The 144,179-nt window shown below is 45.6% G+C and overlaps 1 protein-coding gene across 1 annotated transcript; it reads left to right on the top strand.

Annotated features, from left to right (window-relative positions):
• Positions 1-40,068: 40,068 nt before the first annotated feature.
• Positions 40,069-121,235, top strand: CTSE (cathepsin E). The gene is made up of 8 exons (XM_063957253.1): positions 40,069-40,213; positions 43,291-43,408; positions 43,974-44,092; positions 48,843-49,042; positions 60,946-61,068; positions 67,548-67,689; positions 71,661-71,759; positions 119,325-121,235. Exons 1-8 carry the CDS (start codon positions 40,082-40,084, stop codon positions 119,502-119,504), a joined length of 1,113 nt encoding a protein of 370 aa, XP_063813323.1. The 5' UTR covers positions 40,069-40,081; the 3' UTR covers positions 119,505-121,235.
• The last annotated feature ends 22,944 nt before the right edge of the window (positions 121,236-144,179 follow it).

The following is a 144,179-nucleotide window of genomic DNA, read 5'->3' as shown; positions in this document are numbered from 1 at the left end:
GCCGGGAAGGGTCAAAAACACTGCCGTGGAAATTAAAGATACGAATTCGTAAAAAGCCCAACAAAATATGTCCGCAAAAACAAGAGTCGGCCGCGATCACATAAAATATATTACGAATGACATCAACATCGGAAAATACGAAAACACAAATTACGAACGCTTAGTAAATGAGTCGTAAAAAAAACAGAAAGTTGCAAATTCACACTACCGATGTCAGTCGTGTTTTAACTTCAAACAAATTCTGAACATTACGAATCTTAGTAAATATACCCCAGTGTTTTCCTTTGGTGACCGAAAAGTAAAATTTTAGTCTCATCTGACCAGAGCACTTTCCACCATACATTTGGGGAGTCGTCCACATGCCTTTTGGCAAACTCAAAACGTGCCTTCTTATTTTTAACACTAAGTAATGGGTTTTTTTCTGGCCACTCTTCCATACAGCCCAACTCTATGGAGTGTATGGCTTATTGTGATCACATGCGCAGATGCACCAGTCTCTGCTGTGGAACTCTGCAGCTCCTTCAGGGCTACCTTTGGTCTATGTGCTGCCTCTCTGATTAATGACCTCCTTGCCCGGTCTGTGACTTTTGGTGGCCGGCCCTCTCTTGGCAGGTTTGTTGTGGTACCATGTTGTTTCCATTTGAACATGATGGTGATAGCGCTCCGGGGGATCATCAAAGATTTGGATATTTTTCATAACCCAACCCTGACTTGTACTTCTCAACAACTTTGTCCCTGACTTGTTTGGAGAGCTCCTTGGTCCTCATGGTGTGATGCCTCTTGCTTAGTGGTGTTGCAGCCTCTGGGGCCTTTCAGAAAAGGTGTTTATACTGACAGATCATGTGACACTTAGATTGCACACAGGTGGACTTCATTTCACTAATTATGTGACTTCTGAAGGTAATTGGTTGCACCAGAACTTTTGAGGAGCTTCGTAGCAAAGGGGGTGAATACACATGCACATGACAATTTTCAAATTTTTATTTATAAAAATAATTTTTTATATTAACTTCTATTATTTCACTTCATCAATTTAGACTATTTTGTGCAGATCCATCAAATAAAATTTAGATTAAAAAAATGAAATTACAGTTTGTAATGTAAAACAATAGGTAAAAAGTCAAGGGGGCTGAATACTTCAGCGAGGCACTGCATGCATGTATATATATATCTATATATATATATATATATACACCTTGACAAAGAGGCTAGGGACCCCATAACGCTGGTTCATGTGATGTTTAAATCTTTTTGAAAACACTTTGACTTTTTGAAACAACTCCGAGCAACGTAGTTTCTATCAACTATATATACGCAATGCAATTTGCTGTGCTAGAAACTGTTAATAAATATATATACAGTATATATATTTATTTATACACATATATTAATATGTATATCTCTCCTTCCTCCCCTACACACACGGCAGTCTGTATCTTCCTCTCTTCCTTCCTCCCAAACACCCCACAGTCTATCTCTCCCCAATGACTCCATGCTGCCTTGACAGCTCCCCCACCCCATCCCAAAGCCTTATATCCCCTCACCAAACCCCAGGAAGAGACTCACCTGCGCTGCACTCCCCAGTACCCAGACCCAAACACCGTACAGCAGGTACCATGCGGCACTCACAACCCATCAGAAGAGGCTAATGCAGGGCACGGGAATCCTGCCCAGCAGAGCTACTGCCAGGTTCTGTAACTGCTTGCAATAGAGCTGGACCATGAAGAACAGATGCACACTATAACCAACAGTCCAGTGTATGAGATGCTCCTGTCACTCTGAGGCTGCACCTGCACCATCTACAGCTCACTGCCCTATTTGAACAAGATGGCTCACATTCCTGCCAGGCAGTAAGTGGCGTATCATTGGGGCCCCTCTGATCATTGGGGCCCAGTACAGTTGTCCACTTTGACCCCCCCTCTAGCCGGCCCTGCTTCTGCTTCCCCTATTTCTCAGGGTTGAGGCAAAATTCTACAAGGAAAAAGGACCTCTGACATCACAACCGCCAAGTGCCCAGCTACAAGAGGGGTAGGAGAAAGGTTAGACCGTGGTAACCCAAAATGAATGCTTGCCACATTATGGACTCTGTGGCTTACTCCGCTCTGCTTTGCTTGCACCAGGTTACTTAAAGGAATAGATGTTGATGTGGATAGTGAAAGTACTAGCCCATTAACCTTCCTCCTCCCTATGACATCAAAGGTTCTTCAGCCCACTTGCATCTATCTATCTATTTGTCAGGTCAGCTTATTCATTTTGTTTGTATTTTTCATCCTCCTACTCCCTGTGTGTATGTATCACCCCCCCCCCCCTGTATGACTCTTACTCATCATTATGTGGGTCTATCTTTCCTACCCCTCTCCATGTCTTGCTTTACCCCTCTAATTATATCTCTCCAACTTATTTTACCTTAAACTTCCACCACATACTCTTCCCCTGTGCCACTCCGGTTGGGTACGGAATCCCAATGGTCAGAATCCTGACATAAGAATGCTGGCAGCATGATCCTGATGGTAAAAATGCTAGCAATCTTTGGTAAGTTTTCTATGGCTAACTCTAACCCCAACCCTAACCCACTGTTATGAATGAAGTATCCGGAACTCGGGAGCACGGGTGGCAACTGGGGAGTTCCTGGTACTGACGTGTGAGCTGCAGCTGGGAAAGGGAAATAGCTTCAATACTGACTCTTCACACCTGCAGAGCTAGTCTTCTCCTTTAGCAGCCGCATTTGGTAGGGGCGAATTAGGTCCGCCCAGACTCTGTTGCCCCCAGGTCTGACTGAGAATGAGGCTGAGAGAGAATAAGGGGAAACACTAGCTAAGTCTAATGAGACTACAAATGAGAGAATGTACAGAGTAAAACAATAAACAATTATGTGCAGCACTGCTGCCAAAACCCCAAACATGAGAACTAAGGCAAGCGGACAACCCGCAAAATGCGACACTGTTGCTACTAAAGAAAAACAACCAAAGTATTGTGGCCTAGCCACCAGATGCGACCCCATCTCAGAAAAGCAAAAGAAAGAAAAGATGTGACCTCTGTCACAAGGTACAGCAGGGCCGCTAACTCACTGTGCCATGAGGGAAGAATTCAGAGACAACCGGGATACTGAAAGATTCTGAGTATAGGCTAATTCCACTGGAAGCAGATCTAGATAAATCTGGACGTGATCCGAACTGGTACAGGAAACTGGAACACCAGGAGTTACAGGCAGGAACCAGGAACTACCAAAGGCTGGCTGAATGGCTTTCAGGAAGCTATCACCAGTGGGGTTCCATGGTCCTGGCTCCAATTAAAAGGCCCAGGTTACCAATCATGGAAAGCCAGTCAGAGCCAACCCCTCAGCTCCTGATTGTGCCAGCTGCTAGCTGGCGCGTGGAACAGAGCGTTCTGGCTGCTTAGTAACAGCCGAGACTGAGAGCAGCCGCCTGGCGTCTCTGGTTGCCTGGCAACCGGCCGGGTCAGGATGCTTGGTGGTGGAAGTGATGCACCGGCCTCGTTGCCTAGCAACGGCCGGAAGCCAGCGCACCTCACCATCATGGCAGCAGCTAACAGTACTCCCCCTTGAGGAGAGGTTAAACCTCTTCATCCGGGTTTAGGAGGAAACTTCCAGAAAAAGGCTTTCTTGAGCTTAGGGCATGCAAATCTCTGTCCAGGACCCAAGATCTCTCTTGATGCCCATACCCCTTCCAATGAACCAAAAAATAGAGCAGACCATGGGAGAACTTTGAGTCCAAAACCTTCTCTACCAAGAACTCCTGTTGACCCTGAACATTCACAGGAGATCTTCCCCTGATAACTTCCCGAGGTAATCTCTTGGAAATGACAAATGGTTTAAGTAAAGAACAATGAAATGTGTTGGAAATTTTTAAAGATCTAGGCAACTGTAGCCGAAGGGCAACTGGGTTGATCTGCTTGATAATCAAGAATGGTCCAATGGATCTGTGTCCTAACGTGGCCGATGGTTGCCGGAGTCTGATGTTGTGGGTTGACTACCACACCCTGTCTCCCACCTTAAAGGTGCATGGATGACGGAACTTGTCTGAAAAAAATTTCTCCCAAAACGCAGCTCTCTTAAGGGCAAGATGCACTTTTCTCCAAACAGCTCTGAGATGGGAAGTCAAAGGCAAAGACGAAGATGGATTATTAGGAGAAAATTAATTGGCTCTGGGAGGGATGATAGCCAACGACTGAAAAGAATGGAGACACCTTTGTGTACTATTGACAGGTGTTGTTGTAAGCAAACTCAGCCAGGGGAAGATATTTTGACACATTTTTCTGAGGTTTAGAGACATAACAACGCAGGTACTGCTTCAGGGACTGGTTCACACGTTCCGTCTGTCCGTTAGACTGTGGATGATATACAGAGGTCAAACTAAGTTTCATGTTTAGCGAGGAAAAAAAGGCCTTCCAGAAATTAGCAAAAAACTGTGGTCCTCGGTCAGAAACTATATCTGTGGGCAAACTGTGGAGCCTAAAAACATGGTGTAGAAACAGAACCGCCAGAGCCTGAGCAGACAGCAACCGAGGCATCGCAGCAAAATGGGCTATCTTGCTAAAGCAATCAACCACCACCCAGACAACCTGAAACCCAGATGAGAGTGAGAGATGCACCAAAAAATCCATTGAAATGTGTGACCAAGGCCTGACCAGAATGGCTAGAGGCAGGAGCTGCCCAACAGGAAGAGATCGGGGTACCTTGTGCTTGGCACAGTCTTGGCAAGAGAGAACCAACTCCTTAACATCCGTAGTGATATTAGGCCTCCAAACCGAGTCAGAGAGCAGCTCCAAGGTCTTAGCAATACATGGATGACCAGCAGTCTTGTTATTATGAAATTCAGCAAGGAGACTGCTTCTCAGGAACACCAGAACAAAAAGACGGTCAGCGGGGGTGTTACTGGGAGCCTGATCCTGAACCAGAAGGATTTAAGTGGTATGAGGTGACTGAAACACAGTGAAAAATACAAAGCAGTATATCCTGTGGAACACTATATGGTATATGAGACCCTGACGCACCTAGACCCCCAGGGCACAGAATATAGTGATATCAATATGTGTGATACACAGAATAGAATCCACACAGCAGCTATAGGCACAAACAGTCACAGGTACAATGCACAAACTATTACATATAAAAATAAAACTGCAGTGGACTAGCAATACTATATAAAGATATGTATGTATACAGATATATCAATGCGCAGTAACCACTGGATGTATATAACAAAATTCTTGTACTAAATCAGGGATGGGGAACCTTCGGTCCTCCAGCTGTTGTTGAACTACACATACCAGCATGCCTTGCTACAGTTTTGCTATTTGGCCATGCTAAAACTGTTGCAAGGCATGCTGGGATGTGTAGTTCAACAGCAGCTGGAGGGCCGAAGGTTCCCCATCCTTGTACTAAATATTCATATAGAAGTGCACTTGTTCTTAACTAACGCTGTCTAAACGACATGTAGAATACTTAAGTGTCCTGTAAATGCACAGCGCTGATGAGGCAGGCGGCTTTACAGAGGAGACAGTGCCCAGCAGTCCCAGGATCAGCGCAGCTCTGTGAAATGGCACCCAAACACTGACAGGGAGTGATGAAGAGAGAGAGATGCAGCTCCAGGGTGGGAACACCTGCTGTAGATGGCGCCTGGAGCTGAGGGAGGGGCTACAGGTCAGTGCCTTATCCCCTCTGCTGGACTTCACCACCGGGTACTATGGAGCCTATAATAAATGGATTTTAGTAAATCCGACCTGTGCTCTCTGCCCTGGTGGATATAGTGGGGTCCCTGCACGGCCACAGTGTCCATGCCAGTGGCGCGGTCCCAGGACCGGATCGCGATTTCAGCGGGTCCCACCTGGGGGACCCTCTTACCTCCTCCCTGAAGTGCGGCCACACGATCCAGGAGAGCAGCAGCGGTGATGTGTGCCTGAAGTACCCGGCAACCAGGGCGCAGGAGTATGCTGTGCCGCTGGGGGGGTGACGGAGCCACAGCACAGAATGGCAGCATGCAGAACAGGCATCTAGTGCCTGTTCTGCAGCCCTTGAAGTCTTTCTTCTTAAAAAGCTCTTATTAGGGCTGCCTAGCATAGTTCCCCGTTAGTGGCCTGCACTGAAGGCACCAACTTACAAACTGAGCTCCAGTGCCTGGAGGCGGGGCTATAGAGGAGGCGGTGTAGTGCATCCTGGGAACAGTCAAAGATTTAGCCTGTTAGTGCCTCAGATCAAGTCACAACTCTACACCCCCGATGTTATTCCCTGTGGAATACCAGTGTACCCCGCTGCAGAAAGGTCCTTTCGGTTGCCTGAAAAGCGATCAGGGATGTTCATCTTAGGTTCTGGAGAGGCAGTCTGGGAGGTTCGTCGGAGATCCTCCTGAGAACTAACCCGTAAGGTAAGATCCTGTACCATTTGGTTAGGTTCTGGATCTGACTAGCCAGAATTTGGCTGGGATCCTGACCTTGCACTGAAGGATTCATGGGAACAAAAACTCAAGGCCACCCTGTTTTATATCTGTGACCCTGATAATGTTATGAATCAAGTAGCCAGAACTCAAGGGGTACGGGTGGCAACTGGGGAGTCCCTGGTGCTGACGTGTGAGCTGCAGCTGGGAAAGGGAAATAGCTGCAATAATGACTCTATTCCTAACTCCATTATTTCTCCCAGTTGTCGGCTGGCCCCTGCAGAGCTACAGTAGCCTTCTCCTTTAGCAGCCGCGTTTGAATGGGCGAATTAGGTCCGCCCAGACTCCGATACCCCGAGGTCTTACGAGGTAACAAGGCACCAACTGAGACTGAGAGAGAATAAGGGGAAAAACTATCTAAGACTAACGAGACTACAAATGAGAGAACGTACAGAGAAAAACAATGGCCCTCATTCCGAGTTAATCGGTCGCAAGGCGAATTTAGCAGAGTTACACACGCTAAGCCGCCGCCTACTGGGAGTGAATCTTAGCTTCTTAAAATTGCGACCGATGTATTCGCAATATTGCGATTACTAACTACTTAGCAGTTTCAGAGTAGCTCCAGACTTACTCTGCCTGTGCGATCAGTTCAGTGCTTGTCATTCCTGGTTGACGTCACAAACACACCCAGCGTTCGCCCAGGCACTCCCACCGTTTCTCCGGCCACTCCTGCGTTTTTTCCGGAAACGGTAGCGTTTTCAGCCACACGCCCCTGAAACGCCGTGTTTCCGCCCAGTAACACCCATTTCCTGTCAATCACATTACGATCGCCGGAGCGAAGAAAAAGCCGTGAGTAAAAATACTTTCTTCATAGTAAAGTTACTTGGCGCAGTCGCAGTGCGAACTTTGCGCATGCGTACTAAGCGGATTTTCACTGCGATGCGATGAAAAAGAACGAGCGAACAACTCGGAATGAGGGCCAATAAACAATTATGTGCGGCACTGCCGCCAAAACCCCAAACACGAGACCTAAGGCAACCCGCAAAATGCAACACTGTCACTACTAAAGAAAAACAACCAAAGTATTGTGGCCTAGCCGCAAGATGCGACCCCATCACAGAAAAGCAAAAGAAAGTAAAGATGTGGCCTCTGTCACAAGGTGCAGCAGGGCCGCTAACTCACGGTGCCATGAGGGAAGAACTCAGAGAAAACCGGGATACTGAAAGGTTCCGAGTACAGGCTAATTCCACTGGAAGCAGATCTGGATAAAGCTGGACATGATCCGAACTGGTACAGGAAACTGGAACACCTGGAGTTACAGACAGGAACCAGGAACTACCAGAGGCTGGCTGATTGGCTTGCAGGAAGCTATCACCAGCGGGGCTGCATGGTCCTGGCTCTAATAAAAAGGCCCAGAGGACCAATCATGGAGAGACAGTCAGCCCCAACCCCCCGGCTCCTGATTGCGCCAGCTGCTAGCTGGCGCATGGAACAGAGCGTCCCGTCTGCTTAGTAACAGCCGGAAAAGAGAGCGGCCGCCCAGCGTCTCTGGTTGTCCGGCAACTGGCTAGGCCAGGACACTCGGTGGCGGAAGTGACGCGCCGACCCCATTGCCCAGTAACGTCCGGGAGTCGGCGCACCTCACCGCCGAGGCAGTGGCTAACACCCACCCCTTCCACAGCCTAACCCTGTCCATCTTCCGCTTCCCCTGCATCAGCAGCCTAAACCTGACCCCTGCCCTCCACAGCTAAACCCTAACCCACCCCTCCTGCAGCTTAACCTTAAATTTTCTTCCCCCGCGGCCTAAACCTAATCAGGGCCGTTTCTAGACAATTTGGATTCCAGTAAAAAAATGCGCCCCCCCCAAAGACATTCAAAATGCACCCCCCTAGACATTTAAAAAAATTATTTGGCAAGGGGGTGTGGCCCCATTAAAGTGGGCATGGTCTCACTAAAAATTGGACATGGTTTTGCAGGAAAAGACTACCTTACACCCCAGTTTTTAACCCTGCAACAACAGACCTTAGCCACCACAGGAAAAAAAAAATCCCTATATCCCACACAGTAATGTCCCTTGCACCATATTCTGCCACACACCACAATACCCGTGATACATTATGCCCTACAGTAAAGCTTCTAATTACTTTTAAATGACCTACTTGTTGCCCGGGGTTTCAAGCGCTGGGTGTCATGCTTGTTGCCAAGGGTTGTATGCGCTGGGTGTCATGCTTGCTGCCAAGGATATCATGCTCTGGGTGTCATGCTTTTTGCCAGGGGTTTCACGAGCTGGGTGTCATGCTCATTGCCAGGGGTTTCATGCTCTGAGATCCAAGCTCGTTGCCAAGGGGAATGCTCGTTGCCAAGGGGGTGTATTAAGAATATGTGCTGGTGGATGCAAGCCCACCACCACTGATATCACACTCCCCCTCCTCTTCCCTAGAACTCTGTTTGGGACCAGAGGTTCACAGAATGACGCTGTTGCATCGTGACGTCATGATGCAACCGCATAATTCCACAAAACTCCACCCTCGAGTGGAGTAGCAGGGAAGAAGAGGAGGGGGAGCAGATTGGTGGACAAAGTGCCACATCAGGCGCCCCGTGTGATCGCACAGCTCGTCCGCCACAAGAAACAGCACTGACCCTAAACCTTGTACTTACTGCTTCAAGTTGTCAGCATTTTCATCCATCGGGATCCCACTGTCAGTATTCGAGGTCAAGATTGTGACATTGGGATGCCGACTACAATCTGTGCCACTCATAAAATGCTTTCCCTTTTGCAATAAGCATCCTGAGGAAGTGGTGTATAGCAATGAAACATCAATGAGGACATATTAAATCACTGCTATTTGAGTGCCGCTGTCACACCTAAGGTCTGACTCTGACCAGTAGAGATCTCAGGCATAGGGGCAGACAGGTATGTGAACCTGGGAGCTTTGATTAAGTTCTTGTACATTAACTAGGATGTGGTGTACTTGAGTATAGGACCGTAGGCGTGACCAGAACAGAGGAGATTGTAAAACAAGTCTTTTTATTCAGCACGCAAGATGGTACAGATAGTGGCAGATGGTAATAGACTCAGATAATCGGTATCACAGATAATGCAGAAACATAGGCATAGGAACTGAGGCAATGCTGTAATAAATGTAACATCAATGGCAAGATGTAATATCAGATGTAGTGTGAACCACTAATGAAGTCTCAATATGGATGCGCACATAATAGACTTTAAATACAGTGTAAACCACTGATGAAGTCCCAATATGAATGAGCACAAGGTTACTAACCACTGGAGGTGAGATGGATACCGATGATACTGGACATTGGTGCAGAGCACCACTGTAGCTTGATATCGATGGTGGAACACCGATGGAGCTAGAGATCGATGGCGGAACACCGATGGAGCTAAGTATCAATGGCAGAACACAGATGTGCCAGGCAGAGCTGCAAGCTGGATGGAACTCAGGTCTCAGGACAGAGTGGAATCTCCTGGAGCAAGGTAACCTGAAAGCAGCTAAGAGCAAAGAACCATACATGACAATCATAGCACTGGCGATTAGGCAGTCCTTACCCAGCATTCATATAGGAGCCAGTGTGCAAGGATTGACTGGGATGAACAGCTGGACAGCAGGATGCTCAGGATAGGCTCACTGGAATCAGATGACCGGATCAAACATGGCAGCACACATGTTTGGTTTAGGAGGGAAACTATGTGTCACATGTGGCTGCAGATCTGCCACACTATGCAGTCAACGCAGACTACGCTGATAGCAACTGGACCTGGAGCATAGTCACAGCTTGAAAAGGCACTTGAGAGGTAAGAATGTCTGTTTAATTACCCGGACCATGACAGCCACCTTCTCTAAATGCATACTGAGTGCGCTGTCCCTCCTAAGGAAGGCACTTGGGCAAGTTCTATTTTCATCATATACCACAGAGTGCCAGATCATTTGGTATAGTATATATATATATATATATATATATAAAAGAGCTTTTGGCTTTCAGAGAAAGGGATCCTGGGTGTTGGATGTCAGAAGAGAGGGCGGGTTCTCCATCCATTAAGGCCCAGTTTGAGTCTTTGGGCTTTCAGCCTTATAAAGGGTAATTAGTGATTTCAGCTGCTTGAGGGTGTTACAAGACTGTCAGCATGATCACTAGCTCTCTCACACTGTCTGGGGAAAAGGAGACTGTAGAGTCTCTATGAGATGAATCTGCCATTGAAAACAAGTGAGCTATGCCTAGTGAAACTGCTTATGTTTTTGTAGTGAGGTAGGAACAACCTGTGTTTAGTTAGCACCAGATAGCAAGGTATTTTGTTTGTATGTTTTATTTTATTTTGTTTTGCTGTTTAATAAAACTGATCGAGGCCATTTGTACCAGAAACCTTGGACTTGTGTAATCTCCCTGTCACCTACCCCAGGAGATGTCACCTGTTTCCCTAACCCTGTATAACGTGGTGGAAGGAACAGCAGCCTTGAGAGACCTGCAAGAAGCAGGTCTGTGTTTGCCTGGATTGAAGACAGACTATAAATACAATACAGAAAAAACTGCAGGAGAAATAATCTGCAGAGACTTTTTCACAGTGTGACACTTGTTGGTAGCTGTGGTGCCTTACATACAAAGGCAAGTCCAAGCTCATCACAGCAGGACACATAGTAGATGAAAAGACCGCTGATAGGATTTTGCAGAATTTATTTTGGTCTGGGGTGTGTAAAGAAGTGTCTAAATATTGTTCTTCCTGTCCTGAGTGCCAGTGTCATGCTCCCAGACCTCATTTCAAGAGTCCACAATGCCTATGCCCATTGTAGAGCTCCCAACTGACAGCATAGCCATTGATTTTGTTGGGCCTAGAGATGAGCGGGTTCGGTTCCTCGGAATCCGAACCCCCCCGAACTTCAGCCTTTTTACACGGGTCCGAGGCAGACTCGGATCTTCCAGCCTTGCTCGGCTAACCCGAGCGCGCCCGAACGTCATCATCCCGCTGTCGGATTCTCGCGAGGCTCGTATTCTATCGCGAGACTCGGATTCTATATAAGGAGCCGCGTCGCCGCCATTTTCACACGTGCATTGAGATTGATAGGGAGAGGACGTGGCTTGCGTCCTCTCCGTTAGAATAGATAGAGACACTTGAGTTGATTACTTAGTAATTTTGGGGAGCATTAGGAGTACTCAGAGTGCAGAGTTTTGCTGATAGTTAGTTACTAGTGACTGACCACTTTATTATTTAATATAATCCGTTCTCTGCCTGAAAAAAAAACGATACACAGTCACATACCATATCTGTGCTCAGCCTCAGTGTGCTGCATGATTGATAATATCATCTATGTATATCTGACTGTGCTGAGTGCTCACTGCTCACACAGCTGAATTGTGGGGGAGACTGGGGTGCAGTTATAGCAGGAGTACAGTGCACACTTTTGCTGCCAGTGTGACTGACCAGTGACCACCAGTATATTGTCTGCCTGAAAAAGTTAAACACTCCTGTGGTGTTTTTTTTTTTATTCTATAAACGCATTCTGCTGACAGTGTCCAGCAGGTCCGTCATTCATTATATTATATAAATATTTACCTGCAGTAGTGTTATATTTTTTTTGTTCATCTCTATCATCTTTATCATCTCTATATTAGCAGACGCAGTACGGTAGTCCACGGCTGTGGCTACCTCTGTGTCGTCAGTGCTCGTCCATAATTGTATACCTACCTGTGGTGGGGTTTTTTTTTCTATCTTCTACATACTAGTAGTTTAGGAGTCTGCTGACAGTGTCCAGCAGGTCCGTCTTTATATTATATATACCTGCAGTAGTGATACATATATATTTTTTATATCATTATCATCTCTATACTAGCAGACGCAGTACGGTAGTCCACGGCTGTAGCTACCTCTGTGTCGTCAGTGCTCGTCCATAATTGTATACCTACCTGTGGTGGGTTTTTTTTTTCTATCTTCTTCATACTAGTAGTTTAGGAGTCTGCTGACAGTGTCCAGCAGGTCCGTCATTATATTATATATACCTGCAGTAGTGATATATATATATTTTTTATATCATTATCATCTCTATATTAGCAGACGCAGTACGGTAGTCCACGGCTGTGGCTACCTCTGTGTCGTCAGTGCTCGTCCATAATTGTATACCTACCTGTGGTGGGGTTTTTTTTTTCTATCTTCTTCATACTAGTAGTTTAGGAGTCTGCTGACAGTGTCCAGCAGGTCCGTCATTATATTATATATACCTGCAGTAGTGATATATATATATTTTTTATATCATTATCATCTCTATACTAGCAGACGCAGTACGGTAGTCCACGGCTGTAGCTACCTCTGTGTCGTCAGTGCTCGTCCATAATTGTATACCTACCTGTGGTGGGGGTTTTTTTTCTATCTTCTTCATACTAGTAGTTTAGGAGTCTGCTGACAGTGTCCAGCAGGTCCGTCATTATATTATATATACCTGCAGTAGTGATATATATATATTTTTTATATCATTATCATCTCTATACTAGCAGACGCAGTACGGTAGTCCACGGCTGTAGCTACCTCTGTGTTGTCAGTGCTCGTCCATAATTGTATACCTACCTGTGGTGGGGTTTTTTTTTCTATCTTCTTCATACTAGTAGTTTAGGAGTCTGCTGACAGTGTCCAGCAGGTCCGTCATTATATTATATATACCTGCAGTAGTGATATATATATATTTTTTATATCATTATCATCTCTATACTAGCAGACGCAGTACGGTAGTCCACGGCTGTGGCTACCTCTGTGTCGTCAGTGCTCGTCCATAATTGTATACCTACCTGTGGTGGTTTTTTTTTTCTATATTCTTCATACTAGTAGTTTAGGAGTCTGCTGACAGTGTCCAGCAGGTCCGTCATTATATTATATATACCTGCAGTAGTGATATATATATATTTTTTATATCATTATCATCTCTATATTAGCAGACGCAGTACGGTAGTCCACGGCTGTGGCTACCTCTGTGTCGTCAGTGCTCGTCCATAATTGTATACCTACCTGTGGTGGTTTTTTTTTTCTATCTTCTTCATACTAGTAGTTTAGGAGTCTGCTGACAGTGGCCCTCATTCCGAGTTGTTCGCTCGGTATTTTTCATCGCATCGCAATGAAAATCCGCTTAGTACGCATGCGCAATGTTCGCACTGCGACTGCGCCAAGTATCTTTGCTATGTAGAAAGTAATTTTACTCACGGCTTTTTCATCGCTCCGGCGATCGTAATGTGATTGACAGGAAATGGGTGTTACTGGGCGGAAACACGGCGTTTCAGGGGCGTGTGGCTGAAAACGCTACCGTTTCCGGAAAAAACGCAGGAGTGGCCGGAGAAACGGTGGGAGTGCCTGGGCGAACGCTGGGTGTGTTTGTGACGTCAAACAGGAACGACAAGCACTGAACTGATCGCACAGGCAGAGTAAGTCTGAAGCTACTCTGAAACTGCTAAGTAGTTAGTAATCGCGATATTGCGAATACATCGTTCGCAATTTTAAGAAGCTAAGATTCACTCCCAGTAGGCGGCGGCTTAGCGTGTGTAACTCTGCTAAATTCGCCTTGCGACCGATCAACTCGGAATGAGGGCCAGTGTCCAGCAGGTCCGTCATTATATTATATATACCTGCAGTAGTGATATATATATATATTTTTTATATCATTATCATCTCTATACTAGCAGACGCAGTACGGTAGTCCACGGCTGTAGCTACCTCTGTGTTGTCAGTGCTCGTCCATAATTGTATACCTACCTGTGGTGGGTTTTTTTTTCTATCTTCTTCATACTAGTAGTTTAGGAGTCTGCTGACAGTGTCCAGCAGGTCCGTCATTATATTATATATACCTGCAGTAGTGATATATATATTTTTTATATCATTATCATCTCTATACTAGCAGACGCAGTACGGTAGTCCACGGCTGTAGCTACCTCTGTGTCGTCAGTGCTCGTCCATAATTGTATACCTACCTGTGGTGGGGTTTTTTTTTCTATCTTCTTCATACTAGTAGTTTAGGAGTCTGCCTACAGTGTCCAGCAGGTCCATCATTATATTATATATACCTGCAGTAGTGATATATATATATTTTTTATATCATTATCATCTCTATACTAGCAGACGCAGTACGGTAGTCCACGGCTGTAGCTACCTCTGTGTCGTCAGTGCTCGTCCATAATTGTATACCTACCTGTGGTGGGTTTTTTTTTTCTATCTTCTTCATACTAGTAGTTTAGGAGTCTGCTGACAGTGTCCAGCAGGTCCGTCATTATATTATATATACCTGCAGTAGTGATATATATATATTTTTTATATCATTATCATCTCTATACTAGCAGACGCAGTACGGTAGTCCACGGCTGTAGCTACCTCTGTGTCGTCAGTGCTCGTCCATAATTGTATACCTACCTGTGGTGGGGTTTTTTTTTCTATCTTCTTCATACTAGTAGTTTAGGAGTCTGCTGACAGTGTCCAGCAGGTCCATCATTATATTATATATACCTGCAGTAGTGATATATATATATTTTTTATATCATTATCATCTCTATACTAGCAGACGCAGTACGGTAGTCCACGGCTGTGGCTACCTCTGTGTCGTCAGTGCTCGTCCATAATTGTATACCTACCTGTGGTGGGTTTTTTTTTTCTATCTTCTTCATACTAGTAGTTTAGGAGTCTGCTGACAGTGTCGAGCAGGTCCGTCATTATATTATATATACCTGCAGTAGTGATATATATATATTTTTTATATCATTATCATCTCTATACTAGCAGACGCAGTACGGTAGTCCACGGCTGTAGCTACCTCTGTGTCGTCAGTCACTCGTCATCCATTAGTATACTAGTATCCATCCATCTCCATTGTTTACCTGAGGTGCCTTTTAGTTGTGCCTATTAAAATATGGAGAACAAAAATGTTGAGGTTCCAAAAATAGGGAAAGATCAAGATCCACTTCCACCTCGTGCTGAAGCTGCTGCCACTAGTCATGGCCGAGACGATGAAATTCCATCAACGTCGTCTGCCAAGGCCGATGCCCAATGTCATAGTACAGAGCATGTAAAATCCAAAACACAAAATATCAGTAAAAAAAGGACTCAAAAATCTAAAATAAAATCGTCGGAGAAGCGTAAACTTGCCAATATGCCATTTACCACACGGAGTGGCAAGGAACGGCTGAGGCCCTGGCCTATGTTCATGGCTAGTGGTTCAGCTTCACATGAGGATGGAAGCACTCAGCCTCTCGCTAGAAAAATGAAAAGACTTAAGCTGGCAAAAGCACAGCAAAGAACTGTGCGTTCTTCGAAATCACAAATCCACAAGGAGAGTCCAATTGTGTCGGTTGCGATGCCTGACCTTCCCAACACTGGACGTGAAGAGCATGCGCCTTCCACCATTTGCACGCCCCCTGCAAGTGCTGGAAGGAGCACCCGCAGTCCAGTTCCTGATAGTCAGATTGAAGATGTCAGTGTTGAAGTACACCAGGATGAGGAGGATATGGGTGTTGCTGGCGCTGGGGAGGAAATTGACAAGGAGGATTCTGATGGTGAGGTGGTTTGTTTAAGTCAGGCACCCGGGGAGACACCTGTTGTCCGTGGGAGGAATATGGCCATTGACATGCCTGGTGAAAATACCAAAAAAATCAGCTCTTCAGTGTGGAAGTATTTCAACAGAAATGCGGACAACAGGTGTCAAGCCGTGTGTTGCCTTTGTCAAGCTGTAATAAGTAGGGGTAAGGACGGTAACCACCTCGGAACATCCTCCCTTATACGTCACCTGCAGCGCATTCATCATAAGTCAGTGACAAGTTCAAAAACTTTGGGCGACAGCGGAAGCAGTCCACTGACCAGTAAATCCCTTCCTCTTGTAACCAAGCTCACGCAAACCACCCCACCAACTCCCTCAGTGTCAATTTCCTCCTTCCCCAGGAATGCCAATAGTCCTGCAGGCCATGTCACTGGCAATTCTGACGAGTCCTCTCCTGCCTGGGATTCCTCCGATGCATCCTTGAGTGTAACGCCTACTGCTGCTGGCGCTGCTGTTGTTGCTGCTGGGAGTCGATGGTCATCCCAGAGGGGAAGTCGTAAGACCACTTTTACTACTTCCACCAAGCAATTGACTGTCCAACAGTCCTTTGCGAGGAAGATGAAATATCACAGCAGTCATCCTGCTGCAAAGCGGATAACTGAGGCCTTGGCATCCTGGGCGGTGAGAAACGTGGTTCCGGTATCCATCATTACTGCAGAGGCAACTAGAGACTTGTTGGAGGTACTGTGTCCCCGGTACCAAATACCATCTAGGTTCCATTTCTCTAGGCAGGCGATACCGAAAATGTACACAGACCTCAGAAAAAGACTCACCAGTGTCCTAAAAAATGCAGTTGTACCCAATGTCCACTTAACCACGGACATGTGGACAAGTGGAGTAGGGCAGACTCAGGAGTATATGACTGTGACAGCCCACTGGGTAGATGTATGGACTCCCGCCGCAAGAACAGCAGCGGCGGCACCAGTAGCAGCATCTCGCAAACGCCAACTCTTTCCTAGGCAGGCTACGCTTTGTATCACCGCTTTCCAGAATACGCACACAGCTAAAAACCTCTTACGGCAACTGAGGAAGATCATCGCAGAATGGCTTACCCCAATTGGACTCTCCTGTGGATTTGTGGCATCGGACAACGCCAGCAATATTGTGTGTGCATTAAATATGGGCAAATTCCAGCACGTCCCATGTTTTGCACATACCTTGAATTTGGTGGTGCAGAATTATTTAAAAAACGAGAGGGGCGTGCAAGAGATGCTGTCGGTGGCCAGAAGAATTGCGGGACACTTTCGGCGTACAGGCACCACGTACAGCTTCCTCAGGAACATATGCTCCTGAGGAAGCTGGCGGTGACATAGTACCAGCGAAACGCGTCGAGCCATCCTTCTGATTTGACCACGGGCACCACATTGGCTTTCACTTGGACTTTTCTGGCAAACTTTGGGACTTTTGGAATCCTCAAGAATTACCTCTTACGGCTTTGCTTGGAATCTCTGTTTACTCCCCTGCTGCCATTGGACCTCTATTTGCAATTGAGAACCAAGGGGACCTTCTTCTGAGATCATGGTAATATTTATAACCACAAATCTATGAGGATAACTTGGAGGACTGAGTTCCAGCAATATTATCAGTGATTATTGCCCTTTTTCAATATTGAAGTGGTCTACAGCCAATCTGAGAGACTCTCAATTTGTCACATTTTATTTATTTTTCATCAATTTTATTAATCTCTCTCTGCAAATACATGTGTTATATATACACTTTATAGTTCTATTTTTAATAAATGTGTGTTTTTTAATTGATACAATTGTATACGTTCTTTATTCTGAGATTCAGCCGGCGCCAGTATCCACTTCTTTTTATCTTGTCCTTTAACCTTTTGGGACTAACCATCCCTATACAGGCTGCCGTTGACAGCGCACTCACTAATTTTCTTGTCATTCCCCTCATCAGGCTTTTGCAGAAGAAGCTGGAGACATTGAAGGAGGAGCTAACACTGAGCGATTCCGCTAGGCATGTGGGACTTGTGGATGGAGCCCTTAATTTGCTTAACAATGTTATGCACACCAGTGCCTGCAGGAAAGTACTGGTGTCAGAACTGTTATGCACTCCAGTGTCTGCAGGAATGTACTGGTGTTTGAACTGTTATGCAAAACAAATGGACTCACAGACAAACTGGGGAATATGACATAACGTACACAGAAGGTAATAGGGTAACAAAATACACACAAAGTGAACAGAGAAGCCCAGAGGCTAAGGAACTGGGTATCTCCCTTGTATTAGAACTGCACAGATGGAAAAAGCAAGATGTTGTGTTTTAATACGTAGAGAACCTGAAATGCTGTTGCTAAGGGCAACAGCAAAACCCTAAAGGGTTACCAACGGGTGTGGCAGTAAACTCCTTGGTCAGAGATGGAATGATAGACACAAGGAGAGTCTCCACAATCCTATTTCTCACTTGCAGTGCACAGGTTTTAGCTTACTGCCACTAAACTGACCCCTGACACCTAGCACAGTGAGACAGGATTAGACAGGCAAGTCTTAGAATACAGCCGCAAACTTGCTAAGTTCACAGAGTAGTAACAGAACCCCAGCAAGCTAAACGACTGACTCCAGTCTTACTGCTAGGTCTGGATTGGCAGAGTGTAATACCAAATCCCCAGGCCTATTTGCAGTAAGCAACAAACAAATACAAAGCTACACAGTACTGGCTAACTTTCATGAACTGACTAACCAACAAAGATTCAGCAGCATCTGCTTACCCTGAAAAGAGGCCTTATAAAGCAGGTGCTGTCCACACCCCACTCAGACCTCACAGACTGTGAGCACAAAAACCAGCACCGGATCCCCTGCCGTGCACAGAGCCTATAACCACTGCACAGCAAAAGACCCGAACCGGAGTATCAGCTGCGCTCAGGTTACTCCACTAGCACTTGTCTCCCGGTTGCCATGACGACGTGGCAGCACAGGGCAGGAGACCCTAACAGTACCCCCCCTCTGACGAGGGGTCAAAGAACCCCTACCACCGGGTTTATCGGGGAACTGCGAGAAGAAAGAGCGTATCAGTCTGGGGGCATGAAGATCACAACTGCGCACCCACGACCGCTCCTCCGGGCCATACCCCTTCCAGTGCACCAAAAATGACAGCCGACCCCGAACCACCTTGGAGTCAAGAATCCTTTCAACAACAAACTCCCTCTGGCCACGTATCAGAAGAGGGGAAGGTCTTCCACTGGAAGAAGGATTACTAATCGCCCGTTTGAAAAGGGAACAATGAAATGTTTTATTGATACCCAAAGAACGGGGCAGATCTAACTGAAATGCCACCGGATTGATAACCCTGGTGATCTTATAAGGGCCGATGAACCGGGGCCCTAACTTATGAGATTGCTGTCTCAACTTCAAATTCTTGGTAGACAACCAGACGAAGTCTCCTAATTTGAAGCTGCAGGGTCTTTTCCGCTTATCAAAAACCCTTTTGGTCACTAATGACACAGACACAAGGGCTTTCTTCACTTTCCGCCAAATACCTCTAAGGACCGAAACCACAGAGGAACCACCAGGCGTGGAGTCCAGGGGGTCAAAAGAATTGGCCTTAGGATGATGCCCATACACACAAAGGAAGGGAGAGATCCCTGTAGCAGAGTGAGCCGCGTTGTTATAGGCAAACTCCGCCATGGACAGATGAGCAACCCAGTCAGTCTGACACTTGGAGACATAACACCTGAGGAACTGCTCCAAGGACTGGTTCACCCTTTCAGTCTGCCCATTAGACTGCGGATGGTAGCCTGACGACAAGCTGACAGAAATCTGGAGATCGGAACAAAATGCCCTCCAGAATTTGGCCACAAACTGGGATCCGCGGTCAGAGACCACATCAAGTGGCAACCCGTGGAGACGCACAACATGCAGCATAAATAATTCAGACAGGCGTCTGGCTGATGGCAGCCCAACCAGTGGAACGAAGTGCGCCATCTTCGAAAACCTGTCAATGACAACCCAGATGGCTGTCATCCCCGAGGATTTGGGCAAGTCCACCACAAAATCCATTGAAATGTGGGTCCATGGCTTAGATGGGATAGAGAGTGGATGTAATGGGCCAACAGGAACCCCTCTAGGAGTCTTATTTCGGGCACAGATGTCACATGCCCGAACCCACTGATCCACATCCTTAGCCACCGAGGGCCACCACACCGCCCTAGATAGCAACTCCCGAGTTCTGGCAATACCCGGGTGACCTGCCGACTTCTTGGCATGGAATTCCAGGAACACTCGCTGTCTTAACCTAGGAGGCACAAACAAAAGACCTACCGGAAGGTCTGGAGGAGCCTGCTCCTGTGCTCTAAGGACTAATGATAAGAGGTCCTGGGTAATGCCCACTTTAATACATGATGGGGAAACAATGGGCAACGGCTCCTCGGTGGTCTCCTGGATTGGAGCAAAACTCCGCGAGAGCGCATCAGCCTTGATGTTTTTTGACCCAGGGCGATATGTTATCAAAAAATTAAAGCGAGCAAAAAACAAAGCCCATCGTGCCTGCCTGGCATTGAGACGCTTCGCTGACTCTAAATATGCCAGATTCTTATGGTCAGTGAGAATTGAGACCACAAACTTAGCCCCCTCAAGCCAGTGTCTCCACTCCTCGAGTGCATCCTTAATAGCCAACAATTCCCGGTTACCCACGTCATAATTCATCTCGGCAGGCGAAAATTTACGGGAAAAGTAAGCACAGGGATGAAGGCGATTATCAGACACTCCCATCTGAGAAAGCACTGCCCCAATACCCATCTCAGAGGCATCCACCTCCACCACAAAAGGACGCTCTGGATCTGGGTGTCGCAGCACCTTGGCCGAAACAAATGCCCTTTTGAGACGGGCAAAAGCCGCTTTAGCCTCACAAGACCAGTGAGCAACATCCGCCCCTTTCTTAGTGAGTGCCACCAAGGGCGCCACTATAGACGAAAATCCAGCGATAAATCGTCTATAAAAATTCGCAAAGCCCAGGAAACGCTGAAGCGCCTTCAAACTAGTGGGCTGCACCCAATCCAGGACTGCCTGTACCTTGGAACCCTCCATTTGGAAACCTTCTGGGGAGATAATATATCCTAGAAATGCGATTTGCTGAACTTCAAATTCGCACTTCTCCAGCTTTGCCCCAAGCCGGTGGTCTCTGAGTTTCTGGAGGACTAAGCGTACATGCTTCCGATGTTCCTCCTAGAAAAAATGGTGGCAGTACGAAGCTGGTCAAACAAGACCGAAATGAGAGGCAGTGGGTATGAGTTTTTAATCGTGATACGGTTCAATTCCCTGAAGTCGATGCAGGGTCGCAACGAACCGTCCTTTTTACCCACGAAGAAGAACCCCGACCCAACTGGAGACTGTGAAGGTCTGATAAATCCCTTAGCCAAGTTCTCCTGAATGTACTCTGCCATAGCCTGAGTCTCAGGACGTGACAGGGAGTACAACCTGCTCTTGGGAAGCTTAGCATTTGGCAACAAATCAATGGCACAGTCATAGGGGCGATGGGGAGGTAGTACCTCTGCAACTTTTTTGGAGAACACGTCCGCAAAATCTGCATAACACCCTGGCAATCCTGGCAAACTTAGCTGCGAGAGCCTGACTGGAAGGCTCAAGCAACTCCTGAAACAATCAGTACCCCAACTAAGAATCTCCCCAGAGACCCAGTCAAATTGAGGATTGTGGGCCCTTAACCAGGGTAACCCCAACACCAATGGGGCAAAAGTACAGACAGTCACATAAAAGGACAATTTTTCAGAGTGTGTGGCTCCAATAAACAAAGAAATCTGGCTAGTGCAAGAGGTAATTTTACCTTGGGATAATGGTTCCCCGTTTAACCCACAAATCTCAATTTCCGATGCCAAGGGTAATAAGGGAACAGAGTGTTTCAGGGCGAATTGGCGGTCCATAAAAACCCCGTCGGCCCCACTGTCCACAAAGGCCTCAGTCTTGACAGTTTGACCGAGGATCTTCAAGGTCACCGGAATGATAAAAGTCTTCTTGGGAAATTCTGACTTCTGGCCTGACAGGATATTTCCCATCACCCTCAGGCCCTGAAGTTTTCCGGCTTTTCTGGGCATGATACTACCACATGACCTTTATTCCCACAGTACAAACACAACCCCTGCTGTCTCCTCCGCGTCTTCTCACGCGAGGAGAGGCGGGTAGCCCCAATCTGCATAGGCTCCTCAGAAAATTCCTCAGAGTCTGAGGTTCCCTTGGGAAGGAAGGAAATCTCAGTCTCCCTTTCAAGCCTACGCTCTCTCAGCCGTCTATCCACCCGGATGGATAACTGCATGAGCTGATCCAAGCTATCAGGCAAGGGATATTGTACCAGTTGGTCCTTTATCTGGTTAGAAAGACCTCTTCGGTACTGGTGTCTCAGGGCTGGGTCATTCCACTGGGTATCATGGGCCAACCTCCGAAACTCCGTACAGTAAACCTCAACTGGCCTTCGCCCTTGCTTAAGGATCGAAATCTGAGCCTCGGCTGAGGCCGTCTTGTCAGGGTCATCATACAACATGCCCAGTGCCGTAAAAAAAGCATCAACACTTTTAAGCGACGGACAGTCAGGCTGCAACCCATATGCCCAGACCTGTGGGTCTCCTTGTAGCAAGGAAATCACTATGCCCACCCGCTGAATCTCCAACCCAGAAGACTGAGGCCTAAGCCGGAAGTATAGCTTGCAGCTCTCCTTGAAACAAAAGAACTGCGAGCGATCTCCAGAAAAACGATCCGGGAGATTTACTTTCGGCTCCTTAACCCCTGCAGGTGCTGCTGCTGCGGGAGCTCCGCCAGCAGCCTGGGAGGTGTGCATTTTAATGGACAAATCATTAAATTGTCGAGTCAGGACCTGCACCTGATCGACCACCTGTTGCAACGTATTTTGAGGGGTATGCTCCATATTCCCACAAAATTTCAACAGGAGTATTAGGCTGCTGAATATGTTATGCACACCAGTGCCTGCAGGAAAGTACTGGTGTCAGAACTGTTATGCACTCCAGTGTCTGCAGGAATGTACTGGTGTTTGAACTGTTATGCAAAACAAATGGACTCACAGACAAACTGGGGAATATGACATAACGTACACAGAAGGTAATAGGGTAACAAAATACACACAAAGTGAACAGAGAAGCCCAGAGGCTAAGGAACTGGGTATCTCCCTTGTATTAGAACTGCACAGATGGAAAAAGCAAGATGTTGTGTTTTAATACGTAGAGAACCTGAAATGCTGTTGCTAAGGGCAACAGCAAAACCCTAAAGGGTTACCAACGGGTGTGGCAGTAAACTCCTTGGTCAGAGATGGAATGATAGACACAAGGAGAGTCTCCACAATCCTATTTCTCACTTGCAGTGCACAGGTTTTAGCTTACTGCCACTAAACTGACCCCTGACACCTAGCACAGTGAGACAGGATTAGACAGGCAAGTCTTAGAATACAGCCGCAAACTTGCTAAGTTTACAGAGTAGTAACAGAACCCCAGCAAGCTAAACGACTGACTCCAGTCTTACTGCTAGGTCTGGATTGGCAGAGTGTAATACCAAATCCCCAGGCCTATTTGCAGTAAGCAACAAACAAATACAAAGCTACACAGTACTGGCTAACTTTCATGAACTGACTAACCAACAAAGATTCAGCAGCATCTGCTTACCCTGAAAAGAGGCCTTATAAAGCAGGTGCTGTCCACGCCCCACTCAGACCTCACAGACTGTGAGCACAAAAACCAGCACCGGATCCCCTGCCGTGCACAGAGCCTATAACCACTGCACAGCAAAAGACCCGAACCGGAGTATCAGCTGCGCTCAGGTTACTCCACTAGCACTTGTCTCCCGGTTGCCATGACGACGTGGCAGCACAGGGCAGGAGACCCTAACAAACAAGGATTCACGGGTGGTCAATCTGTTGAAATCAGAGCACTACATTTTGGCCACCGTGCTCGATCCTAGATTTAAAACCTACGTTGTATCTCTCTTTCCGGCAGACACAAGTCTGCAGGGGTTCAAAGAACTGCTGGTGAGAAAATTGTCAAGTCAAGCGGAACGCGACCTGTCAACATCTCCTCCTTCACATTCTCCCGCAACTGGGGGTGCGAGGAAAAGGCTCAGAATTCCGAGCCCACCCGCTGGCGGTGATGCAGGGCAGTCTGGAGCGACTGCTGATGCTGACATCTGGTCCGGACTGAAGGACCTGACAACGATTACGGACATGTCGTCTACTGTCACTGCATATGATTCTCTCACCATTGAAAGAATGGTGGAGGATTATATGAGTGACCGCATCCAAGTAGGCACGTCAGACAGTCCGTACGTATACTGGCAGGAAAAAGAGGCAATTTGGAGGCCCTTGCACAAACTGGCTTTATTCTACCTAAGTTGCCCTCCCACAAGTGTGTACTCCGAAAGAGTGTTTAGTGCCGCCGCTCACCTTGTCAGCAATCGGCGTACGAGGTTACTTCCAGAAAATGTGGAGAAGATGATGTTCATTAAAATGAATTATAATCAATTCCTCCATGGAGACATTCACCAGCAGCAATTGCCTCCACAAAGTACACAGGGAGCTGTGATGGTGGATTCCAGTGGGGACGAATTGATAATCTGTGAGGAGGGGGATGTACACGGTGATGAATCGGAGGATGATGATGAGGTGGACATCTTGCCTCTGTAGAGCCAGTTTGTGCAAGGAGAGATTAATTGCTTCTTTTTTGGTGGGGGTCCAAACCAACCCGTCATTTCAGTCACAGTCGTGTGGCAGACCCTGTCACTGAAATGATGGGTTGGTTAAAGTGTGCATGTCCTGTTTATACAACATAAGGGTGGGTGGGAGGGCCCAAGGACAATTCCATCTTGCACCTCTTTTTTCTTTCATTTTTCTTTGCATCATGTGCTGTTTGGGGAGTGTTTTTTGGAAGGGCCATCCTGCGTGACACTGCAGTGCCACTCCTAGATGGGCCAGGTGTTTGTGTCGGCCACTAGGGTCACTTATCTTAGTCACACAGCTACCTCATTGCGCCTCTTTTCTTTCTTCTTTGCGTCATGTGCTGTTTGGGGAGTATTTTTTGGAAGGGCCATCCGGCCTGACACTGCAGTGCCACTCCTAGATGGGCCAGGTGTTTGTGTCGGCCACTAGGGTCGCTTAGCTTACTCACACAGCTACCTCATTGCGCCTCTTTTTTTCTTTGCGTCATGTGCTGTTTGGGGAGTGTTTTTTGGAAGGGCCATCCTGCGTGACACTGCAGTGCCACTCCTAGATGGGCCAGGTGTTTGTGTCGGCCACTAGGGTCGCTGAGCTTAGTCACACAGCTACCTCATTGCGCCTCTTTTTTTCTTTGCGTCATGTGCTGTTTGGGGAGTGTTTTTTGGAAGGGCCATCCTGCGGGACACTGCAGTGCCACTCCTAGATGGGCCAGGTGTTTGTGTCGGCCACTTGGGTCGCTGAGCTTAGTCATCCAGCGACCTCGGTGCAAATTTTAGGACTAAAAATAATATTGTGAGGTGTGAGGTGTTCAGAATAGACTGAAAATGAGTGGAAATTATGGTTATTGAGGTTAATAATACTTTGGGATCAAAATGACCCCCAAATTCTATGATTTAAGCTGTTTTTTAGGGTTTTTTGAAAAAAACACCCGAATCCAAAACACACCCGAATCCGACAAAAAAAATTCGGTGAGGTTTTGCCAAAACACGTTCGAATCCAAAACACGGCCACGGAACCGAACCCAAAACCAAAACACAAAACCCGAAAAATTTCCGGTGCACATCTCTAGACTTGGGCCCTTGTTAAAGTCTGCTTGAACCCATCAGCATATCCTGGTAATAGTGGATTATGCTACTTGATATCCATAGGCTGTCTCTTTGCTCAATATGTCAACCAAGGCAATAGCTAGAGAGCTGGTGCATGTCTTTAGTAGGGTGTGAATACCTAAAGATATTTTAACAGACCAAGGTACCCCATTATGTCTAGAATAGGGATGCAGTTATAATGCTGGCTGTCAGGATCCTGGAATTCAGGAGCCCAACGCTGGAATCCCGACAGTCGGATTGGCGACACCCACCCATAATTCCTACATGGTCTACGCCACCAATTGAGTGGGAATAGAACCTGTGGCAAGCAAAGCTTGCCCTCGGGCCTGAAGCATGGCAAGCACAGAGAGCATATGAGGGGACTCTCTGCCTCACTGCTGGTATACTGACAGACACGATGCCGCTGTCAGTATACTAACAGCTAGCATCCCTTCAGCCAGTATATCATACCCATTTCAAAGAACCATGAAGGAAGTATGCAAATTGTTTAAAGCAACTCACCTCAGGACATCAGTTTATCATCCCCAAACTGATGGGTTGGAAGAGAGGTTCAGCAAAACCTTAAAGAGCATGCTGAAAAAGGTTGTTGACAAGGAAGGGAAAAACTGTGATTACTTGTTGCCATAGTTTTTGTTGGCTATTAGAGAAGTTCCTCGCTACTCTACTGGATTTTTGTCCTAATTCAGACCTGATCGCAGCAACAAAATCTTTCTCTAATTGGCAAAACCATGTGCACTGCAGATGTGGAAGATATAACCAAAATCTAACTCTCTCTGCACATGTTATATCTGCCCCATATGGACTGCATATGGTTTTGCCCACTAGAGAATTTTTTTGCTGCTGCGATCAGGTCTGAATTAGGCCTTTTATCCATTTGATTGATGTATGGAAGACACCCCAGATGGTTGCTAGATATTACTAAAGAAGGGCAGCCCACTCCTTATAAAAGTGTTACTGAACATGTATCACAGCTGCAGAACATGATTGTGGCTGTGATGCCCATTGTCAATATGAAGCAGGTCCAACAAGCTCAACAGAGAGTATAGAATCGGAATGCCCATATATGTAAATTTTCTCAGGGTATAGAGTTCTTATTTTGATATTCACAGTGGAACCATGTTAACCTAATTAAACCCTGGAAGGATAGGGTAGCCTTATCAGCTGAACCTTGCCCACCAGTAACTTCAAACCCTACTGTTTGCTTAGTAAAGATGTCAGAGACACTGTGAGCTACTCAAATGAATGAGGCTAAAGAATTTCTCATTAGGAATGGGTTCTCAGGGCTGCCTGGCCAAACAGCCATAATAAAGCATGACATAGTCACAGAACCAGGGGTCATGGTCAACATAAAGCCATATCGACTTCCTCAAGCAAAGGGGGATGCTGTCTATACAGAGATTCAGAATATGAGAGAAACTCTGTGTCATCAAGGAGTATAACAGTGAATGGTCTAGCCCCATAGTTCTATTTCTGAAACCAGCTGGCAGCCTACACTTATGCAATAATTTCTTGTAAGTTAAATGCAGTATCCAAGTTTGATGCATGCCCTATGCGCAGTGTGAATGAGTTGATAGAAGGGCTGGGAACAGCCAGACATCTCACCACACTAGACCTGGCAAAAGGTTACTGGCAGATCCCATAAACCGACAGGGCGAAAGAGAAAAAAGCTTTCTCTGTTCCAGAAGGTCTGTTTCAGTATAGAATGTTGCCTTTTAGGTTGCATGGGGCCCAATCAACCTTCCAACAGGCAATAGATAGAATGTTGAAGCCTCACAAGTTGTATGTAGCTGTCTATCTGTATGATGTGGTAATCCACAGTCCAGAGTGGCAGACTCCCTTAGAAAGAGTATAAGCAGTGATATACTCAATCAGAAAGGCAAGACTAACAGCCAACCCAAAGAAATGTTGCTTAGCAATGGAATAGGTTAAATACTTGGAATTTACCATAGGTAGAGGTCTGATTAAGCTCCAACTGAACAAACCTTATGCTATCCAAAACTGTCCCTGTCCGGTAAATAAAAAACAGGTGAGAGCCTTACTGGGGATCACCAAGAATATCCAAAGGTTTATTTCTAATTTTGCCACCACTGCAGCTCCTTTATCAGACCTTACCAAAGCTAAAAAAATCAAATATGTTGAAATAGAACCCTGAGGCAAAAAAAGCATTTCAGGAATTACTTGTGGCATTATGTACACAACTGGTGTTGATAACACCTGACTTTTCTAAAGAATGCATGGTTCAGACAGATGCCTCAGAAGTAAGGGTAGGTGCTGTGTAGTCACAAAACTGAGATGGGGAGTAGGACCCCATTATTTATTTGAGAAAATGCAATAAACATGAGAACAGGTATGCTATTGTTGAAAAAAAGGCCTTGGCCATTAAGTGGGCATTAGAAACATTGGGCAGACGGTTTAAATTAGTGACTGATCATGCTCCGTTAAAATGGATGTCTCTAAATAAAGGGCAGAATGCCAGAGTAACAAGGTGGTTTTTAGCCTTGCAATACTTTGTTTACTGTGAAACATAGACCTGGGGCATAACTAGCCAATGCAGATGCATTGTTTTGCATCTTCTGTTAGGGGCTAAAAGTGTTCTTCCCCCTTGGTCAAAATAATGGGATGGATGTTTGACAAGATCACTGGAATAGTGATGGAAGGCAGGTAAAAGTGTCCCAGATTTCTTACCTACTGTATGTGTTTTAAAACCCCAGCAATATTGTGTTGGTTTTGCTAAGAGCTTTTGGCTTTTGGTAAGAAGTTGAACCAGATAAGGGTCCTGGGATTGGATGTGAGAAGAGAGGTCAGGTTCTCCATCCATTTTGGCTCAGTATAGGGCTTTCAGCTTTATGGGTGTGTTAAAAAGGCTGTCAGCCTGATCATTGCTCTCTCACACTGCCTGGGGAAAAGGGGAGACTATGGAGTCTCTGTGAGAGAAACCTATGCCTGGTAAAAACTTCTTATATTGTTGTTATAGTGAGTTAGGATTATCCTATGTATAGTTAGTGCCAGATGGAAAGGTATTTATTTTTATATTTATTTCTATTTTACTGCACAATAAAACTGGTTGAGGCCAGTTGCACCAAACCAATGGACTTGTGTGATCTCTCAGCTGCTGCATCCTGCCATCTACCCTAGGAGATGGTACCTATTTCCCTGACTTTGTTACACATTGTTTCTATAAGAGGTCAGCTTTTTTATCGATTTATTCTGTACATTTAGCACCATATCTAAATTTAATCATAGGGGAATATATAATTTTAGTTATGATCCTAATTCAGCTCTATATAGTCTAAAACATTAATGAGCCATCCACATAGTAATACCATTCTATTATTGAATTAAAAAAATAATAATTGTTAATTATTCTGTGTTAATATATTCTAATACATGAATACGCAAGGCATATTGGCAGATATTTAATAGTAAATGCTACTAAGGGGTCTGTTTATTACTTTTCTAGAAAATCACCTGTTGCTGTAAAGTATCATTAAAACTGGCCCAGAAGCTGAGCAGTAAGAGTATTTTAGCATTTTATCAGGCTAAATTGAGGGGACATGTGTACTGTATGCGTAACTTAGACTAGTCAGTTCCATTTACATCAAACATGAGCATAAGTATTTGCAAAAAAGATGGCATTCCTTGCTTTTTGGCCAAGCCAAGAAACTCTTGTGAAATGAAAAGTTGAGTGCTTGATAATAGCACTTTATCAAAAATATTTATTTATAAAAAAAATCAGCATTTACATCTTATTGTACAGCATATATAGAATTAAACGTTAGAAAATAAATTTATAGTGTAATAGATATGGACATACAAGTAGTTGATGAAAAAATAGGTTATAGCATGCATAATCTAAAGAACTACAATATATAGTTAGGCTTAGCTGGATCCCCTGATATCAAGTATTTCCTATTTAAATACATAGGGCAGCATTCAATTCTTTTCACCCCCTTCCGCACCCATTCTGTTTCTACTGACGGGCGTGATCTAATAATTTCAACTCACTACTCCTGGGGTAGCGAGGGCGTCCAACTCTTTACGCAGCTAAACCTGATTACTATGGGCACGATATGCAATATAACGAGGATCACTTTAGAAAGGAGATTGGGCATGATATATCATTTGAATACCACCCATAGAATACATTTCCTGATTAAACCGAATATGCTTTTATTTATTTTAATTTGTTTATTTATTTACATGTTACTTTATATGAACACCTAAAGGTATATACACACCATGAGATATTGACTTATGTGCGATTTTGACTATGCAATTTTAGCTACAGTATATGCGATTTTGGCTTTGGACGATTTTGACTATACTTTGTACTAGATAGTCAAAATTGACTTGCCTGCACAGTTTAACCTTGCGATACCGACCCCACGGTAATGCACATCGTGATTGAAGCAGGATCACAAGCTGGCTAACACCTTGCGATATGCACTAACTTTCCTTGCGATTTTGACGATATAGTCAAAATCGCAAGGTAATATCGCACCCATAGCATTATATTTAGATCTTTAGTCAAACAAGAAGAACTGACACAAGGGGAAAGCATCCTCAGGTTTAATAAATTACTCTACACACTAGTTTTATTATAGAAACTGGTCATTTTTATTAATCATGTTTGAAGTTGTTTCATATTTTTTTCTGAAGTAAAAAACGTAATTAATGATCATTATTTCTCTAACGTCCTAGAGGATGCTGGGACTCCGTAAGGACCATGGGGAATAGACGGGCTCCGTAGGAGACATGGGCACTTTAAGAAAGACTTTAGACTCTGGGTGTGCACTGGCTCCTCCCTCTATTCCCCTCCTCCAGACCTCAGTTTTTAGACTATGCCCAGAAGAGATGGGTGCACTGCAGGTAGCTCTCCTGAGTTTCCTGCTAAGAAAGCATATTTGTTAGGTTTTTTTCTTATTTTCAGGGAGCACTGCTGGCAACAAACTCGCTGCATCGAGGGACTGAGGAGAGAGGAGCAGACCTACTTAAATGATAGGCTCTGCTTCTCGGCTACTGGACACCATTAGCTCCAGAGGGAGTGGAACACAGGTTCGTCCTGGGCGTTCATCCCAGAGCCGCGCCGCCGTTCTCCTCACAGAGCCGGAAGAAAAGAAGAAAGAAGACTCTGAGGCGGCAGAAGCCTTTCAGGTGCTTCACTGAGGCAACGCACAGCACTGCAGCTGTGCGCCATTGCTCCCATACACCTCACACACTCCGGTCACTGTAAGGGTGCAGGGCGCAGGGGGGGCGCCCTGGGCAGCAATGAATACCTCTCCTATGGCAAAATGACCTATATACATGTACAGGTGGGCACTGTACATGTATATAAAAGAGCCCCCGCCATGTTTTACAAAGTTTGAGCGGGACAGAAGCCCGCCGCCGAGGGGGCGGGGCTTCTCCCTCAGCACTCACCAGCGCCATTTTCTCTACACAGCACTGCTGAGAGGAAGCTCCCCGGACTCTCCCCTGCTTGACACACGTGAAAGAGGGTTTTAAAGTAGAGGGGGGGCACATAATTGGCGATTATACATTACAGCAGCGCTACTGGGTAAACAATCTGTGTTTTTCTCCAGGGTCATATAGCGCTGGGGTGTGTGCTGGCATACTCTCTTTCTGTCTCTCCAAAGGGCCTAAAGGGGAACCTGTCTTCAGAAAAGAGTTTCCCTGTGTGTGTGGAGTGTGTCGGTACGCGTGTGTCGACATGTTTGACGATGAAGGCTCGCCTAAGGAGGAGGGGGAGTGCATGAATGTCAGGTCGCCGTCGGCAACGCTGACACCGGACTGGATGGATATGTGGAATGTCTTGAATGCTAATGTAAATTTATTGCATAAGAGTTTAGACAAGACCGAGGCTAGGGATCAGTCAGGTAGTCAGACCATGCCTGTCCCAGTGGCACCGGGACCTTCTGGGTCTCAGAAACGCACATTATCCCAGATCACTGACACAGATACCGACACGGATTCAGATTCCAGTGTCGACTATGAGGATGCAAAATTACAGCCAAAAGTGGCTAAAGGTATTCGTTACATGATCATTGCTATTAAAGAGGTTTTGCATATTACTGAGGAACCCCTTGTCCCTGACACGAGGGTACACATGTATAAAGAGAAAAAGCCTGAGATCACCTTTCCGTCCTCATTTGAGCTAAGCGAATTGTGCGAAAAGGCTTGGGAATCTCCATACAGGAGACTACTCACAGGTGGATCCCTGGGCAATAGAGATTGTTTCTCATGGATACAGGCTGGAATTCGAAGCGATGCCTCTTCGACGGTTTTTCAAATCGGCTCTGTCAGCTTCTCCGTCAGAAAGGGAGTTAGTGTTAACTGCAATTCAAAAATTGTATCTGCAACAGGTGATAGTCAAGGTTCCTCTTCTCCAGCAAGGAAAGGGGTATTACTCAACCCTGTTTGTGGTTCCGAAACCGGACGGTTCGGTCAGACCCATTTCGAATCTGAAATCCCTGAACCTGTACTTGAAAAAGTTCAAGTTCAAGATGGAATCACTCAGAGCGGTCATCGCCAGCCTGGAGGGGGGGGATTGGATGGTTTCCCTGGACATAAAGGATGCTTACCTTCATGTTCCGATTTTTCTTCCTCACCAGGCATTCCTGAGATTTGCGGTACAGGACTATCATTACCAATTTCAGACGTTGCCGTTTGGGCTTTCCACGGCCCCGAGAATTTTCACCAAGGTTATGGCAGAAATGATGGTGCTCCTGCGCAAGCAGGGTGTCACAATTATCCCATACTTGGACGATCTTCTCATAAAGGCGAGATCTCGAGAGAAGTTACTGGACAGCGTGTCACTGTCTGTGAGGACTCTGCAACAGCACGGCTGGATTCTCAATATTCCGAAGTCCCAGCTGGTTCCTACAATGCGTCTGACCTTTTTGGGCCTAATTCTGGACACAGAACAGAAAAAGGTTTTTCTTCCGATGGAAAAGGCTCAGGAGCTCATAGCTCTGGTCAGGAACCTATTAAAGCCAAAAAAGGTTTCAGTGCTTCACTGCACACGTGTCCTGGGGAAGATGGTGGCATCGTACGAGGCCATCCCCTTCGGCAGGTTCCATGCGAGGACTTTTCAATGGGACCTACTGGACAAATGGTCCGGGTCTCATTTACAAATGCATCAAAGGATCACCCTGTCTCCCAGAGCCAGGATATATCTCCTGTGGTGGCTGCACAGTGCTCACCTCCTGGAAGGCCGCAGGTTCGGCATTCAGGACTGGATCCTGGTGACCACAGACACAAGCCTCCGAGGTTGGGGAGCAGTCACACTGGAAAGAAATTTCTAAGGTCTCTGGTCAACTCTAGAGACTTGTCTCCACATCAACATCCTGGAGTTGAGGGCCATATACAACGGCCTACGTCAAGCGGAGGCATTACTTCGGGACAAACCGGTTCTGATTCAGTCGGACAATGTCACAGCAGTGGCTCATGTAAACCGCCAAGGCGGCACAAGGAGCAGAGTGGCCATGGCAGAAGCAACCAGGATTCTTCGCGTGGCAGAGAATCATTATTAGTACACTGTCGGCAGTGTTCATCCCGGGGGTGGACAACTGGGAAGCGGACTTCCTCAGCAGACACGACCTGCATCCGGGAGAGTGGGGACTTCATCACGAAGTCTTCGCACAGATCGCAGGTCGGTGGGGACTGCCTCAGATAGACATGATGGCGTCCCGTCTCAACAAAAAGCTAAAGCGATATTGTGCCAGGTCAAGAGACCCTCAGGCGGTAGCTGTAGACGCTCTGGTGACACCATGGGTGTTCAGATCGGTCTATGTGTTCCCTCCTTTGCCTCTCATACCCAAGGTGTTGAGAATAATAAGGCAAAGAAGAGTGAGAGCAATCCTCATTGTTCCAGATTGGCCACGAAGGACTTGGTATCCGGATCTGCTCACAGAAGATCCGTGGCCTCTTCCTCTAAGGCAGGACCTGCTGCAACAGGGGCCCTGTCTGTTCCCAGACTTATCGCGGCTGCGTTTGACGGCATGGCGGTTGAACGCCGGATCCTAGCGGAAAATGGTATTCCGGAGGAGGTCATTCCTACCCTGATTAAGGCTAGGAAGGACGTGACATCGAAACATTATCACCGCATATGGCGAAAATATGTTTCTTGGTGTGAGCCCAGGACTGCTCCAACGGAGGAGTTCCATTTGGGCTGTTTACTTCACTTCCTTCAAACAGGAGTGAATTTGGGCCTAAAATTAGGATCCATAAAGGTTCAAATTTCGGCCTAGTCCATTTTCTTTCAAAAAGAATTGGCTTCTCTTCCTGAAGTACAGACATTTGTGAAGGGAGTGCTGCATATTCAGCCTCCTTTTATACCTCCGGTGGCGCCTTGGGATCCTAACGTGGTATTAAGTTTCCTCAAGTTACCTTGGTTTGAACCACTCAAAACAGTGGAGTTGAAATATCTCACTTGGAAGGTGGTCATGTTGCTAGCCTTGGCTTCTGCAAGGCGTGTTTCGGAATTAGCGGCTTTGTCATATAAAAGTCCCTATCTGGTTTTTCACGTGGATAGGGCAGAATTGAGAACTCGTCCTCAATTCCTGCCTAAAGTGGTCTCATCTTTTCATATGAACCAACCTATTGTCATGCCTGTGGCTACGTGAGACTTGGAGGATTCCGAGTCACTTGTTGTGGTCAGGGCTTTGAAGATTTATTTGGCCAGAACAGCTAGGGTCAGGAAGACAGAGGCGCTGTTTATCCTGTATGCAGCCAATAAGGTTGGCGCACCTGCTTCAAAGCAGACTATTGCTCGCTGGATCTGTAACACGATTCAGCAAGCACATTCTTCGGCGGGATTGCCATTGCCAAAATTGGTTAAGGCCCATTCCACTAGGAAGGTGGGCTCTTCCTGGGCGGCTGCCCGAGGGGTCTCGGCATTACAGTTGTGCCGAGCAGCTACTTGGTCGGGATCAAACACCTTTGCAAGGTTCTATAAGTTTGATACCCTAGCTGAGGAGGACCTCCTGTTTGCTCAATCGGTGCTGCAGAGTCATCCGCACTCTCCCACCCGTTTGGGGGCTTTGGTATAATCCCCATGGTCCTTACGGAGTCCCAGCATCCTCTAGTACGTTAGAGAAAATAAGATTTTACACTTACCGGTAAATCTATTTCTCGTAGTCCGTAGAGGATGCTGGGCGCCCGTCCCAAGTGCGGACTTCTTCTGCAAGACTTGTATATAGTTATTGCTTACATAAGGGTTATATTATAGTTCATCGGTTTAGACCGAGGCTATGTTGTTTGTTCATACTGTTAACTGGGTAGTTTATCACAAGTTATACGGTGTGATTGGTGTGGCTGGTATGAACCTTGCCCTTGGATTAACAAAAATCCTTTCCTCGTACTGTCCATCTCCTCTGGGCACAGTTTCTCTAACTGAGGTCTGGAGGAGGGGCATAGAGGGAGGAGCCAGTGCACACCCAGAGTCTAAAGTCTTTCTTAAAGTGCCCATTTCTCCTGCGGAGCCCGTCTGTTCCCCATCGTCCTTACGGAGTCCCAGCATCCTCTACGGACTACGAGAAATAGATTTACCGGTAAGTGTAAAATCTTATTATTTCTATCACTAATATACGAATTTATATTGGACATTTTGTTGATGTTATTCAGACAAAGATAAGGCCATATTCAAAGAAATACATCTCACACCTACAGTACTTTACTAAATAATATCTTGTATAATAAAAGGTCACATGTGTACTGCACAGCTTACAATCTAGTTATAGCAACGTCACCAGGGGTAGTGTGGCTCACCCTCTCAAAAGCTTTTGACCTTGTTAAGTGTGTGAAAACTGCGGAAATCAGTCATCTGTTTACTTTGCAAACAGTATTATCTGGAGTGTATGGGCTTGGTTCCACCGATGATATAAATGAGAGTTTTGTAGCTGGCCGTATGCAGTGTGTCTGAGCTCCTGCATATGCAAAGGATGAAGCAAGTATTTGTAGTCCTGCTATGTGTGGCTTTCGTCCATGGGCTAATACGGTGAGTAGTTTGTCTGCATCCTTTTGTGATCTCTAAAATTCTGTTCTGGATAATTTTGAGACAACTTCATTTACTAATATTTTCTCTACGTTATTTTTCTACAGCAATTATTTTTACTTTGACTAAGAGGGTATCCAATTAGTTGTGGTAATTTACAGCAGCTAATTAGCTCCCCCGGGGCTATTCATTTTGCCCTGACTGCCAGCAGTTAACAGGGATTTTGTTTCTTGTGCCACAGGCACGCAAAACAAAATCCCCGATAACCAGCCCTTAGAGGCCCATGTTTCCATGTAAACACATAGGTCCAGAAACGTATCCAGAAAATTTTTCAGAATTTGATAAGGAGAAAACAATTTCAACAGGTAATAACACATTTGGAGTAAGAACTGCTCACCATAATAATTCTCAGGAAATCTTATGAAGAGCCTGTGTGTGTATTGTAAGATGGTCTCAATCTTTAAACTCTTTGGACTAGATGCATCATCGCTTTGAAAGTGATAAAATGGAGAGTGAAAAAGTGCCAGCCAATCAGGGCTTAACTGCCATGTCACAGCCAGGCTGTGTTTGAAAAATGTCAGTTAGGAGCTGATTGGCTGGTACTTTTTCACTCTCCATTTTATCACTTTCCAAGCGCTGATGCATCTGGCCCTTTAGCTCCAAAAGCAATGTTGGTCCTATAATTTTAGATTCTTTTCAGATGCAGAGTTTGAACTGTCTGCATTACATTTCATTTGGCTATATAAGTATGTAGTGCATATTTGAATATATATCAAGCTTTGCAACATATTAGCAGATTATATTTCTCCAGCCATTCTATCTATTTGTACAAAAAGAAAACACACATTTAAAATAAAAAGCCTCTTCAAAGAGGATACTTGACAATGCTATTTATAAGATAGTTCTGTAATAAATACATGCCTGCCAACACTGAGGTCATGGGTTTGATTTCCACCATAGCCCTAACTGTGTGGAATTTGTACATTCTCCCCTAGTTGTGTAAGTGTGTTCATGCATATGCGTTTAGGGAGGCTAGATGGGCCAAGTGGTTCTTTTCTGACGTCAAATTCTATATTTCTATGTAACACTGTCCCATCTGAAATCAGGACATTGTGAACACAGCAACATGAATTGTGTACATGAAATGATGAGTTCACTCCTATTTAAGGCATGGCACATGTCCCGGTAGTGTGCCTTATGGATCCGAAAACGACTCTATTCCATCCCCCTACTCCCCTAAAATGACACTAGCATTTCACTAGGACCACTGGCTCCATAATGAGTGGGACATACATTCCAACATCCTGGCAGTTCTAATATGGGATCCCTGAGCTTGGGATGCTGGCTGTCAAAATACCGACAGCGGCATGCCGGAGCTCAAGATCCTGACAGTATGAGGGTGATTCTTCTTGATGCACAGGACAGCTACAATACTTGAAATGACATACTTCTTCAAAATACCAAGATTTTAGTGGGTCTTAAGTTATAGGGTAAGGCATTGCTACTAAGCAATTAAGTTTTCATATAACAACAATTTCTTAACAGACCAGTTTAAAAGGAAAACAAATGAAAAGCGTGTGATGCATGGGACTTTATGTTCACTTTCTGGAGAATCACCCTTATAATAACTAAGATAACCCTGATCTCTTAAACCCCTAGCCCTAACCCAGCTTTCTTGCAGCCTGACCCTAACCTACCACCACCGCAGCTTAACCCTAACCCTCCCCAGTGGTGCCTAACTCTAACCCTCTGTCCCCTGCAGCCTAACCCTAACCCTCCCCGTGGTGCCTAACCCTAACTTCCCCTTCCTGATAAAACTCTAAAAGAGAAGCGCTTGTAATATGTTTATCGAATACATGCGCATTCGATAAACATATTACAAGCGCTTCTCTTTTAGAGTTTTACCAGTTTATTTTTACTGAAGCTGCTAACAGCTTCAGTGGCTTCTGAGTGTGGTGTTCCAGCAGTCCTCAATCAGGATTCCAGCATTCGGAATCCTGGCGCCAGCATACCGAGCTGTGTCAGGATTCCAGCATCAGTATTCCGACTGCTGGGATCCTGTGTGCCAGGATCCGGACTATGGGGGTGATTCCGAGTTGTTCGCTCACTAGCTTTGAACACGCTAAGCCGCCGCCTACTGGGAGTGTATCTAAGCATAGCAGAATTGCTAACGATAGCTTCGCTAATTTTCTCGTAACGATTACCCCGCAGTTTCTGAGTAGCTCCAGACTTACTCAGCCATTGCGACCAGCTCAGTCCTTTTCGTTCCTGGTTTGACGTCACAAACACACCCAGCGTTTGCCCAACCACTCCCCCGTTTCTCCAGCCACTCCTGCATTTTGCAACTTGAACGCCTGCGTTTTTCCGCACACTCCCATAAAACGGCCAGTTTCCGCCCAGAAACACCCACTTCCTGTCAATCACACTACGATCAGCACAGCGATGAAAAAGCTTCATTATGCCGTGAGTAAAATACCTAACTTTTGTGTAAAATAACTAAGCGCATGCGCTCTGCGAACCTTGCGCATGCGCAGTATGCGACTAATCGCAGTATAGCGAAAATCGGCAACGAGCGAACAACTCGGAATGACCCCCCATATCCCATTCTAACTTGCAAGTCAAATTACATTGAGAAATATAATCTGCTATTATGTTGCACAGCTATATATTTATATGAATATAAAAAGAAAACTCTGAAGGGGTGGGATGACAGGGCCGTCTCCTCACACATCATGAATCAAAACAGTTTGGAGGTGTCATCAAGGTTCTACCCAATATGTTTTTAGAGCATGAAACAGGATCCTGGTGACACAATATTCAACAGACATATTGGTAACAGCCTACTTTACTGTAGAGTTATATATTCAGTTTAACTAAAATGATAAACAGTATTACGGAAAACACTATTGCAATAAACCTCTCTATGAAGGGAAGAGACGTCTGGAAAATGGCATTTACATGGCAGCACTATGAGCCTCTAACTCACACTCATCAGTGCAAGACAGGTGGTTGTGGGCGGCATTGGGAAGTGCTGTACAAGTATTCTCAATAAAACAATGAGTAGTGACAAAGAGATATTTAGAATGATTCCCAGGAAACAAATATTCAGATAGACCCTACGAAAAGAAAATAAATTGTAGTAGGGATGACCATCGGTGTGCTCACCATCAATAGTTACCATCATTGGTGCATGCACAGTAGCACAGCTGGATGAAGCAGTTAATAAATATGCCACTAATCAGCCTCTTCTGTCACTCCAACCCCTTTCTTTCTCTCCAGCTTCAGCTAACCCCCCTTCTGTCTCACCAGCCAGTCCCCCTTCTGTTTCACGAATCAGCCCCATTCTGGTTCTCTATCTAGCCTTCCTTCTGTCTCTCCATGCAAGTCCCCCTTCAGTCTCTCCAGTCAGCCCCCTTCTGTCAATCCAGCCAGCCACCTCTTTCTGTCTCTCCAGTTAGTCATCATTCTGTCTCTCCGGCCAGTCCCCCTTCTGTCTGTCAAGCCATCCCCCTTCTGTCTCTCCAGCCATCCCCCCTTTTGTCTGTCCAGCCAGCCCTCTACTGTCTCACCAGCCAGGCACTTAATTCTCATCAGCTAGCCCCTTCTGCCACACTAGACAGCTTTTCTTCTGTCTGTCCAGCCATCCCTCTTCATTTTCTTCCAGTCAGCCTCCTTCTGTCTTTCCAGACAGCCTCCTTCTGTCTTTTCAGCCAGCCTCTTCTGTTTCTTCAGACATCCCCCCTTCTGTTTCTCCAGCCAGCATCATTTTGTCTTACCAGCCTCCCCTCTTCTGTCTCATGAGCCAGCACCCTACTGTCTCTCCAGTCAGCCCCAGATACTTAATTTCTTCTGTGTCTTCTGGCTGCGGCTGTGGTCTACGCGCTGTGGTCGGCTTCTCTGTCTTACAGCAGTGAGATGCGCGTAATGTCATGATGTCACGTGCACCTTGTCTCAGTAATAAAAAAATACAAAAACACTTTATTCGTTGTACCATGCAGTTGCCAGCAAGTGCCAGTGGCTGCCCGGCCCAGATTCCACACCACAGTCATTCATCTACACTTGTTGTGAGCCAGGGGCTGGCCCCCCTCTCTTTTGATGGTGGCTCTGTATTGTTGTCATAAAATTACATTTTTCAGATGTCCAGTAATTTTAGAAACTTGTATTTGAATATTTTTTTCACAAAAAGCTTCTTACTGCTTCTCATTATATTCAGCACGTTTGGAAGAAAAAAAAGAATACCCACATAAACCTAAAAAGGACATGAATGTTTCTAACTTATTCCTTATCTGTGGTTATAATGCCAGTGGGTTTTTTTTCTCCACAATAGAATTCCCTTAAAGAGACAAAAGTCAATGCGTAAAATTCTAAAAGAGAAAGGGAAGCTCTCTAATTTATGGACAAAACAGGGGGATGAATTTCTGGTGTACAGCGGCTCGTGTACCTCTCCGGAGACGGCCTGTGAACCACTTGTAAATTACTTGGATGTGAGTATTATGCAGCTGCAGGGGCATAGCAAGAGCTTTGTGGCCTTCATAGCAACACCGTAATACTTCTAAAGAGACACCTCTCTATGTCCCAGTTAACAATATGCTACATTGCAGTGCTGAGTGTCAGTGCACATTATGTCACACAGTGCCTCAAATTCACATTGTGCTATGATATTACATACGGTCAGGTTTTACCCACATTCATAAGTGTGCAGGGAAACCTCTCTATTTCCATATACAGTAAGAACTTTTATTAATACCTGCAACTACGACAAATTCACTCCATGATAATGCATAGGTTGTCAGACAGACCTTTAACTACTTGTGGGTACTTGTGCAGGTACTTGTGCAGTATGAAATACAATATATGGCTAGCATTATACATGACTCCTCTAAGAGTTGCTCTAGAACATAGAAAATGATGACTACTCATTTGAATATCACTGTGGCTTTTCTGACAATTTCATAATCCTCTACACCATGACTGCACCAGTGTACCGCAGGGACGTGCGGTGAGGTAAATGGTTGAGGAGGCACTGGCTAGTACCAGAGCCAGATTTACACACAATATATGAACCCAAGGGTTCATGCAGGGCCATCTCTAGCCAATTTGGCTCCCAGTGCAAGATTTAAAAAATGTGGCCCCCCCAAATGACATTAGAAAAAATGCACAAACCCCCCCCAGATTTAAAAAAAAAACATTGCGTTCCCAGCAAGGGTGAGGGGGCGTGGCCTCATTTAAATGGGCACGCTTCATTAAAATTGGCGTGGCCTTATCTGAAAAGACTACCTTACACCCCAGTTTTTGACCCTGCACCAACAGATCACGGCCACTATAGGGAAAAAAATTTCACCATATTAAGCCCGACACAGTAATGCCCCCTGCACCATATTATGCCACACACCGCAATGCTCTTGATACATTAAATCCCCACATTACGGCAGGCAAGAGTCCCCATTTTACACATTACGGCAGGCAAGAGTCCCAATTTTACACATTACGGCAGGCAAGAGTCCCCGTTTTACACATTACGGCAGGCAAGAGTCCCAATTTTACACATTATGGCAGGTGTTCCGATTTTACACATTATGGCAGGCAAGTGTCCCCATTTTACACATTATGGCAGGCAAGTGTCCCCATATTACACATTTTGGCAGGCAAGTGTCCCCTGTTACACCTTATGGCAGGCAAGTGTCCCCATTTTACACATTACGGCAGGCAAGTGTCCACATTTTACACATTATGGCAGGCAAGTGTCCCCATATTACACATTTTGGCAGGCAAGTGTCCGCTGTTACACCTTATGGCAGGCAAGTGTCCCCATTTTACACATTACGGCAGGCAAGAGTCCCCATTTTACACATTATGGCAGGTGTTCCCATTTTACACATTATGGCAGGCAAGTGTCCCCATATTACACATTTTGGCAGGCAAGTGTCCCCTGTTACACCTTATGGCAGGCAAGTGTCCCCATTTTACACATTACGGCAGGCAAGTGTCCCCATTTTACACATTACGGCAGGCAAGAGTCCCCATTTTACACAATACGGCAGGCAAGTGTCCCCATTTTACACAGTACGGCAGGTGTTCCCATTTTACAATTTATGGCAGGCAAGTGTACCCATTTTACACATTTTGGCAGGCAAGTGTCCCCATTTTACACATTTTGGCAGGCAAGTGTCCCCATTTTACACATTATGGCAGGCAAGTGTCCCCATTTTACACATAATGGCAGTCAGAGTCCCCATCAAGAGAGATTGAGAGAGACAGAGAGAGTCACTATACTTACAGAGGCGATTCCCGCTCTTCGGCCCACCTCTCCCGCCATCGCGCCGGCCGCCTCTCCCTCTTCATCTTCGTAACTTGGCTCCCCCTCCTCTTCAGTACTGCGCTCAGGGGGCGGAGTTTCGTGGAACGACACGGTTGCGTCGTGACGTCACGACGCAACTGCGTCATTCCCTGAAACTCTGCCCCCCCGAGCGGGATACTCGGGAAGAGTGAGGAGGGAGAAGCAGGGAGCCACAGTCAGTGACGCGGCGGGCACCCCATGCATTTGCACAGCTCGCCCGCCCCAAGAAACGACCCTGGGTTCATGTGTGCATTATACCCAGGTGCAGCAGTATATACTGCTGGAAATTTAGAGTGTTTTGATCAGAGATGTAGGTATGCAGGGAGGCACTCCCTCACCTGCCATAGACTTTTTACTCCAGAGTTTTGACTATAAAAATTATTAGAATAATAAAAAGAATATATTACTAATATAATATTTATTTATTTATTTATTTATTTATTAACAGTTTCTTATATAGCACAGCAAATTCCGTTGTGCTTTACAATTGGACACAATGATAAAACAAAACTGGTTAATAACAAACAGTCATAGAGGAAGGAATTTGTATTTTTAATATACTTTATTAAGTCAAAACTCTGGTGCAAACGTTAGTATGACAGGAAAGGCTCTGCCTCACCTGCCTTACCCCATAGTATGTCACTGGACTGTAGCACCCTCACACGTAATGAATATCTGGCATTCAGTAGATACCTATGTCGGGTCCAGAGGGCAGACTTTCCTCCTCGCTACTCTTTCCTCTCAGTGGGTGGATACCTCACAACGTTTACTTTTTCCCTTTCTTTAAGCTTTATGACGTTTCTCCTTGTTTTAAAATGTTAAAATTCAATGAGCAGACACATCTACAGGTTTTATCTATGGAGGTTTAGGGTTACTATTACTATTCTGTGAAATGTTCTGCTCTAAGACATTACTTAGTTAACATGCATCAACATGAACTCTATGGCCTATATACATTATGTTTAAGTTACACCTACTGCATATGTTGATGGTTTGGTAAATCCTGCATAGGTCCCTTGTGTACTGTTTCTCATCCCTTTGAATAAAATGTCCATTAAAAAAATGCTGAAAAATAAAGTATGCTTATAAAATAATTGAATGTTTTAGAAGCCTGTTATATATGTCATATATGTTTGGCAATGAGTGTTCATTACAGTGATTATTAATGTGTGACTTCTTGCCTAACTACAGCTATTACAGTTTGATTTTCATTTTTCAACCCAGGTGGAGTATTTTGGGCAAATCCAGATTGGTTCTCCACCTCAGACCTTCACTGTGATCTTTGACACCGGCTCCTCAAACTTGTGGGTCCCATCTGTATATTGCACAAGTTCAGCATGCAGTAAGAGAGCACTATTACATATTTAGTGACATACTGTAGTTACACAATGGACTCATTGTGCAACCTTATATTCCCCGAGGACAGTATCTATAATGATAGTGAAATATCGGACATTGGTAAATTAAAGGCAATTATAAAATTAGACATCTGATTCATAATAAGCTGAGTTTACTGCACAATATTACCTTCATAGAATAAGTAGATAAATGAATTGCTGCACACTCCCGGTTATTAAGCCTTGTAGAGTGATAAATTGCATGGTGCTAAAGTACCAGCCAATCAGCTCCTAGCTGTCATTTTTCAAACAGCCTGTATCATGACAGTTAGGAGCTGGTTGGTTGGTACTTTATCATCGTCCAATTTATCTCTCTTCAAGGCTTGATTAATCTGGGCCACAGGTGTGACTGTAGATAAGTTCAATTTATCAACCTGTTCCCCACACACCAAAAGCAGTTATCAAAAATATAACTAGGAACTTGGCTTGGCAGGAAACATTATGTGTATAGCAATGTAATATGCAAAAACAAATAATAATTATTAATAATGTTGTGTTATGTCTTTGCAGTGAGTCATGCTAGGTTCTACCCAAGTCACTCTACGACCTACCTTACTGATGGACAATCTTTCTACATCCAGTACGGAACTGGCAACTTAACAGGAATATTAGGAATTGATCAAGTTACTGTAAGTGCTAGACACTGAAATATTGCACAAAATGAAGGATAACATAAACTTAACTAGTTCTGCATCTCCTACTACTGCTTGGACAAACTCACAGACATATGATCTTAGGGGGTGATTCAGATCTGATCGTTAGTCGCCACCCAAGGGGAGTGTATATTAGCCGTGCGAGTGTGCGATCGCATGCGTACAACGAGGATCAGTACAAAATCCCGCTGGACGGGATCCCGGCAGTCGGAATACTGACACTGGAATCCCGACCAGCACAATCCCACAGGGGTGGCGAGCGAAACGCAGCCCCTTGCGGGCACGGTGCCTCGCTGCTCTCGGCACACTAATTTATTCTCCCTCTATGGGTGTCGTGGACACCCACGGAGGGAGAATATGTCGGGATTCTGCCGGTCGGGTTTCCGGTGTCGGTATTTCGACCGCCGGGATTCCGTCCGGCGGGATCTTGACCGCATCCCGTACAACGAGCTGCTAAAAAAAACCTCACTCAACGGACAGCTGCAAATCCGTTCACACCTCACTCACCAGTGAATGATTTGCCATGTGTGTGCAGTCTGTGCGCAGCCCAGCACATAGGGGGAGATGTACTAAGCCTTGAAAAGTGATAAATTGCACAGTGATAAGTACCAGCCAATCAGCTCCTTCCTGCCATGTTACAGGCAGTGTTTGAAAAATGACAGGAGCTGGTTGGTCAGTATTTTATCACCGTGCTATGTATCACTTTTAAAAGCTTAGTACATCTGGCCCATACTCCTACAGTGCGATCAGAACGGGATGATCAAGGCCGTAGCTGACGTCACACACCCTCCCCGAAAACGTTTGGGCGCGCCTGCATTTACCCTGACCCAGAAAATGGTCAGTTACCACCCACAAATGGCCTCATCCTGTCAATCAGCATGCGACAGGCTGTGCGATTAGGATTTTCGCGACATGGTGTCGCTGACCGGCGATGCCTGTTGTTGTTTGCAGATGCGCTTGCATATTGTGGTGCATACGCATGCGCAGTTAATAGCTGATCACCCGTTAATAGCTGATTGAATGCACAGCAGCGATCAGGTCTGAATCGGGCCCTTATACCAGTACATTCCATTTATATTAAGGTCTACTTTGAATTCAGTTTTTTAACTAGTGCAGTCTATGAAATGAATGCAACCATCTGATCTGTAAATATGTACAGTGAGCTTGGCTGTGTGGCATTTTGTGTTTACTACATGTGCAAATTCAATGTCTTGTACTGTATATGTTTTTGGATCTTTTCTTTATTCAGCTGCAATACTTTTTCCTATACAGTAGCAACATACACACCTAAAGTAAGTCTTAGAAATAAAAACAATTGTTACAGCTTCAGTGTGTGTGTGTGTGTGTGTGTGTGTGTGTGTGTGTGTGTGTGTGTGTGTGTGTATGTGTGTGTGTATATATATATATATATATTATAAACACACGCACACATATGCGTATATATGTGTCCACTAGGGTTACCACCTCATCACTTTAATTCTGGACACAATTTAATTATACAGGTTCTTTGTCTGATTAAAACCAGGTGAAATTGAGTTTTGAAGTCAGCCAGCCACAGAACCTGTGTAATTAATCTGTGTCCAGAATTAAAGTGATGAGGTGGTAACCCTACTGTCCACGCATCTCTGATCAAAATTCACCAAGTTTACAGCAGTACAGATATGTCCTCTTTCAGTGTTGCGTATGAATCCCAGCACACTGGGGGTCATTCAGACCTGATCGCTCGCTAGCATTTTTTGCAGGTCAGAACTGCACATGCGTATGCACCGCATTGCACAGGTACAAAGCGGATCGTTGCTGTGCAATAGATTTTATGAAGAATCCATTCGCACAGTCGATCGCAAGGTGATTGACAGGAAAAAGACGTTTGTTGGTGGCAACTGACCACTTTCAGGGAGTGTTTGGAAAAACGCAGGCATGTCCATGCGTTTGCACTCAGAGAGGGCTCCTGACGTCAATTCCGGCCCCGAACAGTCTGAAGTGATCGCAGCGGCTGAGTAAGTCCTGGACAATTCAGAAACTGCACAAAGTTTTTTTTCACAGCTCGGCTGCACATGCATTCGCACACACTTGCAAAGCAAAATTACACTCCCCTGTAGGCGGCGACTATGTGCTCGCAGCAGTGCAATCAGGTCTGAATTAGGCCCACTGTTCCTTGTATTGTGGACTTTATGCTACGCCTACAACCCGCTATGCCATTCCGTTCAATGGGAGCTGCATGCGTCCACCTCCGTTTGATTTCTATGGGAGCCAGCAGCGATACAAATGGTCTGTTGTATGATGCCCGCATGAACCCTTGTGTTCACATATGTCTGTATAGATCTGGCTCTAATACTAGCCAGTTCCTCCCCAGCTATTTCCCTCACTGCACATCACTAGGATGTGTATATATATATTTGCCTACTCTCCCAAAACTATGATCCCAAAAATCAGGTGGTGCTCCCACCTCCCCTGGAAAGTGGGCATGTCTCCTTGAGCCACCCGTATTCCAGCTGCTCACTTATCGAGTAACGTGGGCGGACTGGGTGGCTGATGAGCTTTGCACTGAATTGCACCGTAGCCACGTCCCCGGTTGCACAATTCTGGTAATCTCACCATTATATAGCGGGAAGCATGGCTATTATCACGTGATCATGAAGTAATTCCCCCACCCACAACCTCTTCTTTGGCAGCATACCCCTTTGCCCACCCCCTATTTCATGCACCCCCCCATCCTCGTATCACCCACCACTGTGCTATAGCTATATATATATGTACCCACGCTCATCGTGGTTACATCTCAGTAAACCCACGCCTTATTAGGTGGGAACGTGTCCACGTCTAAGGTACGCAGCTCAGTACAGCTAGAGTGCCTATACGCAGCAGATGTAACCATGATGAGCGCGGCTACATCTGTATATATATATATATATATATATATATATATATATATACAGAAAGAACAAATGAGGGGCGCGGAGTATAAGTAAAGTGCTTTAACAATTGCTTTAATTGTAGTACATAGATACATACATATCAGTTCAGTAAACACGGCTCAGTCGGTCACCCTCGGTGCCTCCGGATAACATCCGATACGGAAACCTTCTGCCGGCAATTCACCGCTCTCCGGTATAAGCTCCACACAGTCAGGGCAGCATACAGGACGTCAGCACGTCTACTCTGTCGTTGCCACGCCAACGCGTTTCAACCATCAAGGTCTTCGACACCCCCTGACGAAGACCTTGATGGTTGAAACGCGTTGGCGTGGCAACGACAGAGTAGACGTGCTGACGTCCTGTATGCTGCCCTGACTGTGTGGAGCTTATACCGGAGAGCGGTGATCGGTGAATTGCTGGCAGAAGGTTTCCGTATCGGATGTAATCCGGAGGCACCGAGGGTGACTGACTGAGCCGTGTTTACTGAACTGATATGTATGTATCTATGTACTACAATTAAAGCAATTGTTAAAGCACTTTACTTATACTCCGCGCCCCTCATTTGTTCTTTCTGCGTGTAATCCCATTGAGCCCGTGGTACGGCTTACATCTTGAGGAGGCTGCAGAGGATTGCTGTTGTGTCCAGTGAGAATTCTTCAGGAGCATTCAATTATCTATGATAAGACTCGGACTGGGTGGATCAGCGCGTATATCTTTACAAATATATATATATATATATACATATATATATATATATATATATAGACATAGATATAGATAGATAGATAGATAGATAGATAGATAGATAGATAGATAGATAGATAGATAGACAAAAAAGAACCAGAGGGCACAAAGACATTAAAAGCAATTGTCCATAAATGAGTTCATATAAGCTTAGACTGGAAAACGTCCGTATATGAATAAAAGTTCCCTTGGACTTGATTTTATTCCGCAGTTGAAGCTCTCTTCAGCCAAACTTGAGCCACCAATAATTTCCAAATCAGGTGAGTGGGACAGTCTGAAATATACCCTCTCACCAGTATAATGCTTCAGATATGGCACAAAAAGACTCTTATTAATTTAATATCTGAATCAATTAATTCATAATATCCACGATAATGTTTTTATAGGAATATTATCTAAAAAGCTGTTTATTCCATCAAAGATTGTGATCCTACCTCTGAAGAAGTTCCATTCAAGGGACAAAATGCTTAGGGTTGCTGGTGTCCTTTTCCATACTTCATCATTGGGGCCCCCACCATAGAGCTCACGCTCATCATGGTGTTTGGTGGGAATCCATAACATTTGTTCCTGTTTGACGATGGTTCGTTGTAACACTATGATGTGAGAAGTTTTTTGTTTGTTTTTAAATATCCTGCATATTATGAACAAATTGGCTAAGATAGTCAATTAATAAGAGGCGTTTTGTGACATATATGGGGTGTGCTTCTGGTTAGAGGGTACAGTATAATTCAGATTGTTACACTCAACTGATTTGGGTATTATTGGTAGCTCAGGTTTGGATGAAGAGAAATTCAACTTCAGAATAAAATCAAGTCCAATTCAACTTTTAATTACAGATATTTTCCAGTCTAAGCATATATGAAATAATTTATGGACAATTACATGTAATGTCTTAGCACCCTCTGGTTCTTTTGTGTTCATTTCTGTTGGGTTCCCACTAACAGGGGTTCTACTGTGACTGTGACGTGCTGCTATAAGAATAGGAAGCATGTGACAAGGGTATATTTGTTATGGTAAGGTATGTTTCATTTGTCTAGTGCATCTTATCTGTATTTCCTGTCTCACAGGTCCAGGGTATAACTGTACAGCAACAAATGTTCGCAGAAAGTGTGTCGGAGCCAGGTAGCACCTTCCAAGATTCTAATTTTGATGGGATTTTGGGCTTGGCATACCCTTCACTAGCTGTGGACAATTGCACTCCTGTGTTTGACAACATGATCGCTCAGAATTTAGTGGAACTGCCAATGTTCGGTGTCTATATGAGCAGGTAACAATGAAATATGTTATGCTTTTTGGCTTAGTATAAAGTATAAGTATAAATAGGATTTATTAGTATAAATATTAGTATAAATAGGATTTTAATTACCTATCGTTTAATCCTTTTCTTGTAGTCTGTAGAGGATACATTAGTACCATGGGGTATAGACCGGTCCACCAGGAGCCATGGGCACTTTAAGAGTTTGAGAAGTGGGCTGGCTCCTCCCTCTATGCCCCTCCTACCAGACTCAGTCTAGAAACTGTGCCCGAGGAGACGGACAACTTAGAGAGAAGGATTTTACACAGATAGTGGCGAGATTCACACCAGCTCACACAAGGCAAACCAAGCTAACCAGCTTGAAAACTCAGCAACGGCTGAACAATATTACTTAACAAAGTAAGAAAAAACAGTACTTAACCAAGAACTAAGCAGTACTGAACTAAGTAACCACTGCAGGATCATGAAGTGCTGGGCGGGCGCCCAGCATCCTCTACGGACTACGAGAAAAGGATTTACCGGTAGGTAATTAAAATTCTATTTTTTTTTACATCCTAGAGGATGCTAGGGTCCACATTAGTACCATGGGGATGTACCAAAGCTCCCAGAATGGGAGGGAGAGCGTGGAGGCTCCTGGAGAATTGACTGACCAAACTTTAGGTCCTCAGAGGTCAAAGTATCAAACTTGTAGAACTTAGTAAACGTGTTCTACCCTGACCAAGTAGCTGCTTGGCAAAGCTGTAAAGCTGAGACACCCCGGTCAGCTACCCAGGAAGAACCCACCTTTCGAGTAGAGTGGGACTTAACCAATTTTTGACATGGCAATCCTGCCGTAGAATATGCATGCTGGATAGTGAACCTGATCCAGCGAGAAATTGTCTGCTTAGAAGCAGGGCACCCAAATTTCTTGGTATCATACAGGACAAACAGAGAGTCCGATTTTCTGTGACGAGAAGTTCTCTTCACATAAATCTTCAAAGCCCTCACAACATCCAGGGACTTTGAGGGAAATGAGGAGTCAGTAGCCACTGGCACCACAATAGGTTGGTTGATATGAAAAGCCGACACAACCTTTGGAAGAAACTGCTGACGCGTCCTGAGCTCAGCTCTATCTTCATGGAAAATTAAGTAGGGGCTCTTGCAGGACAAAGACCCCAATTCAGGCACACGCCTAGCAGAAGCTAAGGCCAACAATGTGACAGCCTTCCACGTGAGAAACTTGACCTCAACCTCCTGTAGAGGCTCGAACCAATCTGATTGGAGGAACTGTAACACCACATTAAGAGGCCGGATGTGCAGAACCCCTTTCAAGAAAGTCTGAACCTCAGGAAGGGAAGCCAGTTGTTTCTGGAAGAAAATGGACAAGGCCAAAATCTGGACCTTAATGGATCCCAAAAGCAGGCCCATATCAACACCTGCTTGCAGGAAGAGGAGAAATCGCCCAAGTTGAAACTCCACCGTTGGAAACTTCTTGGATTCACACCAAGATGCACACTTTTTCCAAATGCAATGTAATGTTTAGACGTTAAGCCTTTCCTAGCCTGTATCAGGGTAGGAATAACCTTGTTCGGAATGCCCTTCCGAGCTAATATTTGGCGTTCAACCTCCATGCCATCAAACTTAGCCACGGTAAGTCTTGACAAGCGAACGTCCTGTTTTGCAACAGGTCCTCCTGAAGAGGAAGAGGCCTCGAATCGTCCAGCAGTAGATCCAGAAGATCCACGTACCAAGCCCTTCTTGGCCAGTCTGGAACAATTAGGATTGCCTGAACTCTTGTTCTTCTTATGAGCTTTAGAATCCTTGGAATGAGTGGAAGTGGAGGAAACGTGTACACTGACTGGAACACCCACGGGGTCACCAGGGCGTCCACCGTCACTGCTTGCAGGTTTCTTGTCCTGGAACAGTACCTCCGAAGGTACACCCCAAAGATTTGTCACCTCCGTGAACACCTCCGGGTGGAGGCCCCACTCTCTTGGATGGAGATAGTGTCTGCTGAGGAAGTCCGCTTCCCAGTTGTCCACTCCCAGAATGAAGATTGCTGACAGCACCAACGCATGCCTTTCTGCCCAGAGGATGATTCTTGTCACCTCTGACATAGCAGCTCTGCTCTTCATTCCGCCCTGTCAGTTTATGTAAGCCACCGTCGTTACATTGTCCGACTGTACTTTAATGGCCCGGTCTTGCAGAAGATGTGCCACTTAGAGGAGGCCGTTGTACATGGCTCTTAGTTCCAGAATGTTTATTGGAAGAATGGATTCCAGACTTGACCATCTTCCATGGAAGGTTTCCCCTTGCGTGACTGGAACATCCACAGAGTCACCAGGGCGTCCACCGCCACTGCTTGCGGGTCTTTTGACCTGGAACAGTACCTCCAAAGCTTCTTGTTGAGATGGGAGGCCATCATGTCTATTTCAGGTACACCCCAAAGATTTGTCACCTCCGTGAACACCTCCGGGTGGAGGCCCCACTCTCTTGGATGGAGATAGTGTCTGCTGAGGAAATCCGCTTCCCAGTTGTCCACTCCCAGAATGAAGATTGCTGACAGCACCAACGCATGCCTTTCTGCCCAGAGGATGATTCTTGTCACCTCTGACATAGCAGCTCTGTTCTTCATTCCGCCCTGTCAGTTTATGTAATCCACTGTCGTTACATTGTCCGACTGTACTTTAATGGCCTGGTCTTGCAGAAGATGTGCCACTTAGAGGCGGCCGTTGTACATGGCTCTTAGTTCCAGAATGTTTATTGGAAGCATGGATTACAGACTTGACCATCTTCCATGGAAAGTTTCCCCTTGCGTGACTGGAACATCCACAGAGTCACCAGGGCGTCCACCGCCACTGCTTGCGGGTCTTTTGACCTGGAACAGTACCTCCAAAGCTTCTTGTTGAGATGGGAGGCCATCATGTCTATTTGAGGTACACCCCAAAGATTTGTCACCTCCGTGAACACCTCCGGGTGGAGGCCCCACTCTCTTGGATGGAGATAGTGTCTGCTGAGGAAGTCCGCTTCTCAGTTGTCTTGCAGAAGATGTGCCACTTGGAGGAGGCCGTTGTACATGGCTCTTAGTTCCAGAATGTTTATTGGAAGAATGGATTACAGACTTGACCATCTTCCATGGAAGGTTTCCCCTTGCGTGACTGGAACATCCACAGAGTCACCAGGGCGTCCACCGCCACTGCTTGCGGGTCTTTTGACCTTGAACAGTACCTCCAAAGCTTCTTGTTGAGATGGGAGGCCATCATGTCTATTTGAGGTACACCCCAAAGATGTCACCTCCATGAACACCTCCGGGTGGAGGCCCCACTCTTCTGGATGGAGATCGTGTCTGCTGAGGAAGTCCGCTTCCCAGTTGTCCACTCCCAGAATGAAGATTGCTGACAGCAGCAACGCATGCCTTTCTGCCCAGAGGATGATTCTTGTCACCTCTGACATAGCAGCTCTGCTCTTCATTCCGCCCTGTCAGTTTATGTAGGCCACCATTATTACAGTGTCCGACTGTACTTTAATGGCCCGATCTTGCAGAAGATGTGCCGCTTGGAGAAGGCCATTGTACATGGCTCTTAGTTCCAGAATGTTTATTGGAAGAATGGATTCCAGACTTGACCATCTTCCTTGGAAGGTTTCCTCTTGCGTGACTGCGCCCCAACCCTTGAGACTTGCATCCGTGGTGAGAAGGATCCAGTTCTGAATCCCGAACCTGCGGCCCTCCAGAAGGTGATTCATTTGCAGCCACCAGAGGAGTTAAATCCTTGCTTTCAGCGACAGACGTATCCTCTGGTGCATGTGTAGATGAGATCCCGACCATTTGTCTAGGAGATCCAGTTGGAAGGACAGAGTATGAAACCTTCTGTACTGTACAGCCTCGTAGGAGGCAACAATCTTCCTCAGAAGACGAATGCACTGATGAACCGATACCCGGGTAGGCTTCAAAACATCCCGGACCATTGATTGTATCACCAACGCTTTCTCCACCGGTAGAAACACCCTCTGCGCTTCCATGTCGAGGATCATCCCCAGGAAAGACAATCTCCTTGTCGTCTCCAAATGTGACATCGGAAGGTTCAAGATCCAACCATGTTCCCTGAGCAGACGAGTCGTGAGAGCAATGGACTGTAACAACTTCTCCCTTGATGACGCCTTTATCAGCAGATCGTCCAGATATGGAATTATGTTCACTCCCTGTCTGCGGAGGAGAACCATCATCTCTGCCATCACCTTGGTGAACACCCTCGATGCCGTGGAGAGACAGAATGGCAGCGCCTGGAAATGATAGTGACTGTCTAACAGTGCAAATCTCAGATAAGCCTGATGCGGCAGCCAAATCGGAATGTGGAGGGATACCAGAAACTCTCCAGACCTGAGATCAACACTCTCAGAGACTCCATTTTGAATTTGAACTGCTCAGATAAGGGTTTAACGATTTCAAGTTCAAAATCAGTCTGACCCAACCATCCGGTTTCGGTACCACAAAAAGGTTTGAATAGTAACCCTTGTGGAACTGGAATAATGACTTGTGACTTTTCCAATTTTTGGATGGCTTCCTGTAGGATAGCCCTGTCTGTCAGTAAAGCTGGCAAGCCCGATTTGAAGAACCGGTGAGGTGGTAGTTCTTGAAACTCCAGCCTGTACCCCTGGGACACAACATCCTGTATCCAGGGATCAGGCCAGACGACACCCAGACGTGGCTGAAACGTCTGAGTCTCGCACCCACCACCCCTTTCTCCAGGCTGTGCGGTCCACCGTCATGCTGAGGATTTTGAGGAACAAGAAGCAGGCTTCTGGTCCTGGGAACCAGTTTTTTTTTTATTTGGCATGACCACCTCTAAAGAAGGTGGTTGGAGGCTTTGACTTTTTTTGTCTTTGCGGTCCGAATGGATTGTGATGTAGGTGAAGAAAAGGGTTTCTTCATAGAGTAGCTGATGGAAGAAAAGGTGACTTTCCCGCGGTTGCCGTGGAAATCCACGCATCCAACGCTTTCCCAAATAAAGCCTGACCTGTGAAGGGTAGGTTCTGCACACTTCACCTGGATTCCGCGTCTGCAGACAATTGGCGTAACCAGAGTCCTCTGCGAGCTGAGACAGCCATGGAAGATATCCTTGCATTCAGCGTACGCAGGTCCTTCATGGACTCTACCATGAAACCCGCAGAATCCTCTATGTTACGCAAAAACAGTTCAATGTCACCTCTATCCATAGAATCTAAGTCTTCTAGTAACGTGCCTTTACTGTAGCCTTAGAAATCCATGCACAGGCAATAGTGGGCCTTAATGCCACTCCTGAAACAGTGTATATGGATTTGAGCGTAGTATCAATCTTACGATCAGCCGGTCTTTTAACGCGGTAGATCCAGGAACAGGTAAAACCACCTTTTTTTGACAGTCTGGAGACAGACGCGTCAACTATGGGTGGGTTTTTCCATTTTTTTCTATCCTCCTCAGGGAAGGGAAAAGCAACCCTTTTTGGGATCTGGAATTTTTCTCCGGGTTTTCCCAGGAATTTTCAAATAGAGCGTTTAATTCTTTAGATGCAGGGAAGGTTAGTGAGGCTTTCTTATTGTCCGTGAAGTAAGCCTCCTCAACCTGCTCAGGTGGTGTGTCAGTAATATTTAACACATCTCTAATGGCCTCAATCATGAGCTGCACCCCTTTGCAAGGGATGCTGCCCCCCTCAGCACTTCCCCATCACCGTCTGCTATGTCAGAGTCGGGATCCGTGTCAGCTTGCATCTTTGGGTATATGCTAGGGAATTTAGAAGAAATAGGAACAGAACCTGACCAAACTGCCATAGAATTCTTTAAAACCTGAGTTTCAGGCTCAGTATGAGCTACCCTAGTAGAGATCTGAGAGATCATTCCCTTAATAGAAGTCAGCCATTCTGCCTCAGTAATAGGAATCTGAGACAAGACATTACATCCTGGGTACATGGAATGGACTCCTCTGGAGAAGAAACATCCTCTGCAGCATAAGACACAGAGTCCCTGGACATGGCTATGTGAGAAAACATACACCCACACACACAGGAAAATGTCAGACACAGCTTCCCCCAAGTATACCACAGAGAAACACAGAGCTTTGAGCCAGCACACACAGCACTTCCCTAGGTAGATATAATACAACTACCTAGCGCTGACTGTGTATCTTAATAGACTACACAGTAATTATACAGCCTCCCCCCCCCCTTCCACAACCCCCTGGTACCGCACAGGATATCTGGAGTTGCGTGGAGGGACAGCACTCCCTGTCAGCGTCTCTGTAGTTGGATCTGCAGGCAGGAAAATGGCTCTAAACGCTGCTGGGTCTGCTCTGAGGGGAAGCACCGCCCCCTGAATATGGCGCTGCTCCCCGCACTTCAAATCTTTATACTGGCCTGAGGAATGGTGCTTGCAGTGTTACTGAGGTAGAAATACATTGGGGATAAACCCCTGGTGTCCCCCAGCACACCGAGCTGTACCTGTACCAAGACATGAAAGACCATATATATATACATATAATAGAAATCCAGAGGTCTTAGTTACATACAGTTTGCAAACGTATGATAAGCCACCAGGCCCCGACAAGGCTCCTCTGATGCTGGTGGTCCCTAACTCTAGGTCTGGGCCCGGGGTGCAGGACCCCTCAAACCGGCAAAGGCCAGCTACCCCAGGGCAGCACAACACGAGAAGATAAAGTGTTAGTATGTGTTAATAAAAGGAAAACAAAATCCAAATACAAAAATTAATATACTAGTGAGAGTGTAATTAAAAGACCAGAAGGATTAATAAATGTGTTAAGGGGGTGCTAAATAAGATCTTGCAGTGTACACTGCGAGAGGCCAATTGTTTTTGGAAGAACACTGACAAGGCCGAAATCTGGACCTTGATTGATCCCAATCGTAGGCCCGCCTCCACACCAGCCTGCAGAAAATGGAGAAAACGTCCCAACTCAAACTCTTCCGTAGGAGCCTTCTTGCATTCACACCAAGACACATATTTTCTCCAAAAACGGTGGTAATGTTTCGATGTTACTCCTTTCCTGGCCTGAATAAGGGTGGGGATGACTTCCTTCAGAATACACTTTTGGGCTAGGATCCGGCGCTCAACTGCCATGCCATCAAACGTAGCCGCGGTAAGTCTTGATACATGCACAGCCCCTGCTGCAGCAGGTCTTTGCGAAGAGGAAGAGGCCGAAGATCTTCTATGAGCAACTCCTGAAGATCTGGGTACCAAGCCCTCCTTGGCCAGTCTGGGGCAATGAAGATTGCTCGAACTCTTGTTCTTCTTATGATCCTGAGCACTTTTGCGATCAGCGGAAGTGGAGGGAAGACATACACCGACCAGAACACCCACTGGGTCACCAACGCATCCACTGCTATTGCTTGAGTGTCTCTCGACCTGGAACAATATTTCTGAAGCTTCTTGTTGAGATGAGATGCCATCATGTCTACTTGAGGAACTCCCCAAAGACTTTTCACCTCTGTGAAGACTTTTTGGTGTAGGCCCCACTCTCCTGGACGGAGATCGTGTCTGCTGAGGAAGTCTGCTTCCCAGTTGTCTACTCCCGGAATGAAAATTGCTGACAGAGCCTTTACATGTCTTTCTGCCCAGAGGAGGATCTTCGTCACCTCTGCCTTTGCCGCTCTGTTTTTCGTTCCGCCCTGCCTGTTTATGTACGCGACTGCTGTTACATTGTCCGACTGGATCTGCACGGGATGATATTGAAGAAGATGTACCGCTTGTTGAAGGCCATTGTAAATGGCTCTCAATTCCAGCACGTTTATGGGAAGGCAGGCTTCCTGACTTGACCATTTTCCCTGGAAGCTTTCTCCCTGAGTGCCATTACCCAGCCTCGGAGACTTGCATCCGTGGTTACCAGGAGCCAGTCCTGAATCCTGAACGTGCGTCCCTCTAGTAGGTGAGAACTGTGTAGCCACCACAGGAGCAAAATCCTGGCTTTTGACGACAGGATTATCTTCCGGTGCATGTGAAGGTGGGATCCCGACCACTTGTCCAACAGGTTCCACTGGAATACTCTGGCATGGAACCTCCCAAACTGTATGGCTTTGTAGGCTGCCACCATCTTCCCCAACAACCGAATGCACTGATGGATCGACACGCTTGATGGTTTCAATATTTGGTTTACCATTTTCTGGATTTCCAGAGCCTTTTCCACCGGAAGAAAAACTCTCTGAACTTCCGTGTCCAGAATCTTCCCGAGAAAAGACAATCTTGTCGTCGGTTCCAACTGTGACTTTGGATAATTTATGATCCAACCGTGTTGTTGGAGTATCGACAGGTAGAGTGTGATGTTTTGTAACAACTGCTCCCTGTATCTCGCCTTTATCAGGAGATCGTCTAGATAAGGAATTATATTGACTCCTTTATGACGCAGGAGAACCATCATCTCCGCCATCACCTTGGTGAATACCCTCGGCGCCATGGAGAGACCGAAAGGTAACATTTGGAATTGGTAATGGCAATCCTGAACCGCGAATCTCAGATAAACCTGGTGAGGAGGATAAATGGAAGCATTCTTTATGTCTACAGAGTCAGACACCATGAAGTCCACCTCCTCCAGCCTGGATATCACTGCCCTCAGTGATTCCATTTTGAACTTGAATCGTTTCAAGTAGCGATTCAGATTTTTTAGGTTTAGGATTGGTCTCACCGAGCCGTCCGGCTTTGGAACTACAAAAAGGCTTGAATAAAACCCTTCTCCTTGTTGTGTCAAAGGTACCAGGACTGTGACCTGATCCTGACATAATTTTTGGATTGCCGCTGTTACTGCTTCCCTTTCCGGAAGAGAAACTGGCAAGGTCGATTTGAAAAATCGGCATGGGGAAACGTCTTGAAACTCCAGCTTGTATCCCTGGGACACTATTTGCAACACCCAGGGATTCAGGACAGACAGGGGGAAACCTCTTGCTTTTTTGTATTTATTGGGCCGAAAGGACTGCATGTGTGGGTGATATGACTTTTTTGCCGGTGCAGGTGCAGAGGGCAAAAATGTTGACTTACCTGCGGTAGACGCCGAGACTAACGCATCCCGTGCATCGCCAAATAAGGCCTCACCTTTATATGGGAGAGCCTCCACATTTCTTTTGGAATCTGCTACCACGTTCCATTGGCGAATCCACAACGCCCGCTGAGCCGATACTGCCATGGTAGCGGCTTGTGAACGCAAGAGTCCAATATCTTTCATCACTTCTAGCATGTATGCGGCAGCGTCTTTGATATTCCCTAACTTATGGAGTATCTCATCTTTATCAATCGTGACAATTTCTGATGACACACTTTCTGACCATTTTTCAATAGCGCGACTCACCCAAGCAAGCAATTGTGGGCCTGAGCAGCGTACCATTGGTAACATAAATGGATTTCAATGTAGTTTCCATCTTTTGGTCTGCCAAGTCTTTTAGTGAAGCCGTGCCAGGTGCAGGGAGAATTACCTTCTTTGTCAACCTAGACAGTGCACTGTCTAACACAGGGAGTGTCTCCCATTTTTTTCTTGTCCTCCACCGGGAAAGGATAAGCTATCTGAATTCTCTTGGGAATACAAAGTTTCTTTTCGGGATTCACCCACATCCCTTCAAAGAGAGTATTAAGCTTGTGGGAAGGAGGGTAGGTGACCTTGGATTTCTTTTCTTTATAGAAATAAGCCTTCTCCTGAGGTACAAGGGTGGCTTTCGTGACTTCCAGCACTTCCCTTATAGCTACAATCATATATTGTATATTTTTACTATCGTCGACACAAGAATCAGTGTCCGTGTCGGTATCAGTATTCACAATATGCGCAAATGGTCTCTTATGTGACCCAGGGGGGTCGCCTGAGGATGGAAGAACAAAGCCCTGAAAAATCACATCTTTCACAGATTTTCTCCAGCACTCAGCATGAGATTCAGACTTATCTAATCTCCTATTGATATGATGCATACTATCACGTATTTCTTTCACCCATGCAGGCTCTTGGTGTGCTGGCAGCGCCACCACATTACAACTCTGTGTCCCTAAAATGCCTTCCTCTGGGGAGGAACTCCCTGTCTCAGACATGTCACACACGTGTACAACACACTCTCACAGACACACTGGGACTTATAGGGGACAGACCCACAGTAAAATCTGTCAGAGGGACACAGTTTAGGAGCAGCCAGTTCACAACCCAGCGCCAAAGAAAAAAAAACCTGTGCCACGTACTTTGTACACAGAGACAAAATCCCTGTGTAGCGTACTCCGTACACAGAAACCTTTAAGCGCTATTAGATTATGAACAATATGATTTAGCACCCAGGCCCCCCCCCCCTTTTGTCACCCTGATACTTGTTCAGAAGTGGAGGAGGACCAGCATCTCCTCTGCAGTCTGTGAATGAGAGAAAATGGCGCTGAACAGTGCTGGCTGCCTGAAGAGGAAGCTCCACCCCCGCAATGTTGCGTTTCTCCTCAGAGATTTTTCACATAATATTTATACTGGCAGGGGTAGGGCTGTGCCTTGGCATCTTATGCCCCCTTTTATCCAGTTTACGAGGTTATTTGCTGCCCAGGGCACCTCCCCCCCAGCACCCTGCACCCTGCAGTGCCTGTGCATGTGTGGGCAGCAATGGCGCGCTGCGCTCCCGCCAGCCGCGCGGTACCTCAGCCGTCATTTTACTTGATTGAAGATCTGTCTTCTTACACTCACCTGTCTTCTGACTTCTGGCTCTGTGAGGGGGGTGACGGCGTGCTGTGGGAGTGCGCATCTAGACACGGCTAGCGTTCAGTTCCCTTCAGGAGCTAATGGTGTCCTGTCAGCCAGAAGCAGAGCCATGAAACTCTTCAGGAAGTTGGTTACTACTTCTGCCCCCTCAGTCCCACGAAGCAGGGAGACTGTTGCCAGCAGTTCTCCCTGAAAATAAAAAACCTAACATAAGTCTTTTCAGAGAAACTCAGTAGAGCTCCTCTGGAGTGCATCCAGTCTGCCTGGGCACATTTCTAAAACTGAGGTCTGGAGGAGGGGCATAGAGGGAGGAGCCAGTTCACACCCATTGAAAAGTCTTGAGAGTGCCCAGGCTCCTGCGGAACCGTCTATATCCCATGGTCATGAAGTGGACCCCAGCATCCTCTAGGATGTATGAGAAAATAAATTTAGTCTAAAATATTCTAATGCAATATGTGTTAGTAGACGGTGAGAATTTAGAAGATACATTCTTAGTTATTCAGTTGATGCTGCTATATTTCTGACAATATATAAAAGATCATTATGACCACTCAACGGGATCCGGTGAGGATCCCGGCGTTCGGGATCCTGGCAGTCAGAAGAATACCAATGCCGGAATCCCGACACTATTCAGAATGACAACACCGGCATCCCGAATAGTATCTCCAGCAAGGCCCCAGAATCCCGATAGCCAGGATCCTGAACGAGCATCCGCCACCACACCAAAGAGGTAAGCCGGATAAGTTTAGGCTGTGGGGAAAGGGTTAGGGTGGGTTAGGTTTATATTGCGGGGAGGAGGATGGCAGGCTTAGGCACCCTCCGTGGAGGGTTAGGTTTAGGCTGCAGGGGGAGATGAGTGTTAGGATTAGGCTGTGGGAAGGGGGGGTTAGGTTTTGGCGCCACCAGGGATTAGGCTACAGAAAGGGAGGGTTAGAGGCCAGGGGTGTAGGTAAGTATACCCCCTCCTCTCTTAAAATGCCCCTGAGCAGACGGTTACATTAAAACAACAGAGGTACTAATTAAACGACCTGTAATCAAGCATACATATCATTAAAACCTGGATTTGAGAACTAAGGTTGGGAAACACTGATGTAATCTATTCACTGCTTTTTAGTTTTTTTGTGTGACATCACAAATTACATCACATTGATGTTAAATAGTCTTAGATCCAGTAATTCAATGAAAGTGTAATTATCTTGATATGCAAACTTTCCTTTTAATAATGTGTATATACATTTATCCAATTTCCCAGGAATTCTAGCTCCACAGAAGGTGGTGAGCTGGTACTTGGGGGCTATGACAATACTCGGTTCTCTGGTCAGTTAAACTGGGTGCCAGTTACTCTCCAGGGCTACTGGCAGATCCAAATTGATAAGTAAGTATATGCTTAATAAAACAATATCTCTACAAGCTTATATATAGGGGTATCACATTGATCTTTATTCCACTATTCCCTCATTTAAGTCGCTCAGTTTTTTTGCTCTTTAAGACTAGAGGGTAAATTTACTAAGCTCTGTTTGGGCATTTTTTCAAACTTGGAAATTTACTAAAGTACAAACTCGGGAGTGTTTGTTCAAATAGATGTACAAAACATGTGTGGACATAGATATAGGATCAAATACACCATAGGCCAAATGCGTATGTAATTTCCATAGACAACACTGAAACATGGGAATTTACCTAGAATCGTTTCTGCAGAACACACCCGTGAATTGAGCGTGCTCAAATGCAGGGGGGAAACTGCATGAGTTCCCCCTGTATTTTAAGAACCAGCATTTGGCTCTTGGACTGATCCTGGTTCCAGAAATACTGGGGGGGGGGATATGTTGGGGTCCCCCATATTTTTTTAAACCAGCACCAGGTTCTACTAGCCAGGGAGGTAATGCCACAGACAGAGGACAAGCTTATATTGGTCCCCTGGCCATATAACATTAACCCCTCTAACTAGGCAGATCTGGCCAGGGTTTCCTGGGGAAGTGGGGACCCCCAACAAAGCCCCCCCCCCCCCCCACTTCAGGCACCCAAGGCCTGGTTTGAAGACCAGGACTATCCCCTAGGTGGTGAGTGCTGAATTAATAGTTCATTAGTTTTGTTTGTAAAAAAATATATATTGTTTTTTTACAGGAGGGACTGTTTGTAGCAAATCAGAGAGTGTCTCTATAAAAGCTGCCTGCTGATTGGCTGTGAGCGGCTGCGCTGTCAATCCCCATAGATTTCATGGTAGTAAACTTCCAATGAAGTCTAAGGCGAGAACCACTACATTGTATCCTATGATGTTCGCCTCTATTAATCTTGTGGTTTTCATCACTAACCACACTAGAGATAAAATGTAATACATTTATTCAGTACCAGACTGCCGATTTGGCTCTTCTGGCGAATGCCACACAGAGAGGTCAGGCTTGCCAAGCAGCTCAACCTCAAAGCACTCTGCTTGGCTGCCTGGCTCTCATAGACAGGGGCTGGCCGAGCAGCTACACCTCCCGGCGCCCTGTGAACTGTGACCATCCCCCCTTTTTGTGTGTGCACACAATTCAATTCCAGGGCTATATAACAGCCCCAGTCTGTCCCTGGTCTTACCTGTACATGTGTTTCTCTGTAGTGGTCAATAGCCTTTGATGAGGTGCAGTGACATCATCTCCATATAGAAGAGAAAATAACAGAAGTAGTGCAATAACTTCCAAAAAGTTTATTTTAGCACAAATGTATCACCCCGGGGTTGGCAGGTGTCTAAGTGGTTGGAAGAGGTATCACAGGTGTAGGGATGGTGTAAAATTCAAATATTTTTGTCAGACGCTGCAATACTTGATCTGCTGTTTTCTTCTCCTCCTGAAGCCATGATGCTACCTCCCAAATAGCCAAGATTTTAAGTTGCCCCGACAGGATCTCTACCTGCTAGGTATCTGTCAATGCTTAGGCCTGATAACACCTCCTCTCCATACGGTCGTGAGTGTGTGCGTGTGTGTGTGTGTGTGTGTGTGTGTGTGTGTGTGTGTGTGTGTGTGTCAGTGGCGTGCGATGAGGTCAGTGGCTGGTGAGGCACTGCAGCCATAATGTCTGTTGAGTCCCGCCGATTACTCCTACCTCCGCCGAGCCAATGCCCACTACTGCTGCTGCCCCATTTTGGGAGAGTACTGTGTCTAGGGGGCCAGTGGGCAGGGTGGGGAATGTGTGTCCCTGGGGCCAGGGGGAGGAGGTGGTAGGGTGGGTAGTGTACTGTATGTACCCGCTGGCCTGGCGGTGTACTGTATGTTCAAGAGGCCGGGAAGGGGGGGGGGATTACGTGTATGTTCCGAGAGGCAGGGTTGTTAGTTAGGATGGGTACTGTACTGTGAGACATGGAGCACAAGCTCCATACACTACGCTACTGCAGGATGGGAGCAGTAGAAGTGCAGAGCAGGGGGTGGGATGGGAGTAGTCATGGTGGAGAGCAGGGAGCAGGCTGAGAGTAGTAGTGGTGGAGAACAGGGGGCAGGCTGGGATTAGTAGTAGTGAGAAGCAGTGTTGGGGAGCAGGGGGCAGGCTGGAAGTAGTAGTGGAAAGTGGGAGACAGGATGGGAGTAAGAGTAGTGCAGAGTAGGAGGGCAGGCAGGGAGTAATAGAAGGGGGGCAGGATGGGAGTAGTGGTGGGAAGATGTGGGCAGGATGAGAGTGGAAGGGAATCGGCGAGCATAAGATAGAATAAGCTGAACAAGGATCTCACCTCCTCTTTAGCTCCTGGGTCCCAGCCACCGGTGCTCCCTCCATACTGGCAGCAGGCTCACACAGGACGGGCGGACACTCGGACATCCGGAGTGAAAGTGATGGGTCCCTCTTCTCCGGTACCTCACACCTGTCTCTTTCCTGTGTGCTCCAGCGGAGCTTAGACACGGGGTTGGACGCGGCATGCAATCGGGTTGGGTGGGGGAGTGGCGCCGAACCTCTGCTCCAGTTGTACATGATCAGCTCGTCAATGCTTCCATGTTTGCGTGCTCGCAGTAGAGCCCGCCCCATCACTGGTGCCAGCCAACGTTTGCAGTACAGGCTGCACTGGCTGCAGCCTACAGACATTCTTGAGCACAGCTGGTGCTGTCTGGGTGACAGTCGGTGGCGGTCGGCACTGGGATGGGGGCATGACCTCCGTTGCAGCCCAGCTCTCCCTGCATATGATGCAGCTTTAGAAGGGGTAATGCCGCTGCTGTATATTCCAACGGAGAATGGTGGTGGGGGGGAGTGGGGGGTTGGTATGTTTCCAACATGACCTGTGTATTTTGAAAATGTGTCAGGTGGTAATACATACACCTGTGCACCAGCAATGGGATTTGTCAAGGAGCCTTAACAAATCCCCTTGCTGGTGCATAGGTGTATGTATTACAATCTGACACATTTTCAAAATACACAGGTCATGTTGGAAACATACCAACCCCACACCCCTCTTCTGCACGCCCGCCACAGAGGCACTTGTATAAATGCCACTTACGTTACTGTTTTTAATGGGCTTTTACTGCCAGATGCTCGGCCCCACCCCCCGCTTCCGGCTCTGTCCCCTTGATATCGGGAGGCACCTGGAGCGGTGCCTCCGAAACACAAATTTAAACTTTTCTTTTTATGCATAAAATTACTAAAATAATACAAAGCTAAAGCATATACTTATGACACATAATATGTGCCATAAGTATCTTCTTTGTGTTATTTTAATAATTAATGATGTAAGAGGTGCGGCTGCGCGTGTGGTGGTGCCTGCTGCTGTGCAGGTGTAGTTTCGGTACTCACCAGGCGCCGCTCTCTCTCACCTTCAGGTACCGGAACCTTCAACGGACCTGGCAAATCTTCCGTCGGACCCGGACACGATGACCTAGGAGGAAGGAGATTGCTGAGTGCCGTCCTCCTGATTGTGGACCGAAACGCCCTCCGGAACCGAGGAAAACGTGCTTTCGGGCTAGGTGAGGGTCATCCCAGGCGTACGCCTCAGAGCCCGAATTTCACCTATTGGCACTCTCGCACCAGGTGGAAACTCTACCTTGCACCGGCGTGCAAGGCTCACCGCTCGCCCTGAAGGAAGGGAGACAGATAGGGACGAACACAGAAGGAACACACAGACCGATGTTACTCACCGTCCTACGTCTTGTACTCCGATCTTCTCCCCTTACAGGTCCCTGTAAGGAGGCAAAGAGAGAAACAGCCGTGCAGGGCCTAACTCTAATCTAGTGTGCGTCCGCTACACTAGCTGCATAACAAAGCCCTCAAACTGGCTCAAGTGTAAGTGTAAGTGGTGCAACACAAACTATGCACAAACTCTAAAACAACATTTTGCCCTGCACGGTAACAACACACACATCGGAGTACAACATCAAACTGTGCTGTCCCTTTAAATCCCTACCTACCGCTAGAAGGGGGTGGGCGCCACACAGCCTACCCACCTCCTGTACCTTCCCTTATATGGGGCTCAGGCCAAGCGAGCCTGCCTACCTAAACACCCTGGGGTGGACTGGACCTAGTGCCCAGTACCACCTGTATTCACCTTCGGGGGAAACCGCTTATCTACTGGGCCTAACGCCCCCTAACTGCACACAGGCCGGAGGCCTGACTTTAACCCTCGGGCCTAGCGCCGACTAACTCGTCGCCCGTTGTGTGACCTGGGCCTAATGCCCTGGGTCACCTTGTATCCCTAGCGGCCGCCAACTGAACTAGGGCCTAATGCCCTCTAATGTCCCCCAGGCCTATTGCCTGCGCTTGCCCTCGGGCCTAATGCCCGCCTATCTTGTCCCACAGGCCTGTGGCCTGACTATTCCTATGGGCCTAGTGCCCAAACTGTACCCCCAGGCCTAGTGCCTGCCTATCAGGGCCACGGGCCGGGGGGGGCCCCCGACTACACATAGCCACGGGCCTGGAGGGCCCGCCTAAACGTGCCCACGGGCCAGGAGGGCCCGACTAAATGCCCCCACGGGCCAGGAGGCCCGACTAAATGCCCACAGGCCGGAAGGGCCTGACTGCCGAACACCCGGTGGTCTAGGGAGGAGAGGGGGGGGGCACCTTAGAAGGGCCTACCTGCGGTGGAGAAGGCTGCAGTGGGGAACTGCACAGCTCAATTGCTTCCCACCACTGCAGCGCTTCTCGGCCTGGATGAGCTCTTCTGTCGCTGGCCCGTCCTGGCCAGCGGCGCCGCCGTCTCCTCTCCGTGTCCAGCCGCCGCTGGACATCTTCTTTCCAGAGCCTGGAGTCTTCTGGCCTCTTCCGCGGCCACTGGAGCTTCTTCCGCGACGTCTTCCTCCTCCTCGTGCCACTCCGAACTTCGCCGCTCTTCGGCGCGGCTTCTTCTCTCTTCGGCTCCCGCCCGGCGTCTGACGTCAGACGCCGGGGCGGGGCCTATGACGCGGCGAGCACCGATTGGCTCGCCGCGCCCGCCTCTGATTGGCCAGCGCCCTGCGAGCCGTGATTGGCTCGCGGACGGCGCCGGATTCGAAAAGCCGCGGGCGGCGCTTCTGATTGGTGGCCAGAACGGCGGCAAGTTTAAAGCGCCGCCGCCGCGCCGCCGACAGCCTGGTGCAGGGAAACATCCGATCCCTGCACCAGACACCCGCCGCCGCACACCCAGCGCTGGGGACAGACAAGCTGCCCCAGCGCTGTCCACAGCCAGGGACAGCACCTCGGATGTGCCCACAGGGCACATCTCTACAATGACAGGGGAGGCACTGCCTCCCCTGCCTCCCCTGACTGCATGTCCCTGGTGTGTGTGTGTGCGTGCGTGCGTGCGTGCGTGCGTGTGTGTGTGTGACAACAGACAATAGGGATTAGAACTCATCCTGCTGCAGTCCTCCACAACAATAATAGTCTCTGTTACTCACTCTGAACTTCTCAGGTTATTCCCTCACTGGTCTCTCATCGTTTCAGATCAAGATGGCGGCAGCATCCGCGCCTCTGTACAGGCCTGGCGGTGTCTGGTCTCCAGCTGCAACATCTCACGCCTGCTCTACCCGGTTCTCTTTTACTCACAGGAGCTCCCCACTGCCTTAGCTCTGCAGTGCTGCTCTTTACCGCCTTGCATTACCACCCAACTCTTTCTCAATTCAGCTGTCCTGCTCCGCTCCTCGGAACATGCCTGCTCTCCTCAATGGCTTCTCTCCAACTCCTATATCAACACCTCCTTCTTCCAACAAGGCTCCATTTGCTTTTCTTCACTATCCAATCCGATCTTGCCACTTCACTAAACAGGACACATGACCTGACTCTGGTCTCTGCCTTAACCCCTGCAATGCCAACTATTAAATCGTCAGGTGCAACACTTCCATTACATTTTTAAAGGGGTATACACAGTTTCTGCCAGAGTGCCACACATAGACAATAGAGGATTAAAAAGACGTACATAAAAGAAGATTAAATTAGGCTGATCTGTTGAGACAGTAATGGGGTGTCTGGAAGGAACCAATATGATAGAATATATCCTGTGGTACCTCAAGAGTCTTTGTGCTAAGATAAAACTTTCAGATTTTAATGTACAATTAGTGTTATTTTCTCTTTTATATGGATATAATGGAGACATTGCCATATATAATGGGTGCAGGGTATGCGGTGCACAAGGGTCCCTGGGTACAGGGGGACCACACCGCACAACCTGCACACATTTAAAATACCTACATATCCATCGGCGCTGTTTCCATGGATCTCTGCCGCAGTTACTTTCTATTGGCTATAGTTGCTTCTACATAATATCCATGGGTACAGCAATAAGATAAACCAATGTTACTGTATGTTTGATTTATGTAATGATGTTTCCAAGTCATCATGCAATGTATAGTAGCAGTAATAATAATAATAATAATAATAATAATAATAAGCTAGTTATATAAAGGGAATAAACTCTGTCCTAATTTCCTCCAGCATCCAGGTAGAGGGTGAAGTGTTGTTTTGCAGTGGAGGTTGTCAGGCTATTGTAGACACTGGGACTTCTTTGATAACAGGTCCATCTTCTGATATTCAGCAGCTGCAAAATTTTATTGGAGCCACTGGGTCAAATGGAGAGGTAAGAGATTATAATACAAATCCCCATATTCCTGTATTTTGTTCCTATTCCTCAATTCAGTTAAGACTTTAGGACAAACTTACTAAGCTTCAGTGTTACTACTACACCACATGCTTTTTCCTGCTATGATGGACTGTTACAAACCCGCACAATTTTCAAACAGCATATCAAGACATATCAAACCTGATAAGTCTGAACCCACAATACTGATTTTTTTAGATCTGACAGATATGCAAACTGTCCCATTTATTAAGCAGCAGTTACCAAACGCCATAATAAACCGCTGCTTATCAGTAAAAAACTGTAAAAAAAAAAAAAAAAAAGAGGTTGTTCTGACAGACAAGGTTGCTCATGCTGTTTGCTCAGGGGCAGTCCTAGCTTATTATTTTTTTGGTAAACAAATATAAATTTTGGCACCCCTTGTTGGGATAAACTTTCAAAGGGCAGCAAACGGCAAGATAGTGGGTAACTGGTGAGACAGGGAAACAGGGAGATAGTGGGTGACTGGGGAATCAGGGGGGCAGGGAGATAGTGGGTGACTGATGCAGGGGTGACAGGGAGATAGTGAGTGACTGATGCAGGGGTGACAGGGAGATAGTGGGTGACTGAGGAAGCAGGGATGACAGGGAGATAGTGGGTTACTGGTGAGGCAGGGGTGACATGGAGATAGTGGGTGACTGGGGAAGCAGGGATGACAGGGAGATAGTGGGTTACTGGTGAGGCAGGGGTGACAGGGAGATAGTGGGTGACTGGGAAAGCAGGGGTTACAGGGAAATAGTGGTTTACTGGTGAGGCAGAGGTGACAGGGAGATAGTGGGTGACTAGGGAGGCAGGGTGACAGGGAGATATTGGGTGACTGGGGAGGCACGGGTGACAGGGAGATAGTAGGTGATTAGGGAGGCAGGGATGACAGGTAGATAGTGTATCTTCAACCTATATAGTTGCACAGCCCCTATCAATTACTCACAAGCATGCCTAAGTCAGCATATGCCATTATACTGCAGCAGACGAAAAAGCATTCAATATATTGAAAATAATAGTTACCAGCACCAATGGATAAATAATTAGATGAAGCACCAAATTTTTCAGCCAAGAGTGGCAACTTTTAACCTTGACTTTAAAATAAACTTGTTAAAGATGATATTTTTCGTCACCTATAGTACAAAATTAATAAATATATATAATGTACAATGTTTGAATGACTCTCCAAAATGTAAAAACAAACATTCACCATATAAATAGTTGATGAATGTAGTGACTGACAAATCGGTGAAAAATTGAAAGGTGTCACTGAGAACGGGGTTGCCGGCAGTGTCCAGGAAGAAGGGTTGCCGGCAGTGTCCAAGGAGCGGGGTTGCCAGCAGTGTCCAGGAAGCAGGGTTGCCGGCAGTGTCCAAGGAGCGGCGTTGCCAGCAGTGTCCAGGGAGTGGGGGTTGTATGGAGAATGGTGCCGCTGTGCCTTCCACAGTGTGGTGCTCTACGCAGCTACATACTTCGTGTAATGGTTGGGCCGGTCCTGTCTATCATGCCTGTAGAATGGGAACAAAAAGGTTTATATTTAAAAAAACAAAAACACCCAGACATTTTCACCAAGCTCAGCATCAGGCCTGGTCCCAGAGCTGTAACAGGGCTACATTGCACCCTGTGCTGGCCACACCCCTGATTGATGACATCATGATGTAAAGGCTGAGGTGGCAGTGCTTGTCTGAAGCATCCGTAGGATGCTCTGGCTGTCGCTGCCGCAGAAATACTGTAGTCAAATGATTTGATGTAAGAAATGCACATCAAGTCATCTCGTTGTAGGAATCCATATCTGATTTAAATTACAATACTGCATAGTTGCAACCTCTACCTAAATTCTATTGACAGTCCAAGGGTTTAAATAAAGTATTTTTTCCATTTGTACACAGGCTTAGAATGCTAGTGAGCCTTAGTAAAGCTTGCCAAATACAGGCAAGCAGCCATATAGACATTCCCATGTACAGACCTAGATTAGGCGGTTGTCACAGGGGGCATGTGTCCTGGGCCCCCCTCTCTCAGGGGGCACTCCATTCTTTAAATACAGCTGAGCTGGACTGCACTGTAAGCTGGAGAATAGGGCAATGGTTAGCAACCATCGATGTTCCCATTTTGATGGAAGTACTTTTCCCATTGAATGTGGGTATTCAATGGTTGTCAGCAAACAAATGCAGCTCACCGATGCCCATCCTAGCTGACAACCCAGAAAAGTTGTCCACAGCTCAGCTAATGTGCGCATGCTAAAACGTTGAATGCTTCTGCGCATGCATGCAGTAAAATGGCTGCTGCTCGATCAAGCCAGCATGTGAATGAGGGATTAAAGGTGAGACTGAAAGTGACATCCTGACCTGGCTGGGATTGGGGCATGCGGTAGGTGTAGCGGTGGTGTGTGACAGCTTGCACTCAGCAGTGCACATGAATGAAAAAGCCGGGGAGGGGACAATGCTGGTGGGGAGGGGCTGAGAGAGAGAATTGAAGGGTTACTGTAATTGTGATGTGCTGTGTAGTTGATGAGCTATATAATATGTGTGATAGTGTGGGCTATTTAATGAGCTTTAAAATGTACTGGGTCAGAGTCAGACTGGCCCACAGGGGTACCAGGGAAACCACCGGTAGACCCACTGCCTGAGGGCCCACTCCTTCCTCTAGGAATCAGGCTCCAGACTGCACTTGTATTATACATGGTAGATATGTTGCATTACACTCCACTAAACTATTGCGTATTTCAAGCCTCTGTGGAGGCTGGCCACACCCCCTTTGTAGGCTGGCCACACCCCTAAGTATGGGACCCTATAACTGCATTTCCCTGGTTGGCCCTTCATGCCCCAGTCCGACACTGTGCTGGGTAGTTGATGGGCTATGTAAAATGTTGAACAATTTGGAGGGCTATTTGATGTGCTAAACCAAGGAGGGGTTGAGTAATCTAATGAGCATTTGATGATCTTTGTAATATGTAGCTTGGTTTCTAAACTACATAAAAATCAGGACATTTAGAGGCACAAAATACTCTGAGACTTAAGCTGGATAGCCAGAATTAACTGTCATACCTGTGTGTACCATACTGACACCTATATATGCAACAGCAGCCATTTTTAAATATAACATAATGACAAGGGGCAGTGATTATGTAGGATGTGAGTATTTATAGCTAAAGTAGCTTGTACCTGCTTCTTTCCCACGTTCTCCACTTTCCTTTCAGCATTCCCTCCCTCTCAGTCCTCACCCTTTCCGCTCTTCTACTGTGTGGATATAATGTGTAAGGAGCACTGGAGCACTACTACTGTGTGGGAGTAATGTATAAGGGCAACCAACTGCCTTTCCGCTGCATCACTATCTCCCCAATATATATATATATATATATATATATATATAGCGCTAATGGGTTATGGAGTTATATCCATAATTTCATAGTCCATATGTCACTTCAATATCGTTGACGATAAAATGTCCAATATCAAAGGTGGAGTGGATCATATAAAACTAGAATGAAGTCAATGGACCATTGCCAATACAGGAGAGATGACGCTAAATCCCACCCCAACCTTATCCAGGTATGAGCTCTAGGTAGGATTCTCACCGGATTGGGCAATGGGCATTGAACTGATACAACCCTACGCATTTCATACTAACAAGTACTTCCTCAGCGGTATGTAGGTATCATATACAACAGCACATCAAGGGAAAATCATATGATGTAATGCAGCTTTTTCAGAACAGCTTAGTCCTAAGCGTTTTTTTGTAAAAGGTGTACACAGAATAAAGCTCACAGTATACCCAATATACTCTAGCTAGAGGTCCTTTAAGCCAAATGTCCAGGATGTTCACTGGTCTCCAGCCACAGTGTAACTGTAACTGGTTCACTTTGTACAAACTGTAAGGTGACAAATTTCAAATGTACAGACAGAGCGCCTCGATTGGGTCCCTAATTCTTGAACTGTATTTCTCTGTTTCAGTCCGATGTGAGCTGTGGTAGCCTGAGTATCATGCCCAATGTCACATTTACAATCAATAATATTGGATACACACTGACACCTTCTCAGTATATGCTTGAGGTAAGTGTATCTTTCATATAAACTTCACTTGAATGTCTGTATTATTTTCATACTTAGAAGTCTTAGGGGGATATTCAATTGTTTGAAAAGCCGGTTGGGTGTCTGTTTTACCCTGTCTATTAGTGTCTGTTTTACCCTGTCTATTAAATAGGAAAAAACAGACACCCAACTGACTTTTCAAACAGTTGAATACCCCCCTTAGGGTTTGAGTCAGTAGAACTAAGAAATGTCATTAAGAAATATTACATTATCTTGATAACAAGTCATAGACATTGCTTCTTTTTCTGGTCAATTTAATATTAATTAGGGTTGCTAGTAGTGTAAATATATTATATGCCAATCACTATTTGACTTGCCAACATTAAAGATCAATGAAATCATCAAAACATTTAGCAAAAACCTCCAGTATATTTCTTTTTAAATATAGCGGACCGCTCAGAAAACATCTCTCCCCCCGCTCAGCACATCACGATGTGTGCTGAGCGTGCGGGGGAGGCGGACACTCATTTCACCCAGCGTGTCAAATGAGCGACCTGCTACATTTTGAGCCTGCACTGAAATATTTCCAAAGCAATAGAAAAGCTGTTAACATTATTTCTGGGCCTTGCACTCTGCCATGATCCACATTTGTCACCGATGACTTTACTGCATCCAAGTAGATTCTAGCTTAAAAATAACTGAAGACAGAACTACCCATGTACAAATGTTCATGCTTAATTAAAAAAAAAAAAAAAATCATAAACTGATTTCAGATTCTTTGATTGGTAAATAAAAAAAAGTGAGGTAAGAGTGAAATTAGTAGTAAGGTAATGCTACACCTCCCAGATATCCCGCCATTAGCAGACAGCCCTGATTTTTTTTAGACTGTCCCGTGATACCTTGTTCAGAAGGGATGCGGAAATACCGACGCCGGAATCCCGACCGCCACAATCCCGACATATTCTCCCTCCGTGGGTGTCCACGACACCCATAGAGGGAGAATATAATAGTGTGCCGAGCGTAGCGAGGCACCGTGCCCGCAGCGTGGCGAGCGAAGCGAGCCCGCAAGGGTCTGCGTTCCGCTCGCCACCCCTGTCGGGATTGTGTGGCTGGGATTCCGGCGTCGGTATTTAGTACTGATCCCGTTCAGAATGCACATGGTGATTTGCTTGGGGTAGGGGAGGAGGGCGGTTTGATTTGGAAGATGTTGCACCACCACACACTGTGGAGTCCACAGAGTTCTGTTTAAAAGATAGGATATTGATGTAAAAAGCCCACACATGGCATAAATGCATCATGCGAGACGACTACAGTAACTTTACTACACTTATTTACCTTTGTGGACTATGTTCTTCGACAGGGATGCAGTTAATTTCTCCGACTGTCGGGATCCTGTCATCCGATGAAATGCATTCTGACCGCCGCCCGGAATACCCATTTCGGTGGTGGTCCATGCCACCAACCAAGGGGTAATAGATTAGTGTGGCAACCGAAGGTCGCCACCGGGCCGGAATCAGGGAAAAGCGCAGCGAGCCCGCAAGGGGTCATGCTGCGCTCGAGGTTGGGATTCCAGCATCGCTATTTCGACCGCCAGGATCCTAACAGTTGAGATTTCATACTGAACCCCTTCAACAATGTAGTTACATGATCCATTAAATGGATTTACTTTTATTTTCCTTAGCTATGTGTGGGTTTCAGCAATAACAATGCATACAATCCACACAGAAACAGAGCAACAAGAGGAAATGTGGTCATACACACCAGACATATTACTACTAGTGACTCTACAATAGTGATAGCAGGAAAAACTGCTCAGAGGTGCAATCAGACCCCATGGGGCACCATATAGAATGCTGATTTTGGCCCTTGTCCTACCACCATCTGTAAAATAAAAACTTAAAAATGTATTAGGTTAATCTGGGTCCTAGGCATGAGCTAAACTCTGCTTGTTTCATTTCCCCTTACCTTGTAACTGTCAGTGAAAGCATTAGTATAGCCCATTCAGCAGCTTGGTGACATCGTGACACCATTGATAAAACATCTATGTCTGCCAGTATATTCGTTCAGAAAAACTTGAGGGGTCTGTTTTTTATTTATTTTGTTGCTGCAAATCCTTTGACAATTACAGCTTTCTGCAATATTTTACTTATTGGGCAGTTTACCAGAAGGGTTCTACAGCAGATACTGATAGCTATTGCAGGTCCCATTGTATGGGAACATCGAAAATGACCAACTTTGAAACCCCATATCTGTTTTCGAATCTTGACTCTGATTGCTAATGACACTTTTAGATGACGTTAACCAATGTTATATATAGGCTACATTTCCATTCTTGTTTTTGAAGAGGAATCAGAAGGATCTCTGGGAACTCTCGCTTGCACATGCTCCTAATAAAGGAGCGAGTCCGAATCCATTAGTAACTCATAGCATCAGCTATCACTTTACTTATTACTCTTCGCCGATACAGGTTATTATCCATGCCCGTGTCCCAGTGTCTGCCCCTTGATAAATTTTCCATAAAAAAACTTTCCATATTGATATTCAGCAATAAGGAATGTACATTTTCATGTCTGGGTGCAAATCTTAATAAATATAAGCCCTTATAGGTACAGTGGTCATTAGAGACACCAATTCCCAATTCAAAATGGGTTATGTTACTACAATAAATTGAGATCTGAATCCTGTTTATCACACTGAATAGCAGTATAAGGCCTGTAAAGCTCTCAAAAGAACAACTCCCATGCAAATATGTACAGATGGGTCCTCTATTATCTTGGCTGTTTCTGCGTCTAGATGGAAGTTTAGTCACACCTAGGTGATAATTTAGGTTGCTGAGTTTAATCACGGACAGGCGCGTTGAGGCATGATTACATACTCAGCATGCAATACACATCTCCACCACTGGGTAGCTAATGTTCCACTAATACAGAACTTTAGATTGAATAGCGGCAGATTGAGCTAAAGTACAAGCTCTGGCAAATGGTCAGTGATGACTGTAATGTTAATATACAGTCCTGTACTGCATAGTGTACACACAGATGGTGACCAATAGTTAGACGGAGAGAGTAAAAAAAAAAAAGTATATACAGACGCAAACGAATGTGTTACTGTATGTGAGCGTCCAAGTCCCATAGACAAAGCAATAGAGTAATGTAGTCCATTGACTTTAAAGTATGTATAGTGCACTAAATACCGTGTTTTACGATATGAGCATCCAAGTCCCCTAACAGCATAAACAAACACCAATGAGAAGGAATCGCTGCTTGCAGTACTTTTACACATGAACTTGTACATCTTCCATGCAGTGATGTGGGCAAGCAGTGAAGGCGTCTGCTTCCCATGCTTAGAGTCCCGGGTTTGATCTCCAAAGTGCCAATGTATTTTTTTTCCTGACATTAACTTTATTATTATTTTCCTTTGTAATCCATTGTAATACATTCAATGGAAGGGTGCACATAGGTTTCACATAAATCAGGGTAAATCTGCAGGAGCGACTCATTTCGCTATCTAAAATACACAGTGGCAATGAGGACCCGTAGACATACCAATTAATATAAATTAGTGTATTCTGATGCAACTATCTGTTTTCCAGCAATACAGTACTGTAGATCGTCAGTGATAGAGAATCTGTGTTGTACTTTATGCGAAGGGATCACTGCTACTGTACCATTTGCACATCTATCAAAGAGACTGCAGTTCTCTATCTGATTTTCATTTACAATACATTATTGTGTTGTACATTTATTGTAACCTGACCTCCCATCCTGTCTACTGTATGAACTGTGCAGGCTCCCTGGGAGGAAGGGGGAAGTGGGATGGGGGTAGGGCGAGGTGGTGGCTTAATACCGTGCTCTGCAATATGAGTGTCCCTTAATGGCATAAAGGGGAGGAGGAAGGGTGAGGGGGAGGTGGGGATTAACCAGTGGAGTTCAGAGATGCTGTTGAAAATATTAATTGTCTGTCGGGACCCCCAAAAAAGAGACCAATAAATCAATAAATAAAAATAGTGTGTACAGACACAAATGAATGTTTTAAAGCAATGGTCCATTGACGTTCGGTTTTTGTGAGCTATTAAATTAAATTCAATTAAAATGGGCTTAAAGATTAATATCTCCGCCTCTGAGGCTCCAACCTGCTTAGAATCAGATTGGAATGGAAGGGGAGATGATTACCTACCAGAGGATACCAACCCCAAGTTTCTGTGACCCCCACAAGACTCATGGCAAGCATTGGAACCCATGGTGATTCTGAATTAACGGGCCCATTATAGTCTATAGGAAAATGGGTCCAATTTGCATCCTGATATATCTGGTTCTGGGTGTCCCAGAGACTCAGGACCAGTACCATACAAAAGAGGAGACTCTTGGCTTTTGGGACAGACCAACCACTAGTTTATGTGACTCCGCAAAGGGAAATGGCAAGCAACCATGTGTCAGGTCCCCTCCAGTTGTCCGCCCAGCTTGCACGGGATGCAGGGTTTCTGGCTAGATAGAAAATAGTACTGTACAGAGATGCTAAGCATGGTAATTTGGCATCCAGGAACTTAGGAAGGAGCTTTTATCTCTCCCCATTATACTTATAAAGATAACACTTGCCGCTGTAACCATTACAGCAGAGTATGTTACAAGCTGTTCGTGCTATTTAGTACTCAAATAGAAAATACTGTACATTATACTTAATACTACGGGATTTGGACGCTCACATATCCCTAACATCAATAGACCATACTGTATCTGTAACACGTTCATTTGCATCTGCATATGCTGTACTATTTGCGTCGGTACTGTCTATACTGTTATTTACTGTATGACATACTGTAGCATATTGTAGCGTAATGAGATGCACCAGTAAAGTAGTTCTTATGCTGTAGTTCAGTATTGTATTTTAATGGAGACCACACACATGCGCATTGGTGATTTTAAAAAGCGACATCTGGTGGACGATCGCAGTTATTACATTCAAAGGTAAAGCCAAACGCTCTGTGCGCCTCCCTACGACTAGGCGCACCTCCTTGCGCCCAGGCACGCTGCGTATGCCCGATTGCGACTAACGCCTCAGTCAACCAAGATAACGGAGGACCCATCTGTACATACAGACACAAAACATATAGGGGTGTATTCAATTCAAGTCGGATTTCCCGACTTGTCGGATTAACAGGAGTTTAAGGTTGAATCCAGATTCGACCTATTCAGTCATACTCCCGTTTATCTGACAAGCCAGAAAATCCGACTTGTCGTAAAGCACATGGATTGGCGGCATGTTTTATCGGATTCGCGGCCAAATCCGACAGGTTTTAGCCCCATTTCCGACAATGTCAATCCGACTTTAAAAAAAGTGGGATTGGCATTGTTGGGAACGGCCAAATCCGATTTGGCCGCTAATTGAAAACTGAGATGTCGGATTCTTTCCATCGGAAAGGATCCAACAACAATTGAATACACCCCATAGACTGCATGCAAAATCTATGCTCAATGATTTATTGATCACTTTTGTTAAAAGCAAACACTGCCTACAATAGCAGACACATGCCATTTAATTGATATTCATTACTTATTTCTGGAGTGTTGCAAAATAACAAGGACTAAAGGTTCCTTTGTCTGCACAATGGGGGTAATTCCAAGTTGATCGCAGCAGGAAATTTTTTAGCAGTTGGGCAAAACCATGTGCACTGCAGGGGGGGCAGATATAACATGTGCAGAGAGAGTTAGATTTGGGTGGATTATTTTGTTTCTGTGCAGGGTAAATACTGGCTGCTTTATTTTTACACTGCAATTTAGATTGCAGATTGAACTCACCACACCCAAATCTATCTCTCTCTGCAAATGTTATATCTGCCCCCCCTGTAGTGCACATGGTTTTGCCCAACTGCTAAAAAATTTCCTGCTGCGATCAACTTGGAATTACCCCCATTATGTGTCATCCTTTTGCCTTTATCTGTGTACACTCTTCCATACTGTATATAGACAGGTGTGCTATTCAACAAACACTATTAAATTGGCATTTATACTTGTCCTGTATACTTTAGATTGCATTGAATGACTAATGAACATGACACAGCATAACTGATTTCTCACTTTGATGAAGTAAACACTAAAACCTGCAAAAATTAAAAATGGAAAAAAAGGCCATTTTGTTTTTATTTTTTGTCATACTGTATGATTTCTATGTTATAATGTAGAAAAATAATTAGTAATATCTGTATCCATAACAAACCGAGATGGTCGCAAAAAAATGACAACAGAATTGAGCGGTTCAACCTTTATCGACATCTGATCTGGTCCAGCTCCCCATTTTAATTGGGATTGGCAGATTTTTTAGGCTATTCATTCTGCTGTTTGCACCCATTTACTGAAGGTGTATTTAATGGAATCTGGGAAAGATCATCCAAAGTGATTGTAACTAACTAACTAACTAACTAACTATCCTCAACTAATTTAACTATCCATTTGCTAATTTCAATTGCAGTTTACATTTCTTGTTTACACATCCAAGCTGATCATATGAAAATGTTTGCCGCCATTTGTTGTACCTTTGTTTAATCCTTCAGTAATCAATTTGTCAAAAAAAAATGATATAAAAAGAAACATGATTGCCATGAGAAACACTATCTTCAAAAAGTACAATACACCACTGAATGTTATCAGTAGGCCGATAACACCTCATGTGCAGATGGTTGCTAAGCAAGTGTATTTATATGCTACTTACATTGTAATGCCAAAGCTTTTAACCCTAGTAGTGCCTCTTACTTCAATAAATCATTAGGCCCTGCATATGACTAGAATTGGGCAGGAGAATTCCTGCCCAATGTATTGCTTGAGATCCTCCCGCCAGCTATCATATCCAAGAAGACCTCTGTTATTCCTGCTTGTATACCAAATAAATTCTCTCATGTGGAAAGGTAAAATTAAGTGTCACCCCAACTGAAGAAAATAAAAATAAAATAATAATAATAATAAGTAATAATCATAATCATAATCATTTTATTTATATAGTGCTTTTTTCCAGCAGGACTCAAAGTTGCTTTACAAGTATCAAAAACATAGCATAGAGGTTTAGTATTATGGCAAAAAGAAAACAAACCGAAAAACAATGAACATAGGGGGTCATTCCGACCCGTTCGCACGCAGCGGTTCTTCGCTGCGGTGTGAATGGGCCGGAAATGCGCATGCGCGGCAGGTGCATTGTGCACGCGCGTCGTTGCTTGGCAATGACCGTTGCCCGGGCAATGACGCCGCCAGCGACAAATTTGATCGCAGTGGCGATCGCAAGAAGATGGACAGACGGGAGGCATTCCAGGTCGGATACTCACCGTTCCAGCCATTTTCGGGGAGTGGTAAGAAGAACACAGGCGTGTCCAGGTGAATGGAGGGCGGATGTCTGACGTCAGGACCGGGACCTTATTCGCTGGATCAATCGCACAGAGTAAGTAGGTCTAGGGCTACTCTTGTTTTGAGTGAATCTGCCGTTTGCAGCCCTGCTATGCTAAAATACACTCACCCATAGACGGCGTCTAGTTGTTCGCACGAGCAGCAAAAAGTTGCTACGTGCGTTCAACTCGGGATGACCAGTGGCGTAACTACTGCCCCCGCAGCCCTCGCGGTGGCTTGGGGGCGAGGGGCTGCGGGGGCGCCGCCACTGCTTTAGCGCAGATTGACATGCAGACGAGCGTCCGCATTTCAATCTGCTCTCACTACCCTCTGCTGCTGTAAGGAGGGACACGGAGGGCACAGCGCGCGCCTCTCCTGTGTCCCTCCTGGGTCTCCGGCGGGTCTAATAAAGGAAGTGCCGTTCGTGAGCTCTGATTGGCTCACGAACCGGCACTTCTTTTAACAGACCCGCCGGAGACCCAGGAGGGTCACAGGAGAGGCGCGCGCTGCGCCCTCCGTGTCCCTCCATCACAAAACAGTGGGGGAGCGGGGGAGCCGGGGGGAGGAGCACTGGGGGAGGAGCACTGGGGAAGCATATGCAGCACAGGGGGAGGTGGCTTATGTGGCACTGAGGGGGCATATGTGGCACTGGCGGGGTATATGTGTACCTGGCACATGGGGGGGGCTATATTTGGCACTGCAGCATGTGAGTACTTGGCACTGTGGGGTAATATCTGGCACTGGGGGCATATGTGGCACTAGGGGGGTATATGTGTACCTGGCACTTGGGGGGGCTATATTTGGCACTGGGGGCATGTGAGTACTTGGCATTGTGGGGGAATATCTGGCACTGGGGGCATATGTGGCACTGGGGGGGTATATGTGTACCTGGCACATGGGGGGCTATATTTGGCACTGGGGGCATGTGAGTACCTGGCACTGTGGGGGAATATCTGGCACTGGGGGCATATGTGGCACTGGGAGCACAGCCCTAGCAACAAGCACTACCCCCTAGCAATGAGCATGACACCCAGTGCATGAAACCCCTGGCAACGAGCATGACACCCAGTACATGAAACCCCTGGCAATGAGCATGACACCCTGAGCATGAAAACCCCTGGCACCGTGCATGGAACCAAGAGCATGAAACCCCTGGCAACGAGCAGGTAATTTAAAAGTAATTAGAAGCCTTACTGTAGGACTTAATGTGTAATGGGCATTACGGTGTGTGGCATAATGTATCACAGACATTGCTGTGTGTGTCATAATGTGTCACAGGCATTACGGTGTGTGGCATACTATATCACGGCATTGTGGTATAATGTCTCAGGGGCATTGCAGTGTGGCATAATGTATAACGGGCATTGCGGTGTGTGGCTTAGGGTATAACGGGCATTGCGGTATGTGTCACAGGCATTACGGTGTATGGTATACTATCTCACGGGCATTGTGATATGTGGTATAATGTCTCAGGGTCATTGCAGTGTGTGGCATAATGTATCACGGACATTTCGGTGTGTGTCATAATGTGCCGAAGAATTTTTTGGCTTGGGGGAGAAAAATTTCTAGTTACGCCACTGGGAATGACCCCCATAGTGAACATAATGGGCACAATGAACTTAATGCAGGGTTGGTGTAGTCATTTTGGGTAATAAATTTAAACAGTTACTTAACCAACCCATGAAAATTACCTGGTGTGATAGCCATTTTGGGAGCACTACATTACGCTGAGTGGATTAGGCAACACCTAGAAGAGAGGACACAAAAAGTGTAAGTAGTAGTGTACTAAAGCTAGAAGCAGAGCCCTTACATAACTATCAGTTCCAAGTATTTTCAATCCCACCCACAGGCGTACCAGGTGAGGCAGCCATCTTGGACGCACTACAAAGGTTACAATGTGTGAGATAAACCATACAAGAAACTTTACACATATATCGGTGACTAAAACATGTGTAATATAATACACACTCATGAACAGATCCACAAGTATATCCTGACCAAGAAAGAACCATTTCAGGCAACCATGTGGGGTGCTCTGCATAGGTTACATCTGGAAGGGTGTGCAATCAGCAGAAGTGGTGGTGAAATTTAAATGAATAGAGGCATTTTGCGAACCATATATTTAAATAGATGCCATAGTCAGTGGCGTCAGAAGGCGGGTGCAGGGGGGCGGCCCGCACGGGTGTCCCCCTCGGAAGTGGTGACACCAAAGTGCCAGCTCTTCTGTAGTGACAGGAGCCGAGTGCTGCAGTGAGATAAACTCCTGCAGCACTTGGCTCCTGTCACAGATAAGAGCAGACACTGCACGCTGAGCAATCTCCGGGGGCAGCCAGCATCTTTGGGGAAGCTGGACATGCCCCCGGAGTGAAGGGGAAAAAAAGATCTGCAAGGCCACGCCCCACACCCGGTGACGCCTCTGGCCATAGTCATTCTGTATATGAACAATTCTCTGTGCACTTCTTCAGTGACATGGAAATCTAGTCTGTGGATGCCTGTGACTGCACTAAAGGCCCCCATCCACTAGGGATTTTTATCTCAGCAATGAGTTGCCTCCGGGAGCCCTGCGATTGCAATTTGCTGCTTGAGTGTATTTTTACATGTGATTTATCTCATGCGATCTAACGTTATTAAACCTATTTCTGTGCAATTGAGATAAATATAACGTGCAGCACTTGTGATTTGAGACTACGATGCGACGCAAACGGGAATGCGCATTGCATCGCAATCGCACGAAAAGGACATGCAATGTGACACTTTTCATGCAATCCGTCTCAGCAATTCGTCTCAATCGCATAAAAACAGGCCATATCGCACTAGTGGACGGGGGTCTTAAGTAGTCTTAGGCTAAGTGATCAGATCCAGTTATCATTGTTTTACCATATTGCATACAGTTCAAAATCTCCACAAATTATAAAACATTGCCAGATATTTTGATGCCCAATATGCTGGATTTATTAGACCACGATATGGAGGGTTTCATAGTAATTCATTTGCAATTTTCCTGATTTGATGCTCGCTGAAGAACGCCAAGAAATGGCATTTTGGGGATGCAGCACAGAAAAAACAGATGCTGATTGGCTGTTTGAATTTTGAAGTATAAGAGCCCCATACAGTACATCAGGAACTTGTTTCCCCGATTCCCTGATCCGATGAAGCCCCATACATCAGGAACCTGTTTCCCCGATTCCCTGATCCGATGGATCTGCTGATCAGCAACCATAGATGATCGGCGATCCGTTGGGTATCGGGCTAATTTCTTCATTTTAAAAATCCCTGATTTGCTGGGTCCGATTGAATATGGGAAATAGAGATTTTTAAACATGTTTATTATTTTGAATTTCTGACCCGGTTGTTGGGGGATCCAGAATTTGCCGCAATATGCAGATAATGTATGGGAGCCTTAAGGCTTGTATCTGTGCATGTGAAATGTCACACAGGCATGCTGAGTGATTTTTAATGGCAACAAATGTAATATCTAGCAGTACTATTTTCAGCATGCATCAGTCTGCAGTATGTGTGCAGGTGTGGTTTCAGTGTAATTCTGGAGACAAATGTGTGATATTGGTATCATAATGTAATGCTGGTATTAGGCAGAAGGTATTGAATGTATTTTTGACTTGGTAAAATCATGCACTGTATACGGTAGTTTCTGACCCAGCTTTCAAATCCAGCTGGTAGTGCCAACTACAGATGTAGCCAGGAACCATTTATACTGCAGCTTGCCATATTCGCGGCAAGTGTGCCCACGACCAGGGGTTAAAGTGAGGGGGAACAAGGTGGACCTGAGTTCCACCACCTCTAATGGTAGGGGGAACTAGTTCCACCACCTACATTTCCCTGCACAGTAATTCCAACAGAAAAACCTGCCTCATCACCTACATCAATAGATGTGTTACTGATGAGCTGCAGCCACCTCCCCCTTCCTCAGGTCCTGGTGGCTCCATGTTCCTCCTCCATCTACAGCCCACCCCTCCTGGTACTCACACACGCTGTGTCTGTTGGACAGCATTCATCCCCTCCTCAGGGCCCAGTAGCTTCCTTTTCCATCACGGAGCCATGAAAAGGAGCAGGCTCTGTGTATCTTGAAGACAAGATGAGAGGGGGCTGGAGGAAAAGAGAGGTGGGGAAGCTGCTGGGGGAATACAGGGCATGGAGCTGCTGGAGGGACACAGGCTGTGAGCTGCTGGAGTGACAGAGGCAGAGATGTGTATAAGGGGCACTACTATTGTGGGCATTATGTATAAGGGGAACTACTACTGTGGGCATTCTGTATATAAGTGGCACTACTATTGCGGGCATTATGTGTAAGGGGCACTACTACTGTGGGCATTCTGTATATAAGTGGCACTACTACTGTGGGCATTTTGTGTATAAGCAGCACTTCTGTGGCCATTATGTGTATAAATGGCACTAGTGTGGTCATTATGTGTAAGGGGCACTACTACTGTGGGAATTGTGTATAAGGGGCACTACTGTGGGTACTGTATATAAGGGGCACTACTGTGTGGCATGACATATATAGAGGGTACCACTGTGTAGTGCAATGTGCATAAAGGGCACTACTGAGTGATGTAACCTGAATAAGGGGCATTATTATGTGGTGTAATGTGAATACAATTGTGCTACTGTGTTGTGCAATTTGAATTGAAAGTACTATTATGTGACCATGGTGGTCATTCTGAGTTGTTTGCTCGCTAGCCGTTTTTAGCAGCCGTGCAAACGCTATGCCGCCTCCCACTGGGAGTGTATGTTAGCTTAGCAGAAGTGCGAACGAAAGGATCACAGAGCGGCTACAAATTTTTTTTGTGTAGTTTTAGAGTAACTCAATACCTACTCAGCGCTTGCAATCACTTCAGACTGTTCAGTTCCTGTTTTGACGTCACAAACACGTCCTGCGTTCGCCCAGCCACGCCTGCATTTTCCCCAGCACGCCTGTGTTTTTTCAAACACTCCATGAAAACGTTCAGTTGACACCCAGAAACGCCTACTGCATGTCAATCACCCTGCGGCCAGCAGTGCAACTGAAATGCTTCGCTAGACCCTGTGTGAAACTACATTGTTCGTTGTAATAGTACGCCGCACGTGCGCATTGCGCCGCATGCGCAGAAGTGTCATTTTTTTGCCTCATCAATGTACAGCGAACGAAAGCAGCTAGCGATCAACTCGGAATGACCACCCATGTTGCTTCTTTGTGAGATCAATGTCCCTTTATAAAGTACGGGAAGTAGAGCACTAATTTATAGTTTGCAGGGAGGTGCCGAAAACACTAGTACTGGCTCTGTCTCCACTTACTGTGAGGGGGTGGGGGCGGGTGGATGGGTAAATGTGTTCCACCACCTCTCCAGGACCACTTTAAGCCCTGCCCGCCACTAGAACGTGAACGTGCGTCTAAGTGTGCATGCCTATAGGAATACATGGACAGCATACTAATCCACAGCTGAGTTAACCTACTCCTTGGCGCAGTACACATGGCCATGCCGCAGGCTGGATGAGCGTGGCTACACCTGTGTATATTTTACAGTACATACTTCAAATTGCAGGCACAAAAACACACTTCCCATCCAAAGCCTGCCTACCAAAGTGGCAAATAACATTTACTGTAGCTATTTCTTCAGAGAGAACTAATAAATAGGACATATTAATATCTCTCATCTGATAAGTGCTGCAGAGCATGCTCGCCGACATTTCTAATCTCCTCTCCAGGAGATGCACAGAGAGGAAGAGGAGGTGGGCAGTGATGAGGGCGTGAAAACTCTGCGATTGGGCAATATTTCATAGGGGCAGAGCTAAAATGAAGCGAATCGCATATAATCGCATCATTAGGCTCCGCCCACTCTAACGGTGCTGTGATTTTGCCGTATAATTCTACCATTCTCTCCACTTTACTAGGAAGTGGGCAGAATGTGGGAGGGGTGCCCACTCTTCTGGGGCTGTGGGAGACTACCCGAGAAACCGAACCGGGTGTCTCCTGCAGAAACTGGGAGAGTAGGTAAGTATACTATAGAGAGCTCTTCCCGGGCCCGGGTAATATTTATGGGGGCATAGCCTATTCATGGGAGGAGTGACCACGTTGCCTTAAAGAAAAGAAAAAAAAAGTATTTGTAGTGCTGCCACCGTACAAAAAATAGGGGGGCACTATGAGCCCCTCAACCAGGAGCCTATCGACCTCACTGTAGCCCAGCACACACACAAAATTGCAGGCTATTACATTTGTGAGTTGCGAGGTAAACTCAGACCTTCAAAATGTATGAGAAAGTGCAAGTTTGTCCTGCACCAAAAACTCAGACACTCTCACATCTAGCCCTATATGCATTAGAGATGTGTAGCGGGCACTTTTCGTGTTTTGTGTTTTGGTTTTGGTTCTGGATCCCCGCTCGTGTTTTGGACTTGGATTGGTTTTGCCAAAACCACCCTTTCGTATTTTGGTTTTGGATCTGGATGATTTAAAAAAAAAAAAAAACATAAAAACAGTAGAGATGAGCGGGTTCGGTTCCTCGGAATCCGAACCCGCCCGAACTTCATTTTTTTTTACACGGGGCCGAGCGACTCGGATCTTCCCGCCTTGCTCGGTTAACCCGAGCGCGCCCGAACGTCATCATCCCGCTGTCGGATTCTCGCGAGGCTCGGATTCTATCGCAAGACTCGGATTCTATATAAGGAGCCGCGCGTCGCCGCCATTTTCACACGTGCATTGAGATTCATAGGGAGAGGACGTGGCTGGCGTCCTCTCCGTTTATAGAGAAGAGAGTGAGACTAGAGTAGAGAGAGACACAGTAGTAATTTTGGGGAGCATTAGGAGGAGTACTACTACTTGCTGAAGTGATAGATAGATAGTGTGACTGTATAATGTATATCTGACTTGTGGGGGAGACACTGACAGTGGGGAGCAGTTAGAGTCTGAGAGCAGGACTCAGGAGTACATATAACGTACAGTGCACACTTTTGCTGCCAGAGTGCCACACTGCCATTGTGACCACACTGACCACCAGTATAATATATATTGTGATTGTCTGCTTAGGAGTACTACTTGCAAGTTGCTGATAGTGTGACCAGTGACCTGACCACCAGTTTAATAATCACCACCAGTTTAATATATATATATATATATATATATATATATATAATTGTATATAATATATATATAATATTGTATACCACCTACCCGTTTTTTTTCTTTTCTTTCTTCTTCTTTATACATACTACTATAGTAGCTTACTGTAGCAGTCTGCGGTGCTGCTGAGCTGACAGTGTCCAGCAGGTCCGTCATCAGTCATTACATAATAAATATATATACCTGTCCGGCTGCAGTACTAGTGATATTATATATATATATATATATTGATTTCATCTCATTATCATCCAGTCTATATTAGCAGCAGACACAGTACGGTAGTCCACGGCTGTAGCTACCTCTGTGTCGGCAGTCGCTCGTCCATCCATAATTGTATACCACCTACCCGTGGTTTTTTTTTTTCTTTCTTCCTTATACATACTACTATAGTAGCTTACTGTAGCAGTCTGCGGTGCTGCTGAGCTGACAGTGTCCAGCAGGTCCGTCATCAGTCATTACATAATAAATATATCTACCTTGCCGGCTGCAGTACTAGTGTGATATATATATATATATTGATTTCATCTCATTAGCATCCAGTCTATTTTAGCAGCAGACACAGTACGGTAGTCCACGGCTGTAGCTACCTCTGTGTCGGCAGTCGCTCGTCCATCCATAATTGTATACCACCTACCCGTGTTTTTTTTTTTTCTTCTTTATACATACTACTATAGTAGCTTACTGTAGCAGTCTGCGGTGCTGCTGAGCTGACAGTGTCCAGCAGGTCCGTCATCAGTCATTACATAATAAATATATCTACCTGTCCGGCTGCAGTACTAGTGTGATATTATATATATATATATTGATTTCATCTCATTATCATCCAGTCTATATTAGCAGCAGACACAGTACGGTAGTCCACGGCTGTAGCTACCTCTGTGTCGGCAGTCGCTCGTCCATCCATAATTGTATACCACCTACCCGTGGTTTTTTTTTTTTCTTTCTTCTTTATACATACTACTATAGTAGCTTACTGTAGCAGTCTGCGGTGCTGCTGAGCTGACAGTGTCCAGCAGGTCCGTCCTCAGTCATTACATAATAAATATATCTACCTGTCCGGCTGCAGTACTAGTGTGATATTATATATATATATATTGATTTCATCTCATTATCATCCAGTCTATATTAGCAGCAGACACAGTACGGTAGTCCACGGCTGTAGCTACCTCTGTGTCGGCAGTCGCTCGTCCATCCATAATTGTATACCACCTACCCGTGGTTTTTTTCTTTTTCTTTCTTCTTTATACATACTACTATAGTAGCTTACTGTAGCAGTCTGCGGTGCTGCTGAGCTGACAGTGTCCAGCAGGTCCGTCATCAGTCATTACATAATAAATATATCTACCTGTCCGGCTGCAGTACTAGTGTGATATTATATATATATATATTGATTTCATCTCATTATCATCCAGTCTATATTAGCAGCAGACACAGTACGGTAGTCCACGGCTGTAGCTACCTCTGTGTCGGCAGTCGCTCGTCCATCCATAATTGTATACCACCTACCCGTGGTTTTTTTTTTCTTTCTTTCTTCTTTATACATACTACTATAGTAGCTTACTGTAGCAGTCTGCGGTGCTGCTGAGCTGACAGTGTCCAGCAGGTCCGTCATCAGTCATTACATAATAAATATATCTACCTGTCCGGCTGCAGTACTAGTGTGATATTATATATATATATATTGATTTCATCTCATTATCATCCAGTCTATATTAGCAGCAGACACAGTACGGTAGTCCACGGCTGTAGCTACCTCTGTGTCGGCAGTCGCTCGTCCATCCATAATTGTATACCACCTACCCGTGGTTTTTTTTTTTTTCTTCTTTATACATACTACTATAGTAGCTTACTGTAGCAGTCTGCGGTGCTGCTGAGCTGACAGTGTCCAGCAGGTCCGTCATCAGTCATTACATAATAAATATATCTACCTGTCCGGCTGCAGTACTAGTGTGATATTATATATATGTATATATATATATTGATTTCATCTCATTATCATCCAGTCTATATTAGCAGCAGACACAGTACGGTAGTCCACGGCTGTAGCTACCTCTGTGTCGGCAGTCGCTCGTCCATCCATAATTGTATACCACCTACCCGTGGTTTTTTTTTTTCTTTCTTCTTTATACATACTACTATAGTAGCTTACTGTAGCAGTCTGCGGTGCTGCTGAGCTGACAGTGTCCAGCAGGTCCGTCATCAGTCATTACATAATAAATATATATACCTGTCCGGCTGCAGTACTAGTGATATTATATATATATATATATATATATATTGATTTCATCTCATTATCATCCAGTCTATATTAGCAGCAGACACAGTACGGTAGTCCACGGCTGTAGCTACCTCTGTGTCGGCAGTCGCTCGTCCATCCATAAGTATACTAGTATCCATCCATCTCCATTGTTTACCTGAGGTGCCTTTTAGTTGTGCCTATTAAAATATGGAGAACAAAAATGTTGAGGTTCCAAAATTAGGGAAAGATCAAGATCCACTTCCACCTCGTGCTGAAGCTGCTGCCACTAGTCATGGCCGAGACGATGAAATGCCAGCAACGTCGTCTGCCAAGGCCGATGCCCAATGTCATAGTACAGAGCATGTAAAATCCAAAACACCAAATATCAGTAAAAAAAGGACTCCAAAATCTAAAATAAAATTGTCGGAGGAGAAGCGTAAACTTGCCAATATGCCATTTACCACACGGAGTGGCAAGGAACGGCTGAGGCCCTGGCCTATGTTCATGGCTAGTGGTTCAGCTTCACATGAGGATGGAAGCACTCAGCCTCTCGCTAGAAAAATGAAAAGACTCAAGCTGGCAAAAGCACCGCAAAGAACTGTGCGTTCTTCGAAATCCCAAATCCACAAGGAAAGTCCAATTGTGTCGGTTGCGATGCCTGACCTTCCCAACACTGGACGTGAAGAGCATGCGCCTTCCACCATTTGCACGCCCCCTGCAAGTGCTGGAAGGAGCACCCGCAGTCCAGTTCCTGATAGTCAGATTGAAGATGTCAGTGTTGAAGTACACCAGGATGAGGAGGATATGGGTGTTGCTGGCGCTGGGGAGGAAATTGACAAGGAGGATTCTGATGGTTTGTTTAAGTCAGGCACCCGGGGAGACACCTGTTGTCCGTGGGAGGAATATGGCCGTTGACATGCCTGGTGAAAATACCAAAAAAATCAGCTCTTCGGTGTGGAAGTATTTCAACAGAAATGCGGACAACATTTGTCAAGCCGTGTGTTGCCTTTGTCAAGCTGTAATAAGTAGGGGTAAGGACGTTAACCACCTCGGAACATCCTCCCTTATACGTCACCTGCAGCGCATTCATAATAAGTCAGTGACAAGTTCAAAAACTTTGGGTGATAGCGGAAGCAGTCCACTGACCAGTAAATCCCTTCCTCTTGTAACCAAGCTCACGCAAACCACCCCACCAACTCCCTCAGTGTCAATTTCCTCCTTCCCCAGGAATGCCAATAGTCCTGCAGGCCATGTCACTGGCAATTCTGACGATTCCTCTCCTGCCTGGGATTCCTCCGATGCATCCTTGCGTGTAACGCCTACTGCTGCTGGCGCTGCTGTTGTTGCTGCTGGGAGTCGATGGTCATCCCAGAGGGGAAATCGTAAGACCACTTTTACTACTTCCACCAAGCAATTGACTGTCCAACAGTCCTTTGCGAGGAAGATGAAATATCACAGCAGTCATCCTGCTGCAAAGCGGATAACTGAGGCCTTGGCATCCTGGGTGGTGAGAAACGTGGTTCCGGTATCCATCATTACTGCAGAGCCAACTAGAGACTTGTTGGAGGTACTGTGTCCCCGGTACCAAATACCATCTAGGTTCCATTTCTCTAGGCAGGCAATACCGAAAATGTACACAGACCTCAGAAAAAGAGTCACCAGTGTCCTAAAAAATGCAGCTGTACCCAATGTCCACTTAACCACGGACATGTGGACAAGTGGAGCAGGGCAGGGTCAGGACTATAAGACTGTGACAGCCCACTGGGTAGATGTATGGACTCCCGCCGCAAGAACAGCAGCGGCGGCACCAGTAGCAGCATCTCGCAAACGCCAACTCTTTCCTAGGCAGGCTACGCTTTGTATCACCGGTTTCCAGAATACGCACACAGCTGAAAACCTCTTACGGCAACTGAGGAAGATCATCGCGGAATGGCTTACCCCAATTGGACTCTCCTGTGGATTTGTGGCATCGGACAACGCCAGCAATATTGTGTGTGCATTAAATCTGGGCAAATTCCAGCACGTCCCATGTTTTGCACATACCTTGAATTTGGTGGTGCAGAATTTTTTTAAAAACGACAGGGGCGTGCAAGAGATGCTGTCGGTGGCCAGAAGAATTGCGGGACACTTTCGGCGTACAGGCACCACGTACAGAAGACTAGAGCAACACCAAAAACGCCTGAACCTGCCCTGCCATCATCTGAAGCAAGAATTGGTAACGAGGTGGAATTCAACCCTATATATGCTTCAGAGGTTGGAGGAGCAGCAAAAGGCCATTCAAGCCTATACAATTCAGCACGATATAGGAGGTGGAATGCACCTGTCTCAAGCGCAGTGGAGAATGATTTCAACGTTGTGCAAGGTTCTGCTGCCCTTTGAACTTGCCACACGTGAAGTCAGTTCAGACACTGCCAGCCTGAGTCAGGTCATTCCCCTCATCAGGCTTTTGCAGAAGAAGCTGGAGACATTGAAGGAGGAGCTAACATGGAGCGATTCCGCTAGGCATGTGGGACTTGTGGATGGACCCCTTAATTCGCTTAACAAGGATTCACGGGTGGTCAATCTGTTGAAATCAGAGCACTACATTTTGGCCACCGTGCTCGATCCTAGATTTAAAACCTACCTTGGATCTCTCTTTCCGGCAGACACAAGTCTGCTGGGGTTCAAAGACATGCTGGTGAGAAAATTGTCAAGTCAAGCGGAACGCGACCTGTCAACATCTCCTCCTTCACATTCTCCCGCAACTGGGGGTGCGAGGAAAAGGCTCAGAATTCCGAGCCCACCCGCTGGCGGTGAAGCAGGGCAGTCTGGAGCGACTGCTGATGCTGACATCTGGTCCGGACTGAAGGACCTGTCAATGATTACGGACATGTCGTCTACTGTCACTGCATATGATTCTCTCCCCATTGAAAGAATGGTGGAGGATTATATGAGTGACCGCATCCAAGTAAGCACGTCACACAGTCCGTACTTATACTGGCAGGAAAAAGAGGCAATTTGGAGGCCCTTGCACAAACTGGCTTTATTCTACCTAAGTTGCCCTCCCACAAGTGTGTACTCCGAAAGAGTGTTTAGTGCCGCCGCTCACCTTGTCAGCAATCGGCGTACGAGGTTACTTCCAGAAAATGTGGAGAAGATGATGTTCATTAAAATGAATTATAATCAATTCCTCCGTGGAGACATTGACCAGCAGCAATTGCCTCCACAAAGTACACAGGGAGCTGAGATGGTGGATTCCAGTGGGGACGAATTGATAATCTGTGAGGAGGGGGATGTACACGGTGATATATCGGAGGATGATGATGAGGTGGACATCTTGCCTCTGTAGAGCCAGTTTGTGCAAGGAGAGATTAATTGCTTCTTTTTTGGTGGGGGTCCAAACCAACCCGTCATTTCAGTCACAGTCGTGTGGCAGACCCTGTCACTGAAATGATGGGTTGGTTAAAGTGTGCATGTCCTGTTTATACAACATAAGGGTGGGTGGGAGGGCCCAAGAACAATTCCATCTTGCACCTCTTTTTTCTTTAATTTTTCTTTGCGTCATGTGCTGTTTGGGGAGTGTTTTTTGGAAGGGCCATCCTGCGTGACACTGCAGTGCCACTCCTAGATGGGCCAGGTGTTTGTGTCGGCCACTAGGGTCGCTTATCTTACTCACACAGCTACCTCATTGCGCCTCTTTTTTTCTTTGCGTCATGTGCTGTTTGGGGAGTGTTTTTTGGAAGGGCCATCCTGCGTGACACTGCAGTGCCACTCCTAGATGGGCCTGGTGTTTGTGTCGGCCACTAGGGTCGCTTAGCTTACTCACACAGCTACCTCATTGCGCCTCTTTTTTTCTTTGCGTCATGTGCTGTTTGGGGAGTGTTTTTTGGAAGGGCCATCCTGCGTGACACTGCAGTGCCACTCCTAGATGGGCCCGGTGTTTGTGTCGGCCACTAGGGTCGCTTATCTTACTCACACAGCTACCTCATTGCGCCTCTTTTTTTCTTTGCGTCATGTGCTGTTTGGGGAGTGTTTTTTGGAAGGGCCATCCTGCGTGACACTGCAGTGCCACTCCTAGATGGGCCAGGTGTTTGTGTCGGCCACTAGGGTCGCTTATCTTACTCACACAGCTACCTCATTGCGCCTCTTTTTTTCTTTGCGTCATGTGCTGTTTGGGGAGTGTTTTTTGGAAGGGCCATCCTGCGTGACACTGCAGTGCCACTCCTAGATGGGCCCGGTGTTTGTGTCGGCCACTAGGGTCGCTTATCTTACTCACACAGCTACCTCATTGCGCCTCTTTTTTTCTTTGCGTCATGTGCTGTTTGGGGAGTGTTTTTTGGAAGGGCCATCCTGCGTGACACTGCAGTGCCACTCCTAGATGGGCCAGGTGTTTGTGTCGGCCACTAGGGTCGCTTAGCTTACTCACACAGCTACCTCATTGCGCCTCTTTTTTTCTTGGCGTCATGTGCTGTTTGGGGAGTGTTTTTTGGAAGGGCCATCCTGCGTGACACTGCAGTGCCACTCCTAGATGGGCCCGGTGTTTGTGTCGGCCACTAGGGTCGCTTATCTTACTCACACAGCTACCTCATTGCGCCTCTTTTTTTCTTTGCGTCATGTGCTGTTTGGGGAGTGTTTTTTGGAAGGGCCATCCTGTGTGACACTGCAGTGCCACTCCTAGATGGGCCCGGTGTTTGTGTCGGCCACTAGGGTCGCTTAGCTTAGTCATCCAGCGACCTCGGTGCAAATTTTAGGACTAAAAATAATATTGTGAGGTGTGAGGTATTCAGAATAGACTGAAAATGAGTGGAAATTATGGTTTTTGAGGTTAATAATACTTTGGGATCAAAATGACCCCCAAATTCTATGATTTAAGCTGTTTTTTAGTGTTTTTTGAAAAAAACACCCGAATCCAAAACACACCCGAATCCGACAAAAAAAATTCGGTGAGGTTTTGCCAAAACGCGGTCGAACCCAAAACACGGCCGCGGAACCGAACCCAAAACCAAAACACAAAACCCGAAAAATTTCAAGTGCACATCTCTAAAAAACAGCTAAAATCACAGAATTTTGGGGTAATTTTGATCCTACGGTATTATTAACCTCAATAACACTAATTTCCAGTCTATTCTGAACACCTCAAATATTGTGTTTAGGCCAAAAGGTTGCACCGAGGTGGCTGTATGACTAAGCTAAGCAACACAAGTGTGCGGCACAAACACCTGGCCCATCTAGGAGTGGCACTGCAGTGGCAGACAGGATGGCACTTAAAAAAACTAGGCCCCAAACGGCACATCATGAAAAAAAGAAAAAGAGGTGCAGTGAGGTAGCTGTATGACTAAGATAAGCGACACAAGTGTGCGGCGCAAACAACATGGGACGTGCTGGAATTTGCCCAGATGTAATACACACACAATATTGTTGGCACAGGAGAGCGTACCCATACACCACACACACACGGCAAAGCCTGTAAAATTATTTTGTATAATAATAACCCTTTTATTTTGAGCTGTTATAATAATTAGAGATGAGCGGGTTCGGTTCGTCAAGATACGAACCCCCCCGAACTTCACTTATTTTACACGGTTCCGAGGCAGCCTCGGATCTTCCCGCCTTGCTCGGTTAACCCGAGCGCGCCCGAACGTCATCATCCCGCTGTCGTATTTTCACAAGATTCGTATTCTATATAAGGAGCCGCGCGTTGCCGCCATTTTCACTCGTGCATTGGAGATGATAGGGAGAGGACGTGCAGCGTTCTCTCAGTTGTGTTCGGTGTGCTGCAAATATCTGTGCTCAGTGTGCTGCAAATATCTGTGCTCAGTGTGCTTGCAAATATCTGTGCTCAGTGTGCTGAAAATATCTACGTTCTCTGCCTGATAAACGCTCCATATCTGTGCTGCATTGTAGTATATAGTAGGAGGACAGTGCAGAATTTTGCTGACCAGTGACCACCAGTATTATATCAGTACGGTACAGTAGTCCACTGCTCTACCTACCTCTGTGTCGTCAAGTATACTATCCATCCATACCTGTGGTGCATTTAAGTTGTGCGCAGTATATATAGTAGGAGGATAGTGCATAATTATGCTGTCCACCAGTATATAATATATAGCAGTATGGTACAGTAGTCCACTGCTCTACCTACCTCTGTGTCATCAAGTATACTATCCATCCATACCTGTGGTGCATTTAAGTTGTGCGCAGTATATATAGTAGGAGGACAGTGCATAATTGTGCTGACCACCAGTATATAATATATAGCAGTACGGTACAGTAGTCCACTGCTCTACCTACCTCTGTGTCGTCAAGTATACTATCCATCCATACCTGTGGTGCATTTTAGTTGTGCGCAGTATATATAGTAGGAGGACAGTGCATTATTTTTCTGACCACCAGTATATAATATATAGCAGTACGGTACAGTAGTCCACTGCTCTACCTACCTCTGTGTCGTCAAGTATACTATCCATCCATACCTGTGGTGCATTTAAGTTGTGCGCAGTATATATAGTAGGAGGACAGTGCATAATTGTGCTGACCACCAGTATATAATATATAGCAGTACGGTACAGTAGGCCATTGCTATTGATATATTACTGGCATATAATTCCACACATTAAAAAATAGAGAACAAAAATGTGGAGGGTAAAATAGGGAAAGATCAAGATCCACTTCCACCTCGTGCTGAAGCTGCTGCCACTAGTCATGGCCGAGACGATGAAATGCCATCAACGTCGTCTGCCAAGGCCGATGCCCAATGTCATAGTAGAGAGCATGTAAAATCCAAAAAACAAAAGTTCAGTAAAATGACCCAAAAATCAAAATTTAAAGCGTCTGATGAGAAGCGTAAACTTGCCAATATGCCATTTACGATACGGAGTGGCAAGGAACGGCTGAGGCCCTGGCCTATGTTCATGGCTAGTGGTTCAGATTCACATGAGGATGGAAGCACTCATCCTCTTGATAGAAAACTGCAGTGCCACTCCTAGATGGGCCAGGTGTTTGTGTCGGCCACTTGGGTCACTTAGCTTAGTCACACAGCTACCTCATTGCACCTCTTTTTTTCTTTGCATCATGTGCTGTTTGGGGGCTATTTTTAAAATCTGCCATCCTGTCTGACACTGCAGTGCCACTCCTAGATGGGCAAGGTGTTTGTGTCGGCCACTTGGGTCGCTTAGCTTAGCCATCCAGCGACCTTGGTGCAACTCTTTTTTTCTTTGCATCATGTGCTGTTTGGGGACTATTTTTTAAATCGGCCATCCTGTCTGACACTGCAGTGCCACTCTTAGATGGGCCAGGTGTTTGTGTCGGCCACTTGGGTCGCTTAGCTTAGTCACACAGCTACCTCATTGCACCTCTTTTTTTCTTTGCATTATGTGCTGTTTGGGGACTATTTTTTAAATCTGCCATCCTGTCTGACACTGCAGTGCCACTCCTAGATGGGCCAGGTGTTTGTGTCGGCCACTTGGGTCTCTTAGCTTAGTCATCCAGCGACCTCGGTGCAAATTTTAGGACTAAAAATAATATTGTGAGGTGTTCAGAATAGACTGGAAATGAGTGGAAATTATGGTTATTGAGGTTAATAATACTATGGGATCAAAATGACCCCCAAATTCTATGATTTAAGCTGTTTTTGAGGGTTTTTTGTAAAAAAAACACCCGAATCCAAAACACACCCGAATCCGACAAAACATTTTCAGGGAGGTTTTGCCAAAACGCATCTGAATCCAGAACACGGCCGCGGAACCGAATCCAAAACCAAAACACAAAACCCGAAAAATGTCCGGTGCACATCACTATTAATAATATGCAGCACAGGTGAGCGTACCCCTACACCACACAGGGCAAACCCTGTAAAAATGATTTGGATAATAATATAAGTAATGTATATAACCCTTTTATTTGTAGTAAATAATATACAGCACAGGACTTATAGCAGCACAAGACACCACCACTGGACTGATGCAGCACAAGACAGTTCCACTGGACTGACTTATACGGCTGTACACCTGGACTTATACGGCACGGCAGTACCCTGGAATTGTACGGCAGTGTCAGAGAGGATGGCACTTTAAAAAACTAGTCCCCAAACAGCACATGATGCAAAGAAGAAAAAGGGGTGCAAGATGGAATTGTCCTTGGGCCCTCCCACCAACAGTTATGTTGTATAAACAGGACATGAACACTTTAACAAACCAATTATTTCAGCGACAGGGTTTGCCATCCGACTGTACTTTCTGGAGGCAATTGCTGGTCAAGGTCTTTCTGGAGGAATTTATAATTCATTTTGATGAACATCATCTTCTCCACATTTTGTGGAACTAACCTCCTACGCCGATCGCTGACAAGGTTACCGGCTGCACTAAACTTTCGGAGTACACACTGGAGGGGGGCAACTTAGGTAAAATAAAGCCAGTTTGTGCAAGGGCCTCCAAATTGCAGCAGCTTCAGCACTAGGAGGAAGTGGTTCTTGATCTTTCCCTATTTTATCCTCCAAATTTTTGTTTTCCATTATTTTTCTGGAGTTATATAACACAATATGCGGCACAGGAGAGTGTACCCCTACACCACACAGGGCAAGCCCTGTAAAAATTATTTGGATTAAATATTAATAACCCCTTTATTTGGAGTAAATAATATACAGCACAGGACAGTACCACTGGACTTAAGGGGGGTACTCACGGAGCGATATTCTAAGCAATCTGACTAGATTGCTTAGAATTTCAGCATTATCGCTCCGTGTGTACCCCCTACAGCGATAGCGATGCGCAGCCCCGCGCATCGCTATCGCTGTTGCTATCTAGCGGGTCGCTGACTTCACCCGCTGGGTGAAGTGAGCCCCCCCTGTCTACCCCTGCACGCTCAGCACAGATCGCGCTGTGCTGAGCGGCGGGAGAGATGTGTGCTGAGCGGTTCGCTCAGCACAAATCTCTCCTGCATCGGCCCGTCTATATGGGCTTTTATACGGCAGTACAACTGGACATATACGGCAGTACCACTGGACTTATACAGCAGTACCACAGGACTGAATTTATACGGCAGTACCACTGGACTGATTTATACAGCAGTACCACTGGATGTATACGGCTGTATCACTGGAATTATACGGCAGTACCACTGGACTTATACGGCAATATCACTGGACTGGATTTATATGGCAGTAACACTAGACTTTAAGGCAGTACCACTGTGCTTATACGGCAGTACCACTGGACTTATATGGCAGTATCACTGGAATTATATGGCAGTACCACTGGACTTATACGGCAGTACCACTGGACTTATATGGCAGTATCACTGGAATTATACGGCAGTACCACTGGACTCATACGGCAGTATCACTGGAATTATATGGCAGTACCACTGGACTTATATGGCAGTATCACTGGAATTATACGGCAGTACCACTGGACTTATATGGCAGTACCACTGGACTGGATTTATACGACAGTATCACTGGACTTATACGGCAGTACCACTGGACTTATACGGCAGTACCACTGGACTTATACAGCAGTATCACTGGAATTATACAGCAGTACCACTGGACTTATATGGCAGCATCACTGGAATTATACGGCAGTACCACTGGAATTATACGGCAGTACCACTGGACTAGATTTATACAGCAGCATCACTGGACTTATACGGCAGTACCACTGGGCTTATATGGCAGTACCACTGGACTAGATCTATACGGCAGTATAACTGGACTTATACGGCAGTATCACTGGACATATACGGCAGTATCACTGGACATATATGGCAGTATCTCTGGACTTATACGGCAGTACCACTGGACTTATACAGCAGCACAGTGACACCACCACTGGACTGATGCAGGACAACACAGCACCACTGCAATAGATTGGACTTATACAGCTCACTGGACATATGGCAGCAGAGGACACCACCACTGTGACTGGACTGACGCAGCACAAGACACCACCACTAGACTGATGCAGGATAACACAGCACCACTGCACTGGACTTATACAGCTACACTGGACATATGGCAGCAGAGGAGACCACCACTGTGAATGGACTGATGCAGCATAAGACACTACCACTGGACTGAGCAGCACAAGACAGCACTGGAATCGCCTGCACAAATACTGAGGTCAGAGACACGTTCTCTCGCTACAATCTTCAATTCCGGAATGAAAATGGCGGCGACGCGCGGCTCATTATATGGAATCCAAAACCCACGAGAATCCAACAGCGGGATGATGACATTTTGCCTCGTTCCGGTTTCCGAGTCAGGCGGGAAAACCGAAGCCGGGTTCAGATCCGGGCTCGGGTAGTGAAGTCCGGTAGGGTTCGGTTCTCAGAGAACCGAACCCGCTCATCTCTAATATGTATGTTGCTGTTTAACCTAGTTACCTCTACAACAAAAAAGATGCAGATAGGCGCTCAGCCCTGTTTCAAAGAAAAAATACTTAACGTAAATAATAGTCCTAACAAGTTCATAAAAGTCCTTTGGTCTTGACTGGAAACAAGTGTCTTTAGGTGAAATTTTCAATCAGCTTTAGTCAATGAAGATACAAGCATAATCCGTCTCATAGATTCTTTTTCACGATGCCCTCAGAAAGGAGACAAAAAGCAACAACATAGAGGACCATAGTGTAGTATTCCTGGAAACACTCATCCAATGAGGTTCATATGGGATAGAGGAAACATACCAGAACTCACAATTAAGTAAGCAGTAGTAATCCCATAAAGGGTCAGTATTTACTAAAATTCCGAGTTTGCCCGATTTGTGTTTTTTTTTCTAAGTCCCAATCTGGCAATTCACTAAGCACCAATCTCGGCAGTGTCTGGTCTATTCGTAATGGTTTGAATGACAACCGTCCGAAATACGAATTAATAGACCATCAGTCAAACGCGGCTGTTATTTCATAGAATACGGGCATTCACTATTCATTCGTATTTGGGTGTTAGTTTCTGAGTGCTCAAGTGCGGGTCTGTTTTTTTTCAAATCGTTAAAAAAACCAGCAATAAAATAGACATGCTTTTTCCAGTCGAGTTTGGATAACCATGTACGGATCAGTGAGATCTGTGCATGGTTATCTATGGGAAAGGGTCTGTTTAGTGTAAAAACGGAAAAAAAAATTGCGTGGGGTCCCCCCTCCTAAGCACAACTCTTTGAGCCGGTCCTGGTTGAAAAAATATGGGGGGAAAATGACAGGGGTTCCTCCATATTTAAACAACCAGCACCGGGCTCTGCGCCTGGTCCTGGTTCCAAAAATACAGGGGACAAAAAGCGTAGGGGTCCCCCATATTTCTGAAACAGCACTGGGCTCCACTAGCTGGGGAGATAATGCCACAGCCGGAGGACACTTTGATATCGGTCCCTGCGGCCGTGCCATTAAAACCCCAACTAGTCACCGCTGGCCGGGGTACCCTAGAGGAGTGGGGACCCCTTCAATCAAGGGTGAGGTTACTTTCGGTCAACCACTGACCGCAAAGTTCCCACCATTGGCTACAATGGAGCGCATAGGCGCTACATTGTATCACTGCCGTGTGCTGCCTGACAGACACTACAGGAGCACACAGCCAATCAGGAGGGTGCCACGACGTGGCTGGAGGGACCCTCTTTGACAGGAGTCAGGGGGTGTCCTGGCAGTCGGAGAAAGGGGTCCCATGTGTAAACATGGGACCCCTTTCAGTGCGTGGTCGGGTTTGCGTTTTTTTTTTTTTTTTGCCAAGTACGTGGATTATTCAAAGGCCGGATTCACTGGATTATGTGAGTATAATTTTTTCCACAGGTACCCCTAGGATTCTACATGGAGAAGAGGACCAAGCCTCGTGGGAACATAGGTAAGTATGTGTGTATGTTGGTGTGCATGCATGTAATAAAGTTGTACTGTCACGGTGTGTGTGTCCTGTTTTTATTGGGGTATTTTTTTAGTAGTAGTACTACTGGTACCAGCGGGCCCGTGGTTCTCCAAGTACCAGCTTGCGGGGAGGCTTGCTGGGACTTGTAGTACTGATACTAAAAACAATATTCACAATTTCACACTTGGCTATCAGCCCCCCATCTGCCGCCCTTGGATGGGGGTGACAGCCTCGGGCTTCACCCCTGGCCCTTGGGTGGCTGGAGGGGGGGGACCTCTTGATTTAAGGGGTCCCCACTCCTCCAGGGTACCCCGGCCAGGGGTGACTAGTTGGGGTTTTAATGGCACGGCCGCAGGGACCGATATCAAAGTGTCCCCCGGCTGTGGCATTATCTCCCCAGCTAGTGGAGCCCGGTGCTGGTTTCAGAAATACGGGGGACCCCTACGCTTTTTGTCCCCCGTATTTTTGGAACCAGGACCAGGCGCAGAGCCCGGTGCTGGTTGATTAAATATGGGGGAACCCCTGTCATTTTTTCCCCCATATTTTTTCAACCAGGACCGGCTAAAAGAGCCCGAGGCTGGTTGTGCTTAGGAGGGGGGACCCCATGCAATTTTTTTCAGATTTTTAAAGACTTTAATCAACTTTTTAAGGTACACAATGAAGCCCTGCACGGATCTCACAGATCCGGCCGGGATTCCTTGTGTTTTTTCAGGCAGTGTTTTACTCATCACTCCCGTAAAACACTGCCTGATATTACGAATCACATCGACATCGGAAAAAACGAATGTGCAAAACTCGGCAGCTTAGTGAATGATCGTATCAGGATTCAAAAAGTTGCAGTAAAATGCACCCGATACCATTCAAGTTCAAACACCCTTCAAAACGGCCAAAACACCAATATTAGTAAATATTGCCCAAGGTATCTTTAACTTTGAAAGCCCATGTGGATGGAACAGATGTCACCCTTTATTTTAAAAGATGCAATATTTAGGTACATAATGTACCGTACTCACACAGCTTATAGCAATGTCTTCCTCATAAAGGTATCTTTAACGGTATCACCATGTGTAAAGATTTGGAATTAAGTCACCCCTTAGTAACATTACAATGGGAGTGCACCAAGGCCCTCATTCCGAGTTGATCGGTCGCAAGGCGAATTTAGCAGAGTTACACACGCTTAGTCTACGCCTACTGGGAGTGTATCTTAGCATCTTAAAAGTGCGAACGAAGTTTACGCAATATTGCGAACAAAAAAAACTTAGCAGTTTTAGAGTAGCTCCAGACTTACTCTGCCTGTGCGATCAGTTCAGTGCTTGTCGTTCCTGGTTTGACGTCACAAACACTCCCAGCGTTCGCCCAGACACTCCCCCGTTTCTCCGGCCACTCCTGCGTTTTTTCCGGAAACGGTAGCGTTTTCAGCCACACGCCCATAAAACGCCGTGTTTCCGCCCAGTAACACCCATTTCCTGTCAATCACACTACGTTCGCCGGTGCAAACAAAAAGCCGTGAGTAAAAATCCTTTCTTCATAGCAGATTTACTTAGCGCAGTCGCAGTGCGAACATTGCGCATGCGCTCTAAGCTGATTTTCACTGCGATGCGAAAAAAAAGAACGAGCAAACGACTCGGAATGAGGGCCCATATTGGATGTACATAACGTACCGTACTCACACAGCCAAGTGCAATGCAAATCACGTAGTGGTTTGTTTAGGTAACCCCTTCTCAATAAAACAATTCTCTCCAGGTAGAGATATATTACATAAAATAAAAAATAATTGCTTCAGTAAAAAAGACAATTTTTTATAAAAAATTAAAATGCACCTTGACATATAAGGGTAGCTGTAAAAAACATATCACCTGAATGGCACCCACGGCCGTAGAGAAATGCCACCCAGAACAATGGGGGTCATCGCTAGATAAAAATGTTCGCAGCGCAGCGATTAAGTGAAAAAGTGTCACTTCTGCGCATGTGTATGCGGCGCAATGCGCACGCACAACGTACTTTTACAACCGCCAATGTATTTTTACACAATGTCTAGCGAGGCTTTTCAGTCGCACTGCTGACCGCAGAGTGATTGACATGAAGTGGGCATTTCTGGGTGTCAACTGACCATTTTCAGGGAGTGTTCGGAAAAACGCAGGCGTGCCAGGAAAAATGCAGGCGTGGCTGGGCGAACACAGGGCGTGCTCGTGACGTCAAAACAGGAACTGAACAGTCTGAAGTGATCGCAATCGCTGAGTAGATCTGGAGCTGCTCTAAAACTGCACAATTTTTTTTTGTAGGCGCTCTGCGATCCTTTCATTCGCACTTCTGCTAAGCTAAAATACACTCCCAGAGGGCGGCGGCTTAGAATTTGCACGACTGCTAAAATCTGCTAGCGAGCGGTCAACTCAGAATGACCCCCATTATGAGTTCCTAGTACATGAAGGTGTGATCAAAGTAATCAAAGGCTCCCCACCAATGCATTTTGACTGTTACACAGTCTTTTTCTGTTTCTCTTGCCTACATGGCACTTCTTACTTTATAATTTTTCTTGTGTATATTTGTCATCTACCTTGTTAATTGCATATATCAAAAATAGGAAAGTAGCTTGACATAGTATTAGACTTTTTACTGTAGCTACTGTACATGAACTGTATGCTTTTCTCTGTGCTTACTGCTTATACGGCATAATGTTATTTTTATTTACATGTTTCATTATGGCCATATATCTTTGCTTGTGCTTCTTATCATTGCTAAATATTGCACAGATGTGCCCAGGCTCAGCATTACAGCACTTCGCACCAATTGCGGGTCGATTGCTGCGAATAGCATGCCCGCAAAAATTTGCGGACACTGCGCATGCACCCATGATACATAGGATCGCATGGTGTGCACGCTCCTATGAATTTGCTGTGAATGGGCTTGATTATTCGCAATTGCGGCAAATTTACAACCTTTCGTGTTATGGATGAGTGCGGGCACATTTGTATTTGTATCTTTGTAATCTTTACACAGTTTCTCTCAATAAAAACATTTATTTTTATATTTCTCCAATACATCAGATACAACTATCATGTAAGACAAAAGATCTGGTAAAATACAAACATTAAAATATAATATATGCATGAGCAATGAAGAAAGCGTTTATTAGCAGTGCATTCACAATCAGCCAATCCTATTATTGTAATGTCATTGACCAGTTGCAAATGTGGAATGTCAGATTCAAATTTGCATGGGTACAGAGGCATGTCACTTGTTTCCTGAGCAGTTTCACACAGTTTACATTATGCAAACTGGTGTCTCTCACGCTGCGTCAGCCACAATATATGCTACTAACGACACACATTAAATCAGCCACACATACTAAGTGGCCCATGTGAGGTCCGTTTGGGCCCCCTCCTCTCTAGCCAGTAGTGTGTTAGTGTGGGCTAGTTGACTCTCAGTCTACTGCGCATGCTCAGTTCTCTGGGAAAATGGTGTGCTATCCACTTTTCTGGTGATTTCCATACTGCGTATGCGCAAAATGTCAGAAAAATGGACGCTGTGTCATTTTCCTAATGATTTTGCAGTGCTGCCAATGTGGGAGTCCTGAGAGGTAAGTATTGAAGAAATGGGTGCAAAGTGTATGGTGTGGGCCCCCCTGGACACAGGAGCCCGTATGCACCACACGCACTGCATACCTCCCAACATTGTCGTGGTGTAAATTAGGTCTCTGCATGTGCCGAAGGTGTGCGTTTTTAAAAAGGAAACGCATCCTACTGGGAACGGCGCGTGGCCTCACAGAACACCCCCGATTTTTTTAGCATGAATATATGCATGTACATAGAGTAAGGCACAACCCACATGTATATCTATAGAGTGATACACAAGCCATCTGTGTGCATACAGAACATAGTAGCCTACCCTCCCTGATCAGCCGGGAGGCTCCCAAAAACTGGGAGGTGTCCCCCCTTTCTTCCCCGGAAAGGTGGGCAAGTCCCCCGCATCCACCACCAGCCCCCCACAAACCCCTCAGATGGCCACAACAGAGCACAAGTGGGCAGTCCAAGGGGGACACAATGGTGCAATTCGCAGTGAATCGTAGCCCGGCCCCCTGTAATACAGTGCCTGTTTTCTCGGCACGCCCCCCAAACAGCCCACCCTCCCACCGGCCTTGCTCCCTATTCGCCGACCAGGCTGCCCCTTTCCGGGGAGGGGGCAACAAAGTAGGTAAGCAGAGGCGTAACTAGAAAGTGATGAATCTGCGCGCACCTTGGCGTGGCCTTGCTGAAATGGGCGTGGCTTTGCATAAAGGGGCGTGGCATTGCCGAAAAGACTAATTTATACCCCAGTTTTGCAAACTACACGCCCAGACGTCGGCCACCACAGGAAAAAAAAAAATCCTGATTCATGCCCCTTACATTATTTGTCATTTTTCCTCCTTATAGTAATGCCCAGTATACATTATGCCACATACTGCAATGGCCCTTAGACATTATGCCACACACAATAATGCCCATGACACAATATGCCACACACCATAATGCCCCCAACTCATTATGCCACGCCGTAATGCCTGTGACACATTATGCCATGCATCACAATGCCCGTTATACATTATGCTACACACTGCAATGCCCCTGATACATTATAGCACATACAATGCCTGTGACACATTATGACTAGTGATGAGCGGGTTCGGTTTCTCGGAAACCGAACCCCCCGAACTTCACCCTTTTTACACGGGTCCGAGCCATACTCGGATTCTCCCGTATGGCTCGGTTATCCCGAGCGCGCCCGAACGTCATCATCCCGCTGTCGGATTCTCGCGAGATTCGGATTCTATATAAGCAGCCGCGCGTCGCCGCCATTTTCACTCGTGCATTGGAAATGTTAGTGATAGGATGTGGCTGTCGTCCTCTCCGTTATTGTTGAACTTGATTGTGCTTTATTGCTTAATTGTGGGGAGGACTGGGGAGCAGCTGTATAATATAGGAGGAGTACAGTGCAGAGTTTTGCTGATCAGTGACCACCAGTTTTATCCGTTCTCTGCCTGAAAAAACGCTCCTTATCTGTGCTCAGTGTGCTGCATATATCTGTGCTCACACTGCTTAATTGTGGGGACTGGAGAGCAGCTGTATTATATAGCAGGAGTACAGTGCAGAGTTTTGCTGACAGTGACCACCAGTATACGTTGTCTGCCTGAAAAACACTCCCTATCTGTGCTCAGTGTGCTGCTTTATTGTGGGGACTGGGGACCACCAGTATAATATTATATAGGAGGAGTACAGTGCAGAGTTTTGCTGACCAGTGACCACCAGTATATAATATATAGCATTACGGTACAGTAGGCCACTGCTGTACCTACCTCTGTGTCGTCATTAAGTATACTATCCATCTAGATTCTATACCTGTGGTGCATTTCAGTTGTGCAGTTTGCTGACACAGTGACCACCAGTATACTATATATAGCAGTACGTACCGTACTGTATACTATATATAGTATATTATATAGTATATATTATATATATACAGTATACTATATAGTATATTATATATATATACAGTATACTACGTACCGTACCGGTAGGCCACTGCTGTACCTACCTCTGTGTCGTCATTAAGTATACTACCCATCTACATTCTATACCTGTGGTGCATTTTAGTTTTGCAGTTTGCTGATACAGTGACCACCAGTATATATAGCAGGACGGTACGGAAGGCCACTGCTGTACCTACCTCTGTGTCGTCATTAAGTATACTACCCATCTACATTCTATACCTGTGGTGCATTTTAGTTTTGCAGTTTGCTGACACAGTGACCACCAGTATATATATAGCAGTACGGTACGGAAGGCCACTGCTGTATCTACCTCTGTGTCGTCATTAAGTATACTATCCATCTACATTCTATACCTGTGGTGCATTTTAGTTTTGCAGTTTGCTGACACAGTGACCACCAGTATATACAGCAGTACGGTACGGAAGGCCACTGCTGTACCTACCTCTGTGTCGTCATTAAGTATACTATCCATCTACATTCTATACCTGTGGTGCATTTTAGTTTTGCAGTTTGCTGACACAGTGACCACCAGTATATACAGCAGTACGGTACGGAAGGCCACTGCTGTACCTACCTCTGTGTCGTCATTAAGTATACTATCCATCTACATTCTATACCTGTGGTGCATTTTAGTTTTGCAGTTTGCTGACACAGTGACCACCAGTATATATAGCAGTACGGTACGGAAGGCCGCTTAGCTTAGTCACACAGCGACCTTGGTGCGCCTCTTTTTTTCTTTGCATCATGTGCTGTTTGGGGACAATTTTTTTTGAAGTGCCATCCTGTCTGACACTGCAGTGCCACTCCTAGATGGGCCAGGTGTTTGTGTCGGCCACTTGTGTCGCTTAGCTTAGTCACACAGCGACCTTGGAGCGCCTCTTTTTTTCTTTGCATCATGTGCTGTTTGGGGACTATTTTTTTGAAGTGCCATCCTGCCTGACACTGCAGTGCCACTCCTAGATGGCCAGGTGTTTGTGTCGGCCACTTGTGTCGCTTAGCTTAGCCATCCAGCGACCTCGGTGCAAATTTTAGGACTAAAAATAATATTGTGAGGTGTTCAGAATAGACTGGAAATGAGTGGAAATTATGGTAATTGAGGTTAATAATACTATGGGATCAAAATGACCCCCAAATTCTATGATTTAAGCTGTTTTTTAGGGTTTTTTGAAAAAAACACCCGAATCCAAAACACATCCGAATCTGACAAAAAAATTTCGGTGAGGTTTTGCCAAAACGCGTCCGAATCCAAAACACGGCCGCGGAACCGAATCCAAAACCAAAACACAAAACCCGAAAAATGTCCGGTACACATCACTAATTATGACACACACCCTAATGTCCAAGATACAGTATGCCACACACTGCAATTTCCCTGAGACATTATACCACATACCACAATGCCCGTGATATAGTATACCACACACCGTAATGCCTGTGACACATTATGACACACACCGCAATGTCCGTGATACATTATGCCACACACCACAATGCCCATTACACATTAAGTCCTACAGTAAGGCTTCTAATTACTTTTAAATAGTGATGAGCGGGTTCGATTCCTTGGGATCCGAACCCCCCCAAACTTCACCCATTTTACACGATTCCGAGGCAGACTCAAATCTTCCCGCCTTGCTCGGTTAACCCGAGCGCGCCCGAACGTCATCATCCCACTGTCGGATTCTCGCGAGATTCGTATTCTATATAAGGAGCCGCGCGTCGCCGCCATTTTCACTCGTGCTTTGGAGATGATAGCGAGAGGACGTGGCTGCGTTCTCTCAGTTTCTGTGTTCAGTGTGCTGCAAATATCTGTGCTCAGTGTGCTGCAAATATCTGTGCTCAGTGTGCTTGCAAATATCTGTGCTCAGTGTGCTGAAAATATCTACGTTCTCTGCCTGAAAAACGCTCCATATCTGTGCTGCATTGTAGTATATAGTAGGAGGACAGTGCAGAATTTTGCTGTGACCACCAGTATATATATAGCAGTACGGTACAGTAGTCCATTGCTCTACCTCTGTGTCGTCAAGTATACTATGCATCCATACCTGTGCTGAATTTTAGTTGTGCGCAGTATATAGTAGGAGGACAGTGCAGAATTTTGCTGACCACCAGTATATATATAGCAGTATGGTACAGTAGTCCACTGCTCTACCTCTATGTCGTCAAGTATACTATGCATCCATACCTGTGCTGCATTTTAGTTGTGCGCAGTATATAGTAGGAGGACAGTGCAGAATTTTGCTGACCACCAGTATATATATATATATATAGCAGTACGGTACAGTAGTCCACTGCTCTACCTCTGTGTCATCAAGTATACTATGCATCCATACCTGTGCTGCATTTTAGTTGTGCGCAGTATATAGTAGGAGGACAGTGCAAAATTTTGTGAACACCAGTATATATATATATATATATATATATATATATATATATAGCAGTACGGTACAGTAGTCCACTGCTCTACCTCTGTGTCGTCAAGTATACTACAAAAGTTCAGTAAAATTAGCCAAAAATCAAAATTAAAAGCGTCTGATGAGAAGCGTAAACTTGCCAATATGCCATTTACGACACGGAGTGGCAAGGAACGGCTGAGGCCCTGGCCTATGTTCATGGATAGTGGTTCAGATTCACATGAGGATGGAAGCACTCATCCTCTCGCTAGAAAACTGCAGTGCCACTCCTAGATGGGCCAGGTGTTTGTGTTGGCCACTTGGGTCGCTTAGCTTAGTCACACAGCTACCTCATTGCACCTCTTTTTTTCTTTGCATCAGGTGCTGTTTGGGAGTATTTTTTAAATCTGCTATCCTGTCTGACACTGCCGTGCCACTCCTGGATGGGCCAGGTGTTTGTGTAGGCCACTTGGGTGGCTTAGCTTAGCCATCCAGCGACCTTGGTGCACCTCTTTTTTTCTTTGCATCATGTGCTGTTTAGGGACTATTTTTTAAATCTGCCATCCTGTCTGACACTGCAGTGCCACTCCTAGATGGGCCAGGTGTTTGTGTCGGCCACTTGAGTCGCTTAGCTTAGTCACACAGCTACCTCATTGCACCTCTTTTTTTCTTTGCATCATGTGCTGTTTGGGGACTTTTTTTTAAATCTGCCATCCTGTCTGACACTGCAGTGCCACTCCTAGATGGGCCAGGTGTTTGTGTCGGCCACTTGGGTCTCTTAGCTTAGTCACACAGCTACCTCATTGCACCTCTTTTTTTCTTTACATCATGTGCTGTTTGGGGACTATTTTTTAAATCTGCCATCCTGTCTTACACTGCAGTGCCACTCCTAGATGGACCAGGTGTTTGCGTCGGCCACTTGGGTCGCTTAGCTTAGCCATCCAGCGACCTTGGTGCACCTCTTTTTTTCTTTGCATTATGTGTTGTTTGGGGACTATTTTTTAAATCTGCCATCCTGTCTGACACTGCAGTGCCACTCCTAGATGGGCCAGGTGTTTGTGTCGGCCACTTGGGTCGCTTAGCTTAGTCACACAGCTACCTCATTGCACCTCTTTTTTTCTTTGCATCATGTGCTGTTTGGGGACTATTTTTTTTAAATCTGCCATCCTGTCTGACACTGCAGTGCCACTCCTAGATGGGCCAGGTGTTTGTGTCAGCCACTTGGGTCGCTTAGCTTAGCCATCCAGCGACCTGGGTGCAAATTTTAGGACTAAAAATAATATTGTGAGGTGTGAGATGTTCAGAATAGACTGGAAATGAGTGGAAATTATGGTTATTGAGGTTAATAATACTATGGGATCAAAATGACCCCCAAATTCTATGATTTAAGCTGTTTTTGAGGGTTTTTTGTAAAAAAAACACCCAAATCCAAAACACACCCGAATCCGACAAAAAAATTTCAGGGAGGTTTTGCCAAAACGCGTCCGAATCCAAAACACGGCTGCGGAACCGAATCCAAAACCAAAACCCGAAAAATTTCCGGTGCACATCACTACTTTTAAATTACCTGCTTGTTGCCAGGGGTTTCATGCCATTGGTTCCATGCACGGTGCCAGGGTTTTCATCCTCAGGGTGTCATTCTCGTTGCCAGGGGTTTCATGCGGTAGGTGTTATGCTTGTTGCCAGAGGTATCATGTGCTGGGTTTCAAGCTTGTTGCCAGGGGGTAATATTCATTGCCAGGTGTTTCATGCACTGGGTGTCATGCTCGTTGCTAGGGGGTAATGCTTGTTGCCAAGGAATTTCATGAGCTGGGTGTTGTGCTTGTAACCAGGGGGTAATGCTTGTTGCTAGGGCTGTGCTCCCAGTACCACATATGCCCCCAGTGCCAGATTTCCCCCCACAGTGCCAGGTACACATATGCCCCCCCAGTGCCAGCTACACACATACCTCCAGTGACAAATATGCCCCCCCAGTGCCAGGTACACATATACCCCCCCAGTGCCAAATATGCTCCCCCAGTGCCATATATTCCCCCCCAGTGCCAACTATCCCCCCGTGCCAAATATGTTCCCCCAGTGCCAAATATGCCCCCCCCAGTGCCAAATATGCCCCCCCAGTGCCAACTATGCCCCCCCCAGTGCAAAATATGCTCTCCCGGTGCCAGGTACCCCCCTCCCCTCCCCCCCAGGCTCCCCCGCTGCTGTGCATTTTGGAAAAGAGGACACGGAGGGCACAGTGCGCGCCTCTCCTGTGTGTCCCTCCTGGGTCTCCGGCGGCAGCGGCGTGTCTGTCAAATGAAGTGCCGGTTCATGAGCCAATCAGAGCTCACGAATGGGCACTTCATTTAACAGACATGCCGCTGCCGCCGGAGCCCTATAAGGGACACACAGGAGAGGTGTGCACTGTGCCCCCCGTGTCCTCGTTTCCAAAACAGATATCAGTGGTGGTGCCCCCGCAGCCCTGCGCGCCTCCAAGGGACCACAGGGGCTGCGGGGCCCTAGTTACGCCACTGTAGGTAATTATAATAGTCAGAGCAAGACACAAGTTATATGTATGTATACAGAGCGACACACAAGCCACATATGTGTTTACAGAGCGAGACACAAGCCACATGTGTGTGTGTGTATATAGAACCAGTAGTGAATTTCCAACTAGGTACGAGAGACACGTGCCTAGAGGCGGCACACTTGGCTGATAAGGTCTAGAAGATTCTTTTTTTATTTAATCGTCATTACAACTTGACTGCGCTGCTTTGGTGGTCTCGAGGCATCCGGACTGACACCTGAAATGAAGGGGGCAATGACGTGATGAAGAAGGGGCGGCCAATAAAGTGCCTAGTGGCGGCCTGACCCCTAAATTCGGCCCTGGATAGAACCTGACACAAACCACATGTGTGTATACCCTAACCCTCACTCTAAATCTTAAACCCTAACACAAATACCCATGCCCTCACAATTAATCCTACTACCATAACACTAATACAAAAACCCTTGCCCTTAATCCGATTCCAACCCCTAACTCAAACCACTAATACACTGTTACCCCTAACACTAATAATCGCACCCTAAACGGGCAGGCTAGATGGGCCAAATGGTTCTTGTCTGCCGCCAAATTCTATGTTTCTATGTAACATACTATAGTCGTTAGGTCAACACAATTTAGGTTGACAGTCATTATGTCGACCACTGAAGGTCGACATGGGCATTAGATCGACATGCACTAGGTTGACGTGGGCATTAGGTCGACATGTACTAGGTCAACAGGTCAAAAGGTCGACATGAGTTTTTCACATTATTTTTAAATTTTTGGACTTCTTCATACTTTATAATCCACGTGGACTACAATTTGGAACGGTAACCTTGCCTGAAGCATGGCAAGAGAAGCGAGCCATGCGAGGAGACACGGTGCACTGATTGGGGTTTCCCGTCACGTTACGAAGAAAACAACACCAAAAAAGTCCAAAAACTCATGTCGACCTTTTCACATGTCGACATAATGCCCATGTCGACCAAGTGCACGTCAACCCAATGCCCATGCCGACCTTCAGTGGTCGACCTAATGACTGTCGATCTAAGTTGTGTCGACCCAACGATCCATACCCCTGTAGACAAAGATATTTTATTATTTGGCCCTGCATTACCTTACACCACTTCTAGATGGCGACAGACTTCCATGAAGATTTATTTGTTTTTCAGCTGCAGAAAGAGTTAGAATGTGATCACAGAACAACTTTTTTGACAGATTTATGAAGTGCTAAATTGTTGAATTGTAGTATGAAATTTGCACTTCACACCTCAGTTTGCAGGGGTATGATTACGTTTCCACCACAGCTCATCAGAGAGGGAGAAATTTGTACGAGCCAATGGGGGGAGTAGGCAACGCATGTGTTACCATTGCTAAGTGTACTGTAAGTGTTCCAGTCTACCAGATAAATTATCAGAGCAAGATAATGGAAATGAGATATAAAAGTGGACAGGGAGCAAAGTTAGGGTGTTGTTGAAGGACACACAACCATTTTCACATTGAAGATTGGTAGTCATAGCTGTACTGCGATGTACAGTAGAAACATTTCTTGGCAAGCTTTTCTAAAGTTATTTTAAAGTTTAAACACAAAAATTTGACACACACTCAATGCAGCGTTTCTTTCTTCTCTCCCTTGATCCATTTAGTTATATATGAGACTAAAGCAAAACGTATTATTAGTAAAATAATGAAGTAAGGAGTGATTCAACATGTTTCTACCTTGTCTCATCCCTAAGTGTGCATCGGGAGGAGGGGTGGGGGGTGTAATAGCCTGCGACTTGCAGGCATTGGTGAGATTCCGGCAAGCCTGTCTAGTGTTTTAAAGTGGCCGTCATTACATGCATCCAATTCATAAATAAAGCTCAGTGAGATCCAGTCTGCAGGGGCATATCAAGAGAGAAGGGGGCCCGTGTGCTGTCTCTGTCTGGGCCCCCTCCTCTGTGAGAGGGGTAGAGCTAGTATTCTCTAGCGCTGTGCTAGAGTCTACTGCATGCCTCCGGGAAAATGGGCGTGGCACCATTTTCCCATTGAATTTCCAGTGCTACTGCTGCCGACTCTGGACTCCAGATAAGTAAGTACCACATAGATGGGTGCAGCGTGTGCAGTGTGGGCACACACACACACTGAACCCATTATAAACACGTCACTGCCTCTCTTGTCTCTATGGTTTCAGGCAAATGTTGTACATTAATCAACCACAAAAAATTACAGTTTATAGAGTTAAGTTTTGATCACATTGTTATAGGTACAGTATCAATTATCCATTTCTGCTTCTAAAACTAGGTTACACAGGTCACATACAGGGGCAAATGCAGGACTTCTGGAAGGGGGTTTCCAAATGTTTGATTTTAGAGCAACTGTCTCCATCCCCTGCATTTGCCTATGATATGGTTTACATTTACTCTACTGCTCAGTGCACAAGAAAAGCAAATATGTATCATGTCATCATGCTATGCATGTTTATTAAATACATCGCTAATAATCAGCTAGTGGCAATACACACTTGCATGCTATCTGTGTGATTTGTTGTTTCTGGGAAAATCGTACAATCAAATTGTGCATATACTGCAGAGTGTATGCTTGATTGTGTGCTCGTGTGAGTCACACACGATTTCTTCTAGCTGGCCGCGCTACACAGCTAATCAGAAGATATCGTGTGTGAGGTGTTGCAGTGTAATGGAGGACGGAACAAGATGTAATTCCATCGTCCATTATATCGCACAGTGTTTACATGCAATCTCGGATGGTCCTGGACAGACGGAATTCGTCCCGACAATCGGGCAGGTTGCCCGTCGTTCTAATGTGTACCCAGCAAGACATCAACTTCATTTCATGCAACAAATCTTTCACTGCATTAATCTGAATTCCCTGGTGTACAAAGGCCACTCTGGCTTTCTGACCCTGTGAGTCATCTTGTTTCAGAGCTGGTTAATATAATATTTCTTTCTTCAACTGATTATTACTAGAGATGTGCACCGGAAATTTTTCGGGTTTTGTGTTTTGGTTTTGGATTCGGTTCCACGGCCGTGTTTTGGATTCGGACGCGTTTTGCCAAAACCTCCCTGAAAATTTTTGGTCGGATTCGGGTGTGTTTTGGATTCGGGTGTTTTTTACAAAAAACCCTAAAAAAACAGCTTAAATCATAGCATTTGGGGGTCATTTTGATCCCATAGTATTATTAACCTCAATAACCATAATTTCCACTGATTTTCAGTCTATTCTGAACACCTCACACCTCACAATATTATTTTTAGTCCTAAAATTTGCACCGAGGTCGCTGGAAGGCTAAGCTAAGCGACACAAGTGGCCGACACAAACACCTGGCCCATCTAGGAGTGGCACTGCAGTGTCAGGCAGGATGGCACTTCAAAAAAATAGTCCCCAAACAGCACATGATGCAAAGAAAAATGAAAGAAAAAAGAGGTGCAAGATGGAATTGTCCTTGGGCCCTCTCACCCACCCTTATGTTGTATAAACAGGACATGCACACTTTAACGAACCCATCATTTCAGCGACAGGGTCTGCCACACGACTGTGACTGAAATGACTGGTTGGTTTGGGCCCCCACCAAAAAAGAAGCAATCAATCTCTCCTTGCACAAACTGGCTCTACAGAGGCAAGATGTCCACCTCATCATCATCCTCCGATTCCTCACCCCTTTCACCGTGTACATCCCCCTCCTCACAGATTATTAGTTCGTCCCCACTGGAATCCACCATCTCAGATCCCTGTGTACTTTCTGGAGGCAATTGCTGCTGGTGAATGTCTCCACGGAGGAATTGATTATAATTCATTTTGATGAACATCATCTTCTCCACATTTTCTGGAAGTAACCTCGTACGCCGATTGCTGACAAGGTGAGCGGCTGCACTAAACACTCTTTCGGAGTACACACTGGAGGGAGGGCAACTTAGGTAGAATAAAGCCAGTTTGTGCAAGGGCCTCCAAATTGCCTCTTTTTCCTGCCAGTATACGTACGGACTGTCTGACGTGCCTACTTGGATGCGGTCACTCATATAATCCTCCACCATTCTTTCAATGGTGAGAGAATCATATGCAGTGACAGTAGACGACATGTCAGTAATCGTTGGCAGGTCCTTCAGTCCGGACCAGATGTCAGCACTCGCTCCAGACTGCTCTGCATCACCGCCAGCGGGTGGGCTCGGAATTCTTAGCCTTTTCCTCGCACCCCCAGTTGCGGGAGAATGTGAAGGGTCACGTTCCGCTTGACTTGACAATTTTCTCACCAGCAGGTCTTTGAACCTCTGCAGACTTGTGTCTGCTGGAAAGAGAGATACAACATAGGTTTTAAATCTAGGATCGAGCACGGTGGCCAAAATGTAGTGCTCTGATATCAACAGATTGACCACCCGTGAATCCTGGTTAAGCGAATTAAGGGCTCCATCCACAAGTCCCACATGCCTAGCGGAATCGCTCTGTTTTAGCTCCTCCTTCAATGTCTCCAGCTTCTTCTGCAAAAGCCTGATGAGGGGAATGACCTGACTCAGGCTGGCAGTGTCTGAACTGACTTCACGTGTGGCAAGTTCAAAGGGTTGCAGAACCTTGCACAACGTTGAAATCATTCTCCACTGCGCTTGAGTCAGGTGCATTCCCCCTCCTTTGCCTATATCGTGGGCAGATGTATAGGCTTGAATGGCCTTTTGCTGCTCCTCCATCCTCTGAAGCATATTGAGGGTTGATTTCGACCTCGTTACCACCTCTTGCTTCAGATGATGGCAGGGCAGGTTCAGGAGTGTTTGCTGGTGCTCCAGTCTTCGGCACGCGGTGGCTGAATGCCGAAAGTGGCCCGCAATTCTTCGGGCCACCGACAGCATCTCTTGCACGCCCCTGTCGTTTTTTAAATAATTCTGCACCACCAAATTCAATGTATGTGCAAAACATGGGACGTGCTGGAATTTGCCCAGATGTAATGCACGCACAATATTGCTGGCATTGTCCGATGTCACAAATCCCCAGGAGAGTCCAATTGGGGTAAGCCATTCAGCGATGATGTTCCTCAGTTTCCGTAAGAGGTTGTCAGCTGTGTGCCTCTTCTGGAAAGCGGTGATACAAAGCGTAGCCTGCTTAGGAACGAGTTGGCGTTTGCGAGATGCTGCTACTGGTGCCGCCGCTGCTGTTCTTGCTGCGGGAGGCAATACATCTACCCAGTGGGCTGTCACAGTCATATAGTCCTGAGTCTGCCCTGCTTCACTTGTCCACATGTCCGTGGTTAAGTGGACATTGGGTACAACTGCATTTTTTAGGACACTGGTGACTCTTTTTCTGACGTCTGTGTACATTTTCGGTATCGCCTGCCTAGAGAAATGGAACCTAGATGGTATTTGGTACCGGGGACACAGTACCTCAATCAAGTCTCTAGTTGCCTGTGAATTAACGGTGGATACCGGACACACGTTTCTCACCACCCAGGCTGACAAGACCTGAGTTATCCGCTTTGCAGCAGGATGACTGCTGTGATATTTCATCTTCCTCGCAAAAGACTGTTGGACAGTCAATTGCTTACTGGAAGTAGTACAAGTGGTCTTCCGACTTCCCGTCTGGGATGACGATCGACTCCCAGCAGCAACAACAGCAGCGCCAGCAGCAGTAGGCATTACACTCAAGGATGAATCGGAGGAATCCCAGGCAGGAGAGGACTCGTCATACTTGCCAGTAACATGGCCTGCAGGACTATTGGCTTTCCTGTGTAAGGTGGAAATTGACACTGAGGGAGTTGGTGGTGTGGTTTGCAGGAGCTTGGTTACAAGAGGAAGGGATTTAGTGGTCAGTGGACTGCTTCCGCTGTCATCCAAAGTTTTTGAACTTGTCACTGACTTCTGATGAATGCGGCCCAGGTGACGTATAAGGGAGGATGTCCCTAGGTGGTTAACGTCCTTACCCCTACTTATTACAGCTTGACAAAGGCAACACACGGCTTGACACCAGTTGTCCGCATTTGTGTTGAAATAATTCCACACCGAAGAGGTGATTTTTTTTGTATTTTGACCAGGCATGTCAATGGCCATATTCGTCCCATGGACAACAGGTGTCTCCCCGGGTGCCTGACTTAAACAAACCACCTCACCATCAGAATCCTCCTTGTCAATTTCCTCCCCAGCGCCAGCAACACCCATATCCTCATCCTGGTGTACTTCAACAGTGACATCTTCAATTTGACTATCAGGAACTGGACTGCGGGTGCTCCTTCCAGCACTTGCAGGGGGAGTGCAAATGGTGGAAGGTGCAAGCTCTTCCCGTCCAGTGTTGGGAAGGTCAGGCATCGCAACCGACACAATTGGACTCTCCTTGGGGATTTGTGATTTTGAAGAACGCACAGTTCTTTGCTGTGCTTTTGCCAGCTTAAGTCTTTTCATTTTTCTAGCGAGAGGGTGAGTGCTTCCATCCTCATGTGAATCTGAACCACTAGCCATGAACATAGGCCAGGGCCTCAGCCGTTCCTTGCCACTCCGTGTCGTAAATGGCATATTGGCAAGTTTACGCTTCTCATCAGACGCTTTCAATTTTGATTTTTGGGTCATTTTACTGAACTTTTGCTTTTTGGATTTTACATGCTCTCTACTATGACATTGGGCATCGGCCTTGGCAGACGACGTTGATGGCATTTCATCGTCTCGGCCATGACTAGTGGCAGCAGCTTCAGCACGAGGTGGAAGTGGATCTTGATCTTTCCCTATTTTAACCTCCACATTTTTGTTCTCCATTTTTTAATGTGTGGAATTATATGCCAGTATCAATAGCAATGGCCTACTACTATATATACTGTGCACAACTGAAATGCACCACAGGTATGGATGGATAGTATACTTGACGACACAGAGGTAGGTAGAGCAGTGGCCTTCCGTACCGTACTGCTATATATACTGGTGGTCACTGTCAGCAAACTGCAAAACTAAAATGCACCACAGGTATAGAATCTAGATGGATAGTATACTTGACGACACAGAGGTAGGTAGAGCAGTGGCCTTCCGTACCGTACTGCTATATATACTGGTGGTCACTGTCAGCAAACTGCAAAACTAAAATGCACCACAGGTATAGAATCTAGATGGATAGTATACTTGACGACACAGAGGTAGGTAGAGCAGTGGCCTTCCGTACCGTACTGCTATATATACTGGTGGTCACTGTCAGCAAACTGCAAAACTAAAATGCACCACAGGTATAGAATCTAGATGGATAGTATACTTGACGACACAGAGGTAGGTAGAGCAGTGGCCTTCCGTACCGTACTGCTATATAAACTGGTGGTCACTGTCAGCAAACAGCAAAACTAAAATGCACCACAGGTATAGAATCTAGATGGATAGTATACTTGACGACACAGAAGTAGGTAGAGCAGTGGCCTTCCGTACCGTACTGCTATATATACTGGTGGTCACTGGTCAGCAAAACTCTGCACTGTACTCCTCCTATATAATATACTGGTGGTCCCCAGTACCCACAATAAAGCAGTGTGAGCACAGATATATGCAGCACACTGAGCACAGATATGGAGCGTTTTTCAGGCAGACAACGTATACTGGTGGTCACTGGTCAGCAAAACTCTGCACTGTACTCCTGCTATATAATACTGCTGGTCCCCAGTCCCCACAATAAAGCAGTGTGAGCACAGATTTATGCAGCACACTGAGCACAGATATGGAGCGTTTTTCAGGCAGAGAACGGATAAAACTGGTGGTCACTGATCAGCAAAACTCTGCACTGTACTCCTCCTATATAATACAGCTGCTCCCCAGTCCCCACAATTAAGCAATAAGCACAAACATTTGCAGCAACATTAATAAACAGAGAGGACGCCAGCTATGTCCTCTCCCTAACATTTCCAATGCACGAGTGAAAATGGCGGCGACGCGCGGCTCCTTATATAGAATCCGAATCTCGCGAGAATCCGACAGCGGGATGATGACGTTCGGGCGCGCTCGGGTTAACCGAGCCATACGGGAGAATCCGAGTATGCCTCGGACCCGTGTAAAATGGGTGAAGTTCGGGGGGGTTCGGTTTCCGAGGAACCTAATCCGCTCATAACTAATTATTACAGGTTGAGTATCCCATATCCAAATATTCCGAAATACGGAATATTCCGAAATACGTACTTTTTTGAGTGAGAGTGAGATAGTGAAACCTTTGTTTTTTTGATGGCTCAATGTACACAAACTTTGTTTAATACACAAAGTTATTAATAATATTGTATTAAATGACCTTCAGGCTGTGTATATAAGGTGTATATGAAACATAAATGAAATGTGTGAATGTACACACACTTTGTTTAATGCACAAAGTTATAAAAAATATTGGCTAAAATTACCTTCAGGCTGTGTGTTTAGGGTGTATATGTGACATAAATGCATTCTGTGCTTAGATTTAGGTCCCATCGCCATGATATCTCATTATGGTATCTAATTATTCCAAAATACGGAAAAATCCGATATCCAAAATACCTCTGGTCCCAAGCATTTTGGATAAGGGATACTCAACCTGTACTATTATTTATTTCTACTCTTATTTTGTATTTAAATATATCTGTGTGGAGAAGTCTGGTTAAAAGTTTTATAACTAAACGATCAATTAACATGCCCTCTCCTTTCCTACATAGGATGGGGGAGATTACTGCAGCAGTGGCTTCGAAGGTATGGACATACCGCCCCCTTCAGGACCCCTGTGGATTCTGGGAGATGTTTTCATTGGACAGTATTACTCTGTGTTTGATCGGGGAAACAATAGAGTGGGATTTGCCCCAGCACTTTCCTATCCATCTGTAACAAATGGGGTGTGAGCTATTGCTTCTGGATTTTTAGAAAGAACTTTTAAATCTAATAACTGAAATACCTTTTTTGCAAAATATCTTGAAGAAAAGCTGGCAGTATAATTGTTACATGCATGTGTGATTAACCGCAGACATAATGGACATATCTATGCATTAAAATAATCCTATGTAAACTATTGCTTACAGTATATCCAGATTTTTATTAGTCAGCTGTGTCATAATGAGAAGTAGAAACATTTCATATAATAAGGCAAATTATCACACTCAGCTAATCCACTTGTATGATGAAACATGGGCAGTAATATTTTGCAGCATATCATTGCTAAACTTTTTGATAACTAATCACTCTAGTTTACAACAATATCCATCTAGAATCCTCCATCGATGGCACAGAGCCCCACAATGTTTTTTTTATATCCCTGGCATCGGGACATGGAGCATAACTCCACCCCTAATGCGACACAAGAAGCCTTGTCCCTAACTCTTATTGGTTTGCTGCCTGGTGAGCAATAGAGCAGGAATGACCATCAGTGGGTGAAACCATCTCTGGTTACTTGTCAATGATGTCATACCATCAAGGTTATCCACCAATGATATCATCAGTGATGACCATTGATGGCTAACCCACTGATGCCAATCCAGAATGTTCGTCCGATGCGATATTTGGAAGTTGCAAGTCGGTCGATTCAGGAAGTGTATGGATAGTGTATGGATACACATATGGATGTGTAAGGTACACACTATATGAAGGTCATTGCAATCTGTTGTGGATCGCAATATCGTCCAATATATTGTACAGTGTGTATTTAGCTTTATACTCTTCAAAAGCACTTACTTTTTACCTTGTCACAGTGAACAGCCCCCCCCCCCCATTATTTGCTACATTGTAAAAGATGACGCAAAATATGTCTCTATGGCCGTTCCACATTTTTAAAGTTAGTAAGGTTCTCAAATATAAAATAATTGTTACTGAAAATAAAATATATCTAAAATTAACATTTGGTATGGTGAAGAATGATCACTAACCTATAATAAGGGAAATAACCATATTGTAATTACTACTCTGTTCTTTCAAAGTTTGTTGTTTACTTCTCTTCTCCTTGTAAGGGTGGTCTTCAGTATGCCAAATGTCGGGATCCCGGCGCACAGTATACCGGCCCCGGGATCCCGACACCCGGCATACCGACACCTATTCTCCCTCGTGGGGGTCCACAACCCCCCTGGAGGGAGAATAAAATAGCGTGTCGCGTGTAGCGTGCCACCGTGCCCGCAAGGGGCTCCTTTGCGCTCGCCACACTGTCGGTATGCCGGCGGTCGGGCTCCCGGCGCGGGTATGCTGGTCGCCGGTTGCCCGGCCGCCGGCATACCATACTACACCCCCTTGTAAGTACCACTAAATTACATATTACGTTTAATATATTTTTCTTGGCCAGAGCACAATGCTTGTGTTGTTGAATTCTGAATGGTCCATACTTGCCTACTTTTGAAAAACCATTTTGGGGAGATTGTGAAAGCAACACCTATAAGCACAATGTTAAAGTGATGAGTAATGCTACATCTGAGAGGCATGTCATAAAAATTACTTACATCCAAATGTAAATGATTCCCAAAGCAGTCAGTAAGGTCTATTTGTTAATGAAAATATATGAAAATACACTGATACAGTACTTTTCAGGGCTTACTCATGCATTCTGTTTTACAAGTGGTTCCATACAGTATAAGTGGCTACAAGAAACCTAGGGGCCCCAACGAGTTTTAGTTATTAAAACTTGTTGCATATAATAAATGATGCTCCAGCCAATCAGCTCCTGGTATGTGTTTGAAAAATTACAGGAGCTGATTGGCTAAAGCACCATTTATCATACGCAGCAAGTTTTAAAGAGCTAAAACTGCTAAATGGGCCCTCTCACTTGAAAATGCATGTAGCCATGGGGATCAATGGGGGTCATTGTGACCCGATCGCACGCTGCAGTTTTTTGCAGCGTAGCGTTCGGGTCTGAACCGCGCATGCGCCGGCGCTGCAGTGCGGCACTGCTGCTTCCTGTTTCGCGGTCTCCGGCTTCCTGGGGTGTGCGCGGGGTGTGTACGATCAGCGTCAGGGTCAGCCTGGGTTCTTCCTTCCACTTGGTGCAGCTTCCAACGCGTTTCCCCCCCTCAGGGCCTTCGTCAGGGATCAAATCTATTGGAAGCCCGTGTGGCAAAGGATAACAGGTCTCAAGACATTCAGGGCCGATTAGGCTGTGACTTTCTGCATGACTTTTTCTTACTGAATTAATATTATATTGGTACCGGCAAAAAGTTTATGCATATGAATTGTGTGCACCGGCCCAATCCTTATATATGTATTGTGCATTTGTAATTTTAGGATGGTCATTTATGCACCTGGAAAGTTTTAGGTTTAAATTGTTATTAAATGTGTTTTAATTTCATTCAGTCTGGCATTTTCTGTATTTTCTTTTCTATCTATTCTTTAATATTGCGCCAAGATCTACTACTATTTTAGCCCTGTGCTGTGTATATATATATATATATACTGTTTGTTTTATATATATATATATATATATATATATATATATATTCAACAAAATGGTGTACAGGTGCGCTGGTAAATATTCAGTTTCCACTTAATAAATGGGAAGAAATCCTCAAGGTCACCAAGACTCTCGGATATAGCACTGGGTTTCAAGCCTTTCATAAACCGCTGTACCCCTCCTGTAGAAACTCCGGACTCCTGGAGTGAGATACTCTAAATACAGAAACAAAAGAAGGGGGCGCACATAGTGCAAATAACTTTTATTTAAAACAGGTTTTATATATATATATATATATATATATAGATGTGTGTGTGTGTGTGTGTGTGTGTGTGTGTGTGTGTGTGTGTGTGTGTGTGTGTGTGTGTGTGTGTGTGTGTGTGTGTGCGTGTACCAGCACAACTCTGGAATGCCTGGGGCAATTTACACCAAACTTGGTACACATATCACTTTCGATATGGAAACAAATACTGTAGGGGTGGGGGTGGGAAGGCGGTGACATGTAAAAATCCATAGTTTTCGGCATAACTCTGGAATGCCTGGAGCAATTTACACCAAACTTGGTACATAAATGACTTACAATCTAAAGAAAAAAAAACTGTAGGGGTAAGACACCCCTAGCAACCCTAGGGTTGGGGGTGGAAAGGGGGTGACATGTAAAAATTCATAGATATCAGGGTCGCGGAGATGAATAGTGACACTCCCAATGCCGTTTAAGTCCACGTTGAGCCCCAATCAGCATTGGGGGGGAGGGGTGAAAATTAAATTGTCCAAAATGACCGACATTAGTGTCAAATTATGCTGGCGCTATAAGCATCAAACTGGCAAGTACAGTATATAGCCCAGAGGCCCATTACATAGTGACCCCTGGGAGAACAGCTCCCATATAGACTACACCCGGCTCGGGTTATGAAACAATGACAGTAGTCGGCAGTGTGTGCAGGGCCTGGGGGTGGGGGATGGGGCAGCCCTGCTGCTGCTGTTTCCATGCTTACCCACTTCAACAGACTCTCTTACAGATCCACCCGGTCCAGACTCTCCATGTTTACATCCTCCCTCGCTTTCTGCTAACTGATATGTAGTAGCGCAATGCGGCTCCGTCCTGGCTACACCAAGGCAGCAATGATAAATCGCATCAGGGTCGCTGCTCCCTGTGACAACCCCCCGGCACAGCCGCCGCCGCCACTATATCTACTACTGTCACTGTACAGGCCACTGACACTGGGGGGGCACGCCGGCTCCGCTTCTGGGTAGCACAGATGACTCCACGCCAGGGTGTACCTACCATGTGCTGGCTGCTGTGTCCAGCTTGGGGCGGGGGTGATCCCGGGAGGTTCCCAGCAGCGGGCATCCCCTCCGTCTCTGGGCTGCTTTTTCTGGGTGCTGCTGGCTGCTGCCTTGCTGGGGTGGTCTTAGTTTACCAGGAAGTCCTTCAAAATGAAAGTTATACGCACGGAAATACTTGAAAGTCTGTTGCAAAGCATGGGTATTCAGCTAGTATATATATATATATATATATATATAGACACTGTGGTTCCTAGGGAGGATATAGCACACTCCCAAATACTGAAAGAACCAGGCGGCACTCTGGGGACTGGTGCAAAACGTGGTAAAGTTTTAGTGAAAAATCACATAAATAAATGGCATAGCGTTGCCGACGTTTCAGCGCCACGCAGGGCGCTTTTCTCAAGGCTGTATGCTGTTCTTTTACAGCATACAGCCTTGAGAAAAGCGCCCTGCGTGGCGCTGAAACGTCGGCAACGCTATGCCATTTATTTATGTGATTTTTCACTAAAACTTTACCACGTTTTGCACCAGTCCCCAGAGTGCCGCCTGGTTCTTTCAGTATTTGGGAGTGTGCTATATCCTCCCTAGGAACCACAGTGTCTATACTTAATCCTTGGATGGCACCAGGGCAGTTGATCATTGTTTGTTGGAGTGCCGGCCATTGTTGATGATATATATATATCTTAAAAGTCCAGTAAATCAATCACATATACAAAGTGCTGCAAGCCTTCTTGTCCCCTCCTCAAAGGCCGTGTCTGTAATGTACAGAGACGATAACAAAGGGCACACAATATAAAGTATATTTACATTTACTGAGAATTAAAAAGTACTCACAGAAGTCAATGTGTATATATATATATCTATAAATATATATATATATATATATATTACAAATAAAGCCTGAAAACAATGAATGTTCCATAACATCAGCTGATTGCCGGTAACCACAGCTTTCCAAGCCTCGTTCCTGGACCAGTGACATCACCGCAACTACAGTATGTCTCTGCTAATGCTACTGAAATGTGTTTCATCTCCAGTGAGTAAAACTTTCCCAAATTTTGATATGGAGCCCATAAGGGAGGTGCATCCTAGCACTGAAACTGCCGTCGGGTATTACCTCTGCTCTATGATGTGCTGCTCCATGCTGCTGTCATAAGTATATTTTTTCATACCCTTGTGGAAATGTTGCTTGCATTACAATATATGCTTTTTTGAAAGTTTTGTGTGCTGGTTTTTTCTATGCCTCCTTGTTGGAGTATGGATTACAAATCATACTTGCTTACTTTTGAAAACTAGTTTTCAGGGAGATTGTAGGTGTAAGCAGAGTGCAGCGTCACACTCCACCCAAAGGGTGTGTCTAGCTCCACCTATGGGCGTATCTATTATAACTAAGAAGTGCGTCCTACAGTGGCAGGTGCAAACTCCAGTGACTATAGGCAAATTAATATGTTTTCATTGTTTTGTCTCACCCAAAATGGCCATCTCCATATGGGACACAATCCTTAAAACATGGATTTTCAGGGGGCAGCATTTACAGTGAATCTAGCTTTTACAATGGACCTGCTAACACACGACAAGTCTAAACAATGGCAAACAACCCCCAAAATGAGCAGCATGGACGGTGCAATGGTTAGCTTTACTGCCTCACAGCACTGAGATTGTGGGTTCCATTCATACCATGACCCTGTGTTGAGTTTGTATATTCTCCCTGTGCTTGTGTGCGTTTCCTCAGGGTACTGCAGTTTCCTCCCACAATACAAAAATATACTGGTAGCAGAGGCAGAACTCTGGGAGACAACGGAGTCAGCTGCCGCCGGGCTCCTGCTTTGAAGGGGGGCACCTCTCCTCCTGTTCCTTGTGTTCAGCGACATTAATTAATTGAGTTAATTGACAGCAGCCGGTAACTCTTCCGTAGCTGACTTCCCCACTAGTCACTGCACCTTACAAATCACACCCTCTTTATTATAGATACACTGGAAGCAGATAACTTACTGATGAAGTTATTTGCTCCTATAAAGGAATCATGAGAATTCTAACTACTGTATTTGCTGACGTATAAGACTACTTTTTTGCCCTGCAAAACATGCCTCCAAGTGGGGGGGTCGTCTTATACGCCGGGTGCACTTCATACGCCGGGTGACATAGTGGCCTCCCGATGCACTGCGGCCGCGGCGGGTCATCAGCGTGGCTGCGGCATGCATCAGAAGCGATACAGGGGTGCCAGCCTTTTCGGCGTGACCGGCCCGTTCTGCTCGGCGGGAAGCAGCGGCGCTCCGACCCGCCCCTTGCACATGCGGTCATAATATACAGTATGTCACTTGGTATTAATAGACTGCTGCTAGTGACAGGGAGACGGGGAGGGCAGACAGGGAGCAGGGACCAATCCAATCAGGCTTTGTATACAGCCAACAGCCAACCACAGTACTGCACCATTGTACAGTACAATACAGCATAGAAAAAGTCCAGCCGTCAAACGCCTATCAACCCTATCATGGCACCAGCAAAAAGAAAGAAATATGATGCAAGTTTTAAACTTCTTTGTTCTTTAACGTTTTATTTGGTGTGTGGAAGGTGTGCGCAAGAGGGGGTAGTCTTATACGGCGAGTATATAACAAACTCTATATTTTGAGTGGAAATGTTGGGGGTCGTCTTATACGCCCAGTCGTCTTATACGCCGGCAAATACGGTATATGAAGTTATTTCTCTGACAATTACAAGTAACTTTATATAGTTAGAATTCTCATACTTCCTATGCAAGAGCACATATCTCCATCAGTAAGATGTATGCTTTCAGTGTAATAGGTTGTGGGTTCTAATCCTGGGTATGACACTTGCAAATTAATTGTCAGAGAATTAATCAGCATTGTGAGTGACTGAGGAGATCTATGTAGTGCAGGGGTGGGGAACCTTTTTTCTACCGAGGGCCATTTGGATATTTATAAAATCCTTCGGGGGCCATACAAAAACTCAACTTAAAAAATTACCCTGCCCCCCAGTAGGTCTGCCCCTTCGAGGTACTGTGTGTGCGCGCCGGAGGCGTGCACGCGCCAAAAAAATGGGTGTGAACAGTTAAAATGGGACGTGATACACATATGCCGCCAATAGTGCGATGCCAGATCCACAATTGCCCCCACAGTGCCAGGTATACAAATGCCCCCACAGTGCCAGGTATACAAATGCCCCTCACAGTGCCAGGTATACAAATGCCCCTCACAGTGCCAGGTATACAAATGCCCCTCACAGTGCCAGGTATACAGATGTCCCCACAGTGCCAGGTATACAGATGCCCTCCCCCCTCCGTGCTGCTTACCGTGGGACACGGAGGAGAGCGCGGCTGTCGGGTGGGAGCGGCGGCGCCGTGTAGTACTTCAAACCAGCCGCCAGTTCGAGAGCCAATCAGAGCTCGCGGACCGGCAGCCGCGGCTCCTGATTGGCTGCTGGTCCGCGAGCTCTGATTGGCTCACGGACCGGCGGCTGGTTTGCAGAACTACACGCCGCCGTTCCCACTCGATAGCCGCGCTCTCCTCCCTGTCTCCCTGTTCTGACAGCTGAGACACGCTGCCGCCGGACTGAGCGGCAGCGTGTCTCACTGACACAAGCTGGTGGGCAGGACCAAACGGCCGGAGGTTCCCCACCCCTGATGTAGTGTGTGGCTGGACCCCTAACTAGATATGCCTAGTTGCAACGGTTTTGTAGTAGCTTCATATAGTTAGAATTAGTGATGAGCGGGTTCGGTTTCTCGGAAACCGAACCCCCCCGAACTTCAGCCTTTTTACACGGGTCCGAGCCGTACTCGGATTCTCCCGTGTGGCTCAGGTAAACCGAGCGCGCCCGAACGTCATCATCCCGCTGTCGGATTCTCGCGAGATTCGGATTCTATATAAGCAGCCGCGCGTCGCCGCCATTTTCACACGTGCATTGAGATTGATAGGGAGAGGACGTGGTTGGCGTCCTCTCCGTTTATATAGTTATAGTAGTTAGTTGATCTGATTGCTACTGCTTAGCTTATTGTAGGGAGGATTGGGGAGCAGCTGTTAGGACTCAGGAGGAGTACAGTGCAGAGTTTTGCTAGTTTTTTTTTATCCGTTCTCTGCCTGAAAAAAACGCTCCATACCATATCTGTGCTCAGCCTCAGTGTGCTGCATGATATATCTGACTGTGCTGAGTGCTCACACTGCTTAATTGTGGGGGAGACTGGGGAGCAGCTATAGCAGGAGTACAGTGCACAGTTTTGCTGACAGTGACCACCAGTATACGTTTGTCTGCCTGAAAAACACTCCTGTGGTGTCTTTTTTTCTTTATACTATAAGTATAAACGCAGTCTGCTGACAGTGTCCACCAGGTCCATTATACTGTATATAGCAGTACGGTAGGCCACTGCTGTACCTACCTCTGTGTCTTCAGTCACTCTTCGTCATACATAAAGTATACTATCCATCCATCTACATTGTATACCTGTGGTGTCTTTTTTTCTTTATACTATAAACGCAGTCTGCTGACAGTGTCCACCAGGTCCATTATACTGTATATAGCAGTACGGTAGACCACTGCTGTACCTACCTCTGTGTCTTCAGTCACTCGTCGTCATACATAAAGTATACTATCCATCCATCTACATTGTATACCTGTGGTGTCTTTCTTTCTTTATACTATATAAATGCAGTCTGCTGACAGTGTCCACCAGGTCCATTATACTGTATATAGCAGTACGGTAGGCCACTGCTGTACCTACCTCTGTGTCTTCAGTCACTCGTCGTCATACATAAAGTATACTATCCATCCATCTACATTGTATACCTGTGGTGTCTTTTTTTCTTTATACTACAGGTTGAGTATCCCATATCCAAATATTCCGAAATACGGAATATTCCGAAATACGGACTTTTTTGACTGAGAGTGAGATATTGAAAACTTTGTTTTTTAATGGCTCAATGTACACAAACTTTGTTTAATACACAAAGTTATTAAAGATATTGTATTAAATTACCTTCAGGCTGTGTGTATAAGGTGTATATGAAACATAAATGAATTGTGTGAATGTAGACACACTTTGTTTAATGCACAAAGTTACAAAAAATATTGGCTAACATTACCTTCAGGCTGTATGTATAAGGTGTATATGTAACATAAATGCATTCTGTGCTTAGATTTAGGTCCCATCACCATGATATCTCATTATGGTATGCAATTATTCCAAAATACGGAAAAATCCGATATCCAAAATACCTCTGGTCCCAAGCATTTTGGATAAGGGATACTCAACCTGTATAAACGCAGTCTGCTGACAGTGTCCACCAGGTCCATTATACTGTATATAGCAGTACGGTAGGCCACTGCTGTACCTACATCTGTGTCTTCAGTCACTCGTCGTCATACATAAAGTATACTATCCATCCATCTACATTGTATACCTGTGGTGTCTTTTTTTCTTTATACTATAAACGCAGTCTGCTGACAGTGTCCACCAGGTCCATTATACTGTATATAGCAGTACGGTAGGCCACTGCTGTACCTACCTGTGTATTCAGTCACTCGTCGTCATACATAAAGTATACTATCCATCCATCTACATTGTATACCTGTGGTGTCTTTTTTTCTTTATACTATATAAACGCAATCTGCTGACAGTGTCCACCAGGTCCATTATACTGTATATAGCAGTACGGTAGGCCACTGCTGTACCTACCTCTGTGTCTTCAGTCACTCGTCGTTATACATAAAGTATACTATCCATCCATCTACATTGTATACCTGTGGTGTCTTTTTTTCTTTATACTATAAACGCAGTCTGCTGACAGTGTCCACCAGGTCCATTATACTGTATATAGCAGTATGGTAGGCCACTGCTGTACCTACCTCTGTGTCTTCAGTCATTCGTCGTCATACATAAAGTATACTATCCATCCATCTACATTGTATACCTGTGGTGTCTTTTTTTCTTTATACTATAAACGCAGTCTGCTGACAGTGTCCACCAGGTCCATTATACTGTATATAGCAGTACGGTAGGCCACTGCTGTACCTACCTCTGTGTCTTCAGTCACTCGTCGTCATACATAAAGTATACTATCCATCCATCTACATTGTATACCTGTGGTGTCTTTTTTTCTTTATACTATATAAACGCAGTCTGCTGACAGTGTCCACCAGGTCCATTATACTGTATATAGCAGTACGGTAGGCCACTGCTGTACCTACCTCTGTGTCTTCAGTCACTCGTTGTCATACATAAAGTATACTATCCATCCATCTACATTGTATACCTGTGGTGTCTTTTTTTTCTTTATACTATGGCCCTCATTCCGAGTTGTTTGCTCGGTATTTTTCATCGCATCGCAGTGAAAATCCGCTTAGTACGCATGCGCAATGTTCGCACTGCGACTGCGCCAAGTAACTTTACTATGAAGAAAGTATTTTTACTCACGGCTTTTTCTTCGCTCCGGCGATCGTAATGTGATTGACAGGAAATGGGTGTTACTGGGCGGAAACACGGCGTTTCAGGGGCGTGTGGCTGAAAACGCTACCGTTTCCGGAAAAAACGCAGGAGTGGCCGGAGAAACGGTGGGAGTGCCTGGGCGAACGCTGGGTGTGTTTGTGACGTCAACCAGGAACGACAAGCACTGAACTGATCGCACAGGCAGAGTAAGTCTGGAGCTACTCTGAAACTGCTAAGTAGTTAGTAATCGCAATATTGCTAATACATCGGTCGCAATTTTAAGAAGCTAAGATTCACTCCCAGTAGGCGGCGGCTTAGCGTGTGTAACTCTGCTAAATTCGCCTTGCGACCGATCAACTCGGAATGAGGGCCTATAAACGCAGTCTGCTGACAGTGTCCACCAGGTCCATTATACTGTATATAGCAGTACGGTAGGCCACTGCTGTACCTACCTCTGTGTCTTCAGTCACTCGTCGTCATACATAAAGTATACTATCCATCCATCTACATTGTATACCTGTGGTGTCTTTTTTTCTTTATACTATATAAACGCAGTCTGCTGACAGTGTGCACCAGGTCCATTATACTGTATATAGCAGTACGGTAGGCCACTGCTGTACCTACCTCTGTGTCTTCAGTCACTCGTCGTCATACATAAAGTATACTATCCATCCATCTACATTGTATACCTGTGGTGTCTTTTTTTTCTTTATACTATAAATGCAGTCTGCTGACAGTGTCCACCAGGTCCATTATACTGTATATAGCAGTACGGTAGGCCACTGCTGTACCTACCTCTGTGTCTTCAGTCACTCGTCGTCATACATAAAGTATACTATCCATCCATCTACATTGTATACCTGTGGTGTCTTTTTTTCTTTATACTATATAAATGCAGTCTGCTGACAGTGTCCACCAGGTCCATTATACTGTATATAGCAGTACGGTAGGCCACTGCTGTACCTACCTCTGTGTCTTCAGTCACTCGTCGTCATACATAAAGTATACTATCCATCCATCTACATTGTATACCTGTGGTGCCTTTAAGTTGTGCGCATTAAAATATGGAGAACAAAAATGTGGAGGTTAAAAAAATAGGGAAAGATCAAGATCCACTTCCACCTCGTGCTGAAGCTGCTGCCACTAGTCATGGCCGAGATGATGAAATGCCATCAACGTCGTCTGCCAAGGCCGATGCCCAATGTCTTAATACAGAGCATGTAAAATCCAAAACACAAAAGATCAGTAAAAAAATGACCCAAAAATCAAAATTAAAAGCGTCTGAGGAGAAGCGTAAACTTGCCAATATGCCATTTACGACACGGAGTGGCAAGGAACGGCTGAGGCCCTGGCCTATGTTCATGGCTAGTGGTTCAGCTTCACATGAGGATGGAAGCACTCATCCTCTCGCTAGAAAAAAGAAAAGACTTAAGCTGGCAAAAGCACAGCAAAGAACTGTGCGTTCTTCGAAATCACAAATCCCCAAGGAGAGTCCAATTGTGTCGGTTGCGATGCCTGACCTTCCCAACACTAGAGGGAAGAGCTTGCACCTTCCACCATTTGCACGCCCCCTGCAAGTGCTGGAAGGAGCACCCGCAGTCCAGTTCCTGATAGTCAAATTGAAGATGTCACTGTTGAAGTACACCAGGATGAGGATATGGGTGTTGCTGGCGCTGGGGAGGAAATTGACAAGGAGGATTCTGATGGTGAGGTGGTTTGTTTAAGTCAGGCACCCGGGGAGACACCTGTTGTCCGTGGGACGAATATGGCCATTGACATGCCTGGTCAAAATACAAAAAAAATCAGCTCTTCGGTGTGGAATTATTTCAACAGAAATGCGGACAACAGGTGTCAAGCCGTGTGTTGCCTTTGTCAAGCTGTAATAAGTAGGGGTAAGGACGTTAACCACCTCGGAACATCCTCCCTTATACGTCACCTGCAGCGCATTCATCATAAGTCAGTGAAGAGTTCAAAAACTTTGGGTGATAGCGGAAGCAGTCCACTGACCACTAAATCCCTTCCTCTTGTAACCAAGCTCCTGCAAACCACACCACCAACTCCCTCAGTGTCAATTTCCTCCTTACCCAGGAAAGCCAATAGTCCTGCAGGCCATGTTACTCGCAAGTCTGACGAGTCCTCTCCTGCCTGGGATTCCTCCGATGCATCCTTGAGTGTAACGCCTACTGCTGCTGGCGCTGCTGTTGTTGCTGCTGGGAGTCGATCGTCATCCCAGAGGGGAAGTCGGAAGACCACTTGTACTACTTCCAGTAAGCAATTGACTGTCCAAAAGTCCTTTGCGAGGAAGATGAAATATCACAGCAGTCATCCTGCTGCAAAGCGGATAACTGAGGCCTTGGCAGCCTGGGCGGTGAGAAACGTGGTTCCGGTATCCATCGTTAATTCAGAGCCAACTAGAGACTTGATTGAGGTACTGTGTCCCCGGTACCAAATACCATCTAGGTTCCATTTCTCTAGGCAGGCGATACCGAAAATGTACACAGACCTCAGAAAAAGAGTCACCAAGGACCTAAAAAATGCAGTTGTACCCAATGTCCACTTAACCACGGACATGTGGACAAGTGGAGCAGGGCAGACTCAGGACTACATGACTGTGACAGCCCACTGGGTAGATGTATTGCCTCCCGCTGCAAGAACAGCAGCGCCGGCACCAGTTGCAGCATCTCGCAAACGCCAACTCGTTCCTAGGCAGGCTACGCTTTGTATCACCGCTTTCCAGAATACGCAAACAGCTGAAAACCTCTTACGGCAACTGAGGAAGATCATCGCAGAATGGCTTACCCCAATTGGACTCTCCTGGGGATTTGTGGCATCACAACCAGCAATATTGTGCGTGCATTACATCTGGGCAAATTCCAGCACGTCCCATGTTTTGCACATACCTTGAATTTGGTGGTGCAGAATTATTTAAAAAATGACAGGGGCGTGCAAGAGATGCTGTCGGTGGCCAGAAGAATTGCGGGCCACTTTCGGCGTACAGGCACCGCGTACAGAAGACTGGAGCACCACCAAAAACACCTGAACCTGCCCTGCCATCATCTGAAGCAAGAGGTGGTAACGAGGTGGAATTCAACCCTCTATATGCTTCAGAGGATGGAGGAGCACCAAAAGGCCATTCAAGCCTATACATCTGGCCACGATATAGGCAAAGGAGGTGGAATGCACCTGACTCAAGCGCAGTGGAGAATGATTTCAACGTTGTGCAAGGTTCTGCAACTTTTTGAACTTGCCACACATGAAGTCAGTTCAGACACTGCCAGCCTGAGTCAGGTCATTCCCCTCATCAGGCTTTTGCAGAAGAAGCTGGAGACATTGAAGAAGGAGCTAAAACAGAGCGATTCCGCTAGGCATGTGGGACTTGTGGATGGAGCCCTTCATTCGCTTAACCAGGATTCACAGGTGGTCAATCTGTTGAAATCAGAGCACTACATTTTGGCCACCGTGCTCGATCCTAGATTTAAAACCTATGTTGTATCTCTCTTTCCGGCAGACACAAGTCTGCAGAGGTTCAAAGACCTGCTGGTGAAAAAATTGTCAAGTCAAGCGGAACGTGATCCGTCAACATCTCCTCCTTCACATTCTCCCGCAACTGGGGGTGCGAGGAAAAGGCTACGAATTCCGAGCCCACCCGCTGGCGGTGATGCAGGGCAGTCTGGAGCGAGTACTGACATCTGGTCCGGACTGAAGGACCTGCCAACGATTACTGACATGTCGTCTACTGTCACTGCATATGATTCTCTCACCATTGAAAGAATGGTGGAGGATTATATGAGTGACCGCATCCAAGTAGGCACGTCAGACAGTTCGTACGTATACTGGCAGGAAAAAGAGGCAATTTGGAGGCCCTTGCACAAACTGGCTTTATTCTACCTAAGTTGCTCTCCCTCCAGTGTGTACTCCGAAAGAGTGTTTAGTGCCGCCGCTCACCTTGTCAGCAATCGGCGTACGAGGTTACTTCCAGAAAATGTGGAGAAGATGATGTTCATTAAAATGAATTATAATCAATTCCTCCGTGGAGACATTCACCAGCAGCAATTGCCTCCAGAAAGTACACGGGGACCTGAGATGGTGGATTCCAGTGGGGACGAATTAATAATCTGTGAGGAGGGGGATGTGCACAGTGAAAGGGGTGATGAATCGGACGATGATGATGAGGTGGACATCTTGCCTCTGTAGAGCCAGTTTGTGCAAGGAGAGATTGATTGCTTCTTTTTTAGTGGGGGCCCAAACCAACCAGTCATTTCAGTCACAGTCGTGTGGCAGACCCTGTCGCTGAAATGATGGTTCGTTAAAGTGTGCATGTCCTGTTTATACAACATAAGGGTGGGTGGGAGGGCCCAAGGACAATTCCATCTTGCACCTCTTTTTTCTTTCATTTTTCTTAGCGTCATGTGCTGTTTAGGGAGTATTTTTTTGAAGGGCCATCCTGCGTGACACTGCAGTGACACTCTTAGATGGGCCAGGTGTTTGTGTCGGCCACTTGGGTCGCTTATCTTAGTCACACAGCTACCTCATTGCGCCTCTTTTTCCTTTGCGTCATGTGCTGTTTGGGGAGTATTTTTTTGAAGGGCCATCCTGCGTGACACTGCAGTGCCACTCCTAGATGGGCCAGGTGTTTGTGTCGGCCACTTGGGTCACTTATCTTAGTCACACAGCTACCTCATTGCGCCTCTTTTTTTCTTTGCGTCATGTGCTGTTTGGGGAGTATTTTTTTGAAGGGCCATCCTGCATGACACTGCAGTGCCACTCCTAGATGGGCCAGGTGTTTGTGTCGGCCACTTGGGTCGCTATTCTTAGTCACACAGCTACCTCATTGCGCCTCTTTTTTTCTTTGCGTCATGTGCTGTTTGGGGAGTATTTTTTTGAAGGGCCATCCTGCGTGACACTGCAGTGCCACTCCTAGATGGGCCAGGTGTTTGTGTCGCCCACTTGGGTCGCTTATCTTAGTCACACAGCTACCTCATTGCGCCTCTTTTTTTCTTTGCGTCATGTGCTGTTTGGGGGGTATTTTTTTGAAGGGCCATCCTGCGTGACACTGCAGTGCCACTCCTAGATGGGCCAGGTGTTTGTGTCGGCCACTTGGGACGCTTAGCTTAGTCACACAGCTACCTCTGTGCAAATTTTAGGACTAAAAATAATATTGTGAGGTGTGAGGTGTTCAGAATAGACTGAAAATGAGTGGAAATTATGGTTATTGAGGTTAATAATACTATGGGATCAAAATGACCATCAAATTCTATGATTTAAGCTGTTTTTTAGGGTTTTTTGGAAAAAACACCCGAATCCAAAACACACCCGAATCCGACAAAAAAAATTCGGTGAGGTTTTGCCAAAACGCGTTCGAACCCAAAACACGGCCGCGGAACCGAACCCAAAACCAAAACACAAAACCCCAAAAATTTCCGGTGCACATCACTAGTTAGAATCTGCAGGCTTGCTATGGAGGAACAAATGTGTATATGTGTGCGTGTGTGTGTGTGTGTGTGTGTGTGTGTGTGTATATATATATATATATATATATATATATATATGGGGCACCAATGTTTTCCTTGCCTCCGAGCAACTGGGACAAACTTACGCCACTGACTTGTAGTATTTAATTAGGTTCACAATTAATTGGCTCCAAGTAAAAATAACTCTTTCGTGAATGTACTGTATGTGGCTGTACATGTGGTAGGGAATATTGATTGTAAGCTCCACTGGGGCAGGGACTTACATAAAACCAAATATTCTCTGTAAAGCAATGCGGAATGTGTGTGTGCTATATAAATAACTGGTCATAAAAAATAAAATAGAAAAAAAAACAGCATTTAAAATGTAAACATTACATCGGCCTACACAACCACTGAAGAGCAATGTGACATAAAATCGATGCAAGGGACGACATAACAAGTCATGTTTAGGGATATCCATGCTTGAAAACAGACCGTGACATCACATTTGCTCTAAATAAACCCCCAAAACTATTAGATCACATGTGCTCAAGCAGGACTATACTTAAAACATGGATTTCAGGGGTCAGCATTTAAATCTAGCTTTTACAACAGATCTGCTAACACATGACATCACCATAAACATTAACCCTAATACCCTATCCCTGGTCCTAATACCCTAACCCAACTGTCATTCCAAACCTCTCCCTTACCATAACCCCAAACCTTAATATCTAAACTAGGGGGTGGGTTAGGGTTAGGCTGTTGGGAAGGGGGGGGGGGGGATCCTGATAATCAGCATGCCACTGTTGGTCTTCTGACCACCGTCATGGTAAGCACCGGGATCCCCTACCAAACCCATCAATATAACTCTGACCCTATACTATAACACTGACACTGTCCCTATAACTCTGACCCTATACTATCAACACTGACCCTATACAGTAATACTAACTCTGTCCTTATAACACTGACAATGTCCCTATAACACTGACCCTATACTGTAACACTGAAACTGTCCCTATAACACTGACCCTATACTGTAACACTGACACTGTCCCTATAACACTGACCCTATACTATAACACTAACTCTGTCCTTATAACACTGACAATGTCCCTATAACACTGACCCTATACTGTAACACTGACACTGTCTCTATAACTCTAACCCTATACAATAACACTAACACTGTCCTTATAACACTGACACTGTCTCTATAACTACAGGTTGAGTATCCCATATCCAAATATTCCGAAATACGGAATATTCCGAAATACGGACTTTTTTGAGTGAGAGTGAAATAGTGAAACCTTTGTTTATTGATGGCTCAATGTACACAAACTTTGTTTAATACACACAGTTATTAAAAATATTGTATTAAATGACCTTCAGGCTGTGGGTATAAGGTGTATATGAAACATAAATGAATTGTGTGAATGTAGACACACTTTGTTCAATGCACAAAGTTACAAAAAATATTGGCTAAAATTACATTCCGGCTGTGTGTATAAGGTGTATATGTAACATAAATGCATTCTGTGCTTAGATTTAGGTCCCATCACCATGATATCTCATTATGGGATGCAATTATTCCAAAATACGGAAAAATCCTATATCCAAAATACCTCTGGTCCCAAGCATTTTGGATAAGGGATACTCAACCTGTATAACCCTATACTGTAACACTGACACTGTCCCTATAACACTGACCCTATACTGTAACACTGACCCTATACAGATATAACACTGACCCTATACTCAGTGGTGCCAATAGAGGGGGGGAGGGGGTACAGATTACCTGGGCCCGGGCATGCCATGAGGCCCAGGTCAGACTACACCAGTAGGTATTTTTTGGGGAGGGGTAATTTTTTTTTCTTTATTATACATCAGTGGGCTGGCTGGTGAGCAGCGGGTCGGGCTGCCGGGAGGTGGGATGTATGTGTATTTCACCTGGCTGTTTGTCCCTTGTTGTGGACGTCCCTCACAGCCACTTCCAGCTGCCGCATCGCTGCTATGATCCCGTGAGATGATGACATCATCATCTCGCGAGTCAACCTCTGCAGGCAGCTCTGGATGGCCTCTTCAGAGTCAGCAGGCTCTGGGTGGTGAGCAGGGACTGGGAGGGGCAGGCATGCAGCTGGCTGAGCGTGGTCCATGGGTTTAAGAAGTGGCGCAGCTCAGCTCGGTTGTAAGAATCAGCATCAGGGCATGTCACCTCGTCGGGAGCTAGCCTGTTAGGTTGCGACACTGTGAGTTGAGAACTGTGACTGAGTGACAAACACAGCACTGTGGTGCTGCAGGCAGCTGCTAACAATTTATAAATTCTATGTAAATATTCTATAATACATGCTCCAATACATCACCATTAGTGTTAGTATTATATATATATATATATATATATATATAAGATAGATAGATAGACATACTGTGGCCACACCCACTCCAGGGAGCCGGGAAGTTGTTGTCCCAGGGCCTAGGATTTCTTTTGGCAGCCCTGCCTATACTATAACACTGACACTGTCCCTATAACTCTGACCCTATACTATTACACTGGCACTGTCCCTATAACACTGACACTATCCCTATAACACTGACACTATACTGTAACACTGACCCTATACTATAACCATAGCCAGATTAAGGGGGGGATGCAGGGCATACTGTACCCCGGGCCCCCCTTTGTCAGGGGGCCCCCCGGCCAGAGCACACTGACATCACTAGCTTTCCCTCTTTAGCAGCAGCAGAACCAGCAGCCAGAATGTGAGCAGGACAGTATGCAGTGAAGGCAGAGACACAGCAGTATCATGTTTCATGAGCTACCGATAGAGCTTTCCGACCAGAGGAAAGATAGGAGGGTGGAGAGAGCTATAAATGAAACAGGGATCCCAGCTTCTCCTCCTCCCTGCCTGGGTGTCTGAGTCCTGTGTAATCTCTTATGCAACTAAACCATTTGGATCTAGAGAAAGAGACACACACACAGAGAGTCCTCCTGAGTCCTGTCCCAGTGTGTAAGTAGTACAGAGGCTGCTGCTATTCTTACATGTGACAAGATAAATTATTTTATTTTTCTATGTATATTGTAAGGTTAAGTTGTCTTTGTTACACTACAATAAATGTTTATATAACAGTTTCAATTAGGTGGAACTATAAACAGTACCCAGCCATGTACCCAGCCATTATTAAACTATTAGTTTAAAACTAATATACAGCATTGGTTTAAATTTAATATACTCAAACCATACCTCCCATCATTTATAGGAGGGACAACATGCTCTCTACCTGTACTTCCCTCTTAATTTATGATTGCAATCACCTGTGTTGAAATACCTTTCTTATCAATGAAATAGTTCAACACAGGTGACGTCAATCATATATTAAGTGGGAAGTCCAGGTAGAGAGCATTTTGTCCCTTCTGAAATAGGTCATGTTGGGAGGTATGGTTTGAGTATATTAAATTTAAACCAATGCTGTATATTAGTTTTAAACTAATAGTTTAATAATGGCTGGGTACACCCCCTCATCTAACACTGGGGCCCCCTGTCTTAAGTGCCCCAGGCACACCCATGGCTTAATCCGGCCCTGACTATAACACTAACACTGTACCTATAACTCTGACTCTATACTATTACACTGACAGGGTCCCTATGACACTGACACTATCCCTATAACACTGACACTATACTGTAACACTGACCCTATAATATAACACTAACACTGTCCCTATAACTCTGACTCTATACTATTACACTGACAGGGTCCCTATAACACTGACACTATCCCTATAACACTGACACTATACTGTAACACTGACACTGTCCCTATAACTCTGACCCTATCCTGTAATACTGACTATATCCCTATAACACTGACCCTATACTATAACACTGACACTGTCCCTATAACACTGACCCTATACTATAACACTAACACTGTCCTTATAACTCTGACGCTATACTGTAATACCGACACTATCCCTATAACACTGACCCTATACTATAACACTAACACTGTCCCTATAACACTGAAACTATATTGTAACACTGACCCTATACTGTAACACTAAACCAATACTGTAATACTGACACTATCCCTATAACACTGACACTATACTGTAACACTGACACTGTCCCTATAACTCTGACCCTGTACTGTAATACTGACAATATCCCTATAACACTGAGCCTATGCTATATCCCTATAACACTGACCCTATACTATAACACTAACACTGTCCCTATAACTAACACTGGGGGTCATTCCGAGTTGATCGCTAGATAAAAATGTTTGCAGCGCAGCGATTAAGTGAAAAAGCGGCACTTCTGCGCATGCGTATACAGCGCAATGCGCACGCGCGACTTACTTTCACAACAGCCAATGTATTTTTTCAGTCGCAATGGCCGCCGCAGAGTGATTGACATGAAGTGGGCGTTTCTAGGTGTCAACTGACCGTTTTCAGGGAGTGTTCGGAAAAACGCAGGCGTGCCAGGAAAAACGCAGGCGTGGCTGGGCGAACGCAGGGCATGTTTGTGACGTCAAAACAGGAACTGAACAGTCTGAACTCAAGTGATCGCAAGCGCTGAGTAGGTCTGGAGCTGCTCTAAAACTGCACAATTTTTTTTTGGAGCCGCTCTGTGATCCTTTCGTTCGCACTTCTGCTAAGCTAAAATACACTCCCAGAGGGCGGCGGCTTAGTGTTTGCATCACTGCTAAAAACTGCTAGCGAGCGAACAACTCGGAATGACCACCCCTGTCCCTATAACTCTGACCCTATACTGTAATACTGACCCTATACTATAACACTGACACTGTCCCTATAACTCTGACCCTATACTGTAATACTGACACTATTCCTATAACACAGACACTATCCCTATAATACTGACCCTACTGTATACTGTAATATTGACACTATCCCTATGACATTGACCCTATACTGTAACACTGACACTGTCCCTATAACTCTGACCCTATACTGTAATACTGACACTATCCCTATAACACTGACCCTATACTGTAATACCGACACTATTCCTATAACTCAGACACTATCCCTATAATACTGGCCCTACTGTATACTGTAATATTGACACTATCCCCATGACATTGACCCTATACTGTAACACTGACAATGTCCCTATAACTCTGACCCTATACTGTAATACTGACAATATCCCTGTAACACTGACCCTATACTATAACACTGACACTGTCCCTATAACTCTGACCTTATACTATAACACTGACACTGTCCCTATAACTCTGACCTATACTATAACACTGACACTGTCCCTATAACTCTGACCCTATACTGTAATACTGACACTATTCCTATAACACAGACACTATCCCTATAATACTGACCCTATACTGTAATACTGACACTGTCCCTATAACTCTGACCTTATACTATAACACTGACACTGTCCCTATAACTCTGACCCTATACTGTAATACTGACAATATCCCTGTAACACTGACCCTATACTATAACACTGACACTGTCCCTATAACTCTGACCTTATACTATAACACTGACACTGTCCCTATAACTCTGACCCTATACTGTAATACTGACACTATTCCTATAACACAGACACTATCCCTATAATACTGACCCTATACTGTAATACTGACACTGTCCCTATAACTCTGACCTTATACTATAACACTGACACTGTCCCTATAACTCTGACCCTATACTGTAATACTGACACTATTCCTATAACACAGACACTATCCCTATAATACTGACCCTACTGTATACTGTAATATTGACACTATCCCTATGACATTGACCCTATACTGTAATACTGACACTGTCCCTATAACTCTGACCTTATACTATAACACTGACACTGTCCCTATAACTCTGACCCTATACTGTAATACTGACACTATTCCTATAACACAGACACTATCCCTATAATACTGACCCTACTGTATACTGTAATATTGACACTATCCCTATGACATTGACCCTATACTGTAATACTGACAATGTCCCTATAACTCTGACCTTATACTATAACACTGACACTGTCCATATAACTCTGACCCTATACTGTAATACTGACACTATTCCTATAACACAGACACTATCCCTATAATACTGACCCTACTTATACTGTAATATTGACACTATCCCCATGACATTGACCCTATACTGTAACACTGACAATGTCCCTATAACTCTGACCTTATACTATAACACTGACACTGTCCCTATAACTCCGACCCTATACTGTAATACTGACACTATTCCTATAACACAGACACTATCCCTATAATACTGACCGTACTGTATACTGTAATATTGACACAATCCCCATGACATTGACCCTATACTGTAACACTGACAATGTCCCTATAACTCTGACCTTATACTATAATACTGACACTGTCCCTATAACTCTGACCCTATACTGTAATACTGACACTATTCCTATAACACAGACACTATCCCTATAATACTGACCGTACTGTATACTGTAATATTGACACAATCCCCATGACATTGACCCTATACTGTAACACTGACAATGTCCCTATAACTCTGACCTTATACTGTAACACTGACAATGTCCCTATAACTCTGACCTTATACTGTAACACTGACAATGTCCCTATAACTCTGACCTTATACTGTAACACTGACAATGTCCCTATAACTCTGACCCTATACTGTAATACTGACACTGTCCCTATAACTCTGACCCTATACTGTAATACTGACACTATTCCTATAACACAGACACTATCCCTATAATACTGACCCTACTGTATACTGTAATATTGACACAATCCCCATGACATTGACCCTATACTGTAACACTGACAATGTCCCTATAACTCTGACCCTATACAGTAATACTGACAATATCCCTGTAACACTGACCCTATACTATAACACTGACACTGTCCATATAACGCTGACCTTATACTGTAATACTGACAGTCCCTATAACACTGACCCTATACTATAACACTGACACAGTCCCTATAACTCTGACCTTATACTATAACACTGACACTGTCCCTATAACTCTGACCCTATACTGTAATACTGACACTATTCCTATAACACAGACACTATCCCTATAATACTGACCCTGCTGTATACTGTAATATTGACACTATCCCTATGACATTGACCCTATACTGTAACACTGGCAGTTCTCCTCCTAGGATGAGTGACCAATAATCACAGCAACACAGATAGAGGTCTTTCAGTAAACACTGGCTCATGTTGGTAACACACTGAGTTGACACTCAGCACCCACTTTGTTCCCTTTCTCCAGCTAAGCCATGCCCTCCCCACTCCAGCCACATGCACCTCATCCATGATGCAAGCTGATTTATGTGATTTCCTTACATTTTAAACAGGTCACAACTGCTGTGCTGCTGCAGCCACCTCTGCCACTGCCACCGCTACCCATAACCTCAGAAAATAAAGAAACCAGGACCCAGTGCTACTGAATATGAAATGCGGTGAAGGGAAAAAACAATCCTACGTAGTCTCAGAGGATTACTGCCTTATCTCTCTTAGACAAACACTTACAGAATATTTCTGTCCCGCATGCACATAAAGGTATCCTTTCAGCAGTGCAACTTCAATCGTTCACAGAGCCGGCCCTAACCAATATGATGCCCTAGGCAGGAATTTGGCTGGTGCCCCCCAGCACCACCGCTAGTTCCGCCTCTGACCCTGCACCCCTTTCCCAGCACCATCACCCCCCACCCATAGCGGTCCTTTTTTTTGTTTTCCTACCCCCTGTAATTTAAATGAGAACAGTGTGCACATTCGGCGCACAGCCCAAAAAGGTATGTGTTTTTGCTGGCAAGGGGCATGGCCACACAATAGTACCCCCAATTCAAATTATGTCTCACAGTAGTGCAACTTTATTCACAATTTATCATACGATAGTGTCCCTTATTCACGTTACATCACACTGTAGTACCACTTTACCTTATATACGTTACTCCTCACAGTATTGCCCCTCATTCACATAACATCATACTGAATTGCTCCTTATTCACATTACACCACACCATATTGCTCTTTATTCTCATTACACCACACCCTATTTCTTCTTATTCACATTACACCATACCATATTGCGCTTTATTCACATTAGACCACACAGTAGTGCCCTTTCTATACGTTACGCCACACAGTAGAGCATTTTATACACATAATGCCACACATTGGTAATGCATTTATACACATAATACCACAAAGTAATGCCCCTTACACATATGACACACATTATTAATATCCTTATAAACATTATGCGCCTTACACATTATGCCAGCCCTTATTAATGCCCTTGTACACATAATATCCCTTACACATATGCTGCACATTGTTAATGCCCTTATACACATAATGACACACATAATGTCCCTTACACATATGCTGCACATTAGTAGTGCCCTTATACAGATAATGACACACATAGTGCCCCTTACACATATGTTACACAGTAGTAATGCCCTTATACACATAATGACACATATAGTTCCTGGCGTGAGTCAACTGGCAGCTCTGTTAACGTCGGGTGCCTATTTTTTAATGAAAATGCATCTTATTTGCATTGCTATGTGGCTAGGATGCACAAGCAGCTTCTGTTGATTAAAATGATATGCAGCATGCCTATATACTGTGTGCGACTGTGGCTGTATCTGCATACAAAATGCTATACACAGAATATAGGCATGCCGCATACCATTTTAATCAGCAGAAGCTGCTTGTGCCCCTAGGCATACCAGATGCCCTAGGCAATTGCCTAGTTTGCCTATGCCTAGGGCCGGCTCTGATCGTTCATCAGTAAAATCCCCCGATGTGCGTACACCTTCATTAGACTTCTGCCTCGCGTTCCCATAAAGGTATCTTTCCCTCCTTCTTTTTGACCTCAGGTGAGTAGTTTCCCCGAAATAGGTACAGCAGGCAGGTATCCACAGATAGGGTTTTTAATAT

This window comes from Pseudophryne corroboree, chromosome 2 (genome assembly GCF_028390025.1).
Source record: "Pseudophryne corroboree isolate aPseCor3 chromosome 2, aPseCor3.hap2, whole genome shotgun sequence".
Lineage (NCBI taxonomy): Eukaryota > Metazoa > Chordata > Amphibia > Anura > Myobatrachidae > Pseudophryne > Pseudophryne corroboree.
The sequence above is the reverse complement of the archived record's forward strand: the minus strand, read 5'-3'. Positions and strand labels throughout refer to the sequence as shown.

Coding starts and splice junctions, on each gene's coding strand:
- CTSE (XM_063957253.1), top strand. CDS start 40,082: ATGCGTAAAATTCTAAAAGAGAAAGGGAAGCTCTCTAATTTATGGACA. Junction 40,214..43,290: donor CACTTGTAAATTACTTGGAT/GTGAGTATTATG, acceptor TTTTCAACCCAG/GTGGAGTATTTTGGGCAAAT. Junction 44,093..48,842: donor TAGGAATTGATCAAGTTACT/GTAAGTGCTAGA, acceptor CCTGTCTCACAG/GTCCAGGGTATAACTGTACA.